Here is a 144,179-nt window from a genome sequence, read left to right as displayed (position 1 = left end):
CCTTTATAACTAAGTCTCCGAGAATGGAGGAAGTAATCCCAGATCACAAAACAAATTAGGAGCAGCTCAAAGCTAAGTTGCAGATCTGCATGGTCTACCATATAATCAACTTGGGGGGTGGGGCAGTTGTTGACAAGACACTGTCTTACCCCCACACCTGGAGGATCTGTCATCCTCCCCGTGCACAGCTGGAGCTAGGTGGAGAGAGAACCTGGAGCCTGCATTGAGCAATCTTAGATTAAATCACTGTTCACTGGGTTTGAACAAGGACTCCAGCACGGTTATTAGCTAATCCTGCAAACGGCTGTTTTCAAAAGCAATGTTCGCCCGGAGAATCGCTGAAATACAAGCACAACCAACGCACGTATCACCTAACAGGAAACAAAGGGAGGGGAACGACTCCACCAACTCGTTTAGGGCTTCTAATTCCCCAGCCAGCCTGCAAGCCTGAGCCTGAAGCCACCCGGCTCTGCCCAGCTCCGCCTCCTCTGGCTCTCTCTCCAGAACATCTTCAGGGAGGGGCCGGTCTTATGCAAGTCTGATAACACTTTTCCAGCTCGCCTCTGGCTCCTGGATCCCGGCAGCCAGGCACGTGGAGGTGAGTGGAAACGTTTATAAAAAATTTTTTTCCCCCCAACCAACCAAGCAATAAAATTGGCCATGGACCCAAGCCTCATTCAAAGAGGGGATATTAACACCCAACTCAGTCTCACTTGAGAAAGAACTAACAGCTGAAACCAATTTGGCTCCGTGGATAGAGCGTCGGTCTGCGGACTGAAAGGTTCCAGGTTCGATTCCGGTCAAGGGCATGTACATTGGTTACGGGCACAACCCCAGTGGGAGGTGTGCAGGAGGCAGCTGGTCGATGTTTCTCTCTCATCGATGTTTCTAGCTCTCTATCTCTCTCCTCTCTATCCCTCTCCTTTCCTCTCTGTAAAAAAAAAATCAATAAAATATATTAAAAACAAAACAAAAAACTAACAAAGCTTTCTACTCTTTTCTGAGAACTCAGGGTTACTTGGCCTGACCTGAAAAATCTCAAGGAGATTTTCAGACTCAAGAAGATTCAACCCTCCAATGAAGCTGCTAACGGTAAGGAACTTGTAAGTTAAATTGTACCTTGCTTCTATGTGATCTTGATGCAAAGAAATCTTTCTAAATTTCACATCAGATCATGTGCCTCCCTTCGGTGATAGACGTGAGCAGAGCGAGGACCATGGGCCAGCTGCAGAAGGGCACCAGGTGGAAAGTCCCAGGTGCCTAGCAAAGGGCAGTTGTAGGTGGGACCTCACCCCCAGGGTGACCTTACCTCCCTAGCATATGGCTGGTCATGGGGTTTGGACCCTCTGCCCTTTCCTCCGTAGAGATAACATCTAGGCCTCAGTTGTATTTCAGCTCCAGGCCCAGAAAAGCAGCCAAACCAGATAAGCAACACTTACTCCAGGGCTGACCTCAGGCCCAGCAGCACTTCCTAGTGACCCTCTGCCCTGGTGCCAGCCAGTCCCTGGAGACACCTGGTTAGCTGTTGAATATTCTATTGAGATCTTCCCCTGGGACCTCCCCTAAAACCTCCCCCCTTCACCCTCAGGACTGAGGACCCGGTGGGCTCTCCCTCCCCGAGTGCCCCTCACCTCCACACCCCCCCCCCCTACGTTCACCCCCAGGCACATAACCTTCACTCCTCACTTCAAAACGCCAACGGCCCTTCCTTTGCCTCCACAACTTGTTTCCTCAGTCCATTTCTACAAATTACTTTTCCTACCTCGGTGACTTTCCAAATAAATGTTCTCTTCTGTTTGGAGTCTTGGCTCCGAATTCGTTCCTAGCCAGCATCCAAGTCCTGAGGCGGCGGAACCCAGGTCCTGTCTGACCCCCCTCACCCAGGGCGCTGGTGCCCTCGCTGCCCCAACACCTGAATGTTTTCTCTTCGCTTCAAGATAGAAATCTAGTCACTAAAATGTTATAACACAGGATTTCTTTCATGCTCTGACCCTCCAGCTTCCCTTTCCCAGGCGGTCTGCTCTCTCCCCACCTCTGGCCTCCGCGCCCTCTTCTCCCTCCACAGCCCCCTCCGCCTGGCCATCACCTGCCCAGGTTATTTCTGTGGGAAGGCTGCCCTGACCTCTGCAATGGGCTCTCCCGGTGCGTCCATAGGAGCCCCCCCTCCCCCTGCCCGTGTTCATTTGCTCATCTTCGCCATCAGACAGTAAGTTGTCTGACGGTTGTTTCTGGTTATTACCCCCCACCCCCTGTAGCTAGGAGCTGAATTAGATTGGAAATTCAGAATTTGGAAAGACACGACCGCTGATGGAGCAGCCACCAGTGCTAGGCACGCAGGAAATTTAGATTCATCTTTCTTCAATCCTCCCACGTCGCTAACATGTAAGGGCCAAATGGATAGAGCGCCGGCCTGCGGACTGAAGGGTCCCAGGTTTGATTCCAATTAAGGGCATGTACCTTGATTGCGGGCACATCCCCGGTAAGGGGTGTGCAGGAGGCAGCTGGTCTATGTTTCTCTCTCATCGATGATTCTGTCTCTCTTCCTTCCTCTCTGTTAAAAAAAAAACACAAAAAACAATAAAATATATTTAAAATACAAAAAAATAAAATAAAATGGAAGGGCCATTCCCCTCATTCCATGGATGGGGAAGTGAAGTCCCAGGAGTCCGGTGGCCGCAGCAGGGGACACCCCCCTGGCGGGAGCGCATCCGCCGCGGCTGGCACAGCGCCCTCGCCCGAGGCGGGCGGCGCTGGAGCCCCAGGGACCCCTAAGGAGGACCCCTCCCCAGGACCGGGCAGGAGTTGGGGTGCAGGCCCCGCCCCTGTAGGAGGACCCGGGGACACATCCGTTCAAGTGGCCCGACGGGCGTGGCGGATGGGATGTGGGAGAGGTGCTCACTGACCGGGCGTCGCCCACAAACCCGAGACCCGCGGTCCCCCCGCCAACAGCGAACGCGGGGCGCAGAGGGCGGGGGCCAGGCCGCGCGGGGAGCCCCCGGCGGAGCCCCCGGCGCAGCCCCCTGCGGGCCGCTCTCAGCCCGGCCGCTCGGCGCCCTGTTTGCCCGCGGCCTCCGGCCCCGCCGGGCGGTAAACAACGACTCCGCCTCAGAAGTTGCCGTGGAGGAGGAAGAGCCTGGAAGAGCCTTTTGGGTGGGATTGCCAAGCCCGAGCTTTTGAAGCTCCTCGGAGTTTACTTGACTTGCAGCCCGAAGTGCATCTTTTCCACCCGGCCTGGCCGCGGCTCAGGAATCCGGCTGCCGGGAGACGCGCCCTCCCCCCGAGCTGGGAGCGCTCTCCTCTCTGCCCCTCCGGCTCCTCCCTCCGGTGAAGCTGATCTGGTCCAGGCCAGCGAGCCCCCACCCGCGTGGAGCCCCCGCGTGGAGCCCCCCGCGTGGAGCCCGTGGCCTGAGTCACACACGGCTTTGCATGGCAGCTCCAGATCTCGCCGGACCCTCCCCGGGGCATGGAGCCAAGGCCTTGGTTCTGTAGCTGCTCTGAGTGTGCCTTCCTGGGCAGCAACCATTGCGCTTCATGTCCTTTTCTGTGCCCCCAAATACCCTGTACACCTCTTTTTATTATATTTTACTTTATTATTATTTTATTTATGAGAGAGTGAGACTGAGAGTGAGAGGTAGATTAATTTGTTATTCCACTTATTTGTGCATTCATTGGTTTATTCTTTTTAAATGTTTTCATTGATTTTTAAATATATTTTATTGAGTTTTTACAGAGAGGAAGAGAGAGGGATAGAAAGCTAGAAACATCGATCAGCTGCCTCTTGCACATCCCCTAACGGGGATGTGCCCGCAACCAAGCTACATGCCCTTGACCGGAATCCAACCTGGGACCTTTCAGTCAGCAGGCCAACACTCTATCCAATGAGCCAAACGGGTTTCGGCTCATTGATTTTTTTTTTTTTTTTTTTTTTTTTTGAGAGAAGGAGAGAGGAAAGGAGAGGGAGAAAAAAATCATCCACCTGCTGCCTCCTGCACGCCCCCTACTGGAGATTGATCCCCACAACCCAGGCATGTGCCTTGACCCAGCATCCAATCAGTGACCTCTAGGTTCATAGGCCATCACACTGCACAGGGCTCACTGGTTGATTCTTGCATGTGCTCTGCCCGGGGATGACATCTATGCTCTCAAGATTAGTAATCAACTGAGCTACTCTGCAGGCACTTACCCTGTACATTGCTGCCTGGGACAAAGAACTGACAGTTTAAGCTCATCTGTTTATTGGTCCAGCTCAGAGACACTGTGGCCGCTGTAGCACAGCCCCTGCCCTCAGAAGCATGGCTGTGGGATGAGTAAGTTCCTTGAGTCAGCGAGGAAAGCTTTCCAGACCTCTCTCCCAGGCTGCGCAGAACTGCAGAGAGCAGATTAGAAGGGAAGGCCGGCCCAGATAAAGGAGGAGACATGGGAAGCAAGCACGTAACACTTGTGGCTTATCTCATACATGGAAGCCACCCCACTAGATTTTCAGGCGAATAACTACAAATTACTGTGATTTTTACGTCTACCATCCTTTCCTCCCCCATCTAACCCACACACCTGTAGTAGATATGTACAAGGGTGTCCCAAAAAATGTATACACCCTTTGAATAATTATAAAGGCAGTGTTTGTTAAAATATACAGTATTTCACTTTCAATATGTAATAGAAGCTACTGTTGAAGTTGATAGATCCTCCCTTCCTCCAGTTGATGGACAGACGTAAAGCCCACCTGCGGCCAGACATTCCTGAGCACTGAACCACCAATCAGCACCTGCCAAATACCCTAAGCCCCCCATTCCTAAGTCCCTAGGTCCCTAATCACCAATCAGCATGTGCTAAGTGCCCTAAGCCCCGTCCCCTATCCTTAAAGGTGCTTGTACCCCGACCCTCACTCTCTTCCGCCCCTCTCTGTGGAAGCAGCAGGCAGGGGTACTCTTCCCTCCAATGAAGCCTGTGTGTGTCCTGCCGTCCCGATCTCCAGCTACCTTCTCTATTTAATCTATCAGAAGTGTGTGTACATTTTTGGGGGGATACCTCGAATTACTCTGGGTATTCTGGAATTGTTAAGTTATATTCAATTAAGAGATTTGTATCTTTATCAACTTCCCCTCATTGGGTCGTATAGAGATGTTAATGTTGGGTAGTATAGGTATATTAGTGTTGGATAGTGTGGTTTCCATGATCGTAGAGGCTTGAATATGACTTCATTTTTCAAAGGAAGCAATTCAGGCTTAACCTTTTCTCTGAGATTCATTCAATTACAGATGATTTTTAAATTGTAATTTAAATTATTCAAATAAGTGTTGCCTTTTTTTGGGAGGCCTTATGTTTGTTTTACAGTGCTGCCTGTCATTTCTCAAAACGTCTTTTGACATATTTTAGGCCCGTGGTCTGCAAACTGTGGCTCTCGAGCCACATGCGGCTCTTTGGCCCCTTGAGTGTGGCTCTTCCACAAAGTACCACGGCCTGGGCGAGTCTATTTTGAAGAAGTGGCATTAGAAGAAGTTTAAGTTTAAAAAATTTGGCTCTCAAAAGAAAATTCAATTGTTGTACTGTTGATATTTGGCTCTGTTGACTAATGAGTGTGCCGACCACTGTTTTAGGCCATAAGAAAGCAGACTTGGGTTCTTATTGTAGCATGTCAACTACCCCAGAATTCTGAAGGCAAGTTGGGCAGACACGCCCATGCAGCCTGAGGGCTCCCACTGCCCTCCCCATTTCTTCAACACGAGCCGACTAAAATATCCCAGCTTTCTGAAACAAAAAGGAACACAATTTATTGACCTCCCTTAACCAGAGGAAACACATGGTGTCGTTTAACACTAACTCCAGATTTGGATGAGACTTTCCGAGTGAGCAACGCCTCTGATTGAACTAAGTGTCTCTTGCCAGGAAGGAGTCATGCAAAGCTCGGTTTGTTCAGCGGTGAACAGAGCGGGCCAAAGTTTAAAATTATATTCCCTGGGTTTCTCCAGGTTATTAAAATATTTGGCTACATGTGGAATACCCTTAGGCTGAAAGTCACAATATTTTCAGATACAATATTTGGAATGGAGCTAATTGCTGTTCCTCTGGGTCTCAAACGGAGGGAGCAGCCCCCTCAGAGGCTCCCGTGGCCACGGGCTGTGGGCTTTGCAAAACCATAGACCGAGTGGGACGCAACTTGCCGAACGGTCATTGGCCGAAAACATTTTCTATTAAAAAACACACCTTATGCATAGAAGGCAACATTTGTACAATTTTTTTAGGATGAAACAGGAAATGTTTTTTAAAATGTTATTTGCAGTGCCAGCCTCAGCTCTCCGATTGCCTGAGGACATGGGATCACTTTTCTTTATTGTTTGGAGAACTTTGAGATGCTCCAACCTAGTCCGTTGATCTCACTCATAGCTCACCAGATGACCTTGAGGAACACTAGCTAACTTCGACCTTGGCTGTGTTTTGGTCTTTATCATTAAAAAGAAAAAAAATGTTTTCTATTGATGAGAGAGGGGAAAAGAGAGAGAGAGAGAGAGAGAGAGAGAGAGAGAGAGAGAGAGAGAGAGAGAGAGAAACATGGAGCAGCTGCCTCCAGCACACCCCCTATAGGAGATCAAGCCAGAAACCCAAGCCTGTGCCTTGACTGAATCAAACTAGGCGACCTATGCTCAACCAACTGGCCATGCTAGCTGGGAAGTCTTTATCATTTTAATCTCTCTTCTCTTCTCTTCTCTTCTCTTCTCTTCTCTTCTCTTCTCTTCTCTTCTCTTCTCTTCTCTTCTCTTCTCTTCGCTTCTTTTCTCTTCTTTTCTCTCTCTCTCTCTCTCTCTCTCTCTCTCTCTCTCTCTCTCTCTCTCTCTCTCTCTCTCTCTCTCTTTCTTCTCTTTTTACTTCCTTTCTTTTTCTGTCTCCTACACATGCTTCCTTAAAAGGAGCTTGTTACACTAGCTCTGAAAGGGTGCCTCCGTTCTTAGGCTGTGCTTGAGGACTGAAAGAAGAGGCCAAACTGTTATGAACTCTCTTTGCTTTGCTGTAGAAAGTTGTCTATAAATACCTCAGTACTGGGCGCGAGGCTCAGGGTCTCTGCCAGTGCTGGCTATCTGAGGGTGCCCGTTCCCTCCCATCCACACCGGTGTCTCCCGTTGGGCAGCTTTACCTCGGACCCAGATCTGTTCACATAACCACGCCTTCCGTAGCCCCTGCGGTGACTCCTTCACTCTCCTCCTGTGAATGTCCGGCTGCTCCTCCTCTTTGACAAAGGCAAGAGATGACAGCATTGGTTATTTGTACTATTATAAAATCTGATGCACCATTGCTCAGTTTCCATGTTGGCTAGGGGTAAAAAGAATTCATGATGCCCTTTTATTTAAATGTATTATTTTTATTATTTTTAAAATATTTTTTTATGGATTTCAGAGAGTAAGGGAGAGAGGAAGAGAGAGATACATCAATGTTGAGAGAGACCCAGGCATGTGCCCTTGACTGCAATTGAACCGAAGACCTTTCAAGTCCACCGGCTGATGCTCTATCCACTGAGCAAAACCGGCTAGGGCTTATTTAAAATGTTTTAAATGTGTTTATTTTGCCAACACTTTTTAAAAATTTGATTTTAGAGAAAGGAAGAGAGAGAAAAGAGACAGAGATGAGTGTGTGTGTGTGTGTGTGTGTGAGAGAGAGAGAGAGAGAGGGAGAGAGAAAGAGAGAAGAGAGAGAGGGAGAGTGAATTCTGTTGTTTCATTTATTTATGCATTCACTGGTTGCTTCTTGTATGTATCCTGACCAGGGATTGAACCCAAAACCTTGGTGTATCAGGATGACATTCTGAGCCCCCAGCTAGGGTTTATTTAACTTTTAAAACCCTGTGTCTTCTTTATTTTTCCCCCCAATTATTTCAACTCCGCTAGTTTTTGCAAAAGCTTGACAAAATCTTTCTATAATCAAAAAACAGGACCATGCTCTAAAAATAGTTGGACTATGAAGAGATGAGAGTCCGGAAGACAGATATATTTTAAAGATAAAGTTTAAAACCCAACAACTGTTCACATTCTCCGCCTTGTCCCATCCCCCACCCCTCCCCCAACCAAGCACACACACATGAGACCGTAACAGGGAGGAGAGGGCCAGCCGCTGAGAGAGGAAAGAACAGCCTTCTCATTGTTCTCCAGGGAATCAGACGGCCGAGTCGGGGAGGAGAGCAGGACGGGGCCAAGAGGCCCATCTTTGGGCAGATGGATGGTCCCCTCACGCAGCGAAGCATGATTTACGAGGAACATGCAGTCAGGCCAGGGCAGAGTATGGGAACGCATGACTGTGGACTTGGCCCTAAACCTCCTCATTAACTGGGACACAAATCACGTTCCCCATCCGCGTCCGCGGGAACTTAATGCTGGGTCTCAAAGGTGTGCAATTAAGCCAGACCGGCACCGGGCAGGAGGCTGACGATAAACAGATGTGATGTGTATTAATGGCCCAATGTGACATCAAAGGAGCAGTTTGGGATTATTTTCTCTCTCTCTCCCAGGGGGCTTTGATCTGGCGCTCTCTCGCATCGCCGGGATTACTGTGATGTCAGGGGCTCCGTGTTAGCAATGGACGGCCACTTAGGGACTCACTGTGTGGCTGCGGCTGCCACTCACAGAATCCAATTTCCTGCGTAGAGATGGGGCCATCATCAATTCTACTTAAAACAAAGCAAAACAAACTCAGGAAGGCTTAGGTTATTGTACCAACAAATATCAGGAATAAAACGTTCTTTAGAGCAGTGGTTCTCAACCTTCCTAATGCCTCGACCCTTTAATACAGCTCCTCATGTTGTGGTGACCCCCAACCATAAAATTATTTTCATTGCTACTTCATAACTGTAATTTCGTTACTGTTAATGAATCGTAACGTAAATATGTTTTTTCCGATGGTCTTAGGCGACCCTGCTAGCGATTCTCAACCTGTCTCCATCCACAGGTTGAGAACCACCGTTTAGAGATTCTGCTTCTGTTATATTATTTAATGACTGGATATTTTTCACACATTTTATTTGTTTTTTAAAAATATATTTTATTGATTTTCCACAGAGAGGAAAGGAGAAAGATAGAGAGCTAGAAACATCGATGAGAGAGAATCATCGACCAGCTGTGTCCTGAACACCCCCTACCAGGGAATGTGCCCGCAACCACTGTACATGCCCTGATCGGAATCGAACTTGGGACCTTTCCGTCTACAGACCGACGCTCTATCCACTGAGCCAAACTAGTTTCGGCATTTTTCACACATTTTAACATAAAAGAAAATTAAAAATGGAATCTGCATAAAAGCTGATATTTGAAAATGGAATAGATTCAGTATACAGTATCAGTAGAGAGGTAAAACAAGATATAATCATTTGATTTTAAAAATTCTCCTAAGCTTTACTGTCCTTCTCAGTGCAAATAAGGAAAGATGAGCAAACATACATTCTAGACCAGTAAGTAAAATGGAGACCTTGAATGCCCCCTTTTTAATGTTGAGGAGTTTGTAAATGTCAATGGATAAGCTGAACTAGCATTTGTCATTCCTTTAGCTTCCTGGCATCCAAACAGCACTTCCTGTATTTGTAGGAGCCCTCCTCCGTGGCAGAAGCTGGAAATGGTGATGCTGCTTCCCCTGTCAGCCTCGCATGGAGTCCCTCCAGCACTTGGACGTGGGGGCCAGTGATACCAAAAGCAGACTCCGTGCTGACTCTGTTCTGGCACAGGGGCCGCAGGGCTGGCTCCAGAAGCCACTTCCCGGAGGACCAGGGACACACATGGAGGGTCCTTGTTCAAGACGGATGGTAGTGGTGCAAGGGGCAGTGGTGTGCCCAGCAGACTCCCTCTGTAGCATGAGTTCAGGCAGGGTTCCCAGCTCAGCGCCCTCTGAATCTGATTCTCTGGCTCCCGCAGAGTCTATGATTACTCAACATCCACAAACGAATCTATTTTCTGCCTAAAATAGCTTGCGTTTGCTTCTGTTGCGAATCACAGGAACCTGGATTCGAGCAGAAATCAACGACGGGAGTGATTTCACACAACAGCCTCTCAAGGAATAATCAGAACCTGGGATTCATCATCTGGACTCTGGTGACAGTCATAAAAATCCATCTGGTCTTAAAGTTCAGAACTCCGGGAGCCCAGGCTGCGCAGTGGCAAGGCTGTGAACCAGGAAAACATCGGACCGTGCTCATGGAAGGAAGGCCTGGGGGAGCGAGGGGGAACGGGCACAGAACCCTACGAAAGCCACGAGGGACCCAAGAACTCCGGGAGGGTAGTGGCCGCTGCACAGCTAAAGCAAGAGAACGTCCAGCTCGGAGTATGACTTGTTGGCTAAGGACCAGCTAGAAACAAAGGATGGTACTTACAGGAAAACCTGTCACGTGCCGTTATTAAGGGAAATACCCTAATTGACGTGAGCACTCTTGATTTCTGTAGGGGGAAAAAACAGAGTTCAAGCTGGATTTGATGGATGGCTAAAGGATATCCGATGCATTCACGGGTTCCTCAGTTATAAAAAATGAGTTCTGCCGAAACCGGTTTGGCTCAGTGGAGAGAGCATCGGCTGCGGACTGAGAGGTCCCAGGCTTGATTCCGGTCAAGGGCATGTACCTTGGTTGCGGGCACATCCCCAGTAGGGGGTGTGCAGGAGGCAGCTTGTTGATGTTTCTCCCTCATGGACGTTTCTAGCTCTTTATCCCTCCTCCTTCCTCTCTGTAGAAAATCAATAAAATATATTTTAAAGAAATGAGTTTTGTCTGTGAGAGAATGGTGCCCGATAATTGCACAGAGAATGGAAATAGCTCATGCCTGGACTCCCCCACGGATCCGGAGCCTCCCTTGCTGGAGGAAGTTGCCACACTTGCTTCTCCTCTCACGAATGAATCCATCTGGCCTTCCATGAAGACTCCACAACAGGGAGCCCGCTCTAAGAAGAAGCCATTTCTTCGCTTGCCCTCTCCCCTCCGTTTTTTGCCAAAGCATAACTAGAGCAGTCATAGCCTGTGCCCTGAGTGGCCAATTACAAAATCAAATTGAGGGGACATATTTTGCTAATTTATTTTAGGGGGGAAAAAATAATATGGACTGCCTAAGCGGCATTTATTCTGATGGTGCTAGATCAAGTAGGAAACGAGAAATTTTAAATTAAACTGAAATGACCCATGGGGGCAAAATCACCAGCGACTCTGAAATCCCTGGGCTGGTTCAAACGGCTGGGAGCAGTTCTCACTGCGTGCTCCACTTTTCCATAAAGGCCCATGTTTGTACGTGAGGGGCCCCCTCTGGAACACTGTGGCCCAGACCAGCTACGCCCAGGCTTCACGTAGGCCCGATGATGCAGAAGACACCAGGAACCAGATTACCTGCAGCTGATGAAGAAATTTACTTTATGGAAATAGACGGAGCCCTGATTACTGACATGCGCTATTCTTCTTTCAGCCTAAAGCGATAGGAAAGCCAGTCAGCCATGTTTCTTAGCACCACGGACCTGCTGAACTCATTTCTTCGTGAGGGCATCGAGACCACCAGACGTGGAGTACACATCTGTGATTAACTGTGGAGATGCTGAGGCGTTTGCCTACTCACACCAACCTGTGTTTTTAATCATCTCTGTGTATTTTGAAGCAACTGTACAACCAAGTGAGAGGACTCTTAGCCAGGTCTGAGTTGTCATTCTCACCAATGTACCAACACAGCCCCGCCTTTATGGTCTGCCCTCCTCGCTGAGCCATGCTAATTGAAGCTGAGATGCTAGAAATTCCTTGGTAGAATGTGAAGGGAATAATTCAAAGACCGAGGGAGGAAGGAATGCTGGGGTGCATTTTTAGTGGTGGACGGCACACTCATCTCCTAGCTGTGTTCCTTGAACAGCCAGAAGACACTCCGGTGACCAAGTGTCTCGAGAAAACACCAAGACCTTGAGAAACACTGGGAAGGGAGCACCGGCATCTTTGAATCCTGCTGGAGTGGTTGTCAGGAAGTACCCTCATTGAAACGAGCACTCTGCCTTCTGCGGGGAGATGATCTATGACCCAGGGGTGGCAGAGGTTAGGTCGGAGCCATGGATTAACAGATGCAAAGTGGGTGTCATGACAAAAATAGGCAGCAGGGCTGGGTCATTTGCAGAATAATCTTGACCCTCAGGGCTGCTGGTTTGACTCTAACTGGCTCAGACTCTTTAGGACTAGAAGGTTCCATCTGGGACAGGGCCACCTGGGTAGTGTGAGTCAAAGAACCGTGATGGGAACAGAAACTCCCCTGGAACACACCTTGCTGGTGACGGGCCTGGAGCGACCCTTCCTCCCATTTCACCGATAGTGGGGATCTCTTCCTGACCCTTCATCTCTGGGTCAGGGGTCCCACCTGTGGTCCCCCTGGACAAGCAGGGCACCCTCTCCTGCCACTGCCAGTCCACCTGCCTGCCTCCTTTCCCCTGGCTCCGTGCTTCCCAATCCTGGCTGGGGAAACCCCTGATGCTCAGGCTCTGCCCTTCTCCAATGAAAGCCAAACCTCTGGATGGAGCCCACACACCAGGGTGTCTGAACAGCTCCCCAAGGGATCCTGCTAGTCAGCCGTGATTTGGAACCACTTCCCTAAACAAGGAACTCTTTGTTTATTCATCACTGGCATTAAATGAGTTAATAAGCCTCTTAGAATAGTGCCTGGCGTACACTTAGCTCTTAATAGTTTGTAATTTCATTATTATTATTATTAGTAGTAGTAGTAGTAGTAGTCGTAAAAATTGCTAGCCAGTCCTGGCCAGGTGGATCAGTTGGATGGGATATCGTCCATACACTGAAAAGGTTGCAGATTTGATTCCAGGTCAGGGCACATACCCAGGTTCTGGATTCCATCCCTGGTCAGGGTGCATATATGGAGTCAACCAACCAACCAACCAACCTCTCTCTCTCTCTCTCTCTCTCTTTCTCTCTCTCTCAATCAATCAATGGAAACATATCCTCAGGTGAGGATTAGAAAATAAACAAACTACTACTGGCCAGTACAGTTCCGGATAAGTAGGCACCTTACCACCCATTTTAATGTACATGAACTGTATATGCTGAAGGCAAAGAGAAGAGGCAGGAAGAGAGAAATGCCGTGTTACAAGCCTGGGTGAGTTCCATGCACCCATCTACTTAGTAAGCACAGGCCCCAGAATAACCCTGAAACAGGTGATCTGGATCTGCTTTTCCTTCCACTGGGCTTAGTTTAAGTGCCTCCCAAAATGTGAGCATCTTACTGTGTTATATACAATACAGTTAACCCTTGAACAACACTGGGACTACGGGTGCCCACTGTGTAATAGAAAATTCTCATAAACTTTATTGACTTCAGAGGGAAAGGGATAAGGAGAGAGTGATAGAAACATCAATGATGAGAATCATTGATCGGCTGCCTCCGGCCCACCCCCTACTGGAGATTGAGCCGGAAACCTAGACATATGCCCTGACCACAAATCAAACCATGACCTCCTGGTTCAGAGGTTGACACTCAGCCACTAAGCCATGCCAGCTGGGCTCCACATAAAACTTTTTTAAAAATATATTTTTATTGATTTCAGGGAGGAAAGGAAAGGAAAGGAAAGGAAAGGAAAGGAAAGGAAAGGAAAGGAAAGGAAAGGAAAGGAAAGGAAAGGAAAGAGAGAGAGAGAGAGAGAGAGAGAGAGAGAGAGAGAGAGAGAGAGAGAGAGAGAGAGAGAGATATCAATGATGAGAGAGAATCATTGATTGGCTGACTCCTGCACGCCCTCCACTGGGGATCGAGCCAAAAACCTGAGCATGTGCCCTTGACCGGAATCAAACTGGGGACCCTTCAGTCTGGAGGTAGACACTCTATCCTCTGAGCCAAACCAGCCAGGGGTCCCCATAAACTTTTGAGTCCCCCAAAACTTATAACTCCTAACAGCCTACTGTTGACCAAAGGCCTTATCAATCGCATAAACAATTGACACATATTTGGTGTTATATGTATTATATACTGTGTTTTTACAAAGTAAGCTAGAGAAAAAGTGTTATTCAGAAAAATCATAAAGGAGAAAATACATTTATAGCACTACCTATATTTATGGAAAAATATCTGAGTATAAGTGGGACCAGTGCAGTTCAAACTCCTGTTGTTCTAGGCTCGAGTATACAGACAATTTACGTTTTTGAGAGTGATTTTGACTCTGTGATTTTTCACTAAGGTGGTTATAGGATAAGTCTACTGGGAGTAAAGAGTCTACGTTTCTGTTCCTGGCTCTTTGAGTAAGTCTTCCACCTTCTGGTCTCATTCTTCTCTTGAGAATTCTTCCATGCTCTGGCTTTATATCTGGATGATCCCTGACTTATATCCTCTTGTCTGCCTCCATGACGCTGATAGATCAGGCTCCCTGGTCAGGGCGGGGTGGACCTCACGCCTGGCTGCCCTGCCCAGCTGCCCCGCAAGGCTTTCGCCCCACCAGTGCCCTGGGAAGCTGCCCTTTGCCCGGATGGCACAGGGAGGTTGTTACATCAGCCTGAAGAGCTCAGCTGCCATGTGTGTGGAATAACTGTTCTGGGAAACCAGTTGCCATTTACACCTTAGTCCAAAGGAACAAGGTGGCCAAGAGGGAAGGGAGCACCGTAAACAAGCATTCTCTTTCTTGGACGCTGGTTCTGCAGAATTAAGAGAGCTCTAGGCGTCCAGCTCAGGCTTTAGGGAAGGTCTTTTAAAAAAAATTGGACCAGCTGACATTTCACTCAGTCAGCCTGGCCTTTGGCCCAATGGTCCCAATGAAGGGAGAGTTCTCAGCCTGACAGCTCATCAGAAACAGCGGGATGGATGCCAATGACAGCCTCCCTCCCCAACGTTGTAAACAAGGTGCAAAGTGCTCATCATACGAACATGGTAATCCGATTCATTTAAAAATGCACAAAACCAATTGGAGAAATTAAATCAATTCTTGTTAGGGATGAGATGATAGAATTGCCAGCATTCTGATGCATTTTATTGCTGTTTAAAATTTTTAAATGTTTATTAATTTGAGAGAGGGAGAGAGCTAGGATGAGAGATAATCATTGATTGGCTGCTTATCATACACCCCACAGTGGTGATTGAACCTACAACCCCTGCATGTATCTGGTTCATAGATCCACGCTTAACCATTGAGCCACGCTGGCTGGGCTCTTACAGTATTTTAAATGACTTTTTGGGTAGGACTAAGGATTTTTATTTTAACCATATGCAGATAGGTTCTGATGAGATTTGACCTGCATTTAGAAATAATAAGGTGACAAATTTTTTAAATCCAGGTTGTGCATTCGGGATTGTATGTTAATTTTGGTTTGTTCTTAATTTTAAAGGGGTCACACACAGACTGGGCGTGTCCTTGTGGAGTTTTCTGGGTGTCGTGTTCGAGGTGAAAGAGACCAACATGCTCAAGAGTTGCCCATTAACATCACCATCGAAATCTGTTGTCCTCCCTGGCAGCCCCGGATTGACAGAGCAGCAGCCCCTCTGAGGGCCAGGCAGGAACCTTTCACTGTGCTATGCACTTAGCCAACACATTTTTGTCAGTGGTATTTCCCTTCCAGCCTCCTCATGCTCTATTGTTTTACACGCCCTCTTCTCTCTGGCACCTATTCAGTTACTGGCCTGTTACTTTGATCTGCCCCCTGCACAGCCACAACCCTGGTGCTAGCCACCAGCGCTTCTCTGGGGACAACTTCCATGTAGTTTCCAACTGGTCCCCTGCACTACCCCCACCCCCATAGTGCAGTGTTCCACAGCAGCTAGAGCAATCTCCCAAGCACACTAGTGTGATCAATTATCCCCATTTGTGCCGAAACCGGTTTGGCTCAGTGGTAGAGCGTCGGCCTGCGGACTGAAAGGTCCCAGGTTCGATCCCGGTCAAGGGCATATACCTTGGTTGTGGGCACATCCCCAGTGAGGGATGTTCAAGAGGCAGCTGATCAATGATTCTCTCATCGGTGTTTCTAACTCTCTATCCCTCTCTCTTCCTCTCTGTAAAAAAATCAACAAAATATATATTTTAAAAATTATCCCCATTTGTAAAACTTCAATGACTTTTTTTTTAAATTTAAATTTTGTTTTTCAAATATAGTTGACCTTCAATGTCGTTTTATATTAGTATCCAGTATACAGCATAGTGGCTGGACAAAGGGATCCCCTGATAATTCAAGTACCCACCTGGCACCATACATAGTTGTTACAATATTATTGACTATTCCCTATGCTGAACTTGACATCCCTGTGACTAGTTTGTAACTTTCAATTTGTACTTTTTTTTTTTTTTAATATATTTTATTGATTTTGTACAGAAAGGAAGGGAGAGAGATAGAGAGTTAGAAACATCGATGAGAGAGAGTCATTGATCAGCTGCCTCTTGCACACCCCCTACTGGGGATATGCCCGCAACCAAGGTACATGCCCTTGACCAGAATCGAACCCGGGACCCTTCAGTCCCCAAGCCGACGCTCTATCCATTGAGCCAAACCGGTCTCGGCTCAATTTGTACTTCTTAATCCCTTCACCGTTTCCACCTGCATCCCCAAATCCCCATCCCTCTGGCAACCATCACTTTGTTCTCTGCATCTATGAGTCTTTTGCTGTTATGTTTGCTCATTTATTTGGTTCTTTAGATTCCACATATAGCTAAAACTATATGGTATTTGTCATTGTCTAACATTTCACGTAGCATAATACCCTCTAGATCCATTCATGAATGTTGTTGCAACTTGGTAAGATTTCATTCTTTTTTTTTTATGGCCAAATAATATTCCATTGTATATATCTACCACAACTTTTGATCCATTCATCTATTGATGGGCACTAGGCTTGCAACCATGTCTTAGCTATTGTAAATGATGCTGTAATTAGGCAAAGGAAACAAATAGGACTACATCAAATTAAGAAGGTTTTGCACAGCAAAGCAAACCATTAGCAAAGGGAAAAGAAAACCCATGGAATGGGAGAACAGATTTGTCAGTGACATATCTGATAAGGGATCAATATCCAAAGTTTATATAGAGCTCATACAACTTATCACCAAAAAACAAAAACAAAAAAATCCAATTAAAAATGGGCAGAGGATCTGAATAGACACTTCTCCACAGAGGACATACAGATGGCCAACAGACATGAAAAGATTCTCAACAGTACTCATCACGAGAGAAATGCAAATGAAAACCACAATGAGTTATCACCTCCCACCTGTCAGAATAGCTGTCATCAATAAATCCACAAACAACAGGTGTTGGTGAGGATGTGGAGAAAAGGGAACCCTCATACACTGTTGGTAGGAATGCAGACTGGTGCAGTCATTGTGGGAAGCCGTATGAAGTTCCCTCAAAAAATGAAAAATGGAACTGCCTTAACAACCCAGCAATTCCATCTATTCTGGGAATAGATTTGAAGAAACCGGAAACACTAATTCAAAAAGATATGTGCACCCCTATGCTCATTGCACCTTCAGTGACTTTCCATCACTGTTAGGATTGAATTGCAAGCCGTCAGCATGGCTGAAGAGCCGGCTGAGCCAGCTCTGCTACCTCATGCTCCTCTCACTATGCTCCAATCACATCAGCCTGTGACTTGTTTTTGTTTGTAGTTTCTCCAGGGTGGATAGAAGCTTCTTTCCATCTTGAGACTGTGAGGACATGCTGTTCCACCTGCTCCCGTCTCAGCTTCCCTTATCCTCCAGGTGCTGATTGACAAAGAGAAGCCTCCCTTTACTCCCTGGGCCAGGTTAGGTCTCTTTACACATTCCCATGGCTCCCAAACACGTTGAGTGAACAATGATCACGATCATAGTTAGGGAACTAAAACGCTTCAGGCTGGCCTCTCCCTGAGACAGTAAGCTCCATGAGGGCAGGAAGGTTGTGCTATTCATTGCTCTAACTCCGCTCCCAGCAGAATACCTTATGCCTGATAGGCGTTCTATACATGGACTAAGTATTATAATAATTTCTTCTATGTGGGTTGGCTTACTCTCTGGTATTTGTTTTACTCTCCCTCTACAAATTCATTGATCTTCTTTTAAAAATATTTTTATTTTACAGAGAGATAGAAACATCAATGATGAGAATCATTAATAGGTTCCTTCCTGCATGCCCCCAACTGGGGATTGAGCCTGCAGCCATGTGCCCTTGATCAGAATCGAACCCTGGACCCTTCAGTTTGCAGGCCAATGCTCTATCCACTGAGCCAAATCAGCTAGGGCAATTGATCTTCTTTATGACATTATTCAGTCTCCTCCTAATTAGATAGGCTGAGACAATTTCTCCAGAACTGTGAATGGTACTAGGAACTCGTCAACACTGCTCCACTGAGGTCCTTCCTTTGTGATTCTGCCACAGGCAACCACTGAGATCTTCTTTTGTTATTATTTAATATGTTTTTATTTCAAAGGAAGAGAAAGGGAGAGGGAGAAACATCAATGATGAGAATCATTGATCAGCTGCCTCCCGCATGCCCCCTACTGGAGATCGAGTCCACATCTTGGGCATGTGCCCTGACCGGAATCAAACTGTGACCTACTGGTTCATAGGTCAACGCTCAACCACCAAGCAACACCCGCAGGACCCACTGTCTTCTAAAACAACCTGCCTTCTCATGGTACCCTGACTACATTGTCGTTCTGCTGCCACTGGTCTCCAGTGAGCTACACAGAGGCAGATGACACTGAGGAAATACTTTCCAAATGTCACTTCTGCTCATATTGGCTTGTGATGCCTCACACTAGCTGGGGTTGGCACATCACTCAAGTACCGATATCACATCTTCTCGTGGGCAGTGCAGAGGAGTTTAGACTGGGTTTTTGCTTTAGCACACATGGAGGTACTACCCTTGGTGACATGAGCCAGGCTGTGACTTCAGTTCAACAATCCACCCCCTCCTGTGGCCCTCCAAATGGGCTCACAGACTTTGACCTTTGAGTAGCTGTTCTTGATGGACTCATGATTTAGATTGCCCATAGTTTTTCCTTGTTTGACATAATTTCACAAGTTGGGAATATGCTCAGATACCAGTTCTTTTTCTGTATGATAAATAGAATTATTTCTATTATATAGCAATTCACTGCCTGAGCAGGCAAGCTTGATTGTAATATTGGGGAAACCGGTTTGGTTGCCTTTGAAATAATCACCTCCCTTTCCTGTCTTCCATTTGCCAGGTAAAGAAAAAACTGACCCATAGTATTTTGGGAGTAAATCAAAGGTGCCGAGTTCACTGTTAATGTCTTGAAATGTGTATGTAAATATCTCTATATTTTTCTCTCTCTACCTGTGTGCTCAGCCCATTTTTGTTTCCTTTAGGTAAGTGAAATCAATTTCCTTAAACTTTGATTTGATAGCATATTCTTTCAATAATTTTTGATAATATCGTCCTCTTCTTTAAAAGACCTTCAAAGGCTCTGGCTGGCATTCTCAGTGGGTAGAGCACTGGCCTGTGCATCAAGGGTCTCTGGTTTGATTCTTGTCAAGGGCACATACCTGGATTGCAGGTTTGATTTCTGACATGTTCCCCCTACTCTCACTCCTCAGGGTGTTTGGTTGTATCGGTCGCTTTGGCTTTTATATATATAAATGGGGAGAGGTAAGTTACTTCGTGTGCAATACTGAGAGCAAGGCAAACACCAGTAGATCTCAAGTTTGAAGGGCAATTTTGAATTATTCAATAACATATATTTCTAAATAAGATAATACTGAGAAAAATCATGGATGTTAAAAAAGTTTTACTGTTAAGTATGTTTAACAGTTCACCAGTTACTCTTATATTTCATTTTGGTCTTAATAACCAGTGTTAGAGATTGTGTAAATTACACTATTTTTCCTTTACCCTTAATGGAATAAGCCTTATTTTCAAGACACACAATAAATGATGGCAGTGAAACATCAACGGGACTGGGATAATTTGATGCAGTTAGCAGGCTACAACTCTGTTGAGAATTTTGTTTTAATGACTTACTTTGGAAGAACGATAGGAATTTGATCTACAGTTATTTTTTTTTTTTTAGTTCAAATCAATGTTACATTTCCTAAACAATATTCCAAATTTGGCCAAGGCTTACCACGCCACTCCCGATCAACAATGTGCCTTCTACAGGGGGTTCTGAACCGGTGCACACACACATGCCTGGTGAGCCACCGGCTGCTTTCTGATTGGACAGTTTATGGGCTCAGGCTGTTCTACTGAAAACCCATGGCAGACTTCTGCAGACATTCCTCTGGCCTAGAATGCAGGAGAACTACATTGTTCATGGTTTGAGTTGTAAAAGACAACCTATCTCAAGCCCACATTCTCCTTTGGCCACTCCTGCTGAGATTGGGGATCAAGAGACTTCCTGGTGCCCGGAGAAAACACTTCAGCGAATGGTTTTCTTCCTAAGATATTGTACAAGTGGTTTTGCAGTGTGATTTCAAACTGCTTGTATGATTTCCCCCCCCCCCCCCCCCCCCACCTCTCTCACAAAATCTAAGGTCTTGATTTATGGTCACCCCAGGAACCAGAGTCCTACAGTTGCGATAATCTGACTCAGCATTCAGATCCTGCTGACCTACAGCCAGAGATGCTTCTGTTGAACCCTGGCTGCAGATATGCTTAGCTTTTCATCAGTAGAAAGAGGTGACTAAATATGAGTTGCTATAAGGTTCTCTTAAAGAGAAATGATCTCTAGCCAAATTTCTTAGTTCAGTCATCACGGTTAGAGTAGCTGGCTTCAGCAGCTCATAGAAACAGTACTGAACCGAAATGCAACAGGGCTTTTTCCTCAGATTCTGCCACTTAACCCACAGCTTAGAGAATATGAATTTATCACAACTGTCCACACAGAGCATCATTTCAACCTCATGTAAATCCACTGTAACACAATAATTTATTTGTAACTGAACAAATGGAATACTGAGGTGCGGTTTCTATAGCATCCCACAAAGCAAGTTATACCAAAAGGTGATGTTTAACCAAGAGAGTATTTTATATAGATTCTGAGACTATCATGGAGACTGCAGTTTCATCATAAAATAAACTTGGGATAATACATGAAGGAATATGGGTAAAGGTGTGTCATAATCCTAACAAATAAGTTAGCAGCCTTAACACGTTAAGCACCATGTCAGTGCTGCCAGCATATCGGTGAAATCTGATACCACGGGCTAACTGGAAAGGAAGACAAAACATGCTTGGCGCTTAACGTGTTAAATATGTGAAGGACGTCCTCCTGGTTTTGATCCTATTTGTTTTTTGGGTGATTTTTTAGAGAGGTTCCTTTTACTAAGAATCTAGCCCTGTCCACTCATTTATTTTTAAAAACCATATCAGTTTTACAAAGTTACAGTAACTTGTTTTTAATAGTTTTACATTAAAAACAAACATTACAATTATCAGATTACCTGTTCAGGAATTTTACAGTTAGACCAAGAGACTCTTTGCTCAGTTATCTCCAAATGCTGCTATGAATAGCACATAGATATCAGGTTTTTTTTGTTTTTTGTTTTTTAACTCCTACAGGATTTAACTAGGTCACTGCGTTTACAAGTTTTCTGTTAATACGGCAGATTAAAAAAATTCAGAGTACCTTTTCAATGTCATCTTGTTTTGCTAGTATCTTGATTCTGCAACTCTTTTCATATGTGGTAGCATTGAGTCTGCCAGGCTACGGCTCTGCTTATGGCTTGGAAATTACCAATTTTGCTTATATCAGGGCTCTTGTATCCAGGCAATGTGGCAAAGAATATTCTATAGGTGGTTTAGGAAAACAACAGTTACTAAATGTCACAGGATTCTCATCTGACTTCTAATTCAATAATAAAATTTTAATCAGAATACTTGATCAAGTTTCTCATGGTGATTAGAATAAAGCGAGTAAATGCCAATGGTTGAAAGCAAGACAACTTGGCACATACCCTGCTGGAGACATGCCTGAATCCAGCAGCACAGGAACCGTCAGAACTACCAAGCAAAGCCAGATTCTCAGTGTAACTGAACATGAACCGAATATAATGTACAGTTGCCAGGGTCAGGGATGGTCTGGTTGCCATTACAGAAGAAAACATGAGGGGGTCCTTGGGGCTGCTCTCTGCACCCTCAGCGACAAGATGGAAACCGGGGGGAATTAAACGTAACTCAAGTCCTGCAGTTACTGCTTAGGTTTCCTTTTATTACTAGTTGTTATTCTTTCCTTCTCTCTGAAATAAACAACACACAAACATCTGCTTATGCCAGCTGGCGATTCCTTAACTGAGCTATTTTAGTTTTGGGTCTGTCTTCTAAGAAAAACATTATGTACATTACTCAATATCAGGCCCTAAGTAAGATTACTATACTTCTAAATATTTAGAATGCCCCTCGTTCTCTCTAGAAACTTCTTCAATCCACATTAATGACCCACCCCTGTAAGCTTCCGAGTATTCTGCTGAACTACACTAAATCAGTTACATAAAGGTTGTACACTTCTGGTTCACATAATCCAGAATGAAGGTAACTGGGCTTCAAGCCATCCAACGTAGGTATGGCCTGCAGGCACAGGTCTAGTTTTGAGCTAAGATGTATAGTCAAACATTTTGCGCAAGGCAAGGCAAATGATAAATTTCAAGCTACATGTTATTAGTGTTCTTCTATTATAAAGAAATTGTAACAAAATATGAAGTTTTTAGATTAGCTTCTCTAAAACTGATGTCATCCTATATAATAAAACCCCAATATGCAAATCAACCTAACAGCAGAATGACCGGTTGTATGACATGCACTGATCACCAGGGGGCAGACACTAAATGCAGGAGCTGCCCGCTGGTGGTCAGTGTGCTCCCACAGGGGGAGTGCTGCTCAGCCAGAAGCCAGGCTCACGGCTGGCAAGCCCAGTGGTGATGGAGGGATCCTCTCGCACCTTTGCTGCAGGTGGGCGGTAAGGAGTAATGGGTCCCAGACTGCAAGAGAGATATCCAACTGCAGGCTTAGGCCTGCTTCCCAGGCAGTCAGACATCCCTCAAGGGATCCTGGACTGTGAGAGGGTGCAGACTGGGCTGGGGAACCCCTTGCTCCAGTGCATGAAATTTCATGCACCAGGCCTCTAGTTGAAGATAAAGCCCTAACTGATTTGGCTCAATGGATAAAGCGTAGGCCTGCAGACTGAAGGATCCTGGGTTCGATTCTGGTCAAGGGCACATACATTGGTTGTAGGCTCCTCCCCGGCCTAGGTCCTGGTCAGGGCTTATGCAGGAGGCAACCTATTGATGTGTTTCTCTCACATTATTGTTTCTGTCTTTCCCTCTCTTCCACTTTCCATAAAGAATCAATGGAAAAATATCCGTGGGTGAGGATTAACAAAACAAAAAAATAATTGACTATATTATATACAAACAGAAATAGTTTTCACCCTGGCAGGTGTTGCCCGTTGGTTGGGTGTTGTCCCATGCACTGAAAGGTTACTGGTTTAGTTCCTGGTCAGGGCACATGCTCAGATTACAGGCTTGATTCTTGATAGGAGAAATGCAGAAGGCAGCCAATTGATGTTTCACTCTCACATTGATGTTTCTCTCTCCCCCATTCTTTCTAAAAATCAATACATATTTTTAAAAAACCATTAAAAAATAATTTTCAGAGAATCAAATCTACTTTTTTTTTGAAAAAAATATATTTTATTGATTTTTTACAGAGAGGAAGGGAGATAGAGAGCTAGAAACGTCGATGAGAGAGAAACATCGATCAGCTGCCTCTTGCACACCCCCGACCAGGGATGTGCCTGCAACCAACGTACAGCCCTTGACCGGAATCGAACCCGGGACCTTTCAGTCCACAGACCGACGCTCTACTGCTGAGCCAAACAGGTTTCGGCCAATCAAATCTACTTCTTAAAGTTCAGAACCTACCATTTAAATTTGTGAGTTTTTTATTTATAAAACATTAACTAATAATTTTCACTATTATAAGCGTTATATTTTTAGATACCAAGAGCCAATATTTTTGAGAAATAAAACCAAAGACTATTTTGAAAGAATATGTTAAGTTCTTCTGTTTCTTCTGTGTGTGTAGTAAAGCTACTTAAGATGAAAGTGGCAATTCTGCTTACACACTACCATTGACGGGGATGGTCTACATGACGAGTGCAGAGCAGAAAACTCAGAGAATTCAATCTGTGCTTCACAAGTTCAAATGACAAGCTTACCTTACGTTCACCTCTGTACCAGTTACTACTAGAATCACCATTTATTTTTTGATCACCAGTAGTTATATTGGAAGTCGAAAAGCCAAAACATTTAAATATATTAATTGTTAAAAACAACAAAAGAAGAGTTTAAAGAATATATTTGAACCACATAAACAAACAAAAAGGTATTACATAAGAAAAAATAATGTAACAATTTATGTAAGTACCTAACATATGATAAGCATGCTCTTACATCTAAAACAAAAAAGGTAACATTGGTACTATATATATATATTTGACAAGTGTGCATTAAAGAATTCTCTAATATAAAACATTTAAAATGTGGAGGATACTTTTTCAAGATACAGAAACAATTGATAAGATAGACACACCCACAATTCTTATAAAAACATGCTGGCGGAAGATAAAGTTCATCTGAGCACTCACTTCTCAGATGTGCAAAAGCTATGAAGATGTTAATCACTGGATATTGGCTTCCACTTTGCACGGTTTAAGTTTCAACACTGATTGGTATGAATTATGAATTACACAATTAATTACTGTTATTTTCAGTGTTTTTGCCAAGGTTCCATACAGAATGCATCTATTTAATATGAATACTTAAAACAGTAACATTATTTATTTATAAAAGTCATTTCCTTTGTTCTTTTTCTTTTTTTTTTAAAGGCACTATATTTAGAAAATAGTTATTATAGAAAATAGTGCTTTGGAAAATCTGAAACGCTAAATCAATGTGCTCCATCAACCAAAAGTAGATCTTAGCCCTAATTGAAAAGAACACAAATGTAAAAAGCTGATAAAATTTAAAGATTATAAAAACTGGTTTATTGTAAAAGCATTTCAAGAATACTCAGTTAAAAATCTTATCCCAATGCTACCCATAACAATCAAGAAGCAGTTAAACACTTTTACACTAGGAACAAGGACATAAAACAAGAAAGACCATACTGAGTCTGTGAAAGAGAAAGGACTCAGGTCTCCCTCAGGTCAGTAAAGAGGGAGACAAGGTCAGAGTACTGTGCCTGTCTCGGACCACAGTGCTGCCATGACATTGAGGTATCACTGGGCAAATGAAAGTCGAGGGGAAATGAAGAACTCCATAGTTTCATTTTTGTGGGTGTGCTTAAGTGATTGAAATTTTAGGAATAGCTGCCTTCAATGACAGCAAGATGCAAGATACAGTCCTTACTGAAGAAAAGGTTATAAAGTTCTCTATCAAAGTCCCACTAAGTCTTCACAACCCCCTCCCCGCCCCTCCCTTACCTAGAGCTACTTTGCTGATATATACGATATGATCTTGACTTGCCGCTTACTGGCAAACTGTAGGCACTCCTTCCAAATAGCTTTATTTTCTACACGGTAAAAACCCAACATGCTATATCATCCATATACTCAATTATGCATTCTAAGTACAATTTCATTATTGCTCTAAAAAAAAAAAAAAATCAATGTATCTGCACAGTGGCCACTTTCCCCCAGACTTATTTCAAGATTTAATCTTTCTGGTGTTTTTTTAATAAAAAGCCTTAGAGTCAATTATTGTGAGTGATTGACCTATTAATCCTTATATATAACATAGAGATTGCATTGTTTCTGAGCACTGAAAATACTTAATATGAAACTTTACTTCCAACTTTTGTACTTCTCTAAACTGAAGGGTCAAAATACTTAGATTTTGTAATTAGAAAAAAAAAGTCTATCTTCCTAAGCTGAGGTTTTCTTAACAGGTTTAGCCAGGAAAAGAGATTTTATGAATGTTATAAACCCTTGAAAATAAGGGTTACTCTAGGAACACTGAAAGACCCTTAGTCACAGAGGTGCTAGCTGATGCCACTATAACTCATACCCAACTATTCCTTCATAGCTTATACTGAAGAGTGGATGCATGCTCATTTTTTTCCTTTAAAAAATACTCTTTGGAAACCATTATTACTCCTGTAGACACATACTCTAGTAATATCTCTTCCTGTAAAAATAAAAGTATACTCACGATTATCACTATTTCTTTGCTAAAGTCAACTACCAATATACGTTTATTAATCTGACTACTTTATCAGCTAACGCATGACCGTACAGTATTATACTGTCCAGGGTCAATTCTCAGTATACAGAAGTAGGAGCAAGTCCTATATGAATAGTCTTGTAGGCAATATTTCGATGTAGTTAATGATCATTAACAAAATGACAACTAAAATAACTAGAATTTACTTCCAAAACTAAGGTAAAGGTAAAACTTCCAAAACTACAGGCAGGGGCATGACCACATAAAGCTTACTTTTATCATGTACATTATGAACCTACTCAGTGATTGCCCATCAAGACTTAAAATTAGTTCAAGGGAGAAAGAAGGGGAAAATACAGCCATTTCCTGTTTGCTACTTTCAAATTCATCAGATAATATCCATAACAACAGCCTTTCTAGAACATGAAACTTCTTCGAACATCTGTAGACTGCCCCAACCAGATTTAAACTACCTGTGAAATATAAACTATCAGTCATGTATTCTAAATGCATAGATTCAAAACTACCACTTTAAAATAAATTGGAAAGTAGGGAAACCTAAAAAAAAACCAAAAACAAAACAAGACAAAAAAACATTCTGCTATCACACTATCATATAAAATTATGTGTGTAAGGGTGTGTGTGTATGTGTATAAGTATGTGTGTGTGTGTATATATATGTACATACACACACACAAACATATATATATGGAGAGAGCAGATAATCAAGATTTAAATAAAAATGTAAAAAATCAGGAAATGTAGATGTAGATTTTACCAAAGAAACTATAATAATCATCCCAGCTACAACTATAAACAGATTCACTACTATGGTCATTTGCCTCAGTTCCAGAAAAAAAACACACCCACAAAAACAAAAACAAAACAAAAACAAAAACCCAATCAACCAAAACAAAACGAACCCACAATAAAACCCATCAAAACCTATACTAGAGTATGTGGCAATAATTAATATATTTCTATGGAAATTGTCTCATGCCTTATAAGCTCCTAAAATAAAATCAAAGTCAGTAAGTGACTAATGATATAGCACTAGGAGGAAAAAACAAACAACAAAACAAAACAAAAAAAAAAACCCACTGAAAGTAAAACAGTCTTCAGCCTTGGTTTCAGCTATCTCTCCAAATCATCATTAAGTACTTAATATCAGACACAACATATTTGGTTTATCAGACCAGTAAGCCATGTTTTTCCACTGGCCAAAAGCAGCTGAAGAAATAATTGCTTAAACAAACTAAATGTGGTGACATGAAGCATCTGACTTCCAGGTCTGTCTATTTAGTTAAAATAATTGGTGAACATCTAACTGGGCAAAAGGAATGGCATCCATCATCAAAACAGGCTCATTTCCCCTAGCCCCCAAAACAAACAGTAGTTATAATAGCAAAAGAAACAAAAAGTTTTGTGGCTTTGATTCTTTAGGGCCAACTATGAAAGAGGCCAGCAATATAGTAACAGCAGCAATGGACAAGGAAGAGCAAAACAGTGGATGAAAGAATCTTGCTGGACGTTTGTTCATCTTTTTCTGTATTAGCCAGGAGATCGCAACTGGCTTATTTGGAAATTTCTGGTATGTGTGTCTTATCTCCTTAGATCCTTCACAGATTTAGAATTCAGTCTACCTGAGGGCTCTATAACCATGTAAGGAAGCTTTCTTTATCTAGCTTGGTGGCAGCCAACACGGACTCCATGTCATTAAGGATGTCAGAACTCAGAGCTTCCTGCAGACTTGGCATCAGTTCCTCTCCTTCTATGTTCATTCCATCTCCCTCCAGTGTTCCAAGGTCCACATTTGTCCCAGGAATGGCTTCAAGGTAGTCTGGAAAACGATTCTGTTGTGAGGGCAGCGTGCTTTGGTTGATAGTATCACCTAGTTGGAACAGAGAAAGAGACAGAATAAGGTTCTTGTGGAAAAGAACAGAGCTGTATCATGTGAGAGCACTCAGAAATGCGTAAAGAAAAGCACTCCTGACTGACCTGAAATGATGCACAGCTTATATTAGACCAAACAACTCATAAATAACAATGCCAAGGTTACTTCTGCTTCAACATTTGTCCACATATTTAACCAACAATTTGACTGCTTGCGTATCACTATGTGCTGAGCGCTAAAGGAAGGGGAGGGCTAAAATAAAAGTAAAAATCCCCTGCAAAATTATATACAGCAAGGGAGAGGGAGCAAGCACACCACACAAAAGCGTTACCGCCTGATTCTCTTCCAGACATGAACACCAGCGTAAGAGGAAATAGGAAAAAATGATATAGTCCCATCTCTCCCTAAATACACTTTGGGAAACACTAAAATAAAGGACTGGATGAAAACTCTATTCCACTCTTGGAGATTCACATTTCATAATACAGCAAAGCAAGTCTCCCAAGAAGTCCTTGAATAAATAAATCCTCCTTGCTTTGCTTCTGGTTTCCCAAATTTGCCTGGCTACAAAACCCTTTTTGGGGGCACATGACAAAGTTAACATTCCTTAGAGCTCCAATTTTCAGAAAAATTAATATGAACCATTAAGTGCTATAGTGATTTGGAGAAAAGACAACCTGAGAACAGGAGTAAGGAAATGTGTTTGAATGAGACGGGTCTGAAGTGACTCCTAAGGATGACTGAAGGTTTAGATAAGCCGAGACAAAGGGGGACAGGGAATTCTAGGAAGCATCACAGCCATGAGCTGCACGAGCACAGGGTTTTACAAAAGACTTGCCAAACACTGTCAGCTGAGAACCCGCTAGCTGAGAATGGCTGCACGTTCCTGCCAGTTCCTGCCCTCTGACAGCTGCCAAGTCCAGGGCAATCATGTGAGCCATAGGAGAAAGGGTTCCTCAATGACTCTGGGAGGCAGGTATTTCTCTGCACCTGCAAGACTCCTGTAACTGTTCTAACAATAAAGCAAGCGAATCCCCTCACCAAGCCTTCCCCACTTGGTTTCCTGAGCCCCGTAACACCTAAGTTGGAGCAAAGCCCTCAGAGAAAAGAGGAAGGCAGACACTGAATCACATATAGAAATCTCTCTCCAAAATTACGACTATAAGTCTCTATTAATAGAGAATTCTAATAAGGTCCTGATTTCCCCTGCCAACTATTCACTACTTTAAATGCTAAAATAAGTCATGTCTTTGCCCAAGCAGGTTTAGCCCATCGGATAGAGCGTCAGCTTGCAGACCGAACGGTCTGGGTTTCAATTCGGGTCAAGGGCACCTTCCTCAGTTGCAGGCTCCTCACTGGGCTGAGCTCTGGTCAGGCCTTGTGCAGAAGGCAACCAATCAATGTGCTTCTTTCACATCGATGTTTCTCTCCATCTTTCCCTCCCTCTAAAAACCAATGTAAAAATATCCTCAGGTTAAGGATTAAAAAATAAATAAAGTAAGTCATTCCTCATTTTGTTCAAATAGAGCTAAGATTCCATCACATTTAAAAACTGAGAAAAGGCTTAAATTACAAATTACCATAAAAGAAGGCACAATTTGAAGTTGATAGAATTTTAATGGCTTCTTCTGAGTAATTGTTGCTCACCGTTTATTAGCCCTGATAAAACGATGGTACTTGCCTGACAGTCACTTCCTCAGAGGGATATGGAATACCAACCTGTATCCATTTCATCAACACTGTTCAAGAAGTCATCCGGGGTTCGAGGGACACTGTAGCTGCTCATGCTCAGTCCGCTGTCTGTACTCTCATCTCGAGAGTGATAGGTGCCACTACAAAGAGAAATACAAAAACAAAAATAATTTAAAGTAAAAATGAACACCTCCTGAGCACTAGCAGGATTCTCAAGGAGGATTAGTGAGAATCCCTGCCCTCCAACCGCCAAAACCAGCTCCCTCCCTTCAGGGCCCATGCACAGCCCTTGGTCTGTGCAGTGAAAGGGAAAAGGTCATCCTAATCGAAGCTGCAGCTCTAAGGGGCCAGGGTTTCTCTTAAATGCCTGGGCCTGATGGCTCTAGGGAATAAAAAAGATCTATTCAGTTCCCAGCTGACAAAAATTCTCTGATGAGGTCTTCTCGCTGTAATCCCATTTTGAATTTGGGAGATCCACATACTTATTTCAAGGTCTCCATTCCCCAAGTGGTGGAGGCACGGGTGGTGGCAACACAGACTTTAGGTGGGCGGTGAGGCATGTCTGCTCTAGAATCACATTAAACTCCCAGCTCTTCGGCTGCGAGCTTAAGCCAAGGGGGGAAATCAATGCAAAAATAAATAAGCAGAATTCCTGTTGGGACTAGGCCATGACAGATAAGTCACTGCCGATTTGATAAGAACTCCCGTAGCTTGATCTTCTTGCTTCTGTTTAGAAGGGAAAACCCAAACGCCTCAGAAGCTAGTGGCTCTGCAGACAGCAGCTGGCATTGACTGTAAAATGTGGGGTTCTACCAATTCTAGGAAGTTCTATGGCAAAGTGTGAAATGTAAGCAACTGTTGTCCATGGGTCTGTGACCATGATGTAAACTTTAACTTACCTCACAGCTTGGACATGTAAGCAGCTATTTAGTTTACATAAATGTTAAAAAACAAAAGCAGTCCTAGACGGCTCAGTGGATAGATGATCTGTGGACCAAAGGGTCCCGGGTTTGATTCCGGTCAAGGGCACGCACCTCAGTTGCAGGCTCCTCCCCGGCCTGGGCCCTGGTTGGGGCTCATGCAGGAGGCAACCAATTGATGTGTTTCTCTCACATCAATGTTTCTCTCTTCCACTCTCTCTAAACGTCAATGGAAAAATATCCTTGGGTGAGGATTAACAAAAACAAACCAACAAACAAAAACAACTAAGCTTTATAAAGGAGCTTAAATAGTTGCTCAAGGTTGAAAGCTCGGTTCCCCCAAATTTCTTCCCCTCGCTCTGTATATTGCGACCACTCGTTTGCTCTTAATGCTTCTGCCAGATTTCGGCAAGCCTCACACAGACCCAAGAAAACACAATTTTGCCTCTAAGACCATTTGTATACAATGCAGACGCACAGGGGAAGGCCTTAGGATGTGGTTTGTTTTTATTTTGCCCGCCCTGATCCAGGACAAGGCCTGGTCCTAGTTGTCACTGTTCCCACTGCTGAACATGGGCACACACTACACTCTCCGGACTCTGCTACGGAGCAGCTGGTCTTACAGAGTGGTGCAGCTCTCTCCAAGCCACAGGGAAGCACATGGCATTCCTGAGGACGGAGTTACAGAGCCACTTCCCTCACAAGGAGGTGCTTGCCCCCTGCACAACCCCATCGCCATGCATAAACATACATGAGCATCTGCTACTACAGCAGGCATTAGACTAGGCTCGGATGCAGAGGAGGTTAAAAGCAATGACCACCAACACCGGTGCTTTCTGAGAGCCTCACACTTCAGGGCGGGAGATGAGCAAATAAAAGCAGGAATGAATCACACAAAGGGCTATGCGAGCACAGTGGCTTTTAGAACAAAGAGGAGGGAGCTTAAAAAGTACAGTGGAAGGTTTTGTGGACAGGACACCAGAGAGGGCCCTGAAGGCTCTCAGGGTAAAAGGGAGGTAAAGGGATGTTGCACCATTGCTAAGAGTCAGCTCCTTGGCAAGTTAGGGAAGTGATTAGAGCTTAAGAAATCTGTATGAACTGAGTAACAGGCAATGGGGAAACCACCCTAAGTTTGTGGAAGAGAAATGGTGCAGTCAGATGCGTGTTTTAGAAATGGGGGTAGAGGCACTATAGAGAGTGGACACAGCATTTTGCCTTTGAACTAATATCACTGACGATCTGCCACTCTGAGATCTGTACCAGAAATTACAATCTCCAACCACAGCCCAGCTTTCAGAGGTTTTAAGAAAGAATCTTCACCAGTGACTAAGAAAGATATACATTCTGTCCCTTTTTCTAAATAGCCTAATTTTATCCCTGGATCAATACAGGCCTTCAATAGATGGGTTCTGGAATTATATTGATCTGAACTTTCCCTTATGGAGGGAACAAAAATTCTGTGGCTATGATCTTTCTTAACTAACTTCAGTTGAAGTTCAGAACTATAGTCTTATATAAATACACTCAGTTTTTGGCAGAACTATATGTGTCAACGTGAGGTTAAAATACTGCTGAATGAGGTGAATGTTTTGTTACATAACTAGCACATTAAATTCCTGTATATTTCATGTAGGCCTGTTCTATATTTAGCATAGTGTTTTTACCCATGCTTTGTATCCCACCCCACCTTCCCTGAAATTAAATTTACTTAATAAACTCCCCCAAAATAAAATAAAGTAAAATAGACTATATGTTGTCAAAAGAGCAAAGTTTGTTTTTCTTAAAATCATAATGTTTTCAACTCAGTTGGTGAGAACTGAATGAGTAGCATAATAGCTTTCCTAAACTAAGGAACCTGTAAGTCTCTTAAAACTTGTGTTTAAAATAGGTTTTTTTTTAAAAAAATCAAAAGCACAAAGACCAGAAAGTATTTGTTTCTTAATTTAAAAAACTGAAACTCTAAAATACCTTATTACTTAAAAGAATGAATTCTAGTCCAACCTTAATTTTAAATGGTTTTCTAGGCAACGAATACAACCTTGTTTCAGCTTGCAGTTTTTGACTCGGCTCTATACATAACATCGAAGGCTTCCTTCGACTGCATTTCAAATGCTGCCTCAAATATTAATGCCTTTTTTAAAAGCACAATTTACATTTCATCTCCTTTATGAGCACAAGGCCTTGCTGTGCTGCTGCGTGAAGCACTCAGGGTGAACACTTATGTGGAAAATTCCTTCCCATCTTCCTTCTAGTGCAGCCTACAGCCCCTAAGCAGGTTTAAGATGCAGTTCATTTGCTTTCATAGAAAGGCATTCACATGTTTCCCCACGATTCTGTAATTTTAAGTAAGGGTTAGTCAACAGTATAGGCAGGAGCAACACGTGACTGTGAATTAAGTATCCCCTCTGCAAGTCCGAACAGCTCACTTCCTCTGCCAGGAGCCAGCTTTTAATCCTCGTTTTATTGTACCTGCCATTTATGGGAAGATTCCTTTACAGCTATGATTTTTGGCCCACACAGACGTTCAAACAGCTTATTACAGGCTCTAAGGAGAATAATCTCAAAGCTGTGATCTTTCTCAGACACTGGCCAGTGGCCACTCTCACCAACCTGTTGAGAAAGGGATCAGAGCTATTGGTCGTCATTGTTCTCAGTTCCTGAGACATCCCAGGAGAAGACACCGGGTTTGGAGTCCCGCCATCCGGCTCCAGAGTTGGTAGCTGGCTCCTGAGAGCTAATTCCTAGAAAAAACAAACACACACAAAATCAGTCTACAGACGAACAAACTTACTGTCAGGTTAAAACAATACAATGCACATTAGGGGGACCATGTGCATGTAAATTGAATTATTAACATCTACTTTAAAGTAAGGTTCCCAGTCAGAAAGACCAAGTTCTTCTATCCATTTCAGATGATTAAAAATTAAATCATATAAATGGAAAGATTTTCTAATCTTATTACCCCCAAAACATATGTACCTTATTATGCAATTTCACCGTTATTTTCCTTACTTTGGCAGACACCCCTAAACCCTTCCTTGGGGTGGTAGGATGGCAAATCTGGTCTTTTAAAAGGTAATTCTTCTTAATGTGCATTTTTACTCATCCACCTTCAATATGGTTTTGTGTGTTTGGCATCAGTAACCAAAACAAAGTCAGAAGAATGCTGTACTGTTTTACTCTCTGTATCAGGTCTCTCTCTTTTTTACTTTTCTGTTAATCCTCACCTGGGGATATTTTTCCACTGGTTTTTACAGAGAGTGGAGGGAGGGGTAGAGACAGAGAGAGAAACATGATGTGAGAGAGACACATTGACTGGTTGCCTTCTACACTCGCCAGGGATCAAGCCCGCAACCCAGGTCCGAGCCCTTGACCGGAATCGAACCCGGTATCCACGGAGCCAAACCAGCTGGGGCTAGGTGTCTCACTGCGACTTCAGGTCTCTCTGTCTTGAACAGGGGCACCAAACAACAGGATGCCGCCCGGAAACCTGAGCTAAAGCCATGGGCCACCACCTCCCTGACGGCTCCAGGCCTGCCCCAACAGGCCTCGCATATCCCAGCCTCTGCCAGGACCTGGGGCTGGTTCACTGCTGCTCTGTCCTTCTCTCACTTGTTGGTTCACTGCTCCCTTCCTTCAGTTTCCACGGTGCCTCCCAAGCTGTATAAACATTATCTCTACTGGAGAGTTAGCTTTCTCTCCCTTCAACTTTTTTGTTTTGGCTTGAAGTGTGGCTTTTTATCACAAAGGACCTGCTCTCCCCGGCAGCCTTCCTGGGCTCAGAGCCGAGCCTGCACGGAAGCACTGCCCACTGAGCCCCTGCCCAGCACCTCCAGCCCCGCACGCCCCCCGTGGTCACTGGGTCCCGAGGTGCCGGAGATGTTCTTATAACTACCGTGCGCTAACCGACTGCGCCACTGGAGCTCCGGGCAAAGATATTCTGAGCTCTGCACCATCACTTCTCAACTATGAATTCTTCCTCATGCAAAAACCACCTTTTTAAATTCAGGTTTATGCCTTTTGTGATACAGCAGTCCTCAAAATGGGTTTTCTTCACCACAGAATCATGACAGAATAAAGAGGGCCTCTGAACTTGGATGGAGGAAAGAAAATTACACATTTTCACTAACTTCTGACTGAAACATAGTATTTCCTTTAATTACAAATATAGGCCAACAGACAATAATATTTAGCGTATCGTCTTTTCATCAATAGAAGGCATTTTCATATTACACTGTAGCTGTGTCAAGTATGTTAAAATGCCATTCACCCCATCACCGTTTCAATGCTCTGGCAGATACAGAGACACAATGCTCTACCATCAGGCGGATGACTCACTCACTCAACGTGACAGCTCCTTGACCTTCGGATTTCAATGATCACCATCGCCACCGACCTCAGTCATCCACTTGCACAGCTAAGACCCTGCTATTTAAATGAAGCCTGCCTCTAAAACCTTCTGTCATATTTATTCACTTCACTGCAACTGCATCAGTCACCCCAGACTTGTCAACATCCGTGCACAAACCTAGATTGCCATCATGGACTTTTCTGGGTCTCTAGATTGCAATGCTACTGACCCGTTCGCCATTGTTCATTCAGCTTCATCCCCTCCGGGCACGCCCTGGAACTGGCTTAGAAACCCCAGCCCCACACCCCTGGGGAACCCTTACATGCACTCATCCCATCCCTGGGACCATGGTTTTCCTTTTCGCCCAGTTCCCGCATGATGTGGTTCCTACTCTACCAGAGCTTCAGAACTATGACCTCAGGACTCCAGTTCCTTTTCTCTACCACTATTCAAGGGTACTGGCTCCCTTTCAGTATTTTTTTTATTTATTTTAATTTTAATTTTTTTTTTTTTTAAAAAAAAACAACAACACTGAGGTATAATTGACGTATAACATTGTATTAGTTTCAGGTGTGAACATAATGATACAGTATTTGTTTACACTGTGAAATAATCACCACAGTAAGTCTAGTGACCAGCCATCCCCATACATAATTACCAATATTTATTTTTCTTGTGATGAAGACTTTTAAATATAGTTTTGATTTCAGAGAGACAGAAACATCAGTGAGAGAATCATTGATTGGCTGCCTCCTGCACGCCCCACACTGAGGATTGAGTCTGTAACCCAGGCATGTGCCCTGACTGGGAATTAAACCATAACCTTCGGGTTCATAGGCTGCCCCTCAACCACTGAGCCACACCAGCTGGGCATAATGAAGATTTGTAAGATTTACTCTTAGCGACTTTCAGACTTATAATACAGTATTATTAACCATAATCACCATGCTGTACATTATACCCCCACAACTTATTTTAAAACTAGAATTTTGGCCCTAGTAGGTTTGGCTCAGTAGACAGAGCATTGGCCTACAGACTGAAGGGTCCAGGAATCGATTCCGGTCAAGTGCACATACTTTGGTTGCTGGCTTGATACCTGGCCCTGTTGGGCAATGCAGGAGACAACCAATTGATATATCTCTCTCACATCAATGTTTCTCTCTGTCTCTCCCCCCGCTACCCCCCCCCCCTTTCCCTCTCTCTAAAAAAAATCAATGGAAAAATATTCTTGGGTGAGGATTAAAAAATATATATTAAAAACATACTGTAATTTTGTACCTTTTGATTCCTTTTACACAATTAACCCACTCCCCACCCCACCCCTCTGGCAAGCACCAATCTGTTTCCTTAATCTATTATATAAACTTGGTGGGGTTTTTTTGTTTGTTTTAAGATTCTACTTATAGGTTTACTTATTAGATTTAATAGTATTTGGCTTTCTGACTTATTTCACTTAGCATAATGCTATCAAGATCCATCCATGATGTCATAAATGGAAAGACTCTATTCTTTTTTTTATGCATGAACTAGACGTCCCATGCATGAAATAGACGTCCCATGCATGAAATTTGTGCACGGTGTGTGTGTGTGTGTGTGTGTATGTGTCTCAGCCCAGCCTGCACTCTCTCCAATATGGGACACCCTTTTACAATCCAGGACTGCTGGCTCCCAACTGTTCGCCTGCCTGCCTGCCTGATTGCCCCTAACCACTTCCCTGCCAGCCTGATTGATACCTAACTGCTCCCCTGCTGGCCTGGTCCTCCCCTCCCCCAACTGCTCTCCCCTGCAGGCCCGGTCACCTCCAACTTCACTCCTCTGCCTGCCTGGTCACCCTTAACTGCTCTTGCCTGCAGCCTAGTCTCTCCCAACTGCCCTCCCCTGCTGGCCATCGTGTCCACATGGAGGCAGCCATCTTGTGTGTTGAAGTGATGGTCAATTTACATATTACTCTTAGAAGAGAGGACAGAGGCCTGGTGCACGGGTGGGGGCCAGCTAATTTGCTCTGAAGGGTGTCCCAGATCAGGGTAGGGGTTCCCTTGGGGGGAGGGGGAGCGGCCTGGGCAAGGGGCCTGTGGTGGTTTGCAGGCCGGCCATGTCCCCTGGCGACCCAAGTGAGGTCCTATTATGTGGGATTTATTTATCTTCTATAATTGAAACTTTGTAGCCTTGAGCAGAGGCCATGGCAGGCCATGGCAGGCCATGGCAGGTGGGAAGCTTGTCTTCCTCCATCGCCAGGGGAAACCCAAGCCTCCTGATTGCTCCAGCTATGTGGCTGGCCACTATCTTGGTTGGGTTAATTTGCATACTTGCTCCTGATTATGATGGGCATGGCTTGGTGTAGCGGAGTGATGGTTAATTTGTATGTTACTCTTTTATTCATGGAGATAGTATTCTATTGTACACATACATATACCACATTTTTATTCATGGATAGACACTTAGGTTGTTTCCATATCCTGGCTATTATGAATAATGCTGCAATGAACATGAGGGTGCAAATTATCAACTATTTCTTGAATTTATTGAGGTGACATTGGTTAATAAAATTATGTAGGCCACTTTGCTTGTTCAAAACTGTCAAAGCTTTACTTTCTGCTGCCTTTAACAACCAAATTTCTGTTGTCAGCAGACAATGCAGAACCAACTTAACCCAAATTTACCAAGAAAGGTAATTTAGAGATGCAAATAAGAAGGGAAAGTATTCCAAGTTGCCTAACAAGATATCCAATTCCCTGGAGGGCTATGGAATATACTTTTCATCAAATCTATACTTGAGCCATGCATGACTAAGAGTAACTAACCTAGGGATTCATCTGTGCTGAACTTGAAAGGCTCAAGGAAAAAATGCCACTTTATTTTACTGCTGGTGGTAGGAGGGTATTAGCATCATCAATCAAACAGGGAACAATTTGGCATGCAAACAACAACATTAAAAGGCCAATGATAAAAAATTAATATATACAGATTATAAAAACCACATTTCAAGGTATAAATATTCAACTCACTTTTGACACTTCTACTTTACAGCAAAAAGTGTTGATTATATTGCCTTTAGTAATTTTCTGAACAGCTTGAGGTATATATTGATGTATAATAACTTACACACTTTACCCCAAAAAGATACATTCTTACATAACTCAGTATTTGCTAACAACAAAATAAATTTATTTAATGAAAGCTGACTTGGTAATCCCTTCCCCAAGTCATTAATTCTTATGTTAATATTTTCACCTGCTGAGAATATGATTTATTTCACAGGATTCAATAATCAATTTCTGTTGCTATTTTAAAGAAATTGTCAAAGTAGGAAAGGGAAACTTCTGTATTTAGACAGGAAAACAAGCCAACTTTTTCCCTCCTTCTTAGTCTATGACTTTGGAATTCAAAAGCAGTTAACTTCTACTTCCCACATAAACACACCCACCGGAGCATGCGCGCACACGTGTGCACCCCTTCCCCCACTCCCCCCACACCACCCATACAAAGATAGTTTTTAAAGGCAGATCTTAGAAGTGAAATGGAAATTTGGAGAAGTGTCTTACTATATATGCTTTACCTACTCAGATTTTGTAGGAGTGAGCATGGAATCACAGCTGGCTGAAAGAGTTCTTCTGTAAGCTGACCTTTCCCAGAAGGAAGAAATTACAGATTTTCTTGGGAGTGAGCTTTATTTGTAACCAAGGATTATAAAGATGAACGAGAACACACATATAAAATTAAGAATTTTAGAAATGAAATATTGAAAATTAGTTTCAGAGCTGTAGAGACATTTTGCTTTGACTCCAAAGAAAAGTAATTATTTTAATGTGGATAAGTAATTATTCTAATGTTGCATGATCTGAATTTTTTTTTATAAAAAATGTATTTTATGTGAACTTTTTCCATTATACTGCATTAAAAAGTAAGCCCTGTATATATTTATATATATGTAAAATAAGCCCATTTTATTGCAATAAAGTACATTATATCAAAACAGATTCTGGATGAATATGAACACTATTTTGTAATTGGGCAAATCTGGCCTGGCTGTTTAAAAATAAGCCTCTGGGACTTAACTGGATTGTCTACAAAAACTGATTTCAGCTGAAACATGAAATGTTGAAAGTTATGTTCATCTCTAACGAGGTTTTTTATCCTGAACAAATGCCTAAAATTAGAATACTGAGCTAAAAATATGTTTGTTAAGCTTCTCTTTTCCCCAAGGTAGTTAGAAAAAATAGTTTGTCAGACTCAAAAATGGAGAAGTAAGCAAGTTGATAGGAAATTTGGCCAAAATCGAATCATGCTTCTGTATCTCAAAGGTCAAATAGCTTTTCTAGAGTAGTATTTGACTTTTTGTAAGCAAAGCAAGTATTTTTAGCTCATTTTATTCTGTAATAATGCAAAAATGTGGTGGCTTTTCCCATTGAGCTTGTAAATCTTTGCTAATCTGGGATGCACTTAGAGCTCTCTGCTCTAAGTAAAACCAATGGTCCAGCTGGGTCTGGAGGGAACTTTCCAGGATGGTTGATAAAGAAAAGCACGTTTGCCTGCTTTACAGAGTAGACTTTTATGGACTCAGGACCCAGCCATAAGCCACTGACCTTTTTCTACTGCCCTGTTCCCTTTAAAGAGTGGTATTATTTCCCATAAGGTAAAAAGACACTTTAAGATAGTATAACTGTTAGTTACAGTATTTTGGCCCATATACAATGGATGTTTTGGTTCATATCATTTAGAAAATGAGAAAAGCAATAGAAATAGTAGTCTAGGAACATTTAGAATGTGTCTAGGTTATTACATTCTTGGGTATCTAAGATGAATGAAAGCAACTATCTACCAAAGTCACATAATTCAGAACAACCCAAATATCTGTCAAGAGGTGAATGTTTAAAATAATTGTAGTATATTCCTATAATGAAATGTTAGTTAGCAATAAAAAGGAATGAACCTCAAAATAATAATGCTAGGTGAAAAAGTTATGATTGCTCTGCCAGAAAATTTGAAAAATACAATGTCAACTTTACTTTCTTAAATCAATTTTGTCTTTAGCAAATTCTAAGCTATGTAATAGTATATCAATTTTTGAATAGTAAAGGCACATAAATAAAGGTCTTCTCCACCCCATAATCAAAGGAAGATTACTTTAGTAAACTAGAAATCCAAACTTATAAATGGAGAATAACTCTAAAAATATACATTTTATAAATAGCTTGGCTTAGTGATAGAAGTTTATGTTGACAATTCCAAAAATAGAGGGGAAAAAGCCACTTCTTCCAACTATGCAAGATAGGCCTTGCCATGCCCCATTTTCCAACACAACTCTCAACAATCAAATATATCTCATTATGTTTGAAGTTATTAAAATGTTTAGCCAAGGTTTAGAATGTTTTAAAAAAAAATTACATTTAAAAAAATGTTTTTAAAATTGATTTCAGAGAGGAAGGGATAGGGAAAGAGAGAGATAGAAACATCAATGATGAGATTCACTGATCGGCTGCCTGTTGCACACACTGGAGATGGAGCCCACACCCCCGACATAAGCCCTGACCAGAATCCAACTGTGACCTCCTGGTTCATAGTTCGATGCTCGACCACTGAGCCACGCCAGCCAGGCTGCTTTGTTTTTTTTAATGTTGTGCCTTTACCAAACTATCTTCAACTTCAGAAACATTTCTGACTAAAAAGCGTGTATATGTGGATTTAGGAATAGTTGTAACTGTAGATAATCCTAACTCCTGAAAAGTAATATCCAGAACAGATGTGCAGTTTGGTGTGCCCAGCATTATCCTGAGGTTCACACTCTCTGACAGAGCTCTGGAATTAGGTCCTTTGTATAATATTTTTTATTACTTAGAAAAGTAACAGAAGTCATTACAGCATTCTTCAAGTGATGGGATCTTAATGGGGGGGGGGGGGGGAAAGGTAACCTATTAGCATATGGAAGGTGTGAGGTTAAATCTCCGACCCCTTTTATACAAAGAATGTCAGCATGCCCATTAAAAATAAAATATCCACAGGAAAATACATAAGTAAATCTATGGTTTATATTCCATATTAAGACTTCAAAAAGAGGCGAGATAATCTTAGGAATAGGAGAAGTGTGCACTGGATTCTGAAACAGCTTTTCCAGGATCTACTGAGAAGAAAGACAGTGGGGTGGGGTGAGGGGTGCAAATTATTTGCTATTAGGAGGACAAAAGGTTGATTGTTATTTTTTCACAGGGCTGAACAGTATTATTTTAGATCATTTGACTAAAACTATGGACATCTGAACTTCTTTACTATAGTGGGTAATGGTGTAGTACATACAATATCTTTGTCAGTAACACTGCGGGTTTTATCACTCATTAAACCCATGACTGACCCTGATGTATATTGATTACTATTCATAAGAAATGGCAAATGCAACATTCATTAATTGCAAAAACATTTATAGCTATAATTTCTATGCAGATTAAAGCAATTAATTCACAAAAAAGGGTATCTAATTACAATAGTCTTATGTCTATTTCCTGGGCAGTTTCAAGAATTCAGATGAAGCAACTTGGGGATGAGTTTTGACCTATGTCTTATAAGGCTCCAAGGAGAATCTTAATTGGTAAGAGGGAGAAAAGCTCCTGGCAGAATCGTGGTAACAATACAGGAGGGTACACTTAGCAAAAGAAGAGCAATTGGCTTAACCAGGCTACTGACCACAGACCATGAGCCAGGTTGCAGAGTTTACATTAATCTCACAGGTATTAGGAATCACATTCTTAAGCACAAGAAAAGTAGAAACTTTCATACACAGGGCAGACTATCTTCCCTTAAAATGTTTTTTTTTTTAAACCTTGAAACAGAAGCTGGGATGCATTTCTTTACAAAAAAGCAACTCATGCATTAGAAAAAGACGTATCTAGAAAATTAAGCATTACATGCTCAATCTTATAGAGCAAGGATAATGTTTGTAGCTTTCAAGTTTTTTTCTGAGAATAAAAATTGCTTTTGAAAAATAAAATAGTGAATAATCAAAATGAAACTAACAATTTTAAGCTCTCTGAGGTCAAGTTTCTCTAAAATTATCCAAATAAATTAAGGTGATAATGTCCATCTTTAACTAAAAAGATACACTACTGCCCTTCAAGTTAAGATGTCTTAATTTTCCAGAATTCTGTGTTAACCTTAACACAGAATTAGTTTACCTGACCAGAGAATCCTATAATATAGACATGTTTTGTTAATCTTATTAGAAAGTACTTCAAGGAATCCTTTGAAATGAGTGATTTGTAAACATTTTGAAATTTGGTACCATAGATATAAAACCTAATATGTAAATTGTCCCCTTGGGAGTTCCATCACTCACTATGACACGCACTGACCACCAGTGGATGGTGTGGGACGAAGGAAGGCCCCGGCCAGCAGCCAGCAGCCAGCAGCCGGGGAAGTGAGGCCCTGGTTGGTAGTTGGAAGGCCTGAATGGCCCTGATCACTGCCAGGCCTAAGGGACCCTACCATGTATGAATTTAATGCACCGGGGGCCTCTAGTAGGATTATAAAATAATGACTTATTAACTCACCCGCACTCATTTCTATTAGAATAGTAAAAAATAAACTTTGGACAACAGTGCCTAACTCTTTCTGACTTTCTTGATTATCCCGCTGACCCTTATCTAAAGCCATTGTCACTAAAATCATGACCCTTCTTTGTGAAATCTTTCCTGATGTCTACCTTAAGATCACTTACAAAATATGTAGGATGAGAAAAACACAAATGCTTGCTTGACACAAACACTACCAGTTTCCACGTATGAGCTACTCCAAATTTAGCCCAATACTGGAATTTCACACTTTTATCAACATGTTCACAATTGTGCCGGGTAAATACACTGACAACTAAAACTTATATAACTAATCAATATCTTATTTTCCAGCATATGCAAAGTTGATTTTTTTAAAGTATCTTTTGTAGATTGCTTGCTCTGACTCAGACAAATCTAATAAATCAACTCTGCATTTTTAATGCCATATAAATTGAATATAATTCTTATTACTTATAAGGCTCACCTTTTCTAACGTTTTAATAGTAAAAAAGTAACTAAGAACTTCTGGTGAGAATTTTAATAAGAATTATGATTTACTTATACTCAAGTTTGATATAAAAACTTAGAAGTACTTTGTTGATCAGATTTGAGGTTTAAAATCTCAGATTGGAAAAAAAAATTTCCCAAAACACTTTGGCATAGAAGACTTTTGGCTCAAATTTGAGTTAATTTCTGATCCTATGTAAGTTTCCACTTCATTTAGTACAAATTGTCTTGTTTCGGAAACACTTCAGAGAAAAAGCAAGAGAAAAATGTCTTCACCACATAAAGACCCAATGCTACTTGCTCTTTCCAGACTATTGTGTGCTGTCAGTGGCCCTCATCGCAAGAATGTATGTGCTCTCTGCTTTATCAAAGACAATGTCTATGAGTTATTCCCTAACTTGATCTATTGATTAAAGGAGGCATTAATGAGATAAAGAGTTTCTTCCCCTCACAAAGTTAACTGGTCTTTATGAAGATGACATCTGACTTTATCAGCACAGTGCCCCAATGGACAAGTCAACAGTATCCAAAACGAGTGACATTCTGCCGAATCCCACTTCCACAGCTGATTCTAACCCAATGCAAGAGAGCTGAGGGGCTTCCCGGTTGCTTTGCCCACCTGAGAGAAGTGCAATGAGCTCCTACCTCCCAATTCCTTCAAACCCTAGGAATCCTGAGCACAGAGAAGCCCTGTGGTCTCAGGAATGAGTTTCTGCCCACGAGTCAGATAAGTAGCTGTGCCAGAAGAAAATATGGCCACAGTCTTTCCCTCTACATAAGATACCTGCACAGCCAGTACTCCCTGAGGGTTCATCGAGGAAAAATGTGCTGATAAAAGCCAACAAAGAAACTCAAAACACTCCCCGGGGAAGATCCTTCTCTTCTAATGATTTTGATATTGTCCCTTTGGAAGGTTCACTAGAAAGAATTTTTCCTTTTCTAACAGTATCATTCTGACTGTTAATAAACTTTCCTATAGTAGTCTCCCCAAGTCAATATTCCTGTTGTTACTTTTCAAATTATCCATTTCATACTTTTTTTAAAGCTACACAATATAAAAATTAGACAGACTTCAAGACTGACAGAATGTACACTGGAGGCATAATACATTTCAAATAAAAAAAGACCTCTATGGAATAAAAATGAATACTAGCAGCAGTATGGGAGGAGCAGGAAGGGAACAGATAGTAGAGTCTCTGGGAAGAGCAACATTAACTGAAGTATCTTGGCAGAAAGATAGCTCGAAGTTTTACTGCGGGCTAATCTTTAGTGAGGACAGGTCCTTGGAGCACAAGTTTCTCTCTTTCCTAATATCTCTTCCATTTTTAATGCTAAAACATCAGATAAGAGCCTACCTGACATTTTGGAGAATTTGCTGTGCTGGGATTGATATTCCGCATTGCCTAAGAGTGAAAAATAAGATGGATAAAAATTACTTCAAGCCACATGGTTTGGCTATGTAGGCTGACTTACAAATTGTATCCAGACACATCACCATCGCACAGAATTCCCAAGCTGGCCCGAAGCAGCAGACTGAGGAAGACAGGAGCCAATGGAGTCACCAGACAACAAACTGAAACCTCTCAAGCATTGCACAGCATCGAGGACAGGACAGCAAGACCAGGTGTCAGGACCCAGATCAGATTTGCAATTGGTCAGGTAGGTTCTTTGCTTCTGAGTATTAGGTGAAGCAGGAAAAACATAACTTGATGTTTTAGTGATAAGAGAAACTGTCAATGGAAGAAGTTCACAGGAAGCCAAAAGACTTAAAGACATATGTTATTTATGCCGATTGCTAAAAAACAAAAACCCTAAAAACATAGACTATTAGTATAAGAATAGAGCAGTTCTGTCATTTCAATGCAAGAAAAGATAACGCAGTTGGAAGTAAAGAAGAAACAGAGCAAGAGGTTACCCAAGAAGTTACCTTCCAAGGAAATGAAGCTATTCTGCCAGGACCCATCACCCAGAGTCAAAGTGAAAACAGAAAAATTCTTTGGAAGGAAGCGTTTTACAAGGAGCAGCATTCTGCCCACCAAAATACCACCAAAAAGACACCAAAAACAAGCCAGGCTGGTTTATAACACACACCAAAACGATAAGTACCCATTTCTAGACTTTTATATATGAAATTATAAACAGTAACACTTTGACATAAGTAATTAAATCACTTTAATGAGATTCCTTGGTTTTCAGAGTCTTCCATTCATATGTGAAACTAAGACTTGTACTTACTTAGACCATCTAGTACTCCATAACAACAAAACAAAAAGCAAGCGTGAAAACAGGCTGTGTAACGAGTACCCTTAAATTACTTTACTTCTCCTAATGGGTCACGATGGCCCCCTTTGTTCTGAAGATAAAGTGTTAAGTGAGAAATCTTTTCTTTAGAGTAACTTGTTAGAAAGTCATTAGAGACACCGTAAACGGGATCATATGCTTCCTGCCCCCACCTTCTCAATGGCAGATGAAGAAATATTTCTTGCAAGACCACTTCCTGACACCACCTGCTGGCACAGACTCTCCTTCCTCTGGGGCCACCATGGTGCCAGCTACATTATCATTCACTGAGAGCTTACTGACAGCACACACACTTTAAAGGTGAGTCTGTCAGGGATTTCATGGCTTATTGTAATTCCTCAGCTTCCAGATCCTCAAATCCCAAATCAGAGTTCAATTTAGTTCATGCATTTCCTTTAACACTCTAGTGACACTTTTTAAATATAGCCCTCATTACAAAAAAAAGTACCTTGTTTAAATGCCCACTTCCTGGTAACAGACATGTAGAATATTATTTTTTAATATCTATACTTAGCACGCTATGATTTAGGTGGGGGAGGGAGAGTATAGACACATGTATTTAATGTTTATAAACGAATTAAGAGAGTTCCTGAAAACAAAAACAAACAAAAAAAAAACAAACAAAAACACACACACACACACAAAAGCAAGAAACTGACAGCTTTTACCATTTATACTTATTTTTATTACCCCCAAAATTTATAGAAAACTTAAAAAATAAACTGCTTTGATAAGATCACACCCCCATGATCTAGATAAAGTAAATATTGATTTTTAGATGAGGAATTATCCATTCTTATGGAACATAAAGACCAACAGTAGTTTCTGAAAGAAAACTGATAGAAAGGTCATAAAGGGTTTTAATATCTCTAATGTCCTTTCCTTCCCAACAAAAAACAAAAAACAAAAACCCCATTAGCAGGTAATTTTTACAGAATTTGGCACCTTCCAAACTTAGGATAACTTGTGTTATGTTTTAAAAATCTTAGATTGAGCCCTAACCGGTTTGGCTCAGAGAATAGAGCGTCAGCCTGCAGACTGAAGGGTCCCAGATTCGATTCCGATTAAGGGCATGTACCTTGGTTGCAGGCACGTCCCTAGTAAGGGGTGCGCAGGAGGCACCTGATCGATGTTTCTCTCACCTCAATGTTTCTAACTCTCTACCTCACTCCCTTCCTCTCTGTAAATAAAAAAATCAACAAAATATATTTTTTTAAAAATCTTAGATTGAGCAATACTGAAAGATAGTTGTCATATGAGAAATACCCTGGAGTATTTCCCCAGATCAACAATTCATTTAAAGTAAAAGATGTTCTTCCCTAAGCGGTAGCCCCAGGGTTTCCTTGTTAGTGAATGTTCAGAAGTAGTAATCTGCAAAAGCTCAGTATTCTGCAATTCCAGGGACATGTGAAGAAGCACCTTTGCTTCCTTCAATTTTTGCGTGCCTGCAGTTACCGCAGCCCAAACCTCTCTGTGATACGTTTTACATGTTACATTCCATGTGATCAGAGCCCAGTCAAGAAACTAAACTAAGATAAGGACAGAGATGGATAGAGTGTTTCTGTGTCACTCTATACATCCAAATTCCAGTAGGAAAACGGACCCCAAAAAGTGGAAGGCTGGTTTCTAACCTGTGGCCTCACCTGCCGAAGCAGTTCTTGCTGCTTCAGTCGCAGCCTCTCTTTCTCCATCTGCAGTTGCTGCAGCCGCATCTGTTGCTGCTGGTTAGAGCTGCCGCCACCCAGGACTCCTCCCTGAGGGCTCTGGGGAGCCAGGGGTGGTGGCTGCTTCACTGGAGCACTTTGACTGATTCTCTGGTTCATGGCTGAAATGAAACAAAAGATGCGTCCTAAAAAACTAGCAAAGGAAAGGGATACTTAGTTATTCAAAGCAACTGGGGATACTTAACTGAGGATATTAGTCCCTTTCTGTAGTAAATCTGGAAATAACCTAAAGACCCATCAGTAGTGAAATGGTTATGTCGTTTATTACTACTAGTAGTCAGTCATGTTGTTATAAGCTGCGAGGCAGCCACAGAGAAAAGAATCAAGGGACAGCTCCAACTGGCAGCGAATGACAAGGAGCAGTCTAGGACACATGAAGTTAAAAGCAAAGTGCAGAGCAGAGAGTATAAAATAAAGGGGGAAATGTACACTACATGCCTATCCAGAGAATATGAATTGAACAGCAGCCAATAAACAACCAATACACGTTGGCTCTGGAGCTGGGAAACTGTTTAACTAAAGGACTGAATAGAAGAGAGACATTTTTGGTAACTTTTTAAAGCTTGAATGGTATGAATGCATTGCTTATTACAAAATAGAAATGCATATTTAAGTTAAAAACACATCTCCCACCCTGGCCAGGTAGCTCAGTTGGTTAGAGCGTCTTCCATATATACCAAGGTTGTGGGTTCGATCCTTGGACAGGGCACATACAAGAAACTAATGAATGCATAAAAAAGTGGAACAACAAATCGACATTTCCTTCTCTCTCTCAAATCAGTAAAAACAAAACAAAACAAAACAAAACAAAAACTAAAAAACCATAAACATCACCCAAAGCAAGTGAGACAAAAGATTCTGAGCAGTAAAGCCCATCAAAATGATCCCTGGTGGGGCATTGTCTCATACACCTCAAAGGATGCAGGTTCAGTCCTTGGTGAGGGCACATACAGAAGGCAACTGATGCTTCTTTCTCTCACTTCCTCTCTGTCAAAAGTCAATAAGCATATCCTGGAGTAAGGATTAAAAAATATTACCAACCTGTAATACATCCTAAAATATATAACTCTTAGAGGTCTGATGCACGAAATTCCTGCAAGGGGCTCGGCCCTTGCAGCCCGTTTCATCCGGAAAGTTGTCTGGAAGGATGTTCAGCTGTCCAGTCTAATTAGCATATTGTGCTTTTATTATTATCCTATATAGTAAAAAGGCTAATATGCAAATCAACCGTACAGCAGAATGACCAGTTGCTATGACACGCACTGACCACCAGGGGGCAGATGCTCAATGCAGGAGCTGTCTCCTGGTGGTCAGTGTGCTCCCACAGGGGGAGCGCTGCCCCGCCAGAAGCCAGGCTCATGGCTGGCTAGCGCAGCAGCAGTGATGGGAGCTTCTCCCGCCTCGCCTCTGTGACATCCCCTGAGGGCCCCCAGACTGTGAGAGGTGCAGTCCGGGCTGAGGAACCCCCCCACCCCGAATGCCCGAATTTTGTGCACCAGGCCTCTAGTAGACCATATAAAATCCTAATATGCAAATCGACTCAACGGTGGAATGATGGGTCACTGTGATGCTCACTGACCACCAGGGGGCAGATGCTCAACATAGGAGCTGCCCCAGACCCCTACTGGCAGCAGCAGCGGGGGACAGGGCGGTGCCAGGCTAGTCAAGGCGGGTGCGAGCAGGGGCCCCAATCACCCCGTCAGTCATCTCACAGATCGACCCTGATCGCCAGCCAGGCCTAGGGACCCTACCTGTGCACGAATTTCAAGCACCGGGCCTCTAGTACACTTATAATAAAGTATATTACATTGATCTGCTGCATGCTAAAAATAAGCCTACAAACATCTGGATGGCAGAGAGCTATCTCATTCAATACCATGATACCCCCAATACAGCCAGGTAGTCACAATTTTTTTAGTTGAACCTACATTACACCATCTAACAATTAGAAATGGACTGGATTCTTATGCTAGTGAGTTTCAGTTACTGATACAACCACACTGTGAATTGTGGTAATCTCGGTAAGCAGATGGAAATTTTATTATGTGAAAACGTTAAGAACGATGTATCACTTTTTCAGACGTTAAAATTAAAACAAAAATTCTTTTAGTCTTTATTGTTGAGAGTATTACAGATGTCCATCTTTTTCCCTCCATACCCCCTCTACCTGGTTCCCGCCTCACCCTAGGCATTCACTGCTCTATTATCTGTGTCCATAGGAAATGAATATATGCAGAAGACCTTTGCTTAATCTCTTCCTGGCCCCCTTTCTTTGGGACTTGCCAGTGTGTTCCATGTTTCCATGCCTCTGATTCTACTTTATTTATCAGTTTATTTTATTCATTACATTTTTTGTTTAGATTTTTAGGTTTAATTGCTCATTGATAGATATGTCATCGCCATTTTATTGTTCATATTTTAAAAAATACATTTTACTGATTTTGGAGGAGGGAGGGAGAGGGGGAGGAAGGGAGATTAATGATAAGCATCAATGATTGGCTGCCTCCTGCATGCCTACTACCGGGTATCAAGCCTACAACCCAGGCACATGCCCTTGACTGGAATTGAATCTGGGACCCTTCAGTCCGCAGGCCGACATTCTATCCACTGAGCCAAGCCAGCTAGGAGTATGAATATATATGAATTTATATATAAAATCATTTTCTTATTTTCTTCTTCTTCTTCTTCTTAAATAATACCCTTCAACATTTCATATAATACTGATTTGGTGATGAAGTTCTTTAGCTTTTTCTTGTCTATGAAGCTCTTCATCTGATCTTCAATTCTAAATGAGAGTTTTGCTGGGGAGCGCAATCTTGGTTATAGGTCCTTGCTTTTCATCACTTTCAATATTTCTTGCTACTCCCTTCTGGCCTGCAAAGTTTCTGTTGAGAAATCAGTTGGTCATATGGGTGCTCCTTGTAGATGACTAATGGCTTTTCTTTTGCTGCTTTTAAGATTCTTTGTCTTTAACCCTTGGCATTTTAATTATGATGTGTCTTGGTATGGGTCTCTTTCACCTCAGTCTTTCCCAGAGTCTGTTATAAACAATAAGAACTGTCTTACCTCAGGACTTTTCCATTTGATATTTCTCACCGGACTGTAATTTTTATTTACAAATTTGTGTATATACTCTCTTAGACTGGAGTGCCACAGGAGTGGGGACATAACCACATATATACAGTAGGTCCTCGGGTTACATTGGCGTGACGTAACACTATTTTTGCCATAAGTCAGAACCAAGCTACATAAGCACCTACGTCACTCACACGGAGCACATACACAGCAGTAATGAAGTGAAGCAGTAAAAAAACATGTAAAAGATAGATAACAACTCCTGTCCTTTACTTGTGGTAAATAAATAATAAAAAACATAAAGCACATATGTACGTATGTTGAAATGATAGAACTTTAAATAAATAAATGGGAGATGGCGACATAAACAGGAAACAACGTACGTCAAGTCCAACATAATCCAAGGATTGCCTGTATCCCAGTGCCTAGCACAGGGACTGGCACAAAGTTTGTACTAAAAAACCACTAAAACTGAGTTGAGTATTCACAACAATACAGAAATCCTACCCATTTCCCTTTAGACTTACCAACTCTTCTGAGTCCAGTAAGACATAAGAACCAAGGAGAGTAGAAGAAAAATTTTAGAGCAACCTCCTTCAGATGCCTTAGTTAAAATTCAACCTACTGATTCATAAAAGTTTCCCAATGTTTCGTCCTTCAGATATTTCTTTTGGTGTAAATAGTAAGATCAATGTGATTAAAAGTCACCTGAAATAATTCCTCTCTGTGTGACTCAGCCAACTCTACGTGTGGTTCACTTGACTTTGCTTTTGAATTTTAGAGACTTATTTTCCTTTTCACCCACCATCCCCCCACCCAAGAGATAACTTGATACTACTTTGCTTATTAAATAGAAAAAGCAAAGTGGAGTCAGATATTCATAGGATACTAACATATATCTGAGAAGTTGCTGTGTCTTTGCTTAGATTTTTAAGAATAGAATAATATATGAGTTCATTCCAAAGCAATATATAAAGGTTTTCCTCATTTTCTTTTTTAAATAGTTGATTAGTATTCCATCTAAACCACATGTGTCAAACACAAGGCCCGCGGGCCAAATCCGTCCCGCCAGGCCTTGTAATGTGGCCCGCACCGCGCTGTCATCACTGCACTCCGCTGCGTTTCCATCACAATGACAGTTTATGACTGTTCAGTAAACCATTCGGCCCGCGATTTAGGCTGGATTTTAGATTTTGGCCCCTTCTCTGACTGAGTTCGACACCCCTAATAAACAATTCTCTATTAGATCTTCACTATTACTAAAGAGTACCATACAGAAGAATCTCGACATACACAATTTTGTATTCCTACTACTGTATCTTTGGGGTAGAGTCCTAGATTGGAGAGATTGCTGAGTCACTGGTTAAAAACTAAGTAACATTGCCAAGTCATCCCCCTCTTTCCCGTACATATAGAGGTTGTACTTTGTTATAGCTCTATAAGTAATATATGAAGACTATCTTTTTATCCACCACAGCCTTACAAAACTTTTGGATTTTTACCATTCTGAAAGATGAGAAATGGTTTCACAATATTTTGCTTTGTCTTATAGAAGCTTGGTCACCTTCCACATTTTAAACTTGCATTTTTATATGAATTCTTTATCTTTTCCTTTTTTAGACAACCTTTATATACCAGGGATTAAAAAAACAAACAAAAAACACCTATGTCATATATATGTAAAAAGTAATTTCCCTCAGCTTATTATATATTTTTAGTTTATTTTTTTAAGTTGTCAAATTCATCAATATATTTTGAAATTTGAGCTATAGTTTCTCCAATCCCAGGTAAAAGAGGAATTCATCAATCTTTAAATTAAAAACTATATGGTTCCACTTTATAAAATGTAATTCTTTGGCAATTCAATCCATTTTGGAATTAGACCGAATGAAGGGGCCTAATTCTATCTTTCTTCATGACTATCCATTAGTTCTGACACCACTCATAGAAAGTGCATCCTTCCACCAATCATCTTTAACAGGTTCAATCTCCATGTTTTGTTATTTTTGTTTTTGGATTGCCTATCTTGCTCATTAAGTGTGTTACTCTTATATCAGATACAACACTTTTAATCACAACCTTTATGTTTTAATAGCTGGCAGGGCAAGCCACTTTTTTCTTTTTGAAGCTAACTTACTATTGGGATCTAATTTAAGTACATGTGGTTAAAATAGCATGTCTGCATACTGATTCTTGAAATTCATGACCTGACATGTGGTCAATACTTGCTTTTTGTACTAGCTTAGGGACAGTCAGTTCTACACATGGTTTCAGCCCCTCTTTCTTTGTTCTTAGCTCTGAGTTCCTGATATCCTCAGGACCTCACTGGCCCCTAGCCCTGCCCTGGCTTACTGCTACTTTGTGTAGTTTCATTTTTTCTGACCTAGAGAGATTGTGACCCCAGTTATGTCTTTTTGGTTATCTCTTTCAAATATTTTGTCTGGCAGAACAGAGAAGGATGTCAAAATATGACAGACATACTGTTTCATACTTTTCAAAGCCTTAATTAACCTTTTATGTGGAAAAAAGGCCAGACTTATTTATGAAATGTATTTACAAAGGACAAATTGCTAAAACTTTCATAACTATGGTTTATAGTTAATATTTTATAGGGGATACATAGGAAAAAGGCCCAAAAAAATTGAGAGCTAATATTGTCAGGTACCAATCAATAATCTCATTTAATACAATTGCTTTTATCTACCTACCCACATTAGACGCACAACTGACAGGCATCATAGTATGCTATAAAAAACACAAGCCTGTAGAGTCAAACCACAACTATTGTAGAATTGAGTACACCAATTTAGTAATTCATCTAATTTTTGGTTTCCTCAACTGCAGGGGTGGGCAAAAGTAGGCTTATAGTTGTGAATATGCAAAGCATAGTTTATTCTTGTATTATTTAATTATTGAATAATTTTTACTGTTGAATAATTTTCCATAAACCTACTTTTGCCAATCCTTGGATAGCAGGGGATATTAACATTTTCATTTTGGAGTCACGGTGGGGATTAAGTAATATATGTAAGGCATCCTTTGTTATATTACTTTATAACAAAAGACTAATATGCAAATCGACTGACTGGCAGAATGACTGGTCGCTATGATGTGTACTGACCACCAAGGGGCAGACACTCAATGCAGGAGCTGCCCCCTTGTGGTCAGTGCGCTCCCACATGGGAGCGCTGCTCATCCAGAAGCCAGGCTCAGAGCTGGTGAGCGCAGCGGCAGAGGCAGAAGCCTTTCCACCTCCGCAGCAGTGCTAAGATGTCTGACTGCCAGCTTAGGCCCGCTCCCCTCAACTGCTGGGGAGTGGGCCTAAGCCATCAGTCAGACATCCCACGGGGGCTCCTCCCCCTGCCATGCACGAATTTTGTGCACTGGGTCTTCAGTCTGTTATAATTCTGAATATAGTAGATACTCTACAATTGTTAGTCTCCTCCCATTTCCAGAATAGTTCTTAAACTTTAAGATTAGTATGCCTACAGAAATCATCCTGGCTAGAATTCCCTTGATCCCTTCCCCTCTTTCCACTTGCAACTCATTGTTTCAAAGTATTCTATGATCCACAAAGATAACATATCTCTTGGAAGATCTAACTGGAAAAAAAAAAAAAATGGGTGGTGGAGATTGAGTCTTAGCTCAACCCCCTTAGGAATCCTTCTCTTTTGATGAAACATGTTCCTGGCATTCCAGGACATTCAACATATTTCCGCAGAGAAATGTTTTCTACATTGTGCTATGTCAAGTTTGATAATATGAACTAAATATGAATCAGGGGCTGATCTGAGAATCTACCATATACATTGAATGTCTCATAGATTGAGGCCTAGAGCAAGAAAAATATATTAGGGGAAAATGTTTTCACTTGTAAGCAATTAAATAAATAAAAATTTAAAAAATAACTGTTAGGAAATAGCTCATTAGTAAGTTGAGGATTGCTGTAATTGTAAAACATGATTTCAAAACATGTTCTAGATCTATACACTCTCAAACATTTGATGTGTTAAATGGTTTTTATCAAGTAATACAGCATTTAATACGTTAATAAAAGTAATATATATTCCTTGTGAAATCTAACTGGACAATGACAAAATTGCATGAAAACAAAGAGGTAAATATCCTCTGCTTCCCACCATAAGCAGTAATCATTGATGACAATGATCACATAATGAAGCGGTTGGTAAAATCTGGTGCAAATTTAAGCTTATCTGGCGATTCAAAACCACATAAAAGAAAAAACAGGACATTACAAGATGAAGGAAGAACAACTCTGCAGAATTAAATAGAAATCTCCCCAAAATATGCAACAGAAACAGCCTCTCTGGCTAATAATGGTGGGCACTTTTAGACTGTGTTTACCTACATGCTGTTACCTATGGATACAAGCAGTGCCAAGGTTTCCATATAAAGAGCTCACTTAAATGACCAATTCAAACAGCCTTGTTTATCTACTGAGGCAGATTTATCCCTCTCCAGAAGCATCCTGTTCTTTACCTTCTGAGTATCTCAAGCATTTCAACAAAGCGCAGAGCTGTGCACCCACATGGGGTGCAGCAGACCTCACAAGCAGGCATGAGACAAAACAGGCTTTGTTTCCTGGGGGAAGGGGGAAGGGCAGCCAGAAAAGAACAGCATTACCAACTTCTTCCCCTCCATGATCAAGTGCTGAAATCCCAGTGTTTCCAGTTTTAATAAAATTTCTAAAAGGTAAAGAGAAAAAAAAAATCCCTCAAGTATGACAGAATTTTTTAAATTTCCATACGCTTTGCTTTAAAGTTCAGATTCTGTGCTGCCTGGACTATGAAATAGCAACCGTGTCAAGTTTTACTTAAATCAATCCTGACAGCTTTATGGTAGCAAACCATCCACTCAGCAATTACTGAAAAATAAGAGACCACCTTTCTCAACAACAAAGGAGATCATCACCATGGGTCTCTTCTGAAACTTCATTCTAAATGTCTGAGTTTTGAAACTTTAGGCAATTTTCACATTTATATACCGTAATTTGTACTCAACTGTGGGATATTGCAAAGAATTACAGATCTGGTAATCCACTAGTATAAACTCTGGGATAAGAAATTAAATCCTGGTAATCTCATTAAGTATAAATTTAAAATTAGAAATAATTTTTGAACTTTTAAAACATTATAACAAATCTACAACAAAAGAAAGCATTTCTTTACTTTGTCTAATACAGAGATTTTCAACCTTTTTCAGCTCATGGCAAAAATTACTAAAATTCTGCACACCAAAAAATGTGGTGTTTTTTGTCAATCTGACAAAAAAATGGGTAGAATTTTTACGCATTCCTAACAAATGTCTATTGTTGTGCTGGCTGTTATAATTCTTTTACTTGACAATCTAAGGGAAAACAGGTCAGTGCTTCTGACTAAATAGTCAGGTATGGCATGCTTTAAAAATTCTTGTGGCACACCAGCCGCTGGTCTACGTTATCAAGTCTCAGATGCTGCATTTTAACATGTTAACATGGCTATATTAGTTTGTTCATTTTGTTCATAACATTTAGAAACAAATTTTAGATTTTTCCATACCTACAAGGGTACTTAAGATTATAAAATAGTAAAAAAGCACCTACTACTAGCTAAGTATTTACTACATGATCTAAGGGACTGAATCATCTACTACCTGGATAACTTATATACATATTTAGATATAAAATGACGGTTTTCCAGTAAAGACTTTTACTATTTGACTCACAATGAAAATCTGTCTCTTACAAAAGGAGCAAAAGATCAATGTGAAAATGATGTTAACCAACATTTAATAAAGCTATATATTTAAATGACAATACCATGCCTAAGAATGATTTCTTAATACATTTACAGAGACTGAGATACTTCACATACTATAAAAGTCACTTTTGTTTTTATGTATCCATAGTCTCCTATAATCTTCACCATTGTCTAATTTCTGAACATTCTTATCATATCCCATATGAACCCCATATCCTTAGCAGTACAACTCCAATTTCCCCTTCCCCAGCGATTGACAATCACGAATTACCTTGTTTCTATGGCTTTACCTATTTGGACATATTATAAGTGGAACCAAACAATATATGGCCTTCTGTGATTGGCTGTGTTTTCAAGATGAATCCATGCTGTGGTATCAGCATTTCATTCCTTTTTAATGCTAAATAACATTTCATTTTATGGATATACCATTTTGTTAGTCCATTCATAGATTGTGGTTTTTACTTTTTGGCTGTTATGAATAATGCCACTAGGAATATTCACATACATGTTTTTGTATAGACATATGTTTCAATTCTTTGGCATATATATCTAGGGATTGAATTTGTTCGTATTGCTATGTTTAACTTTTTGAGGAACTGCCAAACCATTTTCCAAAGTGGCTGTGTCCTTTTTCTATCCCACCAGCAATGTATGAAGGTTCTAGTTTCTTCACAGTCTAGTCAACACTTGTTATTGTCTCTTTGATTTTAGCCATCCCACTGGGAATAAAGTGGTACAGTATCTTGTTTTGTTTTACATTATGTGGGAACCTAATCCTAACCTCCTCTATGACTTTAAGTCGTGTCACATTTTGCACTTCTCTCCCTTCCGAAGCATCAACCTCCAGGGCCCTAAAATTGGGTTAAAAGTACAGCAGGTCCTTGAATAACCAATGTCATTTTGTTCCAATGTTGATGAGATGCCGTAGAAACTTAACTCTTGTTTATATCAATTAGCCTATCCATGACTTACTGTATCTAAATTCTTCAAATTCTTGAAAAAATATATATGACATAATTATTTCAGTCAATTTCTTCTTTCTTCAATTCTCTAAAAAGACTGGCGTGAAAATTCACTATGATGGTATTTCTTCAAACAATACAATTATGGATAGAGCTTTAAAAAAAATTCAAGAGAACATTTTCTTCTTGTCACCTCATTAAGCACTTTGGGGCAGGACTCGGGGGTTGCTAGATGAGGTGAGGCGGAGGAGGGAGAAAATGTTCTAACTAGCTTTCAAGCTCTCTCTGTCCCCAGAGCACAGCCATGTTTCCCCTGTACCATGAAAATAAAGTTTAAAGACTAGTTTGGAGAGAAAGTTCAGATAATGAGACTACTGGTCTAAGAAGAGGTATTTATTGTATTTTAAAATAAACCTGCCATCATGAGTTCATGTTAGATTAGTGAGTAAACAGTTCCATTAATAACAGCTTTATTTATGACTACATGTAAGCATTACTATTAATGCTTTCATGGGAAGTTATAATTTAGAAGAGATACATATCTTCGTTTTTACAGATAAACACAAAAATGGTCTTTTTTTTTTTTTTTTACAGCTGGAGCATGATCGGCTGTCTCTCATCCTTTCATGTCCCTCTCTGAAATAGCCTTCCCTCACCACGCGTGCTCCAGCAGTTTCCCTCCAGCCCACATTATTCCCTTACAGGACACCTTGTTTATTATCCTTCATTGTATTTAACGCATTTTTAAAAAATGATTTATTTGTTTGGTAGCATGCAACTCCCTCCCTGATGGCTAGTTTAGTGCCTAGTACACAAATGGCACTCACGTGTTTACTGAGTGAATAATTAAGTACTGAAATAGTTTCTATCCTTAGTAGAATACTATTAGTAATCCACAGGAGAATCTCCAAGTTGAAGCAAATCCAGAATGAGTTCTAAAATGACCTCAGCAACCAGGATAGCAGAGCAAAATGAGTATAAAACAAAACAAAAAATATGAGCCAGTCTACTTCGGCAGAAATCCATTTGACTTCTCTCTCGGGAAGTCTATAAATGGCTTTCTCTGCTTCTTGCATCCCAATCTCTGGGTTGCCACCAAAGTGGCATCACCAAATGGTTCTTCAGCACATTTTATAGAATACATGCTATTAAATATATTTTGCAACTTGTTTTTAAAATAAAACTATGTTAAGGTTTGAGTAACACAAATAAATCATTAATGTAAATGATCATTCAGTGACTTTGGTGATCTTACCCTTTTAGGTTTAAAAAATTCTATATGAATAAATTTTATAAGCAAATACAAAAATATTTCTTTGTTATACCATTACTTGCATCACTGAACCACTGTCAAGTAGAAATTAGATATTAATTTAACTTCATTAAATGTCTACTCACCCTTGGTAAGAGATTGCTTATCACAACTGATAAACTATTTTTGCATCCTCCTCCTGAATTTAATAAAATAAAAAAAGAATAAACCTCAAGTGTTAAACTAATTTTGATATTCTATAATCTTAAGCAATAAAATATTCATTTTGGCAAGTGCCTGCTTTTCAAGTAAAAAAAAAAAAATGTAGAGAGCAACAATTAGAAATAATCTCTTAAAGTATGTTTTAAATCTGGCTTCAAGTAAGCCCATAACCTATAACTATACTTCAAATCAGCTTACACCAGGCTATCACACAACTATATAGAGCACCAACTTTAAGGCAGTCAAGCTGAACCCTGCTACAGTAAGCATGTCTAAACTCCTATGTGCTTCCTTAGGAGAGTTTGAGAGCACAGATAAACTATTCCAGCCAGCTCTGGCCTTCCCCCACCATGTGATAAGGCTTATCTTTAGATTAAAGGTTGCAAGATTTCCCTGTCTCCTCTTCAAAAGTAATTCCCAGCTGCGACCAGAGAACCAAAAACTAAACTTAAAATGGTATAATAAATAGTTCAAAAGTATCTCTGAAACCTCAATGAAATCAAATCTGTAGGCTATTGAGAAGTAACTTCAAGCCAGGATCCAAAGCAGTTAGCATATTGTATTAAATTAAGGACTGAAAATATCCTTAAAAGCATCCAGTATAATCCAGTCACATTTTACAGAACAGTCCAATTAAATCAACAGAAGTCAGGTATCTTTCTGAATCAGCTGGTTAGTAGGAGAACTTGAGTGTCTAACTCCCAATTGAGTAGGTAAATTTTTCTACATCATGGTTTAATTCTTTTGAATTCAATACATTAGGAGGTGATCAAAAGTAGATTTACAATTGTTCTTATGAAAAATAACATAATAAATAAAAGAAACTCAACTACTCACAACTGTAAACCCACTTTTGCCCTAACCTGTATATTAACTACCATGTAGAAAACAGGATGCTAGTTAACTTCTAACTGTAAATGTAAAAAAATAAATTTTTGGAGGGGGCACAAAATAAAATGCCAGTTCAAAGAAATGCCATAACTATTTTTTTCATTAGATAATGTACATTTAGAATACTATATGAAAGGCATTCAGAGAAGAGTGAACTGTAAACTGGTACAGTACTCAGAACTTTTAACACATGAAAAAAATGGAGAAATCACACTTAGAAAAGAATGCTTTTGGGATTAGAACTACATCAACAAATTTGAAGGGAAGTGAATTTCTGGGTAATAAAGGAGAACATATGTTCTGGTCATCAGAAGTTCCCTTAAGTAGAATGAACTGCCTTGTAATGCGGTAAGCTCCCAGTCAAAGGAGAGGTCAAAGCTGAGGTTGGAAGACAATCTCTGAGAACTATGACAGAGGTGAGGCATCCAGTCTGCTCTAATCACACACCATATAATTCTCCTGTGGAAGTAAAAACTCATTATTTTTGAGTAATATCCTCAAGATGAGTCACAATATAGTATGTTAGTAAATACATTACCCACAGTCATCTTTTTACATCTGAAATTTCCATATATTAGTATTTGTGAGTTGGGTGTATTTCTGAAATATTTCTTAAAATGTCTAGGTACAAAAGATCAAGTTCAGATTTTAATTCTGTCACATAACTATGTAAGCTTGGATTGGTCATAATTTCCCTAGATCTTAGAGGAGCTCAGATTTGGGGCAATATTCCCTACTTCTCCCAGCATTAAACACATACACACACACACACACACACAAAACATTATTGGGGAATCACAATGACTGGCATTTAGTGCCCAGGATACACCCCTACTCTTTTGAGAAATATTGATTAGAGGAATTATAAATTCCTCTTCAGGGCCAAATTCTGTGAGGTTTTTCTGTTAAAAATGTTTAGTTAGCAACAGCTCTTCTTACCTAAATCATAATGAAATATCTCCACCCCAATCCTCCTACATTGTAAGTAGTTGATAATATAGTCCACAACCAAATACTATACTGACCATAACTAGGAAAGATTATAAGAGGGTAAGGAAAACAAGAAACACAAAACTGTTTTATTGCATGGATATTAAAAAATTTACTTTAATAAAATTCAAATGATTTTATGTAGATAGAATGTAGATAGACATTCTATCTACACAAGGCTCCATTAATAGAGTTACAAGTTTAATTCCTATAGCTCTTAGTGTTTTCTTTTTCACACCTATAACAGAACAGACTTAAGAGATATTTAGTGGTCATTAGGTGCACTTTCATCAAAAGTAAAATATTACTCTAACAACTATCAGAAATATTTGGTCTTGAAGAGAAAGGTTAATGAATGCCTAAACAGTTGTAATAAACCTCTAATTATTTATGGAAAAATATTTAACTTTGATAAGATATGCTGAGCAACTTTTGGCTTTAGAACTTAAATTATATATAGATATATATTTACTTATACATATACATATACTTACTATATATTCTAATTTCATTTTTTAATATTTTAGGAAATGATCACACACACACACACACACACACACACACACATACACACAGAACATATAAAGTTTGGGGAAATTAAAACAAAGGACCAAAATCAACATCTGGATTTTAATCACCTTTGACATTTCCATGAACAAAATTTCTAGGCAATAAATTGTTATTAGGAATTAAAGGGTATTTTGTTTTTGCCATACTAAATTGTTCATTATTTCCTTTAAAATGCAAAAGTATGCTTTTAGTCTAAACTCTGATTCCAATATTTTATTTACACCAAAAATGTCTTTATCCCAGTGGTATTATCAGTACTTATTTCCAGAAATACAGATTGCTAATACTATCAATGTCCTTTTATATAAACAACAGGAACAACAACATTACATTAAAGATCAGTTCAATGACTATCAGTATTTGGGAGTAGATCTTTTATTGTGAAGAACAGAAATTCTAATATTTTGTGTTTTCATTAGCGCTTTTACTGAAAAAATATTCATATGACTATATCATAAAAAACAGTAATTTTGCAACATACAAGGAAATGTTTATATCTGAGACTCCATGTTTACAAGTATAAAATCTCTAGGAAAAGAGTGTTTATGTGAAATAATGTAATGGCCTGCATAATACTTAAGCATCAATTTTCTTTAATACAAGTTTAAAAAAATTCCTAATTCATAAAAACAAAAACAAAAACAAAAAAAAACCAAGCAAACAAAAGCCCTCTTTTTTCACCCAAAGTCAATAAGTATCAGTGAGTCCTTATTGCCACTTCATTTGTTATTAATTACTAATAAATTCTCTAAAATAATATAAATGTTGAAGATAATATTGGTTTTTAAATGTTAAACAAGAAAATCAGATTAAAAAGAACCAATCCAGTCTCCTTTAAATAATCAGGGTAGCACAGATACATAGCTAAGAAGAGGTAGAGAATAAATCAAAATCTGGTTTATCAACTTCTAGTCCAATTCCTTTTCCACTTGATAGGCACTATTCAGTTAAAACTGCAGCAAAGGAGACTAATGGTGAGGAAAGATGAATTCCAAAATCAGAAACAGTCCTGGCAGACCCCAAGGCTTCCCATATCAACCTAATGATGTGCTCAAAATTCCTTTTACTTGGCTTCTCTTAAATTACCTTGCAGCTAAATGCCTTGGGTTTCTGCTCATGCATAAGGCTTAGCCCTCCTGGCAAGATAATGCAGAGAATGATCACTCTAAAAAGACAAATGAACCTTATTTGGGGAGATGTATTTCCTATTAAGTCACTGACTTCATATGTTGCTTTCTTATAAAATGTCTGACTTGATGAGAGTGAAATGAGAGCAAGGGCAATTTCAATAGAGGGATAAAGTTTACCTGTGATAAAGAAATTTCTCCCTGTAGTCTACTGGCTCTCCTATGCGTGTGACCCTCTCCTACAGAATATCACTTTTAAAATTCTAATAATATTTTAAATTTTTAACAAAAAATAAAAATAACCAATCCACAAATTACTATTTAATTTCCTGAGATATATGGATTATTAACTTCATGCAAAACATGAAGAACTGATCAATTGTCCAACATAATCTAAAGTATCTGATAAAGAATCCTATCTAATAAGAGTAATATGTTAATTGACTATCACTCCAACATACAAGATGGCCACAGAGGAGGGTCACACCCATGTGGTCAAAGATGGCTGCCCCCATATGGACACAAGATGGCCACCACAAGATGGCTGGCAGGGGAAGGCAGTTGTGAGCGATCAGACCTGCAGGGGAGGAAAGTTGGGGGGTACCAGGCTTGCAGGGGAGGGCAGTTGGGGGAAGGGGGACCAGGCCTGCAGGGGAGGGCAGTTAGGGGTAATCTGGCCTTCAGGGGAGGGCAGTTGGGGGTGACCAGGCTGGTGGGGATGAGGGGGGGCAGTTAGGCATCGATCAGGCTGGCAGGGAAGTGGTTAGGGAGTGATCAGACTGGCAGTCAGAAGCAGTTAGGGACAATCAGGCAGGCAGGCAGGCAAGCAGTTGGGAGCCAGCAGTCCTGGACTGTGAGAGGGAGTGGGCCTAAACAGGCAGTCAGACATCACTTGAGGGGTCCCATATTGGAGAGGGTGCATGCTGGGCTGAGGGACACACACATATCCTGTGCATGAATTTTGTACACCGGGACTCTAGACCCATCTAATAAAAGAATAATATGCAAATTGTCCCATCTAATAAAAGAATAATATGCAAATTGACCATTACTACAACATACAAGATGGCTGCTCCCATGTCGCCACAAGATGGCCAGCAGAGGAGAGAAGTAGGGAGCGACCGGGCCTACAGGGAAGGGCAGTTGGTGGGAGATCCAGGCCTGCAGGGGAGAGCAATTTGGGGGGACCAGGCCTGCAGGGGAGAGCAATTAAGGTGGCAGGTGAGTGGTTAGGGAAAGATCAGGCTGGCAGGTGAGTGGTTAGGGGGTGATCAGACTGGCAGGCAGAAGCAGTTAGGGCAATCAGGAAGGCAGGCAGGCTAGCAGTTGGGAGCCAGCAGTCCTGTATTGTGAGAGGTATATCCAACTGCCTGTTTAGGCTTGATCAACCTTTACCTTAACTGAGCCTGTCTTTTTGCATCTATGATAACATACCCTTGAAGTGTCTGGGTAACTTGCAACTTCCTTTTTTCTGGACCTCCTGGGGCACAACCAAAAGTGCTGGGCACCAGGATACCACAAATTCCTTCAGTATCTTATTAATTGTTCCTGCAACTACCTAATTATGAGTCCATCATTTTACTTTTTATCCAATCCCAGGGGTTTCCCTGCTTTGCTTTATCACACCTCCTTAATCTATCACCAATGAATTTCATGTAACCCACCTATGTCTCTCCTTTGATTGCAATGTATAAATACAGATGTAACCCGCCATTCTCCGGAGCATTATCTCCGGATCCATTGAGGTTCTGCTTCCCGGCATATGTCGACAGTTTGGCGCAAATAAACTAATAAAAATTATTTATAAGTTTAAAAAAATAATTAAAAAAAGGACACAGGTCAACTTAATTCAAGCTAAGAATTTGCAAATATTTTAAATCAGATTTGGGGTATACAGGAAGGCAAACTCCCAAACCATAAAAAAATATCGTACTATTTGTTTGTGTCTGCATGGCTCAAAAGGTCAGAAAGGGGATAGTTTATGTTTTTTTGGCAGAGATAAAACACACTCCACTATAGAACCTCAGATTTCAAGGAAAACTCCTTCAAATTCAGCAGCTAACAGCTTGTCTCTATTCCCTGTCACTCTCGATCAGAAAAACCCACACTTTTTTCTCTTTCCTGCCCCCTTCCAGTTATACTTGAGCTCTCTGACTGAAAAGGTCTGGAACAGATTAAAAGTTGGACTACAAAATAAAAAGCTTTTGGCATGTTGTCAAGCCTGTCTGGAATACACATACACAGTGGGCCCGAGAAGGGAAACTAAAGGCACTAAGATAATTTTATTCAACTCTTTTTGGCATATCTAACTGTATGACTGTGTGTACGTATGTGTTGGAGGTAGAGGAGAAGCATTTTTTTTAATACTTTCTCTGATTAAAACAAAGGACCACGCTGTGTGTGTAACTAATGGATCTACTTGAAGCTCACAGCCAAGTTGTTTTATTTCACTGTTTAACTGAAAATACTTTAAAAAACAACTTTGTCCCAATTTCTGATTCTGCAGTTAGCTAAGAGTTAATCATCATCTTTCATAATAGTATGTTGGGGGTGGGGTGGAGGGTAAAAAAAACACCCACAGTACCATTTTAAAAAGATTCCAAAATGTGGACAAGTTGAATTCATTAAAGATGATTTAAGGAAACATGGCTGCTATCGTTCCAGTCTATACAAATGGCAACATTTATTAAATTCTCTACGTTAGTCGGTTTCCTGTTTCAACCACAAGAGCTTATTCAAGTATTAAACAGAATCTGAAGTTGCAAATTATTAACATGCCACGTTAACTTTTTTAACACCTAAGTAGGTCTTGAAGCTCATGAGGGTAGCATTTAAGGCAAACCGGGTATCTGTCAAAATGACAGTCTCTGTCCTGATCCCACCACTAACAGTACTTGAATAGGGGGTGCAAACCACAAAGCTGACCAGTTTAGGGCAAACCCCAATGTTGGGGCTGCTTAAAGGTATACATAAAGACATAGGAGAACAGTCATAACATTCCTGACAGGGAAGTTAATTTTACCCAACCAGCTCTGGGCTGTTCTCCCCGCCCTCCCCCAACCCCCGTTGTGTTCTGATGGCATTCACAGAGTTAATTCCTCTTTCCCATAAGGGCCCCACAGTTGTTGTTAGGTCAACCCCTGTAAAGCTTCAAAGGTTCCGTGTCCCCTCAGTCTGACCTACTCCGTGATCTGCACGTTGTTTTAATTTAGCTGCATTCAGTCCAAGACAAAAACTACGAAACCACAATGATCTGCTGCTTTTTAGAGTCATTTTTCCATGGCTTTGGAAAAATATCTCAGAAACCTAACTGAAGAAACTGAAAACAGTGAAGAAAAAAAAAAATTGGATAAAAAGGCAACAAAAGTGCTTGTACTATTATCAAAATGTGCACATTTGGGAGAGGAGTTTTCCTTTGTGCAAATTAGTGATTCTGTTGTGTAATTTGGAGAGGAATATGGCTTTGCTTTTTGTTTCCTAAACGTAAAACAAAAGACCATTACTAAAAAAAAGAAAGAAAGAAAGGAAAAAAAAGGAAGAAAAAGCCAGAAGAGACGGAGAAAATGTTGTCATTGATCTTATTTCTAGGGCAAGAGTATACCCCAACCCCTCATTTATGACAGAAAAGATTACAATACTCAGGCCACAAAATGATACCGATTACTTTCTGAAATTAGGCATAAGCAGACACCAGGTCACTGACAAAATCTGGTATCCCAGGTTTTAGATGCAATAAGATAGCCTGATTGTAACTGTAGAAAGATAATTTTAAACAAATCACTGTGTCTCCCAAAATGTGAAAGTCAGTGATTCTAGTTAGTCAGCCACCACAACATTCCCTCAAGCCCCTAAAAAGCTTAGACCTGAATTTCTCAAGTTTAAAGTGAAAGGTATAAAATAGTACTGGGAAACTTGGGTGAGCAGTCACTTTTTTAATACTATAAAGCAGTGCAATTTTATTTAAATGTACCTTCCTAAATTCACATACAAAAAATTATAATCAAAAATATCTAGAAAGGTTTTGAGATGAACCTTTACCAAAACGAGGGTCAAGCCTTGGGTCTAGCCAAGAGGTGGTCTTGTTCTTATGGTTTATATAGTAAATTTCTCCATCCTGAGTCATGGCTTGTTCCCATCCATCAGGAAGAGTACCTATAAATACAGAAAAAAAAAAAAAAATCATGGTTGGTTTTTATTTGGTGCACTTAAAAAAAAGTGGGAGTACTACTAATTAAAAATTAATAAAACAACTCATTAAAACAACCTATATAGCAGATTCTTCTCCACTAAAAAGAAACTACCATATAATAAAATCTACATCCCCAAAGACACAGATGAAAAAAAAAAAAGAAAAAAAAAAAGCCTTTCAAAAAAATCCCCTTGGAAGTCACAACCCAAGTAATTATTATTACTGTTAATACAAGACACAGAGTGTTACAGCTCAGGCACTGCCTGTCCGATCCAGTTTTGTGACAGTACCTTCCTGGGGACGCCCAGGTTCTTTCTAACAAGGAATACATGTGAGTGTTTTCAGAACATCTTAAGAATCATAAACAGTATGTTTAATATTATACCACACGTTAGCTGAGCTTGCCAAGCTTCATTTATCTCCATTATTTATGTGATGGGCTCACACCAAGGAAATTATAATAGAGAAAACTATAGTTGTGTGTGTTTTTTAAGCTTATTTTTAAGCAGCTCAAAAGTTGTTTCGAGGTAGGAGCTGTGGCTGGGAGTTGAAGTTTGTCGGTTTTGAAACAGGGTAGGTAGGTTAAGTGCTAAAAATGTTTTAAGGCAAATTTCTCAGAAGCAGCTGTAGAGTGAGGAAAAAAGCCTGGGAGATAAGACTAAGAAACATAGCCAATCTAAGATTATTCTATCTTTGTGAGGGTACAGAAGCTAGACAGTTGCTTTTGGTACGTAATGGCTATGAAAAAAAGCTATTAAACTACTAAATTCAAGCATAGTTCCTCCTCAATTCCTTTTCTCCCCCTTCCACTTTCCTTCCCCACCAGGAGTCTGGAGAGGAGTGTAAATTGGAAATAGAGTAAATGCCTAAATTTTTTCTATCAATGAACCCACACGAATTGAGTGCTTATTGTGTGCTAGTTGCTGTTCTAAACATATTAACTCATTTAATCCTTACAACAACCAATGACATAAACAGGAGCATTATCTACATTTTAATGAGGAAACTGAGGCACAATCTGGTACAACCTCACAAAGCTAGTTAGTGTTCAAGTGATACTCAAACCCAGCAGCCGAATTCCTGAGCCTTTGTTCTTTATTACTACACTAATGGCCTGATGCATCGATTCGTGCACATTGAAAGGAAATTAATTAGAAGAAATATTTTAATATCACTATCCACCTTTTCTCTATATCAGAGATTAAAGAAAATTAGTAAAATGTATATGAAAATATATAAGTTGATGACATAACAATAACAAAGGTATAAAAACAACAAAAAATGATATAAAAACGACATTGATAAAAATAATGACTGATAAATTGATTAAACTTATTCTAATATCTCCCTGAATACCGCATGAAGAGTAAAAACACTTTCGGAGTGCTTGACTAATTTCCCTTGTGATTAAGTATTTACAAGTTTAACTTGAACGTCACACCTCTTCAACTTTGATGGCCTGGTTCTTATTGAATAGAGAGGATTCCGACACGCGTAATTATTATTACTGGGAGAGTCCACGACATTGTGTGTTTAATAATTTTTCGTGAAGAAAACACCAAAAGGGCAGGAATAAAGTATTAGGTAGACTGTTCACTGTGAGCTTCAGAGAACCAGAATGATATCACATTGTGCCAAGTTGGTCTTCAGATACATTCTGTAGATAATGCTGGCTCCTTTCAGCTTCAGAGGTACACTGTGCCAATAGTTGTTCTTCAGACATATCCTGTCATCGATGTCGCTTTCTTTCAGCTTCAAAGGTACACTGTGCCATTAGTTGGTCTGCAGACCAACTGTCGATGATGCCGCTGTCAGCTTCAGAATGTCAACAAAAACAACCAAATTCACAATCCACAATGACAGATCAAAACACATGCGATTGGCGTCAGCAAGAGCTTTATATGCATCGCGCATGCACGAGTCAACATTCATTTCTAAATTGCCAGTGTGTGTCATATGTACAGGCAGTTGGTCGATCATATGGTCCGTCACTTAGACTTTTATATATATAGATTTCTTTTTATTCATGCCCCACATCTAAGACAACGGTTCTTACACAAAAACACGGTTCCTTTTTTTCTACATTGATAGTCCAAGACAGACTTATGAGTGATGCTGAATAATTAACTTTTGGTAAAACAGGCTATTCATACAAGCCCATGGACCCAAAGCCTAATTCTGGACCTGTTTCCTATGTATTAGGAATAGACTCATTTGTTACTAGACTGTTATCAAAAGATTTGCTTTGACGAGGGGCAAAATTCAGTTAGGAAATATAGATGCGTGAAATTCTAGAGAAGCCACTGGCGGAAGACAAGACCCGCCCCCAGGCCTGGATGTAGAGTTCTCTGTATATAATGCTAATCCTGCCCAGAGTTGGAATTTGCTGAAAGACACCCCATGTTTAGTAAAAGGTGAATGGAAGCAAAGTTGTCTTACACGTTCAAATCAAACCACTTTTCTCAGTAGCTTTCATGGCTACTCTGAGCTCTCTTTCCCCACAAGAAGGTAGAACCTCCAAAATTAGCGTTTTGTTACCACTCTCAATTATGAAGATGGCTTAAATGCAAAATCCTTTTGAAAAGAGTAATTAAAATTCTAAGTTCCTAAAATATGTTGATGAACAAGTCACTGGATGCTTTTGGAAGCCTCAACTCAATTCCAGTAGACATCATTATAGCCTCCAAACCTGATTGAATACATGGTGATTCTCTACCTTTTTAAAAAATAACATCACCCCTAACTGCTCACCCACTCCAGCCTGTAGATGCACTTACATTCTCTCTGATCTGGTCTAGTCCATCTCTAAGAACTCAGTCATCAATAGGTAGCACACTTTTACCTTACCCACACAGCTTCCTTCCTTGGCACCTGAGTTCTCAGCTCCTGCCCCATCCCTGTGTCTTCTATCCCACACCACCAGGATTTCGCCTCACAATATTACCTAATCAACTTTTATATGTCATTCAATGCCTTAAAAACATTTCCCTGGCTCTCTCTCCCATTAAAAAGTAAAGTGCCAGCTGGACTCATTTTTCTTTTCTTTAAAAAAAAAAAAATAATATATAAATATATATATATATATATATATATATATATATATATATATATATATATAAAATTGATTTTTTACAGAGAGGAAGAGATAGGGATAGAGAGTTAGAAACATCGATGAGAATCATCGATCAGCTGCCTCTTGCACACCCCCTACTGGAGATGTGCCCGCAACCAAGATACATGCCCTTGACCGGAATCGAACCCGGGACTCTTCAGTCCGTAAGCCGGTGCTCTATCCACTGAGCCAAACCGGCTTCGGCTGGACTCATTTTTCTTAGTAAGTCTTCACACACCCAATTCCCACCACCACTCCAACTTTTCCAAGAATTATGGCACCTCCTTGTATGTACTGTTGTGGTTATCACAGCCTTCCCTGCCCCTTACGAATGTACTCATCTTGCAAGAGAAAGAGCTCAAGTGTCACCATTTCAATTTAGTCCTCCCTGATTACCTCACACAAAATTATTACTTCCCTCTTCCACTCTGTATTAACATTTAACAGATAACACTGTAATTAACTTATTTACATGTCTGTCCTCCTGGCAACTCGTATTTTAACTTGTAGGCTAGTATCTGAGTAATTGCTCAATAAATATTTAATGGAAGAATGAAGGTCCTGTCTTGTAATACTTAGAACTTTCTATAAATGAGCTTAAAATTATGTAGTACATCTACTATTTTCAATTAATGTTTATGAACAGAATATGTGAATGTTATTAATCTAGTGCCTTTACTCTTTAAACTCTGCGTTCAAAAATGTATTCATTTTACATGTAAATTTCAAAAAAAAATGTTAAAAACTGCAGAAATGCATAATAAAAAAAAGCAAAAATGTCTTACAACTTACTCCCTGGAGGGAAACTAAACAGCTTCAATTTTGTGATAGGTTCTGGATTTTTCTTGTGTACATTCCACAACATATGCACACCACTGACATCATGCTCTACCTGCACCATACTGCTTTATGCCCTTGAGATAGTATGGGCATCTTTTCTTCATAGAACACATAGGTCTCTCATTCTTTTTAATGGTTTTATAGATCTTAACTGTATGGAGATATTAGAATTCATTTATCCCTTTCCACAGTATTGGATATATCAGAGTTGTTTCTAAATTTTTTTGCTGTTATAGTAGTTCAAGGTACAACTCCTGGGGTACCAAGGGCAGCAGCACCTCTATCACCCCTGGCTCCATTACTACCATCCACAATGGTGACATTATCACATCTAAATCTTCCATATGGCTCTCCGAACTAAGCACTGTTCTTATCCCTAACATACAGATGCACAGGGACTCAAGAGATGTTCCTCCTCTCCCCCCACTGATTCCTGCAATATTTTAAAAAATATATTTTTATTGATTTATTACAGAGAGGAAGGGAGAGGGATAGAAAGTCAGAAACATTGATGAGAGAGAAACATCGATCAGCTGCCTCCCGCACACCCCCTACTGGTGATGTCCACGCAGCCAAGGTACATGCCCTTGACCGGAATCGAACCTGGGACCTTTCAGTCTACAGGCCAACGCTTTATCCACTGAGCCAAACCGGTTTAGGCTAATATTTAAAACAAATAAAATACTCCAGGTCATAACAGTAAAGGTGACTCAACTTCTTGCTCTTGCCTAAGGACACTCTTGCATTAGTAATGACTAACAACCATCTGCAATTTCTAATCAAACAAGAAAGTCTTGATTACACCACAAGTTAGATGATCAATCTCTCCCTCTCACCTGTCACACAATTCAAGAATAAAGAAGTCACCTTCGGATGCTGAAAGTTTACTAAACACACCACTGAAAGTTTACTAAACATACCTGATGAGTAGTTCAAAGTATAGGATTATGAAGTTGTTTCCTTAGAATGCAACGAGCTGAAAAAATAGATGCAATGATCTTGTGAAGGTATCGAATTCTGATCAATTTCAGTTTTTTGACATTCTGGTCTCTTGTATTTATGCTGATTCATAAACTGTTCTTACTATACGCGAGGCATTGTTCGAAGATCTTTGTAAACAAATATTAACTTATTTAACAGCCCCATGACACAGGAACTATTATTATCCTCACTTTACAGATGAGGAAACCACAGCACAGAAAAACTGTCCAAGATTACTCCCCCAGGGTAGTAAGTGGCAGAGTTGAAATTCAACCCAGACAGTCCTAGTTTTCCAGAAACCATGTTCTTAAGTACCATACTGCAGATATGACAAACATTAGTCAAAAGTAGGGTTTTTAAAAAAGTTTTCTCTTCCTAGAACTTTCAGTCATATTGATGTAGATGATTCCTACCTCTTTAATGCTTCTCACAGCGTCAACAATGGTCTTTCTTCTCAACCTAACTAGACATCACAAAGTATGTCTAATATTTTAGAGGATCATACTTCTATGCAATTGCATCTGTTCCTCCAATAAAACTTTAATGTGGACTTGCACATTTTCATGACTAATTTTTAACAGCAGCCCCCAAATTGGTCTTAATCAACTGCAAATTAAACGTTGTATGTGTGCCAAGATCATCTTGCCTCTCCTCCTCTGAGAAAGTAGCTCTCTGACTTTCCAGAGCCCACAGGAAAATTTTTCAGATCTTTATTGGGTCATTCAAGGTCCTCTATAGTCAGGTATTACATAGACCTGTGTAGGTCTTGAAAGCGTTCATTGCTATTATTCAAAACCCTCCTCAGGACTCTGTCTTCTTTTGGTCCTTCAAACTTATCCTCGCCTCTCTCTAGGACTTCCCTGCAGGAAATCTAACCACCCTTCTTGCTTTGCTAACTTCTACTCAGCCCTCCCCAATGTGAATGCCACTTCCTCAAGAGGGCTTTGCCTAAAGTAATTTAGTAATTCATTCCACGTTAGTTCTCCCAGCTGCATGGCTTGTTCGCTCCTTTGTACTTCACGTTATTGGACTTCACAGATATGTTGATGGTGTGTGTGTGTGTGGCTGTGTTTGGGTTTTTTTTACAAACTGAAGGCAAGGCCCTACACCAGAAAAAAGATTAGGACTTGCTTTACTGAAACACACCTCACTGCAGTGGTGTGGAACCAAACACATAGTATATCCAAGGTCTGCCTGTACTTAGCAGTGTCATGAACTTTTACCTCCACAGACATTATCAATGTCCCAGACTGTCTCCTTCTGGCCTCCACTGTTTATAGCCACTGAACTTCAGTTCTATTCTCATGGTATTTCTGTGAAGCTTTTCTCAACTCTATCCTACCAGTAAAACTCTTCTCCACCTTGTCAACTGAAATTGTACTTTTGATTTTTTTGGGATTCTTACTGCAGATTGTCTTTGTGTTTCCACACTGAGTTAAATATATAGAACAGGTGGTATTATGAGAAGAATTTATCATTCTGCCCTAAAATAGAAAAAAAGAGTTGTTTTATTTCAAGAATGGAAATATTCAATTTCACAAGGTTGCTCAGGACAAAACGGCAACAGTAGAATCTGCATTTTACAAATTCCCAGGCAATTCCTCCACACATCACAAATTGAGTATCACTGACCTAGAATACAGAAAACTAATAAGGTTCACTTGTTTTATTAAACTCCTTTATAGAACTACCTACTATTAATTCTTTACCAATATAGCAAATAGACCATTCAATAGATTACTTGGTTAAAAAAAGATCACCTTTGATACATTAAATATAATTTTAGCCTTATTTTAAACTCTAGAAAGATAGCATAGTTAAGAGAAAACTGTAAAAGGTTTAGATTCAGACAGACCTTTGTTCAAAGCTTGGATCCATTATTTATTAGCCTTCTAACCCTGAGCAAACTCCTTAATCTGCTTGATGCTCACTTTCCTTGTCTAGAAAATGGAGATGAACACTCAAATTAATTGTTGAGAGGGTTAAAGTAGAAAGTGCTTGATGTAGGGTAGGCCTTACAGTAGGTACCTTTTTATTTATTTATTTATTTTTAAATCCTCACTCGAGGATATTTTTTCCATTGATTTTTAGAAAGAGTGGAAGGGAGGGAGGAAGAAAGAGAGTATCAATGTGAGAGATAAACAGAGATACACATTAATTGGTTGCCTCTGCATGTACCCCGACTGAGGCCGGGGGTCAAATCTGCAGCTCCGGTACCTACCCTTGACTGGGAATCAAACTCATGACCATCCAGTGTGGTAGCTGATGCCCTAACCACCGACCCATGCTGGCCAGGACCAATAAGCACTTTTTTAAAAAGTCCGTTCCTTACTCTTTCTTGGAATAGTTATGCCATTTTGTTGCAATAACATATTTAACTTACAAAACTCGTACAGTATAAGAAGGCAGGTTTATGAGAAAATATACCCAGGCCTCAAACATGAAATGATCAGCTAACAAAAACAGAGAACCAAATAAGGTTTTCCCTTCCATAAAAAAAGGACTCTAGAGAAGATTCATGTTTTTAATGGTCTCCCAAATTTTTCAGGACAAAATGCAAATTTCTCAGTTGATCACACAAAAATTTTTGTGGATATCCTCAGTCTCATCTTTCCACCATTCTACTAGTCATATGGTGCTGGGGGTTTCAGACCTCAGTTATCTCTCACTTACTGACTGTTCTCTTTCCCTTTCCTTTCCTTCAGCAATTTAACTCCTACTTATCTATTAAAATTCAGATCCTGAATCCAAACTTCTCACTACTTCCATCTCCATCACAATGGTCCATCCTTTCCTGAATTATTGCAACAGCCCTCTAATTTCCCCACTTTTATTTTATTTTTTTAAGTATTTTTATTGATTTCAGAAAGGAAAGGGAGGGAGGGATAGATCAGTGATGAGAGAGAATCATCAATTTGCTCCCTCCTGTGCAACCCCTAGTGGGGATCGACCCTGCAACCCAGGCATATGCCCTGACTGGGAATTGAACTGGTGACCTCTTGGTTCCTGGGCTCAACTGCCAAACTACACCAGACTGGGCTAATCTCCCCACTTAAAAAAAACAAATAACAACAACAAAAAAAAACCTACTCAGATTTTATCACTTTTGTGTTCAAAACCTCCAAGCCCCCCTGTCATATGGTTTCCGTGTTACTTTTCACTAACTCTGTTCTAGGTGCAGTGGATTCTGCTATTCCCCAAACATGCCTCAGCACCTTTGAATGGCCTGTTGTGTTAAGTATGACACATTCCTCCCCTTTCCCCCAGATATCTGCATGACAGTTCATTCAGATCTCTGCTCGAAAGACATCAATTACAGAGACCTTCACTGGAGAATCTATCCAAGATATCTCCCTTTAACAAGTTAGGTTTATTTTCCTCTTCCCATGTTAACTATCTGACACATATATTTGTTTATATTCTGTATTCTTGGGATTTAGAATAGTGCCTAGCACATATTAAGTATTCAATATTTGTTGAACAAATCAATAAACCTTTGACTTTTTAAAGATGTCTTCTCTACTCTCCTATTGATTCACGTGTTCCTCATCTATTTCCTCAACACTTGGTATGTAAAACAGTTTTTCCATATAATTATAGTGTTATAATTATATGGAAAAACTGTTTTAAACTGACTATTCTATGCTCCTGGCATACATTGCGTAGTACAATGGAGGGCATTTTTGTGGTATCAATGTTTTTGAAAGGAAACAATTCAATTGTCTCAAGATGAAACTATGAGACTTTGTGAAAAATCATTTTCCTGTTTGTCTGTTACAGCTGAATGAACTTCCTAGAGAAAAAAGCCAAGTATTAGCTCTGAGAGCTTTCTAATACACAGCTCTTCAGACTTTCTTCAGGCAACTTGATACTTCTTGATTTTAAGTTAATAACTTAGAATTTCAGTAAATACATTTATAAAAGATTAGCTTTCTGTTAAGCTTGTGTAGGCTTTAGAATGTGCAAACACAGCAATGACCTTTTGTTAAAATTTTAACCTAAAAGAAGTTTTACTACCTTCTTACCTTATTGAGATCAAAAGAAAATCTTATTTCGGAAAATTCTTGTCTATTGTTGCAGGATATTTTTCACTGCACTGATGCTGCCTATATATGGTAGTCTATGGATATCATTTTTAAAGAATTAGCATCTTAATCTTTCACACAAATATTCTTCTTATGAGTCATGTTATTGTAGCAATAGAGAAACTAGAAGGATTTAGAAATCAGTGGGGAAGACAAAAATAATATTCCAACATTTATCAAGAGAATAAAATAGGCATTTGGTCCATAAATGTAAATAATTTGTAATCTCTTTCTCATCCTCTCTATTCCAAAGCAAAATTTGCAAAATTCTACAAATAATCACAAAAAAAAAGTTGAATGACAGTTCTATTTTTAAGCATCACTATCTAAGAGAGCTGGTGGCAATGATCCTAATATATAAAACATTTTTTCTTTATACTCTTTAAATAATATCCTTTTACTCTTCTAAGTTAGATTGCTGGTTAAAATAAAAGAAGTTTATAATCTTTTCTTCGTTAGGTTCAGATATTTACACTAAAACCTTAGTAACTTTCTGAATTCAAATGAACTTACCAAACAATTACTTCAAATACTTTTAATAAATTTCTAAAAATATTTATTCTTTAATGTTATTCTATATATCTTTTCTTATGTTATAATATAATTTCTAAAATAAGCTAAAAGGGCAGGTTATAAACTGAAATAAGCAAGCAAATAACATATATGAACATCACACTCCCTAACACATTTGACATTTAAATTATTTTGGATATTATAATTACCAAATTGAAATGATCTTTTCAAAAATGGAACAGCATAAAAAATACTGCTATGAAGCTACTGAAAAACCAAGTAACTTTAAACATCCACCTTTCAATTAATTTGGTTTCTTCGTTAAAGGAATGAAAAATGTAATAGATTGTACAAGCCAATTGTTTTGCTGCCTATAAAGAGGAGGAGAGGTGTTTATTTTAGAAGCCCAGCTGAACAGACTCAGCTTAAAGAATAGCAATTTATCAGGCAATAACTATTGTTCCATTTGCCAAATGTTGCCCAGGTAATCTGAGTTTTTTTAAATCCTCACCCACAGGATATTTTTCCATTGATTTTTTAGAGAGCAGAAGGGGAATAGGAGGGGTAGAGAGAGAAACATCAACGTGAGAGAGGCACATCGATTGGCTGTTTCCCACACACAAGCCTGCAACTGAGGTATGTACCCTTGACCAGGAATGGAACCCACAACCTTTCAGTCCTTGGGCCAATGTTTTAACCACTAAGCAACGAGCCAGGACTGAGTCTTAATATTATGTAGAAAATATTGTTAAGTTAAAAATCATGACCAAATCACTTAACATCAAGTGATCCCCAGCCCGGCTGGTGTGGCTTAGTAGTTGAGCGCTGAACCATGAACCAGGAGATCACAGTTCAATTCCCGGTCAGGGCATATACCGGGGTTGTGGGCTCAATCCCCAGTTGGGGGCATGTAAGAGGCAGCCGATTGATGATTATCTCTCATCATTAATGCTTCTATCTGTGTCTCCCTCTCCCTTCCTCTCTCTGAAAATAATAAAAACATTTTTTTTTTTAAAGTGATCCCCAGTGGAAAGGGCAAGAAATGCTCTCATAATCAGAGTAAAACAGGCCATTAGCTGCCCTGACATGAGTGGCATGCTTCATTAGGCAGCAAAGTCAAGAATCCCATCAGTATTAGAAGGTGCCACTTGATTTAAGAAATACTTCAGAACTGTAGTACTAAAGAAGATATAATACTTGCAAGCTAACGCCATCTGCAACTTGATTGGGCATGCTCATTGAATTCTTTTTTTCCATTTCACAAATAAATATTTTTATTTTCATAGTCCTTACTTTTTATTTACAACTTTTATTAAAATGAAATGCACTGCTCCTATTTTTAAGCAACAAAAATGGTTCTTATTTCCATATTACCAATCATTTTTCAGGAACTTAATCATTAAAAAAATCAAGAGAAACTATATAAAATAATTGAATTTCTTAAGAATTAGTTATGCCCCGATGGTGTGGCTCAGAGGTTGAGCATCGATCTATTAACCAAAAGGTCAGGGTTCAATCCTGGTCAGGGCATATGCCGGGGTTTCAGGCTCAATCCCCTGTGTGGGGCATACAGGAGACAAGTTGACCAATTATTCTCTCATCATTGATGTTTCCATCTCTCTCTCCCTCTTCCTTTCTCTCTGAAATCAAGGTTTTTACAAAATTTTTTTTAAAGAATTAGTTATATTAATTCTAGATTATTCTTTTGCTTTTTACTATTATCCCCTTTGGCTACCTTTTCGTAATTTATCTAAATTTCCAAATGAGAAAAAGGAAACCAATTTTCATTGAAAAAAAGATATTTAGGATAGGAGTTTAAGAGTAACTAATATTGATAAATACAAGTCTCTTACTGCTTGGCTGGAATGGCTCAGTTAGTTGAGTGTCATCCTGTTCACGGAAAAGTTGCCTGTTTGATTCCCAGTCAGGGCACATACCCGGGTTGTGGGTTTGATAATGGTCTGGGAACATATAGAAGGCAACTGATGTCTGCCTCTCTCTCTTCTTAGTGTTCTTGGATGAAAAAACTCATTAAAAAAACCAATTCAGTTTCTTACTACATTCATTGCTCTGATGTTGGGCTTTGTTATAATTTTATTCCTCTAAGTACTGTTGATATATTTCAGTAGAGCCTCATTCTATATACTGACTTCAGATTGACAATTTCTATTTTACAACATTCAAGAACTTCTAGATCAAAAACATCTTGACTCATGTAAATTCATGTAAATGTAGCCCAAAAGACAGTGTATTAATAGATTTTAAAATTATCCTATAAAGGCTAATATGCAAATACACCCAACGGGGGAACAACCAGAACCACCGAACAAACGGTCGCTATGATGTGCGCTGACCACCAGGGGGCATGTGAGACACACGGTAGGCATGGCTGTGGCGGGAGGGTGGAGCAGGTGAGGGCGCACCAGACCAAGGAGCCACTCGCTATCACTGGGGTGAGCCTCTGGTGGTTACTGAAAATTCCTTGCTTCTGTGTATCTGCTGCTGGCGCCAGCCCCACTTGCACCCACAGTGGCTGCTTGTACCCACAGTGGCTGCTGGCACCAGTAGCCGTTGCCGTACCTGCTGACAGCACCAACCCCATTTGCAGGGCGCTGACAATGGCCCCAATCGCTCTGCACTGTCAGCATGTGGGAGCCAGTGGTGGTGGGAGTGGGGCCAAGGGGGGAGGAGTTGGACAGGGATGCGGAGGATGGGCTGAGACCCACCCTGTGCCTACTGCAGCCTTGTGGCACACAGTTCCTTTCAAGGTGTACGAATTCGTGCACTGGGCTCCTAGTTTTAAATAAAGAAACAGTGGCTACCAGTTCACATGAACTGATTAAATTGTAAATTATCAAATCATATCAGTTACTTACCTATTGTATATGTAATATATTATACCAAGCATTGCATATTGTTAATAAGTCCTAACCATGTGCCAATTACCTTAAATAGTGTCATGTAATCTTAACAATAGCCCTGTAAGTTCAGTGTAATATTGTTATCCCCACTTTCCAGGTGAAGAAACCAAGGTAGTTAGGAAGAGTAAGTATAATTTGTCGGAAAATCTTATAGGCAGTAAGTGAAAAAGGTGGGATTCAAATCCATGTCCACCACATTCTCAGAATCCTTGATATTATCCCCTATTCTTGATTCCATTTCAGTTTACTCCAAAAATGAAAAGTAGAACTTCAAAGTTTGTGAACTACAACGCATGATGTAGGAATTATCAAATTCCTAAAACCTGCTGTCAACTTTCCAACTTCTCAAACATCCTTATCCTTTACTGTGCTTTTTTTCAAGTGAAAAACCCTATACTTTTGTCATTTTTACTTTTCACATCTATTCTGTCATTTTCCCTGGTAAAAAAATTCTCCTTCCCATCTGGTCTTCTGTGCTGACAGAGATTACACAGAGCAGGAATAATACAGCAGGAAACATGAAGGCAGTTCTGCACTCCTATGGCTGCCTCTCAGCATTTCACTCACTGCAATGAAAGTGTTTAACACATTCCTCTAACATGTATCATCTGTCTCCATCAAGGAAGCACTTTCTACACACATCTTGGGGTATTTCCTAGGGATCCCATGCAAGTTTATCGGGAATCTCAAAGTGCTACATTAGTAGGATTTGGGCATTGATTTAAAAAAAATGATTTAAAACATAAACGAATCTTTAAAATGTAGAGTAATAATGACCTTTGACTTTAGATTATTATCAAAGTTACATTTTTAAAAAGCATACATAAATGGGTTAATTGATTTTGCTTAATTTAAATCAAGTAAAAGAGCTTGTTATTTTTAATTTTTGTAAACACTCTTTGGTGTCAAGTTATTTTTGAATTATCACAGAGTACTTTTCTGACTTTATTGTCGCTTTAAGATTCAGCAATCTTATAAGTCACTGTTAACAAGATACTACTAAAAAACTTAGTATCTTCATATAAATAAATCTGGTTAAAAGAGAAATATCACTTTTCTATCCCCAAGTCCTTATTTTTGAATGTCTAACAAAAATCACTAATATTTAACTAACAGTCAGTATGTAGATATATTTTATATAGACCCACGAATGGATCAAAAGGCTGTTAAATCAATACTCTATAAGCATTAACACTTAAAAATTTTTTAAAAATATATTTTTATTGATTTCAGAGAGGAAGGGAGAGAGAGATAGAAACATCAATGATGAGAGAGAATCATTGATCGGCTGCCTCCTGCATGCCCCCAACCGAGGATGGAGCCCACAACCCAGGCATGTGCCCTTGACCAGAATTGAACCTGGGACCCTTCAGTCTGCAGGCCGATGCTCTCTATCCACGGAGTCCAACTGACAAGGGCAGGCATAACACATTTAACAGAACTTCTAAAGAGCAATCACCTCAAATAATTTACTAAAATAGGGTTTGTATACTATCATTACATATTTCAATGGAAAGTAAAATAAACCATTATCTTACTGAATTATTCAAAATTCCTTCTATTTAATTTTCTTGGAAATTCTTTTCACAAAGTTTAGTTATTTATTTGCCAATTAAATGGACAGAGAATATAAACGTCTTTAAAGGATCTAGTTACCATGTTTTCCGGTGTATAAGACGACCTTTGAAACGAAAAAAAGCATGCGCAGATTGGCCAGAGTCAGAGAGGCGGTCTATTAAAAAAAGAACTGGTGTTGCCTTGGAAGTGGGGGGTAGTCTTATACAGCGAATATAGGCCTAAACCTATGTTTTAACTGTAAAATTAGGGGGGTCATCTTATATGCCGGAAAGTACGGGTAAGTCTTGCCTCTAGAATCCTTTCCAGTGCACCTTTATTTGTACTTACTAATAAAATTTGGGCAATCACAAACTACAGGTCTCCAGTCCAGCAACAAAATCCATCCTTTCAACCCTCCTGTCTTGAAAAACGACTTCTAAAACCAAAGTATACTGATCATTTTGGCTAAACAATTATTAGACTGAATAAAAGAAATAGGATTTCTTAAATCTTAGATTTGGAGTGAAACTTGAAAGTTCATTCAGTTGAGCCAAACATTCATATTCCTATGACATTCATTCCAAAGCATTTCAACACCATGTAGAAATCTATTATTTATTTTTAAATTTAAATGTCCACTGAAATGAAAGACAACAATCTCATGCATGTAATTCAGAGTAAAATGAGGTATTTACTATATCGATCTTATCAATAGTCTCAACTTGATTTGGTAGTTAAGCCATTTGTATTTGTGAACATACTTAGAATCCACTTGAATTTTCACATATACTTAACACCTTACTCATTTTAAAACTTTTGCTGACTCATTTTCTTTTTTACACTGTTTGTTTTATTTTTTAAAACCTTTTTGGTTTCACTAAACCTTTAATGGTTTTATTGATTTCAGAAAAAGAGGAAGAGAGAGAAGGAGAGAGAAACATCAATGGATTGCCTCTTAAGCACCTGACCCAAATGTGCTGTACCAGGATGGAATCGACTGGTAACCTTTTGGTGCATGGGACAATGTTCAACTGAGTCACACAGGTCAGGGCTCTTCCTTTCTTAACTGAGCATACTGTCTGACCATCCCATTGAGGAAAATGACTTCTAGTGTCCTTGTTAAATACTCTTTCCTCTTTAAGGTACAGAGTCCATTTTATCATACACAAAAACTCTTTAAGCAAGCAACACCCCCACACCCATCACCTTCTGTAGAAAGTGTTCTCCAGTATGTCTACTGATGTTTTAAAACTAAAGGCCCAGTGCCCCAAATTTGTGCACAGTGGGGGATGGAGGGCCCTCAGCCTAGTCTGCACCCTATCCAATCCAGGACCCCTTAGGGATGTTCAACAGCTGGTTTAGGCCCAGCAGTCAGACATCCCTCTCACAAGCTGGGATTTATGGAATTAATCTTATTTCAAGAGTTTATATAAACAAAGTTTATAACAAGAAAATCTCATTCAAGAACTTTTTCTATATTTACATTTTCAGCTGTTAACTCATATATATATATATATATATATATATATACACACACACACACACACACACACACACATAATTGATGAGAATCACTGATCACCCACACTAGGGATCGAGTCTACAACCTGGGTATGTGCCCCAACAGGAATTGGACAGTGACCTTCTCAACCACTGAGCCACGCTGGCTGGGCTATTTTTTTAACTCATTAAAAATGTGTTTTTAAAAAAGAGGAGAGTGTGACGGAACAGTAAAAAAAAATTCCAGCACACTGGCATCATCTTTAGGGGCAATGACATTTCAAATTCTTCACACTCTCAAGTCACACTGTCAACCAACTGCACAACCCTCCCCACTTCCATCAACCCCTTTCCAAAGGCTGCTGCTGCTAAGAAAATCTATAGTGCAGCTATAATATTACGTTGGTCAGTTTGTTGGATAGGGAAGATGTATGAGCTATGAAGAAGAAAGCCTTGATGAAGGCAAGAACTGCCAATTACTGTTGCCATCTGTGCCTTAAACCAGGGCACTAAGCAAAGGGGACAAAGTGTGGGAGTCAGAGGAGTGGTCAGGAATCCAGCCCAAATGCCTCAGTCCCTGATGCCAGGCTTGGGGTTGCATCTGCACAGAGGAAGGGCCACTTTTTCTAATACGCACAAAGATGCAGATGGAGTAGTTATGAACTTAGGCCCGTATTAACAGAGAAGAAAAAAACTAACAGTATCTAACTTACTAGGTTAGAAGGAAATAAACCTTTATTTACTATCTACTATCTATATTAATAAAAGGGTAATATTCTAATTAGACCATCCGACTTCCTTCTAGACAAAGCTATGGTGGTGGGGGCGGAGGCAGAGGTAGTTAGGGGTGATCAGGGCAGCAGGGGAGTGCAGTTGGGGCCATGAGGCTGGCAGGTGAGCTGTTAGGCGGTGATCTGGTAGGCAGGCAAGTGGTTAGGAGCGAGCAGTCCTGGACTGCGAGAGGGATGTCTGACTGCCAGTTTAGGATGGAACTTAAACCAGCAGACAGACATCCCCTGAGGGGTTCCGGATTGGAGAGAGTGCAGGCCTGGCTGAAGGACGGCTCCCCCCACACACACTGTGCATGAATTTCGAGCACTGAGCCACTAGAGTATTGTAATAAAAGCTTTAGATATACTGTATCATTTCCTTTAATAACTTCCTCTTTATAAGAAGGGGCAGTGTCATTCCTCATTATGTAGATGAGAAAAACAGCAGATTTATTGTAAGTAACTTGCTAAATAAAAGGCAAAAAATAGAAACTAAGGTTTATACTCAGATTTATCTCCTATGAAAAAGAGGGAAAAATGCTCAATCACACATACTAGACCTAAGAAAAATGCCTTGGGGTTTATAAGTTTCTATTGTCCAGTTAATCTCAAGATAGAACAAATATCTGCTTTAAAAGGTCGGAGGTTAGGAACACCATAGCTTGGTTCCCAATCCAAACCACAGAAGGAAGGGGGAAACCTTCAACTTTAAGACACAGACACAAGCCTGTCAAAGTTAACAAATATAGGAATTTGAGATACTCCAGAATTAAAACTTAAAAATCTGTTGCCTTTTAGACATCAGCCCCTTTATGTACCGAGGCCCAGTGCATGAATTCATGCATGGGTGGGGTCTGGCCAACCCCACCCCAATTGGGGCCTGATTGGGGCCATGCTGACTCAGGGGAGGGGCTGCAGGTGATTGGCCAGTGGGCCCCGCTCTGATTGGAGTGGGGGATGCGATCTGGAGTGGGGCCAGCTGGAGGTGGGGGGGAGGGGTAGTGGCTGCCAGCCTATGATGGTAAGGTGGGGCTGGCCAGGGGGAAAGGGGGGGTTGGGGTTTGGCCAGCTGGCCCCGCCCTTGATCAGATCAGGGTGGGAGAGTCCGCTGCAGGAGGTTGGCAAGCCAGCTCCACCCTCTGATCAGAGTTCACTGGCCACAGTGGGCTTCATAGCAACCAGTTGTTATGATGCTAATGGCTATATATATATCACACACATGGCTAAACAATGCTTTGGCATATGTTACTTTGAAATAAGTAAGTCTCCCCTGTGAAACTGGATATAAAATAACCATCACCTAGGATCCAGTTTTCTTAGAAGAATAATTACTGTTTTCCACAGAGAGTTTTACCAATGCACAAGCATTATTCAGAGTAATCTAATTACAGCGTCTCACTCACCTGAGGCCGAGTTCATCATATTCTGCTGCACTGGTGGACTTGTGGGGGCTGTGACATTTATCTGGGTGAGCATAGCCTTCCTGGGATCCTGCCATGTTGTTGTCTGATCGATGTGACTGAGATAAAAAAACAACACACCAGTGCATTAGATAACAAATACCAGGTCCTAAAAACAACAAACCAACTTATCAAAATAGGGTACATTACATGGGCTAATAGGCCAAGATTCTAATCTAGCTCTGCAAAAGCACATATCATGACATCTCACTGCTCCTACCGTTCCTCCACAACCTTTTTTTAACCTTGTATCACTCAACTTTCACTTCTTAGATCTTACAAGTGCAGGATTGGAAAAATCTATGCCTGAAACTTTAAGTGAAAGGAAACCATTTTCACTGTGTAGACAATTATTACCCACTTCTAATTTAAACATAAAATGTCATTTATAAAGTAATAACCTGTAAGAGTGGTCATATGACTAAAATTCAACATTTTCAAGGGACCCATTCACGTTTTTTCTCTTAAGCTAAGAATGCAAATTAATTTTTAGACCTAAAACCTTTTAGGTAAAACACAAAGATATTAAGTCTTATTGTAATATATATCAAGGCCAAAATTAAATTAAAACTTCATATGTAAGTTTTTATTGTATCCTGTGACTGTTATTTGCTTACCAAAACATTTCAACTTTTTCTACATGCATTTAACTTACTGCAAAATATCTTAGACATATGCATATAGATTTTTTTCACCTATAAAACTGGGATTAAACCAGCTAAAGGTTCCATAAAATATAATACTACAAGGCATTTGGCACAGTATCTGGAAGACGAGCATTCAATAAATACTAGTTTCCTTCGTCTAGCAAATGTTTAAGTGAAACAACTAAAAATACACTAAACTACTGTTATCCTGGGGGGGGGGGGGGGAAGCCAGAGATACAGGGCTCTCTTCTGTGTAATTTATAAAAGCAAAGTTTGAAAGTCAGCTAGCATCTAGTGATAGGAATTGGTAAAATAAATATTGTTTAATATAATAGATTATAATGCAGCTATTGAAAATATTTTACAAGAATATTTAATAACATGGAAACTATGCATACAGCTTTTTAAATTAGACTGTAAAACAATACAATATGACGCTTATTGTTTAAATATATGTGTGTAATGAAAACATATGGGAAGAATAATCATCAAAATGTAACTGTTTATTTCTAGATGGCAAAATTACAGAAATCTGCTTTGCTAGGTTTTCCTATTATTAAACAACCATGAACTCATATTATTTTTTAAACTGGTCAAGGGAGAATGGCTAGAAATAAGGCATTTTTAAAAAGTAACCCTCCCAAATCATTTTTTGTTATGGCTGATTAAAATTCAAATCTGGGTTTTCTCTTCTTGAATAATCCCATGATAAATTCCCAAGTAAATGGTTAGGAAATGATACCCTGTCATTTACTTTCCTGACATGGAATTAGTACACTATCTTCATCAATAACATTATCAATAGCACAATAAAAAAGGATCATAGACCCTGGCTGGAATGGACCAAAAATATTATCTACCAGAGACAGGAAAATTCCTTTAGGTCCTAAGCAAGAGGATGAAATCAGGGAGGTAACAATATGGGAGATGCTTACACTCAGGAATAGATGGATACCTGTCAATTCAGCACTTCTTTTTGTCTACTGGTCATACATGTTTTTTAGCAGTAGCACTAGCATTTGTTCAGGTCTAGACAATACAGGCAAAACCTTATCCAAGTCTTGCTATGTAAGCACCTCATTCCAAAAGATCGAGCCCTTATCAAGCCCAGTAAGAGCTTATTCCTCTTCCTTTTCAATTCTCCGTATGAGCTGCCAAATAAATTAAACCATAAAATGTTCTCTAGATCTATAGTGTTTCCTTCTTATGCTATAGATGATAAGCAATATACATATGGTAATTAATATAGTCATACTCAAGGAAAGAAATTGAAAAACACAAAATTTAGGGAAATATTTCTCACTGTCCAATAGGGGCTCTTAAATTTCAATGAACCTTATGCCACTGCCGTATTCCTTGTCTCCAAAACTTTTTAAAATCCCTAATATCTGTGAAGGGTAAAGAAGAGGGAATTGTACTACAAGTAAGTTTATGATCTGAATGCTAAAGATTTTTGAGTTGAGTTTCTTGAAAAACTAACCAGTTATAGAAATCATATTAATCTACACTAATAAAAGAGGAAGATGCAAATTGCCACATCTTCGTGACACCCACCAACCAATCAGGAGTGAGTATGCAAATTAACCCAATAAAGATGGTGGGTTAATTTGCATGCACACTCACCTAGCAGCAAGGGGGCAGGACGCAGACATTCCACACTGCCCCAGTCGTTCTGGGCCTCTGGGCAGTGTGGGAAGGCAGAGGTGGCTCTGGGCCAGAGCAAAGGCAGTGCTGGCAGCCAGGGGAAGGAAGGCCCATTCTTGCACGGATCTTCCTGCATTGGGTCTCTAGTCTATTTATAACTAAACTGAACTCCATCCAAGTTAGGAAGACTCCTTCTGAATCACACGCTTCTTCCCAAATATTGGAGCCAACCTATAAAGCTGTTCTTCAGGCTTCTTTCTCCTTTAAATAAATTAGGGTTTTTAATATAATGCATAGTATACAGTGAATGTGTAGTTTTACTACTCTCAAAAGATCAATCGTTTTGCTGAAATGATGTAAGTACAAATGGTAAAATTCCTCCTCCTGAAAAAGCTGTTGAACCTCACTAAGAGTCTCCTAGGAGAAACCAAGATGGTGGCATAGATAAACACCTGAACTTGCGGCCTCACACAACAACTTCAAAACTACAACTAAAGGACAAAACGGACATCATTTAGAATTACAGGAAGGCTGGCTAAGTGGAAATTCTACAACTACCCTGTTTCCCAAAAATAAGATAGTGTCTTATATTAATTTTTTTCTCCCAAAGTTGAGCTAGGTCTTATTTTCAGGGGATGTCTTATCTTTCCATGCGCTAGGTCTTATTTTTGGAGGAGGTCTTATTTTTGGGGAAACAGGGTAGAAGAAAAGAGAAAAGCACACTGAGACTCACAGGAGCTGCGGAAGTGAAGTGGTATGGAGGTGCACACGCAGAGAAGGCTGGCAACTGAGTACACCTGGCTTTTTCAATCTGGAGGGAGGCACAAGCTCCTGACTGCTTTGAATTCCAGTTCCAGGCAAGACTCTGGGGACCCAGACTAATACAGAGAGAAACTGGACTGTCTGGCAGTGGGCAGAACTCAAGGCGGCTTTCTCTGAGGTGCTTGCAATGATTACCAATGGACACTGAGACCCGGGGCCTCTTAGGGCAGGGCCAATGGGAAGCCATTGCTATTCTCTCTGCCCTGGGACTCTGCCCCATCTAAGCGGTGCACAGAGGCTTTTGCATATGAATGGCCTGGTCCTTTGAAATCTAAACTTACCTAATAAAACTGCAGCAGAGTCAGAAAGACCCAGAACATCTAAAAGAAGGCCCAAGACCTCACAGCAGCTTGCATTGCTTCATAGTGAGGCCTCATCTGGGCACCTCCAAACCCCAAATAAAGAAGAGGAATCTGCAGATCTCTCCATAGCTCCTGCTGGATGGACTCAGGCAGAGGCTAAATTAGCACCTCCTTGGAGATCCAAGAACCAGTGTACCCAGGGATCAGCGTGAGACCATCCAAATTACAACTCCTCAGATCCATAAGAGACACAAACAGGGGGCAGACTCAGTGAGCACCAAAGCCCAAATGAAGCAAGTCTTGTCTCATAATGGTATCTCCAGCACAGAAGTTCTCCCATTGTAGATACTGCTGATCCTCACAGCCAACTGGCCTGGAGGTTAATTCCTCCCAGGGATACCAACAACAATCAAGGCTTAACTACAACAAGACTGTGCGCACAGCCCACAAAGGGGTGCACCAAGAGTGTGCCACACAGAAGAGACTGGGGAGGCTGAGCCACAGGGCCCTATCGGACACCTAGCACACAAAGCCACTCTATCAACTCAGGGAAGCAGCCAAAATGCAGAGACAAAGAAACAGGTCACAAATGAAAGAAATGGAGGAAAGCAAATGACTGGATATAAAGTTCAAAACCACAGTTATAAGGTTTTTCAAGAATTTTCTAAAAAAGGCTGATAAATTTAGTGAGACCCTTGAGGACATGAAAAAGGATCAACTATAGATAGAAATTAAGTATATACTGACTGAAATAAAAAATAATATACACAGATCCAACAGCAGACTAGAAGATCACAAGAATCAAGAAATACAAAGAAGCAAAAAACACCCACTGGAAAAGAAAAAAGAAAAAATAATCCAAAAATATGAAGATAGTGTAAGAAGCCTCTGGGACAACTTCAAGCATACCAACATCTGAATTATGGGGGTGCCAGAAGAAGAGAGAGAGCAAGATACTGAAAGCCTATTTGAAAAAATCCACAACTTTCTATGGAATAAAGATGCCATTATTTAAATTGCCCATCTACAAAAGCATGTGACTATTTAGATCTAAGAAAATGTGAAGTAAAATTAACTTCAGTATTTTTGTCTTCACTTAATCTATGAAATGAAATTATGAAAAATACTATTTTATCCTAATGTAAGTCCGTTTTCAACAGCATACCCCAAAATACCCAGCTTTCCATTTTACCACAGTACAAGAATCTTTATAAAAACATTTCATGCCACAAAAAAGTATTTTTGCTAAGACCAAATAAACCGTTTGCCAGGCCTACTCTTCCCCAGATATCTGCCTGTGACCTTCCCTTACCTCCATTTGGTCTTTATTCAAAAGTCATGTTCTTAGTGGGCCTTCCCTGGTCATGTTATCTTAAACCCATCCTATCTGAAGTTCCAAGAATATAGGGACTTTTATTCATATTATTAGCTACTGTATCTTCAACGATTATAGGAGTACTTGACATATTTGTCCATGAATTAATGAATTCTTTTTGCCCTAAGAACATCAAACTTTCTCCTTAAGTCATTATAACTCTACTCACCTTAAAATAATAATAATAAAATGAAATTACAAGTAAGGATTATAGATCCACTAGAATTAGCAATAAGGAGCTTATTGGTGACACTGGCAAGATAGTGTCAGTGGCATAACGAGGTTATAGTGAACACAAGGTGAAGAAGCAAACAACTTAAGTGTATAGGTAGGAAAGCAAAAATGCAACTGGATGAATATGAAATATGAGCTTTTGCTTTTTCAAGAGGAGAGACACATGTTTAAATGTAAATAGAGACAGAATAGTTGAAGATGTGCTAAGAGATCACTGAAGAGTTACAGTCATACATCCACTGGTGGGGAGAAACATAATGTAGACATTGCTTCCATTGTAAAAGGAGGTGAGAAAGGATAGGACAGAAGCAAATAATTTCACTGGCTAGTGAAAACTGAGTGATTTCTGATATAATTTCTACTCTCTTAACAAGGGGTATAACATTAAGATGGTTATTGAGGTTGGCATTATTGGTATCCCCCTTATGCACACAGAATATTGAGGAATTTGCACATGGACATATATAAATACAGTACAAAAAAAGAACTGCATCTGATACCCAAGAATTCTGAAAGCAATTTCTGTACAAGACGTATCTGAAAAGCATGATACTAAAACATAAATTCTTTGTAATATATATTAAATAACAAATATATTTCGTAAGTACTAAAAAAGGACACAGCCAGCGTGGCTCAATGGTTGAGCATTGACCTATGAACAAGGAGGTCATGGTTCAATTCCCAGGCAGGACACATGCTGGGATTTCAAGCTCAGTCCTTAGCAGAGGGCATGCAAGAGGCAGCCAATTGATAATTCTCTCTCATCGTTGATGTTTCTATCCCTATCTCCTTCTCCTTTTGTCTCTGAAATCAATAAAAAAAATATTTTTTAGCTGGGACCGATTTGGCTCAGTAGATAGAGCCTGCGGACTGAAAGGTCCCGGGTTCGATTCCGGGCAAGGGCATGTACCTTGGTTGTGGGCACATCCCCGGTAGGAGGTGTGCAGGAGGCAGCTGATCGATGATTCTCTCTCATCGATGTTTCTAACTCTCTATCCCTCTCTCTTCCTCTCTGTGAAAAATCAATAAAATATATTAAAAATATATATATATATTTAAAAAATACTAAGAGGGAACAGAGTTAAAGGTATTCAGCATTTAATAAAAGATAAAGAATATTATAAAATACTATTTCTATTCCCACTAAAATATAAGCTTCTTGAAGGATGTGCACCTGGGAGAGTGTCTGGAACATAGTAGGGCTCAACAAATATGTGCTGATATGAAGATTAAAGCAGTGTGCATTATTTAATAATGTGATGACTAACAATTCCAATTCCAGTAAATGCTAACCTGGAAAAGCATTAAAAATTTTTTTATCACTTTGATTCTTACAAATGTCAAATTATAGATAACAGAATAGAAATATAATGACCAAATAGATAAAATGAAGGAAAAATCATAAAACAGTAATTTTAGAGTTAGAGCAGGGGTGGTTATAATGTAACATAGAAAATAATTAAAGATTTAGTTTATCTTATTCCTAAGAATAGTGTAGCTGGTGAACTTACTACAGGAAAATAAATGTGAAATTCTACATATACTTTAATACATGTAACTAAATTATTTTTGCTGTTATTTTGGGAAAGAAAAGGTGCTTGGATTTATGACCAATGTAAACTCTATGACCTCACCCTGGAGCTGCTATGAATGGGAAACAATGAACTTGTCGAAGTTTAGATTGATGAAAGATAAGCAGCTGTACTTTGACCAAGGCCCATGTCTTGAAGCAGTTTCTGCTGTGTACACAGGGCCGCCTCTGCTGTTGTTTTTTGTCTCTCTTATTTTACACTGCAGAATCTGGTCTTACATATTGGATGACTTAGTAAAATGTATACGTATATAGAACCTAAAAGGACAAAAACCAAGTGTAGCACTGGAAAGCACTGACTTTTTCATAATACCACAGGTTAACTCAGGCTCTGATAGCAATATTTAAAGAGCTTTATATTCTCCTATGAAATGTAAATCTTATGCAACTCAAACCTGGGCCTTGAACATGCAGGGATTCTGACCTTATAAAGAATAATAGCCGAAACCGGTTTGGCTCAGTGGTAGAGCATCGGTCTGCGGACTTAAGGGTCTCCGGTTCGATTCCAGTCAGGGGCATGTGCATTGATTGCGGGCACATCTCCAGTAGGGGGTGTGCAAGAGGCAGCTGGTCGAAGTTTCTCATTAACGTTTCTAGCTCTCTATCTCTCTCCCTTCCTCCTCTCTGTAAAATATCAATAAAATATATTTTTTTTAAAAAAGAATAATAATATTTCTGCTACATCTTCAAATTACTGGGGAAACCATAAAAATACTAAATGCTATCTGAAGCTACCATGGAGAGACTCAAAGACCTTATCTCCCCAGAAACAACTTTCAGAGAGAATGAAAATGTGCCATTGTTTCATAAGTCTCTTGCAAAAAAAAAGAAGAAAAAAAAGAAAAGAAAAAAACCTACAATTTATTAACATTAAGTGATATGTCCAAAAGCAACTGACCAGTATATAGCTGTGCTAAGATTTAAACTCAGAACTGACAAAAAATCTGTGCTCTTTCTCCTACATGAGACTTCCCTCATATGTTGTAAGTGCATGTCATGTGTTGTTTACATTTCTTAAGACTAATCCCTACGTCACTGCCTCCCCTCCAACCTTTGCAATAATCTTTAACAATAAAAGCATACTATGCTAATTAGCCCAGACATCTAGACAAAGCGGGGGCTGCGAGGAAAGCCTGGATCCCCAGTGCCAGAGGGAAGGCCTACTCTTGCATGAATTTTGTGCATCGGGCCTCTAGTTAAGTATTAAGAGGCAAAAATCTCCTGTGCAATAACACCTAGTAGACCAAAATCCAGGCTCTCAGTTGGGGGCTCCATTGGTTGGGGCTCGGAATCCTTATTTTAAATGCTTTATTTTTCAATTCATTAACTATTAAAACTAATACGGGACAAGCAAATGAGCCAAGAGTAACAAGTCAGATAGAAAATTGTTTATCATACAAAATGCACAATCATTAGAAAATGTTAATGATTAGCTAATTGATGGCACTGGTAAAGAGACATTGGTTATGGGGATATTATGCTTACTTACTATTTCTTTTCTTTTAAATTGGTGTTTGCAGCTCTAAAAAGTTATGCTGACTTTTATTGTTTTTACTTTTCTTCAGAAACAACATTTCTGGCACTGATACAAATTAACATACAGTTGTGATAACCTACAAGTTGCTTTCCTATCTATGTACTGACTATAAAAGTTGGTTTCAGCCTGGCCGGTGTGGCTCAGTGGTTGAGTATCGACCCATGCACCAAGAGGTCACTAGTTCAATTTCCCATCAAGGAACGTGCCCAGGTTGCAGGCTCAATCCCCTGCAGGGAGCGTGCAGGAGGCAGCCCATAGATGTTTCTCTCTCATCCAAGTTTCTATCTCTCTTCCGCCCCTTCCTATCTCTCAAAAATCAATAAAAGTATATGTTTTTTAAAGTTGGTTTCAAAGACTCCTGGTAAACCATCTCTCAGAATCTCCCAAAAGTAACTCTTCCTATTGTTTACTTCAACATATATTGCCACAAGGCGGCGTAAACAAATGTTTGTTAAAGAGTACTAATGGGTCCATTTTGGAAGTAGGTCATAGAGAGATGATTTAGACAAAGTATAAAAAAAAAAAAGACTTTTGCAAATCAAGTATTATCAACACTATAAAATCAACAAGTATATAAGCTTGGATGAAACTCTGGTTTTTTAAAAACATCTGCTACATTTCTTGAGACTCCTGTTTTTCCTCAGGTAATCTTTTCCCCAACTGACCCACAAAACACCTAATTTCTACCCAATATTTCAAAACCCAGATCTCTGCCTTTTAGAAGCCTCCTTTGTGGAATAGTAAGAAAAGCAAGGAAGACATGGATTCAAATTCCAGTTCTGCCAATGATAATCTGGGTTGTACAGGCAGGTCACTTTATCAGTTTTATGTTTAGTAAAATTGAATTCATTTATTTACTTCCTTCCTAGATTTGTGAGGATTAAATTTGGTAACATTTATAAAAGCAACTACTACTATAGTTCCTGGTACACACAAAATGCCCTCAAATATTTTTCCTGACATCTTTTCTGTGCCAAGTCCAATATTTAAAATAGTAAACACACAAACAAAGAATAAAATAATAATAAATAAAGTAAAATAAAATAAAATAGGAAACACTACCTGGTGAACGGCTGGGCCAAGTCAAGAAAATGTATAAGAATGAGATTTGAGTTCAACTTTCACCTTATAGATGATAAAGAGATACAGTAGGCAGACACTACAGGTGGAAACTGAAATGATAAATAAATGTTCCTTCTGGACCATTAGATCAACTTTCACAGAAATATCAGCACAGAGGAAGAATGAACTAGAAGAGGAATCATGCAAGTATAGAGATACTGACTCTTAGGGAAAGCACCCCAAAAGAATTTAGGAATAAAATAATAATCTCATTCCTATAACCAAATTCTTAAAATATTCATTATTGAAAATCTCTTCATACAAATACCGGTATATATTTTTTTAAATTAAGCCATGACAATTAACTCTGTCAATTTAAACCAAGGCAAAGAAATAGCAGTATTTCTTATGTACCACTCAAGGTCCATCCTAACAAATTCTAACATGCTCTTCAAATTCTTGGCTATATGTTGTATTACTAAATACTGAATTCATTACCCTTACTAAAAAAACACACACACACAACTGATTAACATAATGGAAAGTGGGTTTTATAATGATAGAAAAATATTGATGACTTTCTTATATCTGTCCTTAACATTTAAGATTAGCTTTACGTTGCTCATTAGTGAAAGTATTAGAGAACTAAGCTAATGTCATTGAGTAAAATGATTAACATTCTCACTGATACTGTGATAAAGTTTAGAAACCTCAAAGAATAAATAACTAACAATTCCCTTATACCTTGTTCCTCAAGAGTGTGGGCCTCCAGCCACATTAACTTCTGGGAGGGAGTTGGTTAGAAATGCAGAGCCTCGGGATCCAACCCAACCCACTGACAGAGAATCCGCAACTTAACAAGATCCACAGAGATCTGTGTGCACATTCAGGTTTGAGAAGCCCGGCCTACAACTGTGAGACTTGACCTCCAACACTGAGTTTTAAGGATGACTAATGCCTGGAGGGTAAATATTGTGTTTAGGTCTCAGACTTAAATAAAGCAAAACCAATAACCTGCAGTAAATATTCAAAGTTTATTCTGCATCATTACTGCAGAAAGTACACTGAAATCCACCAGCTACTGATCGTACTGCAGTAAGTACCACCTACATCACAAAGACATGGCCTTCTCACTCCTTGTTACATCACTGGCTGCAGTGGCAACAGTTTACTCCTTTATGCTTACTTTTAATTAAAAAATAAAACAAAGAGCACTGCAGCCTTTCAAAAATTGATTTGATATTGTACTACCACACATTTTTATTCAGCAATTTTCAACTTTTTTCATCTCATGACACACATAAATTAATTGGTAAAATTCTGTGGCACACCAAAATATATATATTTTTGCCAATCTGAAAAAAAAAAGGGAGGGGAATAATTTTGATTCATTCACACCGGAGGCTATTGTTACATTGGCGGTTGTCATTTGATAATCTAAGGCAGTGGTCAGCAAACTGTGGCTCTCGAGCCACATACGGCTCTTTGGCCCTCTGAGTGTGGCTCTTCCACAAAATACCACGTGCAGACACGCACATACAGTGTGATCGAAACTTCGTGGCCCATGCACAGAAGTTGATTTTCGGCTTTCAAATGAAATTTCAATCATTGTACTGTTGATATTTGGCTCTGTTGACTAATGAGTTTGCAGACCACTGGTCTAAGGAAAAACAACTCAGTGCCCATGACTAAATAGTCATGTATGGCATATTTTAAAAATACTAGCAGCACACCAGTTGGAAATCGCTGATTTAGATTAATGCTTATTAATTTAGAATCTAGATGGGAGGACGCATTTATGGTCATTACAGTCCTATAAATATTTAATAAGGAGACAGTACTGAATGCTAGATTTCTGGCAATGCAGTACATGACTTCCACAACTCTGGAATGTCTTGCCAGATATCCATGTAGGAAAAGGCCATACTTACACACAAAACTCCACAAAGTGTTTTGCACAATTTTAATTATTTAAAAAATTTTTTCAGAGGAAAGGCTGGGGAAGGCAGGTGGGTGGGAAGAGAGTAACCAAAGAACATGTATGCATATAGGCATAACCCATGGACATAGACAATAAAGTGGTGAAGACCTAAGATAGGCTAGAAGGGGTAAATGGGGGGGAAAGATGGACATATGTACTTTCAACAATAAAGATTCTTTTTTTTAAGGAAATACATTTTATTGAGTTTTTAGAGAAGAAGAGAGAGGGACAGAGAGTCAGAAACATCGATGAAAGAGAAACATTGATCAGCTGCCTCCTGCACATTCCCACAACTAAGGTACATGCCCTTGACTAGATTTGAACCTGGGACACTTGAGCCCACAGGCTGACACTCTATCCACTGAGCCAAACCGATTAGGGCAATAAAGATTCTTTTTAAAAAATAATTTAATAATATAATCTAAAAACTATATAAACAGAAACTTTAAAAAAATACATCTGCCCTGACTGGTTTGGCTCAGTGGATAGAGCGTAGGCCTGAGGACTGAAGGGTCCCAGGTTCGATTCCAGTCAAGGGTATGTACCTTGGTTGCGGGCACATCCCCAATGGGGGGGTGTCCAGGAGGCAGCTGATCAATGTTTCTCTCTCATAGATGTTTCTAACTTTCTATCCCTCTCCCTTCTTCTCTGTAAAAATATCAGTAAAAACATATTTTAAAAAATATATATCTAACAAGTGTTTAATCTAACACACCTTTTAGACTTTCTTCATTGTGTGGCAGTAAGAGAAAACCAAAAACAAAGCAAATGTTTTGGCAAGAGTGACCTGCTTAGACTCTGACAAAATGTATCACTGTGAACTCATTTTTTAAATATAGCTATTAAGGAAATTGTTAGAAATTCCTAGCCAGTTTGGCTCAGTGGATAGAGCATTGGCCTTTGGACTGAAGAGTCCCAGGTTCGATTCTGGTCAAGGGCATATACCTTGGTTGTGGGCACATCCCAAATAGGAGGTGTGCAGGAGGCAGCTGATCAATGTTTCTCTCTCATCGATGTTTCTAATACTTTATCCCTCTCCCTTCCTGTCTGTAAAACATCAATAAAAATAAATAAATAAATAAATAAATAAATAAATACACACACACACACACACACACACACACACACACATATTTATTTATTTTTTTTTAAAGAAGAATTTTCTCCAATAAAGGTGAACAAAGATGACTGTTTTTAAGCTAGAGGCATCTTGGCAACCAAATCACCACCATGCCTGAAGAAAGTTAGAAAATGTGTACTTAAGTATATGTAAGATCACTAATGCCAACTAAAGATTGCTTTATTTGAAAAAGTTGTCTTTAGAAAACAACGAAACAAGCTTAAAACTGGAAAACCAAATAATACAAAATAGATGTGTGGAACATTTTAATTTAAAAACTTCTGTTACTGCTGTCAGGCCCTCAAAATATTATGATGGCAGGGCTTGTTCTAAAATTCAGAAGAGTGGGCAGTCAGCCCAGATTTATTGCTTACTTATCAAGCCCATGTTTGTTGTGCAAGTGTTATTTATAGAGTCACATGCTAGATGCTGTACCCTGTCCAGCTGAACCTACACGCGTAATTGACTCTAGGAACAATGATACATTGTTCAATCTAATCCTTCTATGAGCTGAAGTTCCTAAGCCACAACCATATGTTTTTTATGTTTGCATATGTCTACACTGGACTATTTTTTGAATCCTCAAAAGTTGCACATACTGTAATTTCTTGATAAGGATGAGAACACTCACAAACTTTGCCTCTATGAAAACAGTTTTAATATTACTAGAAATCAAAATCTTAAATTGGAATTTAAATAATTGGGCTATCACTCAAAGCTATTAAAATATGGGTTAAAATTATGAGCCAAGTATGGGCAGAAACACATAAAAACAAAGGTGACAACTGATTATACTCTACAAACTGTACACCCTACTGCAATGTGACCCTACACCACTCTTAGGTTGAATAAATTTAGCATTTGCCCACAAGTATGAAATCAATTTAAACACAACTTTACCATGTTGCCCGACAAGAGTGACGTGCTTATACTATACATCTCCCCTTGGAAATGCTTATTCCCTAGGGAAGGGGTGAGGATGGAGCAATTATGAGAATAATGCCAAAGCTCAAGTGGAGGCTTCCTGAAACGAGCACACAGGTCTCTCAATCTAGATCCCAGGTGGCTTTTATCTGTAGTTGTGCTTAGCAACAATCTTTGCATAATGACTAAGTACATTCTCCCCAAAGTTAAAAAATAATTTATTTGTTCTTATTTCTTGATATAGAAAATGTCATCACAGTATGAACTGAGACTCATGGTTGTATTACTAGAAGGATTGGAATTCCAGTCACTTGATTCTCAATTATAAAGTCTACCTGCTACTTTCATAAGAATAACCTTAAACACACACACACACACACACACACACACACACACACACGAAAAAACAAATATCAGAACAATGACCAAAAAAAGAAAAAAAGAGCTCTGAGAAATTTTAAGACACAGAAAAATCCCATATAATAAAAGGCTAATATCCAAATTGTCCTCTTGGGCAGGAATTCGACTGACCGGGAGTTCAACTAGGGGGTGGTGCCTTCCAGCCAAATGCCCTTGGCCTTGCTCCCCTACCACTCCTACTTGGCCTGGCCCCCTCATCCCAATTGGGGGCAAGTCCGGCCAGCCAACCTTCTGCACCCCTTCCTCCCAGCCAGCCTGGCCTGACCCGGGCAGGCTGACTGGACCCCACCTGAGCATGAATTTGTGCACCAGCCTCTAGTCTATAAATATTATTCAAAATGTGATCCTTAAAGCACTTGCATCAGAAATACCTGACTTATTAGCTTCTTTGTATTTTTAAGCATAGTAAGATTGGAGAGTAATTAATCTAACAATTTTACATATTCTTCCACAATCTGAGATCCTTGCACACAACATAATAAGACATTTATGTACTCAGAAGAGCCAGATAAAAAAATGCCATCTCTCTTTTCTTGAATGTTGTTTTCATTGATTTTTAGAGAGAGAAGGGAGAGGGAGAGATGTGAAAGAGAAACATTGATCAGATGCCTCCTGCATACACCATGGGGAACAGACCCACAACCTGGGCACGTGCCCTGACCAGGAATAGCACCTGAAACCTTTCAGTGCACATGACAACGCTCAACCACATCAGCCAGGGCTTTAAGAGATAGTTATTTTTCTTATATTTCACTGTTTTGTTTAAATTGATACTCCTGAGCAAATAACTATTTTAAATGAAACTATTACATGACAGATGTCAGAGAGAAATGAACTCTTTTTTATACATGTTGTTAAACCTTGATAGTATTAGTCTTTCATTTTATAATTGCTGTTACAGCAGGAAATAAAATCTGTGTGTGTGTGTGTGTGTGTGTGTGTGTGTGTGTGTGTAGAGGAGGCAGTGAAGATAAGGCACAAATGTGTTCAGTACCAACTCTGACCTCATATGCCATGACATGATTTAGGCCTGAGGCCCTCAACCAAGCACAAAGAAGGGAGACAGGTTTAGGCAGCCACACAAAGCTATAATCAACTTTCTGTGTCTCATCAGACACCAGCAGCTTCCAAATAAGGATCTGTTCAGTGTGTTGGCTCATGTGTCTATACTGTGAGGAAATCACATTTAGTTCAAAACCTGGAACCATATTCATTGCTTATTTATGGCAACATTCAAGTTTTCAGCTGTTATCAATGCAACAAGGCTCCAGTCACCCAAAATATTAATATAGGACAAGTCTAACAGTTCCCAAATGGCAAATTACCAGGAAGACGCTGAGAAATTCCATAATAAACACTTTTAAGCAAAGTAGGAAAATGGCTCTACTAGAACAAAACACATAGAACTTTTGTCAGCATCCTCTATCCCTGCCATTTTGATTAATACTTGAATTAGTTACAAATCTTAAATATTTTCTCTTTAATTTTCATTTTAAACAATAGTTTGATAAAACTATAGAATGTTTTCAATCATCTAAAAATATTCATATTGAAATTAGCAAAATAACTTGAGGGAAGACCTCAAAATCTGTAAATTAAACTTTTATATATTCTATAACACATTTTCAGAATGAAGTGGCAAAGGGGTGCAGGATTCTTTCGTCATAGCCAAGTAGTCATTTACTTTTCTTCCATCCATTAAAAGTTATTTTTGAATGCTCATGCCATGCTGGTAATTTTTTTTATTTTTTTTTTAAGGAAAATGAATACTACATACTCATCCAAAACAGGCTTACCTTATTAGGTAGGGCTGGCTTACATAGAATACTCTCAGTAGTCTATCAAAATTAAATTATAACATACAGATTAAATGTCTCCCTCCCTCTGTCTCCTCTGGACTTAACACTCATTAAGAGAGATGTATGTACACCTGAAACTTATATACAAAAAAAAAGTCTTTTTGCAGATCCTGCAGTTCACTAGAATCAGAACAGTTGTTCAGGCTGAAAACTAGGATTTAAATCGCTCTTCTAAGTTATAACTGAAATCTAATCCTGTGAGTGAAAATACAGTTTTCTTCTTTGAATCTTTCAAGTTAAATAACTATGAAATTCAATTATACTATGAATTATATTAACACATTTTTGAAGGAGTTTTTTATGGATATGGGTAGAAAATGTGACAAATGGTCAGTAAAAGGAAATTAATAAAAGGTTATACTATAAACACTAAGTAACATGATCACTTAGGACAGTGGTTCTCAACCTTTTTAATGCCGCGACCCTTTAATACAGTTCCTCAAGTTGTGGTGACCCCCAACCATAAAGTTATTTTCATTGCTAATTCATAACTGTAATTTTGCTGGTTATAAATTGTAATGTATGTATCTGTTTTCCGATGGTCGTAGGCGACCCTGCTAACAGTTATCAACCTGTGGGTTGCAACTGCTGTAGAGCCTAAAACCATCGGAAAACACAGATATTTACATTCTATTCATTAACAGTAGCAAAATTACAGTTATGAAGTAGCAAGGAAAATAATTTTATGGTTGGGGGTCACCACAACATGAGGAAATGTATTAAAGGGTTGCGGCATTAGAAAGGGTGAGAACAACTGCTATTATGTATTAAAGCAAACAGACAGAGACTCCCCCCCACAGAGCCTACTTTGGTGGGAAGGAGCAGTGGCTGAATGGCAATAATGTCTGCCTAATATGAATCACTCATATCTGTGAAATTGTGGAAAGTTTTTGTCACTATTGTTCAAGAATGACATAATGGAACTGCTGGACAAAAACAAATTAGTAAAATGGCTTAAGGGGTAGACCAGACTAAGCTTAACTGGAATGCCTAAATCTATAAAGGTGGAGATGTGGAAGATTCTGAAATTCTCAAAACATGAAAATCACTTCACACCCGAAAGTAAACTTTGGCCATCCATCAGTATTTCATGACTATGACCTTGCTCACGTAGTATCCTGGCTTCAATTCCTTTTCCCCTCTCCTATCAAAACCCTTTGAGGCCAGCAGCTCAAATGCCTGTTCCTAGGAAGAGTTCCTGAGATCTCCCCCACCTCCACTCAGCTCTTAAAGATCCAACTGTGTCCTCCTGTTTTCATGAAAATGTCTTTAGAGTTACCACTATACTATGTCTTTAAGCTCATTCTAGACTATAAGTTAGGCTCAATACTCTCCAAACATGGTATACATTCATAATGTTTTAAGGAACAAGAGGACATTCATGAAATCTTGTAGATTTATGAAACTCTATGGAAGTGAGAGGCATGGTGGGGCGTGGGGCGGGAATACTATACCACCGTAACAAATATGAAGGCAGAGAATAAATCTAAGAATCTGAGTCAGTGGTATGATTGTGTCATATGAATCATTTCAGATGTATAAATTAAAGTAGAAACATCTGTGTTAAGAGTTTTTATCTAATCAGCCAACTGGCAAGCAGGCAGAAGACCTAGCACTAGAAGAGCTCCAGATCTCAGAATTACTTGATCCAACATACTCTTGTTACAAATTAGGACAATGGCAAACACAAAGTATGATAAAACTGACTTTTTCTTCTATAATCAAACAAGTCCACATAAGTGATATATGATAGATTCTGTGTATGGGGGAAGGTGAGAAAGAATAGTTAAAAAAAACAAAAACAGACAACCCCTGCCTCTCAATCCAAGCAATCTCCAAACTATAAAAAAGGACTAAAAAAACATCAACAGAGGGCCACATATAAGATCCCAATCTGCACAGCAAAAGAAACAAAATGAAAACACAACTTATGTTAATATCCAAAATATACAGGAAAGCCCTAGCTGGCATGGCTCAGTGGATAGAGCGTCAGCCTGCGGACTGAGAGTCCCAGGTTCAATTCTGGCCAAGGGCACATGCCTGGGTTGTGGGCTCAATCCCCAGTAGGGGGTGTGCAGGAGAAAGCCAATCAATGATTCTCTCTCATCACTGATGTTTCTATCTCTCCTCCCTTCCTCTCTGAAATCAATCAATACATATATATATATATATATATATATATATATATATATATATATATATATACTTCTTTAAATAATTCAATAATCCAATTTTAAAAATGGGCAAAGGACCTAAACAGACATTTGCCCCAAGAATATATACAAATGTCTAACACGTACATGAAAAGTTGCTCAACATCACTAATTACTAAGGAAATGAAAGTGAAAATCACCTCACACTTGTTAGAATGGCTAGCATAAAAAAGATAAAGAATAAATATTGCCCAGGATATGGAAAAAAGGGAACCCTTGTTTGTTTGGACACTGGTGGGATTTGAGAGTTAGGGCAGCCATTAAAAAAAAACAGTATGGAGGTTCCTCTAGAAATTAAAAATAGAACACCATATGACCCACCAATTCCACTTCTGGGTATTTATCCAAAGAAAACAAAAACAATAATTAGAAAAGATATAAGCATCTCACCTCCATGTTCATGGCAACATCATTTACAATAACCAACCTAAGTGAACATCTATGTAAAAATGGATAAAGATGTTGTGGTACAGGTTTTTCCAACTACCCAAAGTGCAATGTTTCTACAAAATCTTCTGAAAGCTGAAATGGCCCAAAGTGAAGAACATACTACTGTGCTAATGTAGGTCTTACTTGTGAGACCTGAAGATGTGAAATGTGAACGGTCAGAACGCAGGGTATAGTCAATGAAATATTATTCACCCATTAAAAACAAACAAACAAACCGAGGAAACCTTACCCTGAGACAACACTGGATGAACCTTGAGGCATAATGCTAACTGAAATATGTCATAGCCAAAAAAACAAATACTGTGTGATCTCACTTATATGAGGAATCATAAAAAGAAAATAAGGAAAAAAAGCTGAACTCCTAGTAAAAGATCAGAAGAAAAAGATCAGATTTGTGGTAATTGGGGGCAGGGACAGAGGGAGAAAAAAACTGTATGAATGTGGTCAAAAGGTACAAACTTCCAGTTATAAGAAACATGAGAACTAGGAATGCAATATACAGCATGATACCTATAGTTAACACTGCTATATGATACAAATGAAAGCTGTTGAGAGTATATTCTAAGAGTTCTTATCACAAGGATATAAAATCTGTATTTAAAAAATATAGAATATGCATTATATATTCCCAGATGGGCTGTTAAACTCTCCCTTCAATCACCCAATATAATACAACTTATTACTTCTACTAAATGAAGAACTAGAGGCCCAGTGCATGAAAATTCATGCACTGGAGGGGGGTTCCTCAGCCCAGCCTGCCCCCTCTCAGTTAGGAAGCCCTCAGGGGCAGGAGGTGACCTGGTGATCAAGGGAAGGTGCCGTCCCCATCACACCTCTGCTGCAGCGCAAGCCTCGGCCGGCCATGGTTACCTGAGCGTCAGGCTGGCCTGGGAGGGTGGGCAGCTGCCAACGGAGCCTTGCCTGAACCTTAGTCAGTGGGGGGTGCAGGAGGACCCAAGGCCCTGGCGGGGCTGAGGGGACTCCGGCAGCAGGTGCACAGAGCAGCTGGCCCTGCTCCCATTTTGGGCTTCACCATCTTGTGATGGCATGGTGGTCAATTTGCATACTACCTCTTTATTATATAGGATACCCTAAAATTATATTCAGATCATTCAGTTATGTTCCAGGCTTACCTGAATCTTTTCCATCAATAACTGGTGGTTAACACAAAAAAGCGATTTGCTAAAATCAGAGGGCAAATTCACACAATACTAGTATAGTACCATGTTTGCACTAGAAACAAAATTGTGGACCATCTGACTAATTGTGTCCTTTTATAGAAAAGAATGGACAGTCATTTAAGTAAGTGCTTGCAATGAGACTAGAACACTTTCTGACTCACAAAGTAGCATGACTTCCTCAGCCAACACCCAAACTGATCTCTTAAATCAAGGAGCCTGGTCTAGAGAGGCCAGAATGAAAGGAACCCAGGCAGTGCCTACCTGTCAAACAACTGCTAACATTGAGGTCACTGGTAAAAGCAGTATCTACAACTGCTTTTGATGCTAATGACTCAGGTTGAAAAACAACTCACAACAAAGCCATTTCATCAGCATCTTGAAGCTCCTCTTCAGCCAGGTGCGGATGTTCACTGAACACTGATTGTGAACCAGATTAAATGAGAATACTTCCCTTATTCAGGACATCGATAAAGATGTACCCTCCAAATTACTTCACAGATAAATGAAAGAAACTCTTCATATGGACTCTCAGTGTTTGGTGTTTACTATTAACTATTATTTGTAATCCTGCCTTAAATTACGGGGAAAATATCTAGAAGTTACACTATGGCCTCTTCTTTCTAGTTCTGAACACATAGTATTCAATAAGACTCCAGTTAAGCGTGTGGTGATATACTGCTTATATAGGGTGAATGCTACTCTTGATCATGTAAATTCGACAGAACTGAGACTCATGATGGTCACTCAATCATCTGCCTAAGATTATGACATTTAAGTGGCTGGTAGAGGCAGAATTAGAATTCAGATCTCCTGTCAATCAGCTTCTCTTTCCACAACTCCAACTCTTCTCCCATACCAACCTCTCTGCCCAAGGCAAACAATATTATCTGAGCTACAGTTCATTTAAAACAATTACTAGCCGAGACCGGTTTGGCTCAATGGATGGAGCGTCGGCTTGGGGACTGAGGGGTCCCGGGTTCGATTCCGGTCAAGGGCATGTGCCTTGGTTGCGGGCATATCCCCAGTGGGGGGTGTGCCAGAGGCAGCTGATCGATGACTCTCTCTCATTGATGTTTCTAATTCTCTCTCTATGAAATCAATAAAATATATTTTAAAAAATAAATAAATAAAACAATTACTGTACATCTACCAAGTGCTGCTGACATAAAAATAAGTCATAGTCCCTGACCTGGAGAAGTTCCTTTTTAATAGAGAATATTCACAAAATTTTAATTAAAAATGATATGGGTCCTAACCAGTTTGCTCAGTGGGTAGAGCGTCAGTCCATGGACTCAAGGATCCCGGGTTTGAGTCCAGTCAAGGGAACGTACTTGGTTGCATGCTAGATCCCTGGCCCTGGTCGGTACATGTGGGAGGCAAACCAATCGATGTGTCTCTCTCACACTGATATTCTCTCTCTCTAACTCTCCCCCTTCCTTCCATTTTCTCTAAATATCAATGGAAAGAAATATCCTCGGGTGAGAATTATCAAAACAAAACAAAAAAAGATACGGAGGCTCACAATGTTTATGGAAAAGTTCTTTCTTGGTCCAACCTACAAATACAGAGGACACACAGAAGAAATAACCTCTGACCCTAGTGCTGAAGAATCTATAAAATTAGCTAGCTAGCTGTAGATACTGGAAAAGCATTTCACAACACGGGGGAAGCATGGACTAACTAAATCACAGGTGTGATTTTTGTCCAATTAGAGCTGAAGTACATTTCAATTAAACAAACCCTTCTGGCTGAAAACAATTTCCTATGGTTCTAGCAATCAAATTATGTCTCCAAACATGATCAAATGCCCCAGGAAAAGAGAGAAGACAAACTAACCCTGGTTAAAAAGTACAGCTGTAATCTTAAGAATAAAGATCATGCACTATTCATCATTGCACCTCTAGCTTTTAAGCATTCCTTATATGTGCAATAATGTTACTTCGACTAAGCTATCTTTCTTAATTGTATTACTAACAAGTTATTACTTAATAGATATTAGGCATGATATGTATATGTAAAACAAATATACATTAGTGCTTTATAATCCATGAGCCCTCTGGTGGCTCTCTGCTGGGCCTGACCACTCAGCGCCCGCTGCCCAGAGGCCCATCCATTTTATCTGTTATACCGTCTTGGTTCTGGCATTTGCATGTTCAGTGTAGCAGGAATGGAAAGAAAACACCCCCTTCACTTGTGAAGTGCCCAGAGTGGCTGTGCCTCCATGAGCTGTGTCTTTTGGATTTCCCCAAGTGGAGTGCTGTGCATCTCTTTGAGCCTCCAGCACCGCTAGCTTGCACACCTCTTTCCCTCCAATTAAAATGAGTAAGCCACAGGGATGACATGCTCCTGTCTGCACTCACACAGGTAAACTGAGTGCTGACAGAAGCCCATCTCTGCTGGGTGCGGACGCTGAATGCTCTCAGCAGCCACCCCCCAGGACTGGGGGACTCTGGTGGGGCTGAGAGGACTGGGCACCACCAACTTTGTGACAGCGACAGTTAATTTGCATATTGCCCTTTTATTAGTTAGGATAGTTATAAGTAAATATGTATAACAAATGCAAGACATATATATGGAAGAATTAAAAAATATAAGAATAGATCCAGGAATACATTAATCACCAGAATAAGGATGGTTACGTGTCTCTAAGGAGTATACACAACATCTGTAATAGTAAGAACTGACATGCTTCAATTTCCATTACTTCAGGAGATTAGAAAACACTAATGATCTTAATACTTACTTATAAAAATGACATGCTACAACATTAATTCCAAATTTAGAAGTCCCTGTTATCTCTATTTGGCAGAAACACTTACTGATCACCAAAAAAATCCCCAAACGCTTCCCCACACTTCCTATGCCCCTTCCAGTGAGGAGGGATCTAGTGACTCCATCTTGCCAAAGGGCTATGAGAAATTCTGTTTCATTTTCAGACCAAAGCATAGAACGGTATTTTCCATGTTTCTCTTCCCTTTGTATAACAACAAAAGAAATGTTTGGCAGGTCCTCAAAAACTTAAAGCATAAAATTACCATATGATCCAGCAATTTCACTTCTAGATATATACCCAAAGGAATTGAATCCAAGGACTCAAACAGATACATGTATATCAACATTCACAGCAGTATAGCCAAAAGGTGGAAAAAACCCAAGTGTCCATCAACATATGAACGGGTAAATAAAATGTGATATACAAATACAACAGAATATTATTAAGCCATAACAGAATGAAAGTCTGATATGTAAAAGAATAGCATAATACTAGTGTCCTGGTGCGCAGATTTGTGCACACTGAAAGGAAATTAATTAGAAGGTGGTTGTGGGTGGAACTAGGCGATTTGGGCTGGACACAAATGGTTAGTGTGTGTGCTCTATTACATTACTAGAGGCTCAGTGCACAGATTTGTGCACTGGTGGGGTCCCTCAGCCTGGCCTGCGCCCTCTCACAATCTGGGACCACCGAGGGATGTAGTAATGCCTGAAGAGGCAGGCGGCCAGGAAGGCGCCTGAGCCTGACCAGGTGCTGCACTGCTCTTGTTCATCCCGGTCCCACTGCACTTGCCACCACTGCCACTTGGTAGCACGGCCATGGAGGTGGGAGAGGCTCACACCACCACAGCTGCACTTGCCAGCCATGTGCCCAGTATCTGGTACCCAATAGTCAGCTCAGTGGTGCTCCCATTGTGGGAGCACACTGACTGCTAGGGGACAGCTCCTGGGTTGAGCATCTGTCCCGTGGTGGTCAGTGCGTGTCACAGCGACTGGTTGACTGGTCGTTTCGTCATTCGGTCATTTGGTCAGTTGGAATTCTGGCTCTGCCATCTATCTATCAGCTATATCATCTTGGATAAACCGTGCCTTAATTTCCTTATCAATAACAGAGTTGGAAGATTAGATGAGTTACTCCATATAAAGGACTCAAACCAGTATCAGCACATAATAAACATTCAACAAATGCTAGTCATTATTATTATTGTTGATATATTTTAGAACAAATAATGCCCTTGAAAATTTAACTGAATATAGTAAAAGCCAAGTAAAGTATTTCAATTTCATTCAACATCTGAGCAGAAACGATTGGGTGTTATGCTGGCAGAGGAATTAAAGATATGGCTCCAACAAGGAGTGCAAATTCCAGAACAGAGGCAACTACAGAACCTCAATTCTGTCTAATAAGTACCAGAACAGAGAGGTACCTTATTTAATCAAATCTAAGGCCCCATGAATTATAAGAACTTTATTTTCACAGGTTAAAATGTGAAAAATACACATATTAGAATCAAAGAAACGCTATTGGAATAAAAATGAGTGAAGTGAACATCACAAAAATAGAGATGGGAAGTTCTAACACTGTCAATGAAAAAACTACAGAACAATTTTTGCCAGTGTCAGAGCTGGAGCTGAGCCTTAAATGGTAAAATAAAAATGGGGAGTTTGGGGAGACCTTCTTGGATAAGTAACCCAAATAGTAAGAACATGCTGTGTGGTTACAAACGTGTGGCTGTGCCTGGTCACTGCAGTACCGGTGATTGGTGGTGCATGGTGGGCAGGAAGAGGGTGAGGGGAAGAGGTGGTAGGTAGAGGCCAGAAAGGAGGTTTGAGTCTAGGCTATTGATCTTAATCTCTAGGCTAATCATTCCACTGACTTGTACATTACATAAATGTGACTTAATTTAACTAACCAAACTAATTCCCTGACTCAACTAACTAAACAGGATTGCATTCTGATTAAGTGACCTACCTACCCAACAACTATGTGGGTCAGGTAATAGGGCTTCTCTTCTGTATCTCTCTGGTGGACCACAGCTTCACTAACACTTTTGTTCTGAAAACACTCTAACCTATTGAGGTTTAATTACACTGCAGATTTTGAAAAGAAAAAAGAACAAGCAAAAAGAGCAGGAAAAGTAGAAATAAATATAAAGCAGCTTAAATCTGAGAACAAGAATTCTGAATTCATTAAGTATTAGTAATCTTGTTCACAAAATGGAGACCTTTGACCTGGCTGGTGTGGCTCAGTTGGTTGGGCATCATCCTGAGGACAGAAAAGTTGCTGGTTCATTCCTGGTCAGGGCACGTGCCCGGGAGGCAGCTCGATCAGGCAGCTCGATCCCCAGTAGGGGGTGGAGGAAGCCTGTTGAAATTCTGCTTTCACAATGATGTTTCTCTCCCTTTAAAAATCAATTTAAAAAATCTTAAAAAATAAAATAAAATGAAGGCCTATGAGGCCTGTTGTGTTTTAATTTTGAACAAATAGGTTGAAAAATATGGCCAACATTTTATTAATATCCCATGCCTCACAAATGAATCTATTTCTTCATGCTTCCTAATAATCTTTCTTAACCTTCAATTCCCCCCCCCCCCCAGTTGAATATTGATGGTTTCTCGGGCTTATGTCTTCAAGGATGAAAGGCTTTTATTAAAACATGAAATACATTTATTACATGTTTCTTTTCAAATTGCTTATAGTTAAGATAAAAATGTATACTTCTTTTCATGCTTGAAGATAACTTCTATGGGGTGAGAGCAAAGGCAGGTCTTGGGTATCAGGGGTGTTTCTTGTGCATTAGAATTCCTTCCCAAACTTTCTGAAGAAATTATTCACATCTTGCCTCTTCTCTCCCTACAAAGAAATACTTGCTTGTCCACTCAAAAGACATACGAAACCAACATGTGTATCTGGGATTTAGCCAGTTATTGGAGAACACCATAAGCACTGAGTCAAACTCCAATCACTGAGCAGAGTACTTCTATTCTTAGGAAACAGCAGGGTTTTGTTCCGCTGGTAACACTCCTGGCCTTTAAATCAAGAGGCCACAGTCTCACATTTCACATAAGAACTCCAGTTTACAACCCTTGCTAACACTCCTACAGAATAATTCAAGGGACATTAAATGACAGTCCCATAAAAAAAAACAAGTATCCAGTAAAACTTCAAATCTAGAAATGTGCAAATAAACGGGACATACGAATCTTTCTTTTAAACAAAGGCTGTGTGCTTTGAAATTGTAGCAGCGGTAGGGGTGGGGCTATGAGGCGGAGGAGGGGGGAAGGGAGGAGGGGGAGTGGGCTCGCCCACACATGTATGCACGTGTATTTTGGCCAAAGGTAGGATAAATGAGTTATATTTAATAACTACACTGACATCTGCTCTTAAACAACACCCTGTTCCAAAAAGACTAAGGCAAAAATCTGCAATAAAGGTTTTATTAAAAGTAAACTCCTGGTCTCTAAATATTTCTATTAAATAATTTAGCTTCATACTAGGGTGGTGGGCTAAAAATATAAGAAACATTTTTGCAGAAAGGAGAGGCCATATCAAGTGATTTCATGTAGACAATCCACAAGCACACAACTCAGACAGGGTGGCACCAAGTGATTAACAGCCCTTTACAAAAATAGATAAATAATGTTGCAATACATGAGTTCTCATTTGAAGCACTAGGCTGAATTCTTAAAAGCAGAAGCTTATTCTGTACTTTCAAAATAAGCATCCTAGTTAAACTAATAAGCCTCATTTAAAAATTCATACAACAGGTGTCATAATTTACAGAGGGTCCTAAAACATGAGCTAAATTTCCTTAAATAAAACTGTTTTTCCCCTACTTAAAATTATACAATATTTTACTTCCTAATATTATAATAAAAATTATATAACTTGGAACTAAGTTTGTAATTGGGAAAAATTATATGTGTGTGAGTATAAATAGCCTTTTTATAATGCCATTAATTTTCAGTTTTCATTTAAATGGGCATGCGTGGCATTATTTTCAGTGTTCAAACAACTTTAGTTAAAAACTCCTGATCACAGGTCCGGAGTCAGAATATACCCAGGTGGTCGCCCTCTTCTCACAATGGATTACGGATGCTGGAATACCTTCTACCACACACCTGCCAGTGTGCACTTTTGCTTAGTCTTCTTTTTATATTTAAGAAAGTCACTTTTTCTTAATCAGGTACTATAAAAGAAATCATTCTTACTGCTTAACATTCACAGAAGCAGAAATTCCAATGAGGACAGTTCTATTAAGAAAATTATAATTGTTGATTTCAATTTGCTACTGTTTTCAGTTTTATATAAAAGCAGAGCAACATGAGCTTACATGAAATCCTTTATCAAATCCTAATCCAATACATAAGTGCTAACATAATTTATCCAACTGAAATACTGGTTTACAGATAAAGCAGGTGTCTACACAGCCTCTGTTCCCTAGGTGCCTATGCCATGTGACCTACTCTTAGTAATAAACAAGGTCAGGTAAATAACGGATGACATTTATATGGTCTTTTACCAAGTTTAGGTGATATTCTCACAAACTAGCACAAATATATAAAATAATAGTCATTCAACAACTATTTGATAATTGAATTATCAGAATCACCCAGGAAGCTTTTGAACAAGTAGATAGTTCATCCTTACTGGTGTCATTTCTTTTAAAGAACATGGTAAAGAAATTAAAGCATCATAGTTTAATTCAACAAGTACTTAATAATCACCAAATGAGTATGCAATATTGAATGAGACTATGAGAAATACAGCACAGATTTAACTCAGTCTACAAAAAAACTTTATTGATGGTAAAGAGACAGCCACAGATTTAATAGAAATAGCTAGTGCTATGGAGTTATGCAGGCATGGATGAGTATGAGTTACTTCACCTCTTCAAAGCAGACTCCCAATCTATAAAACATGTAATATTTAGATATTTAAGACTATGGACAACATTAAAAGAGAACACATTGCAAGTATTCACACGCAAGTATTCAAGACATGGTGATTCTAAGCAGTTATGTTAAATGTAGTACATAGAACAATTTTTACAAGTTCAAAGGAATTTTAAATGTTCTCTGAAATTAAATCTAAATCTAAATCACTACTCTATTCACAAAATATTAACATTGTTTTCATACATGGAATAATGAAGCAACTAAATAATCATCTGCAAATTGTATTATTGGCTACAATGGGTTAAAAAAATTCTGTTGTATCAAAACAGTCCAAAATTAAAACTGATTGTGAAGAAGAAATTCCAAAAGATATAAGAAGTGTCTAGGCCCTAGGCAGTTTGGCTCAGTGGATAGAATGTCCGAGTTTGGACTGGGTTTGATTCCAGTCAAGGACACATGCCTGGGTTGCAGGCTGAATCCCCAGTGGGGGGCGTGCAGGAGGCAGCCGATCAATGATTCTCATCATTGATGTTTCTACCTTCTCTCCCTCTTCCTTCCTCTCTCTGAAATCAATAAAAGTATATATTTTTTAAAAAGTGTCTAGAACTGCTATGCTGTGGCTCTGACAACAACAAATAGTTCTCTCAGAAGGCTAGAAAAAGCCTTTTTTGGCTCTTAGGAATGATGACTGCCTCTAAGTTTTTGTGCTAACAAGGAAAATATAAATAAGAAAGAGCTGGCACTTTAAATCTTGAATTCTCCCCCCCTCTAATATCTTCTTTACAATTCAATAGATAATAAACAACTTTTGATATGTTAGTATTTCCTCAAACAGAATCAACATTTCTTAAAATCAGTTTGCATTCTTGCCAAAATGATACTATTGATTCTATAATCACTGATTCTGTACCTAGGAAGATCATCCCTTTCTCTCTTAATTCTTTCTAAGCCCTTATCAATTAATTCCATCTGCTTCTCTACCTAGATTCCTTAATGTCACTGTCAGTGAACTTGTTTACTTTTCGTTTTCTTCCAGTTAAGTCACAGTCAGAAAAAAATCCTTCTAAAATACTCCTATTGCCAACATTACTAAGTGCTTTTGCTTAATGATAGTATTTATATATTAAACTTAGTACGCTTTATGATAAATTGAAAGTACTGTAAATACAATGTCACATCAGAAAATATTTTTTTATATTTATATATAGATCTGGTAATCTGAATGAATTTTTTCATTGATTTTTCACAGCATTTTAGAGCTAGAAAAGTTCTGAGAAATCATATATTTCAATCCACTGACTTTACAGATGAGGTCACTAAGGCTCCTGGAATAAAGTAAGAAAATCAGCTAGCCAGCTATTTAAGCATTTATTATATATCAAATGCTTACAACGTAATGGGTGAGCTGAATAGGCCTTGCAATAGCCAGTAGGGCTGACAAGCAACCAGCAAGCAATCGCTTCTTCTTCGGGATTACTAACAGTCAACAAGATCTTTCCTCATGCCATTTCTAACTAATTCACACACCCTGCCTCTGGAGGACTGAGTTAAGTGCTCTCAATCTTTATGTTGCATAGCTCTAAGGATGGTGCTGAAGCTTTCTCAAGGCACCAAGGCATGAAAATAACTCAATGCTTCTGAAATGACTGTACACCACTTCAAAGCAATTCCCAACAATTTTTTTAAAATATATTTTATTGATTTCTTTTTAAAGAGAGGAAGGGAGAGAGATAGAGAGCTAGAAACGTTGATGAGAGAAACATCAACCAGCTGCCTCCTGCGCGCGCGCACGCACACACACACACACACACACACACACACACACACACCCCTCACTGGGGATGTGCCCACAACCAAGGTACATGCCCTTGACCGGAATCGAACCCGGGACCTTTCAGTCCGCAGACTGAGGCTCTACCACTGAGCCAAACCGATTTCGGCAATTCCCAACAATTTTTGGTGAGCACATAATATGTGCTGGCACTATGCCAGGTACAGGGTACACAGTACAACTCTACAAGTGAAAAATATCCCAATGCAGCAAGGTTCATGTGAAGAAGAGGGGGCTACCTCTACAACAGACATGGGACTAAGAAAAATATGGGAAGACCCAAGCATGTTAAACACGCGGCCCGCCGGCCACAAGTTTGACATGTTGATTCTAGAGAGTTAAAATCTGAGCTGAATCTTGAAAGAATTTATGTTATACCTACATTCGTTGGAGGATGAGGGAGCAGTGTAAAAATATCAAAAAAGCAGTTTCCAGAGGCTATCATTTAGCTAAATACTATAGAAATGTCCTAAATCTCAATTTAAGTCATAGAACTAGGAAATTTCTCTCAATTATAATTGCCAGAGTTAAGAAACTCACTATTTCACCAAACCTGTGAAACTCAAAAGGATTATTCAGGTTGCCAATTTGTAAAGATGAGGTAATTTTGTGAGCATCCTAGAAGGACACTATTCTTTTTCCTTTTAGTCTGTGTTGTTAATTATCAGGGTTGTTGGAGGGAAGGGGTGGGAGAGGGTAAAGTTATACAGACAGTAAGTTAGGGAATACTTATTTCTTAGAATGTCGATGACTAAAAAACCATTTCAATTTCTATATTATTAAAACACTTTCAGAGAATTAGAATTAAAAGCATATTTCAGCTACAGAATATGCAATTTTCTCAAATGCACATGAGACATTTTCAAAGATAGACCACATAGGACACAAGCAAAGTCTCTTCAAATTCAAAAAGATTGAAATCATATCAAGCATTTTCTCAGACCACAATGGCATAATATTAGAAATCAACTACAATAAAAACAATAAAAAAAATTCAAACACTTGGAGGCTCAATAGCATGCTATTAAACAATGATGTGTTACCAACGAGATCAAAGAAGAAATTAACAACATCCTGGAAACGAATGACAGTGAAAACAAAACAATCCAAAAACCTATGGGACACAGTGAAAACAGTCCTGAGAGGGAAGTTCATAGCTCTACAGGCCTACCTCAAAAAATAAGAAAAAATGGAAATAAATTACCAACTCTAGAACTTAAAACTTTAGGAAGAGAGCAACAAGGAAAGCCCAGAGTGAGCAGAAGGAGATAATAGAGACCAGAGCAGAAATAAATGACATAGAGACCAAAAAAACAATACAAAAGATCAATGAAACCAAGAGCTGATTCTTCCAAAGGATAAACAAGATTGATGAACCTCTCTAGCCAGGCTCACCAAGAAGCAAAGAGAGAGGACCCAAATACAAAATCAGAAATGAAAGAGGTGAAACAACAGACCCCACAGAAATACAAAGGATTGTAAAAACAAAACAAAACAAAACAAAAAAAAAAAAAACTATAAACAACTCTATTCCAACAAACTAAACAATCTAGAGAAAATGGGCATATTCCTAGAAAAGTACAACCTTCCAAAGTTCAACTAAGAAGAATAAAAAAATCTCAAAAGGCTGATAACAAAGTAGGATATTGAAGCAGTCATCAGAAAACTTCCAGCAAACGAAAGCCCAGGGCCAGATGGCTTCACAAGGGAGTTTTAGGAACCAAAGAACCACCAAAATCTAGCCTCCTCAGACCATTCCAGAAAATCCAAGAGGAAGGCACACTTCCTAACTCTTTCTAATCCCAAAACCAGATAAAGATACCACAAAGAAAGAGAACTACAGGCCAATATCCCTGATGAACATAGATGCTAAAATCCTCAACAGAATTCTAGCAAATCGGATCCAGCATTACATTAGAAAGATCATACACCATGACCAAGTAGGATTTATTCCTGGGATGCAAGGCTGGTATAATATCCACAAATCAATTGAGAGGCAAAAATCACATAGTCATATCAATTGATACAAAAAAGACATGACACAATCCAATATAATTTCCTGATAAAAACTAAGCAAAGTGGGAATTGAGGAATCATACCTCAACATAGCCAACATTATATTCAATGGGCAAAAACTAAAACCATTTCCACTAAGAACAGGAACAAGACTTGGATCCCACATCATCATATGCTGTTATAATTCACAAAAGAGACCACTTAATTTATTTTCTATAACTTTTTTTTTAAACAACTCTCTAGAGAAATGGTGTTTTCATAGGTAGGCAACCAAGTTATCTAAAATCTGAAAATCAAACACCTCTCAAACATAGACTCCACGTCTACAAAATATATAGATTAAGCTGAAATCCCTTTGATAGACTACTCCTCTAACATCTGTTTTTGTGAACTTAAGTAAAACTGCTGGACAAGATCTGCATTTGATAAGATGACCAGATTTTAATGAACTAAAAGGGAGTGAGGGATGGGGAAATTGTATTCTTGGATGCTGATTTCCTGAAACCTCAAAAACAAGCTTATATCCTGTAACCTTTTAATAATGTAACTGTTAAGAAAGTGAGTTTAGAATGAATTTAAAAAGTAAGCAATTGACAATAACTTAAGAGGGCAAACTTTGCATGGCGGTAGTTCTGAGCTCTTATCCACACAAGCTGCAGAATGGGGGCCTTGACTGCTGGCATGTAATCACTTGCTCAGCAACTTTGCTGTAATGGCTTCAAATTGCAGGCCTGAGGAAATGCTCCATAAATAGCTGCTCTTTTTTCTTGTGAAGCCTCTTCATAGACCCAATACAACTCCACTACCAAAAATGGAGGAGTTGCCAGGGACCATTTTAAAAAACAAAACAAAAAGTCAAGAGAACAACTATTTTACTGATTGTAGTAGTATGAACCGCAGTGCTAAAATCTAATTCACTGTTTAAATTCAACTTTTAGGTAACTAATTACAAAGAACTAAATCAGTTTCTTATAATCATTCAATTTCATGAAGAGGAGAAAAAAACCACCTTGCTTTTACAGGCCTTTATTAAAAGAGGCAGATGCTTAGTTTTGAAATTAAATGTTTGAGAATGTCTTCAGGAACTCCCAGTGAAGCAGTGATCCTCAACTGTTCATTCATAAATAACCTGGTAACCTAACCACATGTGGTGTGGTCACGGAAAGCACTTCTGGAACGCAGAAAGAACAAACGTTCCAAAATCACTGAGTTCTCACCAATTGAGTTATGGTACTTATATTTATATGTATATTATACACAAATACAGCTTGATAATTCAGCTAATTTACTAGTCTGTAAATTAATAAAAATTCAATGAATAGCCAGTTAATAAAGTCAAATCTATCAGCAACAACAATGAAGATTTTCCTCAATTTAATTGAATTCAGGCAGGGGGGAAAAAGCAATGTAATTAAATCAAACACAAATAGGTACCAGGAAATACCAGGTTCCTTTCCCACTGTATGTCCCATGTGAGTTCATGCATAAGTTAATCTAAAGATGATGTAAAAAGAGGCAATTTTTTGAAAAAATACCAGAGTCAAATTCTAGAGGATAGCTGCAACTATGGTCTTGAACCATAAATGTAAATTGTAATTCCAAAGTCCATATTTTATCTAACCTACTGAATGGTTTAAAAATAACTTGACTTATTTGATGGCATCTCAAGAGGGAAACACTTATCAACTTATATTACATTATTCACAAAAAATGAGAATTTACTTCTTAAGAGTACAAACTCTTTTCCAGTGACATTATGTTCTACCCGAGTTTTTTAGGTCCCAGATGATCATTCACCTATTCTGAACATTATTTTTTTAAAAACTTCCTGTTTAAGTGTGGTAGACTTAAAAACATGGCCACAATATTTTGCAACTTGGAACACCAAGAAGCAGAGCTACTTCCCAAGTAACGCCCTCCCCCCACATCTGTGCTGATTCTCACCAACAGGATGCAGTAACATAGGTAACTGTGCAGCTTTTGCATTCATCCTCTTAAAAGGCTCCCACCAATATGTAAGGAAACCTCTGTGCACACAAGAGGAGAACACAACAAGAGACAGTCGCCTGCAAGCCAAGGTAAGCCTCAGAATAAAACCTTTGCTGGCACCTTGATCTTGGACATGGTAGCTTCCCTAACTGTGAGAAACACTGGGTGCTGTTTAAGCCACCCAGTCTGTGGTTTGTTATGGCAGCCCCGCTTTATAAGACAACCAGTAACAGTAAATGACCTCCAGGTGACTTACTATAAAACAGAGTTGAAATCTTAACAGCCTAGTATGTTTCTAACTATATTCATTTCTTAATTATTAGCATTCCTGAAACTCCTAACTTCCTTCCAAAACCAAATTAAACTGAGTTAGGTAAAGAATTCTGACTGCTCTGTGTCCCAGGAAAGTTTTATTAATAAATTTAAAATCCTAGAGAGTTTTAAAAGACAAAATTTAGTTTCCACAGTAACTTCTAATGGTGATAAGCAGAGTACCAGATTTGCTTTACAATTTATTTTAATATAATTGATCAACAAACAAGCTCTCAAATACTTATCTGGTTTTGGTAAAGTAAGATGGAATAATCCAGCTGATTATGCTTGCCTAAAACAAATTTAAAAGTTTAATTTTAAAAACTCTTTAAGCTCTGAAATGTTTGTCATTAGCAGCTTTCACAAGAAACTTTAAAAATTAAAAAAATTGTAGCTTTTACACTTATTTTACTATTAATTCAAGTTGTGCAATGGTATGCAAAACAAAAATAATGCATGTAGTTTTATTCACTTTGTGTAATTCTAATAAAATTTACTTGATAAACAAATGAACATTGAGCTAAATTTAAACAGTACCAGAAAAATTAAAAGAATTCAACTAGCATTTTCTGACAAAGTGTCAAAAAGTAGCAAACAAAAGATCTTTAATAGGCTGTAATATCAAAATAAACTTTTAAAATGCATACAGAATACAACTGTATTTGACAATGTTCATGTAATAGATGGTCCTTACTTATGAAACATTTTTTTCAAACAGTGAATAAAACCAAATCATTTTAAATGGTTCTTCAAGTGTTTTGATATCAGAACTGTTTTTTTTGTTTTGTTTTGTTTTGTTAATCCTCATCCAAGGACATCTTTTCCATTGCTTTCAAAAGTATAGAAGGGAGGGAGAAGAGGAGAGAAAAATAGATAGGGCACACTGGTTGGCTGCCTCCCACACTTACTCCTACTCAGGGCAGGAGTTTGAAACCGCAACGGAGATACCTGCCCTTGTCCAGGAATCCAACTGAACCCAAGAACCTGCAGTATGCAAGCCAATACTCTAATCAATAAGCAAGATAAACCATTTAAAGAACTGGTTTTTTAAATGCCCAATGTGAGAGGGCAGATTTAACTACAATTAACAGCTCATTTTAATGAAGGGAGGAGTCTCTTAAGATGCAAAGATCATCCACATAGGAAGATCAAAGCCTTTGTTACCAGTCAATGTTTGCCTCCCCACCTCATCAACCCATATTCACTAAATTGAAAATGCTAATTCCATAATCATAACTTGAGTACCATCTCTTCACCTGAACTCCCATAGTAGTCTACTCAACTGGTACCATTTCTATAAAAGAATTTTTTTTCTAAATATTCCCTTCCCTGGTTACAATGCCCTCAGTAGAACTGTTATTCAATTATATCTACACAAGTATATATTTTAAAAATAGTTCTACTTCAGAGTTTAAGAATAATCTCAAACTTATAAAATTAACTCTAGAATATACAAGGCAATACCCTATTCTTTTTTTTTAGCATGAAGTTGCATTGCATTAATTTCAGGGACTGAAGTGAAGGCATTAATTAGGGTGACTATCAACCAATAGACTGAAATAAATCTGCCAATAAACACATCAAGAGCTACATACATAAAACTGAACAAAGAGGAAAAAATCTACCTTTACTGAGCTTATAACAGCCTCACAGGTTCTCCAGGGAGACAGCAATGAAAAGGCAAAGATGACTTGAATGAAAGGAGTCTTGAGATCCAATTTAATCCATGGATTAGGACCAAGTGAATCCTTAAAACAGTATCTGCTACATAAAACTACTAGGTAGGTTTTTATGAAATCAAGACACCATTAAGTGCATATAGTGAATTTTTTAAAAATAACAACAACAACAACAAAAATCAGCCGAAACTGGTTTGGCTCAGCGGATAGAGCTTCACTCTGCGGACTGAAAGGTCCCAGGTTCGATTCCTGTCAAGGGCATGTACATTGGTTGCGGGCAAATCCCCAGTAGGGGGTGTGCAAAAGGCAGCTGGTCGATGTTTCTCTCTGATAGACATTTCTAGCTCTCTATCCCTCTCCCTTCCTCTCTGTGGAAAATCAATAAAACATTTTTTAAAAAAAAAATCAGGGAAAAAGAAACTACATCCACATCAATGCAAGTGACCAGAACCAAGTAGTTCTTAGAGAAAAATCACCCTGTGTTTGAGGGAGTAGAAATAGTAAGGACACTAATGGATAAACTGTGCAAATTCTTATCTGGAACATGATGGGCACTAACTGAAAACTTTAGAATAGGCAGGTACACAAAGAACACGTTCTGTCTTCAAACAGAGGACAGTGATTACAATTTTACATATCATTATCTGAAAACAGTGATTATATTTTGTCACCATAAGAGGAGATTTGTACCAGTCCTAACAGGAAAGTCTGCACACCCTCCAGCTGGGAGGGAATAAAAGTGATCCTATTACATCATCTGGAGCCCATCCAAACTACACAGTTTCTGAAACATAACCTATATCAGTCTGAACATGTGTAGAGGAAAAACAGAAACATCTGTATTTTGGCCAACTCTTCCCCAGAGGTTGTTTTTTTAATTTATTTTTTAAAATGTTATCCAGGTGAACTTGGTAAATTTTAACTGTGACCCTATCGCTGGTCAGTCTTAGTTCCAGGCAGGGTCTCAGAAATCTCCATTCATTCATTCATTCATTCATTCATTCATTTATTTATTTCACCTTACCAATGGACTATTTTAACAAACTTCCTTACTCTATATAGTTAACTAAGACATATGGATTTTATTTTCCTCCTCTACATTATTCAACATTTCAATGCCCTTTACAACTCCAAAGTACCCTCTCTAACAGTACACAGTACCATTTAACCCTTTTCACTGATGGCCCAGGGCGGGTTTGGCATTGGTCACTTAAGATTCTATGTGGTTTTAAAAAGGTTTGCTTCCTCTTTTCCACAAAACATTTCCATGTATCTGCTTTTTAATCTAATCAAGGCAGAGACTGATGAAAGGAACTCTGAAGAAATTCAACTAGAGATCATCAACAACAAAGGGTCCTATCCTAACACGGCTCAGCCACCCCCTCTGGGCGAATCTATTTCAACCTAAACCCAGTTTTCATGAAATCCGTAACTACTCACATTTCCATGTCAGGGTTAGTTCATAAAGAAAATACGCTCTCCAAAATAATACTGAATGAAAATAATTGAGAAAATGTTAATTTTTTAAAAGTGAAAATAAAAGTAAAATTATCCTGTAAAATAAAAAAAGGAAATTCTCTTTACTAATATCCTGTGACATTGAAAGTGGCCTATTGAACACAGCACAGGCTACTTTGCTGAGGTATCTATTAAAGAGCACTGGCCAGGGAAGCAACAATCTGTCTTAAAGTAAGTCAAGTTATATACCTCAGGGGTTAAACTACACAAGTATACCAGTAATAACTTAGTCAATTTAGATATGCATATTTTCCTTACCTTATCATCATAAATGTTGATGGAAACTAGACAGAAAGAAGGAGGGTAGGAGACACATACTTGCCAACTTCATAAAGCTGTTTTTCTTTCAAGTCCTACTTTTAAGAGCTATGTGTACTAGAAAATGACGTACAGATTTGATTATCTCCACTTTTTCAGAATCAAAACTCTCAAAAAATTTTGTCCAATGCCCAATGCCAACTGCTCTGAAAGTATACAGATCCCCCTTAGGGAAATCTAACACATGAAGATGTAAACTAGCAGAACTGACATGAAATGGAACAAATGTGCTTAAATTAACCATCTGCCTGGTAAAAGCATTTACTTAAGTATTATTTAAAAAATGATCCTGTGATATTTAAGTCAAATCATATGAAACTATCTAGCTACTGTTTTGGGACTTGGAAAACTGCAACTTTACATACCAAGTCGACCGAATAACCACAAATTGGATTTACTAATACAAAAATTCAGCCTACATACAACTTTGAAAAACCTATTGCACACTCCAATCCCCGCCCAAGGAGATGGGGAATGTTATGTTCCCAAGAAAGGGAGCCAGAGCATGCACTGATACCGGGCGCAGCCAAGAGCACGGACGAAGCCCCACACTGGTCAGCCCAAAACACCAGTGGTAAGTCTGACACCCATCACTCCAATGCTCTCTAGAAAGAGGACGGCAGCCCGGCCAGCGTGGCTCAGAGGTCAAGCATTGACTTATGAACCAGGAGATCACGGTTCCATTCCCAGTCAGGGCATATGCCCAGATTGCGGGCAAACAGGAGACAGCCAGCCAATGATTCATTCTCACTCTCATTCATATTCTCTCTCTCTCTCTCTCTCTCTCTCTCTCTCTCTCTCTCTCTCTCTCTCTCTCCTCTCTCTCTCTCTCCCTCTCCTCTCCTCTCCTCTCCCTCTCCCTCTCCCTCCCTCCCTCTCCCCCCCTCTACTTCCTCTCTGACATCAATAAAAATATAGTTTAAAAAAATTTTTTTTTAAAAGGACTGCAGTTTTTTCCTGGAGAAACTGGCCACTATAAGAGAACCTAACTAAGATACTGACAGTTAGGGACCCCACAACTTCAGGGCCTGATTGGTCCCTGGTCTATCTGAAGTTCACTTGAGACACTGAAAGTAGAAAGAAATTTAAAAAGGCACACTTGCTATATCCTCAGAGAAACATTTTATTACTACTTCTATGAAATAAGTAGAACATGTCATTAAAAATAACAGCCCTAACCTGTTTAGCTTAGTGGATAGACTCAGGCAGGCGTCCTCAAACTTTTTAAAGTGGGGGCCAGATCACGGTCCCTCAGAGAGCTGGAGGGCCGGACTATATGAACTACTAATTCCTACTGTAACACCTAGGCTGCGCTCACTGCCCAAAAAACCTGGCGGGCCGGATCAGACTCCTCTGCGGGCCGCATGTGGCCCACGGGCCGTAGTTTGAAGACCCCTGATAGAGCATTGGCCTGCGGACCCCAAAGGGTCCCAGGTACAATTCTTGTCAAGGACACATACTTTGGTTGCAGGCTCCTCCCGGGCCCAGTCCCTGGTCAGGGGGGCATGCAAGAGGCAACCAATCAATGTGTTTCCCTCTCTCTTTCACTCTCTCTGAAAATCAGTGGAGAAATATACTCGGGTATATTAACAAAAAACAAAAAAATGAACAAAATACTCACACAAAGGAACAATGAGCTCAGAAAAGGGTCCTTGTAAATTATGAATGATAAACACCTTTGGGGAGAAGGGGGAAGTCAACTGAAAAGTTAAAAATTAAAGTTAAATCTCCCAGAAAGCATATCAACAGGCTAATAAGTGTAGGAAAAAACAGGGGTAAAGATAGGAAAATCAAAAAAATTATTCTGACTAGTTATTCTAGGTGAAGAGAACAGATAAAACAGACTAGAAGAAATTACACAAGACCTAATAAAAATATATATATATATATCTTGCCCAGGACCAAAGGAGAGTTAGGGCAACTACACTGCAAAATGTTCAGAGGGCCTAGCCAGCATGGCTCAGCGGTTGAGCATCTACCGGAATGGGGTTTCAGGCTAGATCCCCGGTGTAGGACAGGCAGGAGGCAGCCAATGAACGATTCTGCCATTATCACTGACGTTTTGATCTCTCGCTCCCTCTCCCTTCCTCTCTGAAATCAATAAATACATTCTTTTAAAAATTAAGAGCCACCATTCACATTGAAGAGTTTCCAAACCAAGTAATCTTTAGAATGCATAAAAAAAGGTACATACCAAGGCACACTATGAAATTTAAGACCACCACCCCCTGCCCAAAGACAAAGAAACAAAAAACAAAAACACTAAAATCCCCAAGGAAGCCAAGAATAAGAACACTTTCCATAAGAAAACTGGGAGCTAGAATAAAATGATGCATTGGTTTTCAAACGCCAAGGAAAAATAAATAAATTTTATTCTCGACCAGACTGCCCATCAAATGTTAACAGATAAAGATATTGTTAAGCATAAAAGATCTCAATGCCGTTACCTACCAATGTATCTCTTTTCTCAGCAATTCCTGTGGGAGAAGCCTCCTTAAGCCGACTCTAAGAATGCGCAAATCAAGAAAGAAAAAGCAACAAATAGGGTAAACAACAAGAGTGAAGCAGGACCTGCCAAGATGAGAGAGAAGAAATGTCCCAGTGTCAACATGAACATGTTATTTTTGTAATAAAAAAAAGTACACCTTGTTAAAAAGCCGAAAAATCTGATACAGAGGGGAGGAAAAAGAGGGAGGACAGCCTCATTAACATAAAAACAAAAGAATCTCCACTCATGCTTGTACATTAAAAAAAATCCACACTTTACCCTCATCTCCTACATTAGGGGTGTCGAACTCAATCAGAGAAGGGGCCAAAATCTAAAATCCAGCCTAAATCGCAGGCCGAATGGTTTACTGAACAGTCATAAAACTGTCATTGTGATGGAAACGCAGCGGAGTGCAGTGATGACAGCGCGGTGCGGGCCACATTGCAAGGCCTGGCGGGACGGATTTGGCCCGCGGGCCTTGTGTTTGACACGTGTGTCCTAGATGGTAAGGTAGGTTCCTTTCCAGAAGCCAACTCCATGTTACAGTCATTTCTGAATATGTGAGAAGTTAGATTTCTAACAGCTTTCTAGTCTACATTTAATTTTGTGAAAACACATAATAGCACTCTGAAGAAAGTTGTCTTCACTCAAAACACGAAATCAAGTACTCTATCGTAAGTTTTCATGAATGTATCAAAAGCACATCTCTCTAAACATACTTACGGGTCAACTAAAGACCTTACTTTAAAAACAAACAAAAGACCTGCTCCCTGTAGGATAAGTAAGCAATTGCAAGAGGAAGGAAGGAGCTCGTAACAAAAAGAACCTTTCCCACCCCCAAATCAGGACCCAGAAAAGATTTGATAAGGCCAGTGAAGAGAGAGATCCACTCTAAAAGTGAAGACAGATAAGTAATAGAGCTAGCTACAAAAAAAGCATGGTAAATATTTGGTGGAAATAAACAGTATTTTAATAGATATCCCTATTTGCTATTTTGTTAATTTGCAACATGATTCAGAAAAATATCATTTAATGTAGTATTAAAGATTATGAAGTGCCCGGGGAGAGGTCAATGGCGGGAAAAGGAGACATATGTGATACTATATGTAATACTTTAATAAAAAAGATAATTCTCCTCAAATGAGAATTAAACTACTGACCACTTTTTCTTGTCTAAAATACTAAGAGGAGGGGGGGAAAGACCTTTGTGATTTACACCAAACTTCTTTGTCTGCTTTTGGAAGGGGTCAAGCCCTACCCAACAGAAGGGTTTCCACTGCAGCAGTACTTGTTCCCAGGAAACTTGGTGCTTGCTACAATCCTTGAGCAACCAGAACCATGAAGCAATTCTTCTTAGTTAAAAACAGCAATGCCCCTTTCATGGCTTGAAGTTCTGATTATTCCGAGAATCAGAAGCCCTTTTTGTAAGAACTGCATCACTTAGTAACCATAGTTATAGCACCACATGGATCTTTCTACAATGCTACTCAACTATTATTAAACTTTCAAGCCATAATTAATGGCTAAATTATGCTATTACTAAGGTAGCAAATTAAGTTTAAATAATCTAAGTCATAATTACTGATTTTTTTAAGTGATTTAACTTTGATGTGCCTTAAGCCTAAACTTCACTATGCATTTTGACAGCTAAAAGGTTAGGTTTAGAAGTTACCTCTTCCCCAAAGCCTTAAAGTAAAAGGCAATTCAGAGTTATTTGCATATCAGCATTACTATTTTAGGATGCCAATCTGCACTATTTTTTCTAACTACAAAGTAAAATTTATTTTTCCACAATACTAGTGAGGACTGATCTCAGGATAGCAATAATATTTTTTTAATATTTCAATTATTCAAAAACTACTTAGGTTTTTTTCCTTAATAGTTAACATGAGACTTAGAGGGATTTTTTTTTTAATGTTATTTCTTGAAGAAAATTAGCCTACCATCTTGTAGCCCATTGAGAGTTTGCTGCATTTAAACATCTAGCTTGTTAACTAAACATCTTTCTTAGTTCACACTCAAAATACTCATTATTTTCCCCAGGAAATACATTAATCTCCATGTTCTATTTACTCTGTCACATCCACTATCTTCCCACTGTTTTTCTTCTGTCACTGTATTCAGCAGTTCCTCCAGAGCTTTTCTGCCTAAATCACTGTGGCACTGCGGGCCATTCTTCCCTGAGATGCCCACCCACTGAGCAGAAGCAAGCATTTTTCCCTAGAGCTGAGGGCACACTTTCATCTTCTCTCCCCACTCAGCCTCAACAGCAAGACAAACAGGCAGAGGCCGGCCCTGCCCTCAGACAGGGAAATATTTTGTGATTATAATTTGAATTGGGATGTTTTTGTTATTGTTGTTGTTTTGTTGTTTTTACACAGCTTAACCAACATTTAATAGCAATATTACAAGCTTTTCACTTTTAAAAGGAAATCATATCAAGTTAACTTGATATAGCAAAAACAAAAACAAAACCCGCCCCCCCCCCAATAACTTTATTCTTTTTGAAACTGTTCCTTTTAAAAACATCTAATCTTTATTGTAGTAACAATACACATTGCATTTGTGTATAGTCTTCTGCAGGGTAAGTGTTTAGAAGCATAGATCAAATTGTAACAAGAAACAGTTTAATTCATCTTTAATTGATACATTTTAAGGTAGCTTTAATTAAAGCAGTGGAGCATTAACTTCTGAAATAACATAAAAAAGAATCAAAGCATTTATTAAAACTGGCTGATGTATATTGCTGCTGCGCAATGTTGAAAATCTCTGAACAAAATACTCTTGGATCAAGATACACAATAATGACTTTTAATCAGATCACAGCCACATGAAACCTTGAGTCTTCAAGCTTTAAAAACACTGGCCAGTACTCAGAAAATGATAAATAGTAGAAATGAAATAAAATGATCTTTTAAAAATTAGAACATTATTAAAATAATGCATATTTACAAACTTAAAAATCACCGGATCAGATTTCTTAAATCAAAGTATAAAATCCTATATGGTACATTATATATAAGAAGTTCTTTGTACATGGTAATAGTTACAAGGTATCAGATCCAATAAAAAGTAAATCTGAGAAAAACATTCCTTGTAACCAGAGATATTACAGAATACTAATTCAGGAAGTTATTCAGCAGCTTATAAAGAAATAGGAAGTTGTTGACCAACTACTTGAAGAACTATTTCCTGTAGGAAAACTATAAGAAAGCTGAAGAAGGCAAAACTTTTCAGAGTAATAAAGAGAAATGATTTAAAAAAAATAAAAGCTCAATATACAACTTTGAGGAACTTAGTTTTAAACAGTAAATTCAGTAGATCAAATATTATACATAATATACATGCTAAGCTTTTTTTTTTACATACTTCACAATTATACAAGAGCTTAAATATGTATCATTGATAAATGTAGGTAGAATCATCATAATTCACTTTATCACTTGTCAAGCTAAAGTACAAGTCTTTTCCAGAAGATCTCATTGACCTAGGAAGAGCTTTAAAAATACCAATGGTTGCCTGTCCATAATCCTTCTTCAGTAATTACTCTGCCATGAAACAAGAGGATGGGCCAATTGACTTCAAAGTCATTCATCTGTGGTTACAAAGCAACAATTAGTTGCTTCTAAAATCAACATTTGTAAGTTTTCAAACACATCACATCACCTTCTAAGTTTGGACCTTTATGATCAGATTTCTTCATGACAAGTATAAATCTTGATAAAGTATATACTTGGTGTGTAGGTACTTGGTGTTATTTTTTAATCTTCACCTGAGGATACTTTTCCATTGATTTTTTGAGAGGGTGGAAGAGAGAGGGAAAGATGGAAAGAAACACATCAATTGGTTGCTTTTTGCACGCATGCACCCTGACCAAGGGCTTGGGCTGGGAAGGAGCCTGCAACAAAGACCCATGCCCTTGACTGGAATCGAACCCAGGACCCTTTGGTTGGCAGGAAGATGCTCTATCCATTGAGCCATTTTTTTATATACTTGTAAGTGGAAAGTGAGTTCTAACCTAAAAAGATGTTAAAATATAATTTTTTTCTCTAGTTCTAAAATATGCAACTAATTTTTCATTCTACATTTAGATGGCAACAAGAATTTTCTTTAGCCAAAAAGGAAAATATGTAAGTATGGATTGCAAAGAGAGCCTGACTTTGAAACATTAAGACTTGCATAAAAATGAACTTTGACAGAAGCAACTTTCCAAACGCTTCATTCATTATCATCTTTGACTCAGGGGACAGATATTAATCATTTACCTGTGCAGTACACAAAAATAAGTTGCTTATGGCAATTCAGAGCCAATAATTTCATGGAAATGGCTAGCAACTGCATGTGAACTAATCTTTTCATAACTTTCCTCCAAACTGCATACTGTGCATAAAACAACCTTTAGAAGAACAGAATAATACCCATCTTCCACATCCAATTCTCAGGTGCCTTCTCTATAATTCCTGACAGGTACCAGCTAACCCATGATTATGCCTGCTTTTACTGACCAAGATCTCTCTCTCAGAAAAAACCTCCTATTTCTGAAAGGTAAGAAATGAGAAAATTATTCAACTGAGTCAAAAATCCTAATATTTTTTAACATATAATAAGCCTAATTTTACTTCCACATGAGTTCCTCAAAAATATTTCCCCACCCCATTTTTTAAATTGAGGTATACATACCTCATTACATAACATTATTCAGGTGTACAACATGATTTAACATCTATACATATAAAAGCCTAACTGACCGTCCAACTTTTTGACCGATAACTATGACCTGCAATGACCACCAGGGGGCAGACGCTCAATACAAGAGCTGCTGAGCTGCCATGACTTGGCACCTGCAGTTCTCGGGTGACACACCAGAACCAGAGAAGGGAGCTTGATTCTGGGGTGCTTCACCAGAGAACCGCCCTCTTGCAATCCAGGACCCCTCAAGGGATGTCAGAGAGCCAGTTTCAGCCTGATCCCTGCAGGCCAGGCAGAGGGATTTCACTGGTGCACAAATCCATGTACCGGGCCTCTAGTTTATACACACACACACACACACACACACACACACACAAACACACATACATATAACAGAATGATCACCACAATAGTCTAGTTAACATCTGTCACCATACATAGTTATAGAATTTTTAAAAATATATTTTTATTTATTTCAGAGAGTAAGGAAGAGGGACAGAGAAACATCGATAATGAGAGAAAATCACTGATTGACTCCCTCCTGCACAGCCCCCATTGGGGATCACAACCTGGGCTTGTACCCTTGACCAGAATTGAACCTGGGACCCTTCAGTCTGCAGGCCCAAGCTTTATTCATTGAGCCAAACTGACCAGGGCCAGAATTTTTTTTTTAAACTTTTAAGATTTACTCACTTATCAATTTTCAAATAATGAAATTCAAAACTTTTGAAGAAAAATCATGTTTATCTCTCTTTTTCACAGTTTTTTTTTTTTTTTTTTTTCATTCTTTCTTTCTTTCCCAACTGAGCTTCTCTCCACTCCTGCAGCCATTACTCTTGTGGCAAAATTTTCATATTACTTGGTCTGGTGCACCCTCCCTGCGGGCCGCTGGATTGGGGTGCTCACAGTGATGTGGTATGTGTACACACTCTTCATTAATCCATCTTTATCAAATATCTTTAAGAGAAACACTTCTCAAAGGAAGAACCATTGGAGGTTTTAAAAAATAAATTATAGGTTATTTATTTCTGCTCAAAACAAAAGAATTACTCAAAATGAAAATATAGGCAGATGTCACCAATAAGCAATTACTACAAAATACAAAAGACTAAGGAGAACAAAAATGTTGCTCTTTAACCTTATACTTTCATCGACAGAATCAACCAAAGAAAGAAGGTAAGCTGGCTATTAAGCTGTTTAAAAATCTCCCCAGGTCAGCATGTGACCCAGCAGGGAGAGGTTCAAAAAAATACAGCCTTTCTTTTTCCCCCTAACAACCTGGTTTGTTTCCACTTTTTCCCTTAAAGACACATCCTCACAGCTAGCAGCTCTTTCAATCATTTACTTTGGACGCCTGCTTGAGAAGAAATGATCTTGCTCATGCAGATGAGTTTGCCAGACTTGTGTGTACTTTCCAGTCTCAGGCCCTTTATTGTTCTGGTTGAAACTTGACCCTTTGAAATGGATACCAGGACATCAGAAAGCGAATTAAAAGAAAAAAGTTGCAGTCAAGGGAACAAAAACTGTAGAAACTTTTCAAAATCAAACTTTTTCCTCTGCTCATCCCCTAAATAAGCCTGTCTGTCACAAAACTGTATCTCATGTTACAAAGTAACAACCTACCCTAAGAGTCAATTAATATAAAATATTAAGACTCACACAATAAAACAGTATCATTAGTTGTATTATCTAATCTAATAAATATATGTTACATTTGCCTTAGGAGTAGATTGCCAAGACAGATCTCAATCAAAACAGTTTTTCACTCTATTATCTCAACCTGATTAAATAGTACTAAGTAAACTACTTTTTTAAAACAACAATTTCAGTCTGTAATAATTACTTTTAGAAAACATTTTGTACACACTTAAACAAGCCAAGCCAAACAAAAATATTAAGTTCTTATCTATAATTTCAAAGTGAGAGGGGATGAAATTTTATTTTGATCTTTTCAACTTTGATGAAATTTTACCATTTTGTTAAGAACAGAAAGTCTGATAAAAATAAATAACCCAATGGCCTTATTTTTTATTTTTCCAAAGGAGGAATTCAATTTTGAAGACCTGCTAGTAAGTTTGCCACTAAGAGGTTGTATATTAAACCTAAAAATTCTGTTTCTCTTTACATTCTAGGGGTGGGGATGTGGTGGGGGGGGAAACCCTGATAAATCACATCAAACTGCAGCTTACATGGTTTGTTATTTCACAATCTAAAATGCTGTAAAATTATACTCCCAAAGAAGTCCTATTTTGTAATTCTTCTTTACCAGTAAAATATTAATTTAAAAATGTATTAGTACTATACATAACTCATAAGGCTATGCCAGTCCTATAATTATTACAATTTGAATTTTCTCATGGTATTCTTTCAGTTTTGAGCTAGATTAATTAATAGGTCTGGCACAAACTCAAAATGAGAATACCCAAATTGCCACATGAGATTATTAAAAGGCTCTGAAACACAACCAATCAAGCTTTCAAAATATACCCAAGCTAATACCAAACTGGGAGAAAATAATTATGGAAGTTTAACTGAACTTGACAGAAAAATTAAGTAAAATAAAAAATAAATGGCTTTTTAATTCCTGATACCATTGTACAGTGTTTTCCAAAATACATTTTCCTTAGAAAACTATCTCCGTCCATTGTTTTCACTTACTTTAAGAAGTATCTCTGACCAGAAGACGTCTTTGCCATCTCCCAGCCCGCTGGCAGAGGTACATCATCAGGAATTTCAAAAGAAGACTGCCGAAGGTGCTGAGCAGTGGGGGTGGCTGCCGGGCCAGAGACGACTCCTGTGGGGGTCAGGGTCCCAGGAGACACCGCTCCCAGCTGCAGCGAGGCTGGAGAGGAATGGGCCCGAACATGCTGTGGAGTCAGGGCTCCTGCAGTGCCTGCATCAGTACTGGCCTATAGGAATATTAAAATGAAATCCTTAGAATTGTTTTTAAGTAGTCCCTTTAAATTTCCTAGACAGACTTTCATTGCAACCAAATATCTAAGTACCAAAGGCAAATTTCAACTTTTAATGTGACATCGAGCAATACAGGTATGCAGGTGGATATTTTTCAAGGTTTTATGTAATTGTAATATGTACTTTTACATTTATAATTTTGTTGATGAGAAATATATCTAAGTGAATTTTCTATCCACTACACTTTGATGTGCTCTTTCTACATATTTTAAAGACAAATTGTACAGAATAAATTAATAGATTTTGAATTTTAAAACCTAATTTCTATAAGGTCAATGAAGTATGGGTGCTTTCCCAAGTTTTAAAATGTTCCAGGTATAAATGTAAGCCAAGGAACATAACTGCAATTTTTTTCACTAGTTAATGTTTTTCCTAAGCTAAACCCTAAACACATGACAACGGTCATTTTTTCTTTTCTCATCATGGACAAATGACATCAGTAAAACAACCATCACAAGTTATATAACTTACAATGAATGCAAAAGATTTAGAACTAGCCAAATGTTCTTAAAAGCCACATAACAAATAAAAATCCAACTATATTATCTGTACCTAGATAATAAAGATGTCAACAGTTCCATTACAATATAACTTAAGAACTTACACACTTACACATACATATACATATGAATGAATTTACATCCAATAGTTTGTGAATATTCTTTACAACCCACACACTATTCATAATTCGGTTATTTGAATTCCATTATTAGAATTAGGGGTTGATTATCAAAAAGTTAGAATTTCATATATGCAAGGAAGGGAGAGGCATTTATGCCTTAAAATCATGTACATTTCTGAGTTTCCAATCAGAATATATTTGAATTAGGAAATCATCAGCAAAAATAAAACTTACAGATGCACATCACTTAAGAAATTTATTAAAAACAAACAAATCTATATTAGACAATTAATAGCATAAACCAATAAACTCCTGGATATAAATTTTTGTGCAATTAGAGTATACTTTTTAGTTGCAATTGCATGTAGGTGCCACAAAATGGGGAATTCGATCTTCTCCTGTGTGTAGTGTGCTTTCAAAACATGTTAACTAGCAGCATAACCCTATAGAGTGCAATGCCAACACACATTTTCCCATGAGTCCAGAAACCCACTTCCAGGAGTAAAAGAAAAAAGCATAAAGCCTACTTCTTACAAACTGAAGCATTTAAACAAACAGCTAAACTGTTTTTTCCTTTCTCCTTCTTAACCCAGGTTTTTGCCAGCAGGTCAAGTGAGTTTTTCTGAATTCCAAAAATCCCTTGGTCTGAGGCAGGAGAACATACAACAAACGGGCTTGCAAGTAGGTGGGGGGAGGGGGGGGGGACGGGAATGGGGCGACAACTCTTCACTCAAGTTACAGCCCCAGCGAACGAACTCCACCTCAGTCTCTGGAAAACCAATTAACTTTTGGGCAAAGTTCCTAAGCTGAAAGTTAGCCTGAAGCAAGTTCTTTTTTTTTCTCTTTCTTTCTTCTTCTTCTTTTTTTTTTTTTAATTAAGAAACAAAGGAAAAACCTACACGAAACAGACCGCCTGGGACCTATCGGAATGTTAGTTAGCATGGCTCTAACCGTTTCACTTCCATGGCTGCTGCACCAAAGTGGACAAAATAATCGACCGCCGTGCATGGGACACAGCCGCGCTCCTAGCCTCGGCAAAAGAAACTAAAAAGCAATGGCGAACGGGCCTCGCATTAGTCATCGCTTCCCAAACAGTAACTTTTCATCACAGCCCGAACCAGGCAGGACTCAGCCTATGAGTCAACCTGCGGCGGCGCGTTACCGCGGCTCGTGCTGCAGCCCCGCGCCCCGCAGATGCAGCTCGTCTCCCCGCGTTTCGGCGGATTGCAAATAATAGCCTGCACCCGGGGGATCTCCACGGGAGCCTTCTAAGTCCGATGCGAGCGAGCGAGCGAGCGAGCCTGCCCCATAGAGTTTCCAAGGGAACTAGGGGAAGAAGACAAGGGGGGTGAAAAGCACTGAACTCCATACACAACTTCCAGGAAAGTCTGGGTCCCGAAATCAGAGTTTAAGGGCCGGGCCCCCCTCTTCCCCCCCCCCCCCCCCCCGCGCGCGGAAAAGAAACGCTTTTGGGAGCGGGAGCGGGAGGAGCAGCCCGAAACCGCAGGGACTGGTCCCACCCCCGCCCCTCCTGGACGCCGGGAAACGAAGAGAACAATTAAGTGCCCCCCACCCCCATCCCCGCCCCCGCGAGGCCCCCGGGAAAGGGGGATGGGGCCCCGCTGGCAGCGCACCCACGGGGACGCCGGGCGCCCCCTCCCCCCGGCGGCGGCGGCGGCGGCGCGCGCATTGTGCAGCCCACCGCGGCCTCCCCACCCCCCTTCCTGCCGACACCTCCCCCGCCGGCCCGCCGGCCTCCCGGGAGCCCCGGGAAGAAAGGAAAGAAAGGAAAGGAAGGAAGAAGAAGGGGAAAGCACGCCCCCCGCGGCTGGCAACCGCAGAGCCCCAACTCGGAGCGGAAAAACAAATCTCGGCCCGGGACTCCGGGAGGAGCGGGCGCGGGCACCTCCCGGGTCTCCTCCGGGGCCCCCGCCGCCGCCGCTCCAGCCCCGCTAGAGCCCCCCCCCCCCGGCCCCCTCCTTCCCTTCCTCCCTCCCCCCCCACTCCGTCCCGGGCCCGGGGCCGCCGGGCGGCGCGGTTACCTGTCGGGAGTGGGACTTGGGCTCCGGCGGCTTGAAGAAGGAGTCGGGCAGCTTCCGCAGCCTCATGGGCACCGTCTGGGGCACGTTGGCCGTCTTGGGGTTCATGACGGCGTTGAAAAGCGCCTCCAGGTCGGTCTCCGAGTCCCCCCGGACGTGCACGATCTGGTGTCCGGCCGGCGGGGCCTGCGGGGCGGCCTGGGAGCCCGGCGGCGCGGGCGGCGGCTGCCCCGGCCCGGACGGCGGGCCCTGGCCCTGCGGCGGGGGCTGCGCGGGCGGCTGCCCCGGGCCCTGCGGGGCCGGCGGCGGCGGCTGCTGCCCGGGATCCATGGCTCCTGCTTCCCCGGCGCGCACCCCGGACCAGGCGGGCGAGGGGAGGCTCCGCCCGGCGCCCCGGAGACTCGACGGGCCGCCCGGACGCGAAGGCGGCGGCGGAGGAGGCGGGCGGGCGGGCGGCGCTGGGCGGCGGAGCGAAGCGGCGCTGCGCTCAGGGCCGGGGGGCCTCGCGGCGGCCCCGCATCCCCGCCCGGCGCCTCCGCCCCCGCCCGGCCCCGGCCCCGGCCCCCTGGCCTGGCGGCTGCGCCTCGGGAGGGGCTGCGCGGCCGGCCGGCTGGACCCGCGGCGTCGGGGACCTGGCTGCCCTGCGCTCCCGGACGGACGGGCGGGCGGGCGGGCGGGCGGGCGGACGCGGGGCGGCTGGCGGCCTGTGCCTTCCTCCTCCCTTTTTCTCTCTCTTAACTTCCTTCCCCGGTTCCTCCTTCCTTCCTTCCTTCCTCCCTTTCTTTCCCCCGCGGCGGCGGCGCCCGACTGAGACACCCGCCCGCCGCGGACGCCAAAACTAAAGTTGAGAGAAGCGCCCGCCCGCGCCGCCCGCCGGCCCCGCCCCCTCGCGGCTCTTCCTTCCTCCGCGCGCCCGCCCGCGCCGGATCCGGGCCGAGGGGGCGCTCCCCGCGGCCGCCGCCGCCGCATTCCTGCGCACGCCGCCCCCGCCACGTGACCGCCGCCGGCCCGCCCGCCTGGCCCCGCCAGGCCGGGGGCCCCGGTCCGCCCCGCTCCGGCCGGGGTGGGAGCCCGGTCTCCGCGGAGGACGCGGCCGCCCTTGGCCGCAGGAAGTCCGGCGCGGTCCCGGCCGGCCGGCCGGTCCTCGGGAAGGGTCCCCGGGGCTGCCCGTGGGCCCCGAGCTGCGCGCTGGGGTCAGTGTCCAACCCCCCGGGAGGTGCAAACCCACGGCCACTCGCCCGCGGGAGCTCCCCTCACCCCCAGCCGAGGGCCGTGCGGGGCCCAAGCCTCCGGGAGAGGTCGGAGTTCGCTGACAAACCCGCGAACAGGCACTGATTTGGATAAGAGTCCATTCTTTGTCAAGTCAACTTGATTTGTTTCACTTTGTGCAAAACCAACCCACCACCCCACCCACACCCCCACCCCCCTGCAAACGGATGAACGGTCACTGTGCTTCCAAGTTTGGAGAGTAAATCTGTGACTGGTGTGATTTACTTTAAAAAAAAAAACCAACAACAACAACAACAACAAAAAAAACAATATTGCCTTTAAAAAAAAAAAAACTGAAAACTTTTAACACTGAAACTTGCAACGTAGACCTGAAACCTCAGCGAAAGGAAGTCAGTGCTTATGGATTGCAAGGATTCCTCTGTGTACCTGCCTCTCTCTCGCCCTCCAGGGGACTGGAGTGCACCCCACCGCCCCACCCCCACCCCCTTCCTCATCCCTGTGCCTGGCACAGGGTGGACTCCGGTGAATGTCGGCTGAATAAGGAATGAGAGGAGCTCACCCCAGCCACCTGGTTGTCTATGTGAAATCAAAGCAATGAAAAAAAAACAAAACACACTTTTAATTCATACATTCTGATTTTTGAAATAAGCAACTTTGTTGAGCTATAAACAGACTATGGGGCTCATCCATTTAAGCAACTCTGTGTTTTTAGTATATTCACAGGATTGTGCAACATCGCTCTGATTTTAAACCCGCCAGCCCATTCTTAAAGAAGCCTAACTTGTTTTAATGATTTTGTCTGCAGCGCCAGGGGAGCAGATGTATAAATAGGTTTAAGCAAGAAAAGGTCCCCTGAGCAAAAAGATAATCTCCCTCCAGCCAGGACATGCCCAGGAGAGTTCTGAGGAAGGATCTGGATCACTTGGTGTGAGAGGGTGGGGCCCGGGGGAAAGAGGCTTGGGGCCCTCAAGATTCTAAAGCAGGGTTCTTCTGCTCAACTGCTCTGGACCCCAATTTCATCTGAAGGAAGGGATTTCCCCTTGGTGAAGCCCCCAATGCTCCTTAGATTTATCTCTACCCCATACCAACCTGTTAAGTGCATTTAACTATACACGTGTAGGTTCTGGAGTTACAGCGATCTGAGTTCAGATCCCAGTTCCACCATTTACCAGCTGTGAGGCATTGGGCAAGTTACTTATTACCTGTTCTTTAATTTCTTTAATATTGTGGTCACCGGTAATAACAGCCACTTCATATGTGGAGGCATTAAATGAGTCAGTGGACATAAAATAAGTACTTAGCTCAGGTTTTGGCCTATGAGTTCTGCATAAATGTCAGCTCTCATTGTCCAGGTTCATAGTTTACTTCACATGTAGTGAAGTAACTTTTGCGGGAACTTCTCCCCGACCCCCCCTCCCCTTCCCCCCATGATCCTGTTGGCAGTCCCTTCCTCTCATGTCCAGTAATCAGCCCACACAAAGCCTTTGGGCAGAAACTACGCATTAAAAACTTCAACTGAAAAACAAACTTTCAAGAACCAAAGTGATTAAAAACCTGGGGTTGTAATGGAAGCTGTCCCTTAACTAGAGCATTTACAACTACAAACACTATAATTAAAGGGCTTAGGGTACCCAGAGGTTGCTTTGTTCAATATTGTTTCACCTGCCATTAAAATGAGAACAAAATTGCTTTGATAAGTGGATTAAAAGACTGTTTGCAGTGATTTTATGCTCTATAAGCACTGCTGAAGCATCGACCAAGATTTTGTAGTTTACTATGCCTCATCTATAAAATTTCAATCCGGGTTAGTGAGGAATAACAATAACATGTATTCATTCCTTTGCCCCTCTCATCCTTTCCAGCCCCACTTTGGGAGCAATTAGCAACTTAAGGGACCTTGAAATAGGGGGTTGCCTTCCTCAGACAAACATCCACCATTTGCTGGGTCACTTTCAATGTCCATGGAGATCACTAGTCTCGCATTTACCTGACTTCTCAGCTACAATGGACCCTCAACACCACGCCACTCCACTCACCTACTCCTGTGTCCACACCCCATCACTGTCCAGAAATCCTTCAGCTAGGAAATCCAACTATGTTATACTGTTCTCTCAAGAACCATTTGGTTCTCTGGTTTCATTACTCACCCCTCATTTATTATTAACCTCTCTCTTTCCCACCAACCTATCACTCCTGTTTTCCTTTCTTTCCCAATTCAGTTTAGAAATCATAACATTGCTTCAACCTCTCTTAGTCATCAAAGCCCTCCATTCCGTTGCCTCATGTATTTCAATGAATCTTTTAAACTAAATTTATCCAGTCATCTCTGTCTTTCCCATCCAATATCTAAGGTTAATGGGGGCTTGGACCCACATTTAGACATTTTGTCAAACTGAGATCATACTATCATCCCAGAGATCTATGCCTGCACCATTACAAGAAGGCATTCATTATAGAACGTTCAACTTTGTCCTGTTACCAAATGACACTCGCTTTAATACATTATGAATTAATGTTTTAAGTAAATTCTGTAATTATCTGGCAAATAGCACAGTTACACTGCATCGTAATCGTCGTGTTAATTGGATGAGTATAAACATTTGAAACATACCTTGGTTTTGTAACCCTCTCGACATTCCAGCATGTTGGAGTAGACTGGGGGCTAAGGAAGAGGAAGCCTCCAGCCCTCTCTTAACCTCTGGAAAGCTGGCTAACACCCAGGTTCCCGGGGGATGCTGAAGGGAATCAATCGCTCAGGCGCATGAATTGGTGTCTTTCTATATTCATAGTCTCTAGCCATCTTCCCTGTGTCTGCAATCAGCTTCTCGCTCACGTGACATGGCTATTCTAAACTTGACTGCTCTCCTCATCATGGTTATTCATCATCCCCTTACCCTTTAGAAAACCCCATCACCTCCAACTACTCAGAGAACGGAGACCACCATGCACCAAAGCCCCTACAAATCTTCCCCAAACCTACAGACACACACATACAAGACTTTGCTTGCACATGTACCATTTTTTGGAAAGAGCAATCCACGTGCTTGCTTTTCACTTCCTCAGCTTTTATTCATTTACCCTCTGACTCAACACATCCAAAATTGAACTCTTTACCTCTACCCTCTTCTACCTCCAACCACACACACACACCCTCCCAAGCCACATCCTCCTTCTGATTCACCATCTCAGTTAATAACATCATGATCCACTCCCTTATTCAAGCCATAAATGCCCTTTTAATCACTTCCCTTTAACATAAGTTAGCTACAACCAGTTAATTATTTGTGTTTTCTTTCGGATCTCTGAAGGTCTGCTGCCCAGCTTCACATTCATTTCTATTTAAGTTCCCTCCAGTTTGGTTTTTTTAAAAAAATATATTTTATTGATTTTTTTACAGAGAGGAAGGGAGAGGGATAGAGAGCCAGAAACATCGATGAGAGAGACATCGACCAGCTGCCTCCTGCACGCCCCCAACCGGGGATGTGCCCACAACCAATGTACATGCCCCCGACCGGAATCAAACCTAGGACCTTCCAGTCCGCAGGCCAACGCTCTATCCACTGAGCCAAACCGGTTTTGGTTTCCCACCAGTTTTTACAGAGCTTCCGAAATCATGTTCCTGCTTCTGTTTTTACATGGCTCCTTCTGATTTTATGGGACTCCTAGTTTTCCGTGGCTCCATCAGACTTCTACTATGGTATCAGAGTGATTTTTCTAACATGCGAGTCCGATGTGGTGTGAAACCATTCAGGACAAATAGTACCTTGACCATGGCATACAACCGTAACCATTCTAGTCCTTGCTTCTCTCCTCAACTAATCTCTTGCAACTCACCTATAAGTGTCATGTTTTCCGGTCTTACTGAACCACTTGTAATTCCCTAAATAAATCATTTTCCCTCTCCTCCTTTGCCTTCTGAACATGTGGTTCTCGCTTTCTGGAACTCCCTTTTCACCTCGTTTCCCTTGTACTCAGCCTCCAACCTGCGTACCTCCCTCTGACAAAAAGCCTCCTGGGCTTTCCCCTTCTCAGGGGTCCCCACCCCACAGACTCTGTGAGAGGCTTCTTTTCAGGGCTCTCACACAATCCACCCACCTCCTCCATCATGGCATTTACCATCGTTTTTTGTGTGATTGTTTATGTGTCTGTGTCTTTAAAGCTACAATTAGAAACCACCTCTTAGAGCCCTGCAGTGTGGCTCAGTGGGTGAGCGTCAACCATATACCAAGAAGTCTCCTGTTCAATTCCTGGTCAGAGCTCATGCCCCACATGTTCAGGATGTGGACTCAGTCCCCAGCAGGGAGGCAGCTGATCGGTGTTGATCTCTCTCTCTCTCTCATTGATGTTTCTCTCCCTTTCCCTACTCCTCTCCAGTAAATAAAACTTACATTTTTTTTAAAAAAAAAACAACAACAAAAACCTCTCATAGACGAGGAAACTGAAGAACAGAGAATTAAATAACTTGCCCAAAGTTGTACCGCTAGTATTTGATAGAACTGAATTTGAATCTATATTCCTGTTCCAGAGCTCAAATGCCCCATCAGGAATATTATATATTTAATTTCATAAGACAGTTCAAAAAGGTTATTCACAAATTTTTGAATGTAGGATTCAGGGGTGTAGAAACCCTGCCATTTAAGGAGTATTTTATTTTCTATCAACCAATAAATGCTGGTTTAAACTTATGAAGTCTTAATGTTAAACCTTAAGGATAAAGCTACAAGTAGGTTGATCTCTGGAAAGTCAGATTAAAAGTGTGAGGAGACAGTCTTTCATTCCAAAAGAGTTTAGAAAAAAAGTAATGGACAATATACTTTTTAGGGATTTTCATACTGCAAGGGATACAGATTACCTCAGTTAAGGAAGCTCTACTCTCAGAATTCACAGAAAGGGGGCCCAGCCAGTGTGGCTCAATGGTTGAGTGTCAACTTAAAATTCAGGAGTTCACTGTTTGATTTTCGTCAGAGCACATGCCTAGGTTACGGGTTCCATCCCCAGTGTGCGGCCTGCAGGAAGAAGCTAATCAATGATTCTCTCAACATTATTGATGTTTCTCTCTCCCTCCCTTCCTCTCTGAAATATATATAGCCTAGAGGCCCCAGTGCACGAAATTCATGCACTCAGGGGGTTCCCTCAGCCCAATCTGCACCCTCTCATAGTTTGGGAGTCCTCGGGGGATGTCCAACTGCAGGCAGTCAGGCATCCTTAGTGCTGCCCACCACCATTGCTGTGCTTGCCAGCTGTGAACCCAGCTTCTAGTATACTGACCACTAGGGAGCAGCTCCTGTGTTGAGCATCTGCCACCTGCTGGTCAGTGCACATCATAGCGAGTGGCTGAATGCCTTTAGCATAGGGGTGTCGAACTCAATCAGAGAAGGGGCCAAAATCTAAAATCCAGCCTAAATCGCAGGCCGAATGGTTTACTGAACAGTCATAAACTGTCATTGTGATGGAAATGCAGCGGAGTGCAGTGATGACAGCTCAGTGCGGGCCACATTGCAAGGCCTGGTGGGACGGATTTGGCCCGCGGGCCTTGTGTTTGACACATGTGCTTTAGCATATCATTAGTATATTACATTTTTTTGATTGGTTGGCTGGCAACCAGACAACTGGACACTTAGCATATTGGGCTTTTATTATATAGGATGAAAGGCTAATATGAAAAGTGTCCCTTTGGGAGTTTGACTGGGAAGCCAGAAGTTCAATCGCTTGCTATGATGTGCCCTGACTACCAGGGGGACAGTAGAGAACAAAGGAAGTCCCTGGCTGTCATCTGGGGAAGGAAGGTCCTGCCAGAAGGCCCCAATTGGCTCTGACCACCAGCCAGGCCTAGGGACCCTACCCAGGCACAAATTCCATGCACCAGGCCTCTAGTATATATACACGGACTGGCCAGATTATTATGATCTCTGAACGCATAATAATCTGGCCACTCAGTGTATATACTATATAATAAAAGGCTAATATACAAATTGTCCCCTCGACCAGGAGTTCAACCAGCTGGCAGGCTGGCCAATTGCCTATGCCCCCTCCCCCTGGCCAGGGTGGCCAGATCCCACCCAAGCATGAATTCATGCACCGGGCCTCTAATACACACACACACACACACACACACACACACACACACACACTGCAGGGTGGCCAGATCCCACCCAAGCATGAATTCATGATGCACCAGGTCTCTAATACACACACACACACACACACACACACACACACACACACACACTGCAGGGTGGCCAGATCCCACCCAAGCATGAATTCATGATGCACCAAGTCTCTAATACACACACACACACACACACACACACACACACACACACACTGAGTGGCCAGATTATTATGCGTTCAGAGATCATAGTAATCTGGCCACTCAGTGTGTATTCACAGAAAAGAAGCAACAGCCCTAGCACGTGGAGCTAGGCTTCGTGGACCTCTGTGTCTTGCTCAGCATTCACTGTAGTTCTAACCACATTGGTGGTGATCTCCCCATCCCCTAGAATCAATCATTCTCTGTAAATTCTCTGTCAGAGTGATCCACTACTGCGACTCGGCTTCCCTTCCTGCTAAAACTGGAGGAGTCGCTATCTCTCTTGCCCATGATTTTATTCACTCGTGGCTTCAGTAGCCTCAAAGCTTCTGCTTATTCCCTTCTGTTTCTGGGTCTTCCTACTCTCTGCTAGCTATGTGTCTGGCACCGAGTGGATGAAATTAAGATGAAACATTTATATAAGTACTTCTAAAGTGCTGATTATGTGCCAGGAATTGGCAGTGATTGATATAATTATGCTTATTTCACAGGATAATCATGAGGATTAAATAAGAAGTTTGAATGAATTTTTATTATTGTATTATGCAGATTAAGAAACCCTGATTTGAATTGACTTGGTATAATTGTGTGATGAGAAATTAAGGAAAAGTTTGCTAAAGAAAGTTCTCCTAGACCTGATAGGACTTGACTGTTCAACTCACAGATATTATTTCAGAGTTCCCCACTTTAATATTTAAAAGATATTTTGTGTGTACCTGAGAATTAACATTGCCCTGAAATTGTTTTTATTCTAATTCATGTTCTGAATTCTCAAATATAAAATGTTTATTACCACAGCCTTTAGCAATTATTATGCATTTTCCACATTAAATACTAATCAGTAATTATGAGCTAGACTCTGGCTTGAAGGAGATCCCTCTGAAATAGCTAGAAACTACTGTGAACAATAAATGTATAAGGTAATAATCAAGATCTTTGTTGGTTTTAAAAACTGGTTTTCAGTCTAGTTATAGGGAGAAGAGAATCTTAAATCTCATAGCTGCACCTCTAATTAATGGACAGAAAATACCCACTTTAAAAAAAATTAAAAAATAGTATAAATTATTGTCCATATTATTTAACAGATATTATCAGAATTGAAAAATAAATTTAGCATACAGGTAGATATTTGAAGTCAGGGTCCCTGCAAAACTATATATATGTAACTAAAGGGTAGGTTCTGCAACTCCTGGGGTGATTTATTTATTCAGAATCCATTATTTTGAGTTATGTTATAAAAGGTGTTGTTAGATTGGAACTTTTAAAATTTTACTAAGGTGTTACATATATGTTCTTATTCCCTCCATTTCCCCTTTACCTCCCACCTCCCCTCTTGTCCTCACCCTCCTGGTGTCTATGTGCATTGGTTATGCTTACATGCATGCATATAAGTCCTTTGGTTGATCTCTCCCCCTTACCAAAATAAGTCAGTCAGAGAAAGATAAGTATCACTCATTTGTAGACTGGAATTTTTTTCCTAGGCCATTAGCTATAGGCCTAAATAAGAAATAAAGACAAAGTCTCAAAGTGTCATTTATTTACCAATTTTAGCGAATAAGCAATTTTAAATCACTTTAGAAATGAATATTTACATGTAATTATTAAAAAAAAAAAAAACAAGATCGTGTTCATCCCTGTTGAGTTACACAATATCAGTTGGGGTGGAGAACTGGGAATAGAAGAGAGATAGGCTACAATTTATGATAATACTTCTTCGTAAAAAAAAAAATTATGCCAACTCTTCACCCATTGAAGTTGGCTTCTCTGACATTTTTCCCTGATAGCAGAAAAAATATTTATGAGCAACTCTACTCAGATTACTATCCGGGTGAGCTAGTTGCCTAAACTGATAAGCATACATCAGGTTCTGACAACCTTCCAGAAAGAATTGGGGGCACAGGTAAAATGCTCAAACATGTTTTGTGTTTTTTTTGTTTTGTTTTGTTTTGTTTTTATTATATCTTGGAGGACCTGTCACACCTATTACAGAAAGACACATTCCTTTTAAATATTATATGTATTTTTCATATTTTACCACAATAGATTCATTTTGGTTAACAGGCTTCTCTTTCTCTCTCTCTCTCTTTAAAAAAAAATAAAAAATATATATATATAAAATTGATTTTTTACAGAGAGGAAGGACGAGGAATAGAGAGCTAGAAACATGGATGAGAGAGAGACATCGATCAGCTGCCTCTTGCACACCCCCTACAAGGGATGTGCCCACAAGGTACATACCCTTGATCAGAATCGAACCTGGGACCTTTCAGTCCTCAGGCTGACACTCTATGCACTGAGCCAAACGGGTTTCTGTGGCTTCTCTTTTTTTTAAATAAAATTTTATATATACTGCAGTAAAATAATCATTTTAAGTCAGATTTATTTTTCTTCTACAATCTAGCTAAAGTTATCCATAGGGGAGAAATTAGTTTGTTCTGAGGGTTGGAAGTGAAGAATGTCAGACTAGAAAGCCCTTCAGGCTTAGGGCAGAACCGAGTGCAGCAAGTAATGGAGACCCCACAGAGCCACAGCCGCGCAGTGAGCAATGCAGACTGTCACACTCAGGCTTGTGCTTTCTACATCGAGGCTTGAGAGTAAAGGCCCGTACATCTCATCACTAATCACACTTTACTAAGTTACACAAAACATGAAAAGGTTATCTTCTAAAAATACTAAACTATGTTACCTACCAGTGGTTCTCAAGGTATAGTCTCCAATTCAACATCAGCATCAATGAAAGTTTGTTAGAAATGTAACTTCTCGGGCCATAAGCCAGACCTACTGAATCAGAAACTCTGGAGGGAGACAAGGCAATCTGGGTTTTAGACAAGTCCCTGTAGGCGATTCCGATGCAAGCTAATGTTTGAGAACACTACTCTGTAGTATATTCCACATTCTGTTTTTGTTCTATAAATATTGCTTTGTAAACATCATGCATCAGGTAAAATCCCTTAACAATTTTATAGATAAACTGAAGGCCCAGTGCATGAAATTTGTGCACAAGAGCGGTGGGGTCACTGAGGCTGGCCTGGACGTTCTCCAATATGGGACCCCTAGGGAGCAATCCGACTGCCTCTTGCCATCTAGGACAGCTGGCTCCTAACCACTTGCCTACCTGCCTGCCTGATTGCCCCCAACCCCTCTGCCTGCCTGCCTGGTCGCCCCTAACTGCACTCCTGCTGGCCTGAAAGCCCCTAACCACCTCTGCCTCCCCCCAAACCTGTGATCCAGGATTTCCTCCTCCGGCTAGTCGCAAGCACCCAGGACCCAGGCTTCCCTTCCTCTAGCCAGCCCCAGGCACCCA

The 144,179-nt window shown here is 40.0% G+C and overlaps 1 protein-coding gene across 19 annotated transcripts; it reads right to left on the bottom strand.

Annotated features, from left to right (window-relative positions):
- Positions 1 to 27,549: 27,549 nt before the first annotated feature.
- YAP1 (Yes1 associated transcriptional regulator) lies at positions 27,550 to 134,226 on the bottom strand. Of its 19 annotated transcripts, none has more exons than XM_036426189.2 (10): positions 133,339 to 134,223; positions 130,360 to 130,610; positions 129,047 to 129,178; positions 83,772 to 83,887; positions 65,933 to 66,052; positions 46,957 to 47,150; positions 44,380 to 44,427; positions 33,236 to 33,366; positions 29,733 to 29,845; positions 27,550 to 28,010 (listed from the first exon to the last, which is right to left on the bottom strand). In XM_036426189.2, the coding sequence occupies exons 1-10, from the start codon at positions 133,663 to 133,665 to the stop codon at positions 27,772 to 27,774; spliced, it is 1,671 nt and encodes a 556-aa protein (XP_036282082.1). In that variant the 5' UTR covers positions 133,666 to 134,223; the 3' UTR covers positions 27,550 to 27,771. The 19 variants fall into 19 exon arrangements, with proteins under 19 accessions (XP_036282082.1, XP_036282085.1, XP_036282083.1 ...); XM_036426192.2 differs by having other exon boundaries at positions 46,969 to 47,150; positions 133,339 to 134,221; XM_036426190.2 differs by having other exon boundaries at positions 65,939 to 66,052; positions 133,339 to 134,221.
- Between the last annotated feature and the right edge of the window lie 9,953 nt (positions 134,227 to 144,179).

The sequence above is a fragment of the Pipistrellus kuhlii genome, unplaced genomic scaffold, assembly GCF_014108245.1.
Source record: "Pipistrellus kuhlii isolate mPipKuh1 unplaced genomic scaffold, mPipKuh1.p scaffold_m20_p_9, whole genome shotgun sequence".
NCBI classification, from domain to species: Eukaryota; Metazoa; Chordata; class Mammalia; order Chiroptera; family Vespertilionidae; genus Pipistrellus; species Pipistrellus kuhlii.
Note: the sequence above shows the minus strand (reverse complement) of the source record. Positions and strands in the feature narration are given on the sequence as shown.

Excerpts from the sequence above, each read along its gene's own strand:
- YAP1 (XM_036426189.2), bottom strand. The coding sequence starts at position 133,665 with ATGGATCCCGGGCAGCAGCCGCCGCCGCCGGCCCCGCAGGGCCCGGGG. Across the intron at positions 83,888-129,046 it reads TTCTCAAGCAGGCGTCCAAA|TCACATCGATCAGACAACAA; the intron begins GTAAATGATTGA and ends TTTTTATCTCAG. Across the intron at positions 29,846-33,235 it reads TCTGATCCCTTTCTCAACAG|TGGCACCTATCACTCTCGAG; the intron begins GTTGGTGAGAGT and ends TTCTCTTTGTAG.